Source organism: Lithobates pipiens, unplaced genomic scaffold, assembly GCF_037356315.1.
Source record: "Lithobates pipiens isolate NorthernLeopardFrog02 unplaced genomic scaffold, aLitPip1_a1.2 Scaffold_1, whole genome shotgun sequence".
Taxonomy (NCBI): domain Eukaryota; kingdom Metazoa; phylum Chordata; class Amphibia; order Anura; family Ranidae; genus Lithobates; species Lithobates pipiens.
Genome location: NW_027507685.1, coordinates 97,839,409 through 97,974,742, shown reverse-complemented (window position 1 = coordinate 97,974,742; position 135,334 = coordinate 97,839,409). Strand labels below are relative to the sequence as shown.

The 135,334-nt window shown below is 47.1% G+C and overlaps 1 protein-coding gene across 3 annotated transcripts; it reads right to left on the bottom strand.

Annotated features, from left to right (window-relative positions):
• Positions 1 to 28,733: 28,733 nt before the first annotated feature.
• LOC143955574 (cyclic nucleotide-gated channel alpha-2-like) lies at positions 28,734 to 118,537 on the bottom strand. 3 transcript variants are annotated; one of them, XM_077465764.1, is made up of 8 exons: positions 118,406 to 118,537; positions 69,770 to 69,939; positions 67,883 to 67,993; positions 60,241 to 60,420; positions 59,082 to 59,192; positions 56,116 to 56,222; positions 43,079 to 43,842; positions 28,734 to 34,214 (listed from the first exon to the last, which is right to left on the bottom strand). In XM_077465764.1, the coding sequence occupies exons 2-8, from the start codon at positions 69,880 to 69,882 to the stop codon at positions 33,603 to 33,605; spliced, it is 1,998 nt and encodes a 665-aa protein (XP_077321890.1). In that variant the 5' UTR covers positions 69,883 to 69,939; positions 118,406 to 118,537; the 3' UTR covers positions 28,734 to 33,602. The 3 variants fall into 3 exon arrangements, with proteins under 3 accessions (XP_077321890.1, XP_077321813.1, XP_077321965.1); XM_077465687.1 differs by lacking the exon at positions 118,406 to 118,537 and adding an exon at positions 77,828 to 78,216; XM_077465839.1 differs by lacking the exon at positions 118,406 to 118,537 and adding an exon at positions 76,423 to 77,004.
• Positions 118,538 to 135,334: the final 16,797 nt, after the last annotated feature.

Here is a 135,334-nt window from a genome sequence, read left to right as displayed (position 1 = left end):
CATAATGGGCACAACGGGTGTACAGACCCGGGAACTCGGCACAGGGATGGTGGGAATCTCTCATAATGGGCACAGAGGGTGTACAGACCCGGGAACCCCTCATTATGGGCACAGTGAGTCTGCATATGATGTGCACAGTGAGGCTACATTTGATGGTCTATTTGGACCTATCTCTTAAACTTACCCTGATTCTCATTTGACTCATAGGTACTGATCATTGTGGAATTTGTTTTTCAAAATGAATGACAATTCGGTTCTATCTTTGAAGCAAGTGCCCTTCACAAGGCATTCAGATGATGAAAAAAAAAGAGGATAAAAGGGCTTGGACCACATCAACCCAAATTGCAAATTCAGCAGAGGTCAAGTGATCGTGGTCGAGTTTACATTCGAAGCTTTTCCGGCACTTCATATAGCAAATGGAGTTGGCTAGCTGGATGTGATGTCACAAATGCCTATTATTGTTTTCCCCTGTTTGCTTTTTCGAAGTCATGGCACTGACACATTGTGGATATCAACAGGAGTTTGCGACCTAAAGCATCTCACTGAAAAGTGCAAGCGGCATGAAATTACCCGAAGCCATCATGACAATATTATGAGGCTCGAGTTTTTTGGAAAGCGTAGCATTGGTGAACAGCTAGATGCAGGCTACAGAATTGCCATTAGAAAACACAATGAAGAGGTCACCAAAAATCGACACATCCTGTCTAGAATAATGGACTGCGTGAAATTTTGTGGTGCATTTGAGCTGGCTTTGCGTGGTCATGACAAGAGTGAGACATCAGAGAATCCTGGGATATTCCGTGGCTTGGTCGATTTTGTTGCTTCACTTGGAGTTTTGAAAGAGCACCTTGAGAATGCCACTGTTTTTAAGGGGAACTTCAAAAACTGTGCAGAACGAGCTGTTGGACTGTATGTTGTCTGTTGTGAAGGAGCGCATTATTTAAAAAGCACGGAGCAGCAATTTCATCTCAATCCAGGCCAACGAGACCACCGATATTGCCACACAGTGCCAACTTGTGATTGTACTGTGCTACATTGATGCCAAAAACAACATACAGGAGAGGTTTTTTGAGTTTATTCCTCTGCATTCAACCACAGCGGATTCCATCGCTACAGCACTACAAGAGCGCCTTGCTGTCATCCTTCCAGAGGATCAGAAGAATAAACGAATCTCCCAAGCGTATGATGGAGCCAGCGTGATGAGGGGTGCCACTTCAGTGCCCATTACATTCACTGCTATGCACATCAGCTCAATCTGATAATGCAACAGGCCACTTTCTCAAATGACCAAAGTGAAACTATTTTTTGCTAACCTTGGAGGATTTGCCAGCTTTTTTACCAGATCACCCAAGCGCACAGAAGTTATTGATAAAATAGTTGCCCATAGACTACCGACATCAAGCCGTGTCAGATGGAACTTCCTCAGCCGTGTTGTCAATACTGTGTTTGAGCACAGAGAGGACCTCATCCGCTGTTTTGAAACCATTCAAGACTCAGATGATTTTGACCTTGTTACCATGAGAGAGGCAGCAGGCTTTTCCGTGCTCCTGGATGGTCATGATTTTACATTTTTCTGACGCTTTTCCACAACATCATCCTCCATGTGGACCTCCTCTATGCCAAACTCCAAAAGAAGAACATAGATTCTGTCCACATTAAGGGGAGCATCCAGCAGTTTCAGAATGACATACAGAAGATCAGGTAGCAGCTGTATTCCTCCTTTTCATGTGTTGTTATTATTATTATTATTATTGTTCATACATTTTTCAGAGATTCTATCCCATCCCTGGTTGACCAGAGCAGTCAAGGTGGTTCTCAACCGAGGAGGCGGTGCTCGCTGAATCCAGGAGAACATAAACGCATTGCATCTGAGGTGAGTTTTTATTTGTTGCAATATTTGTCTTTCTACTAGCTCCCTCTTATAGATATGAAGATTGGAAAGAAAAATATTTTTCTTACAATATTCATATAAAAATGATGTGATCTAAAAGGATTTGTTATTCCCTCTAGTGGATAACATGAGTATTACAGCCTTCATCTGTGTTAGCTGCTTGAGCATCAGAAATGCATGAAACCTGACATATTTACTAAGAATGTCTTGTCCATGTGTATGGAGTTCTGAGAAGTTATGGATTCAAAACCACTGAAACTGATCTCCCTTTATATCTTAAAACTGAACATTTAAAATGACCAGTTTTAAGTTATGATGGGAGATCAGTTTGTCATGTTTCATGCATTTCTGATGCTCAGGGAGCTAACAGAGATCATATTGACATTTGTCATCACTATATAATTTTTGTTTTTATCCTTCAATCTATAGGTCTGTGATACCATACTCTTGCACACCATGCAACGTTTCTCCTTCACAAACCACCTTGTTAGTGCCACCTTGCTTCAAGCAGACAGGTTTGATCAGTACGCAATGGAGTTTCCGGAGGATGCACTGAGTAAGACTTTGAAGGCCTATCCAGTGCTCAATAAGAGCAAGTTAAAGACAGAGCTTAGTCTCAGATGAGTTCAGAAAATGTAATGGTGCTGTGGACCTATTCCAGCTGTTTTTGGAGAACAATCTTAACCACTTTCAGACCGGACCATTTTGCTGGTAAATGACCAGAGGTCTTTTTACACTTTGGCACTGCGCTGCTTTAACTGGTAATTGCGCGGTCATGCAATGTTGTACCCAAACAAAATTTGCGTCCTTTTCTTCCCACAAATAGAGCTTTCTTTTGATGGTATTTGATTGCCTCTGCGATTTTTATTTTTTGCGATATAAACGTAAAAGACCGCAAATTTTGAAAAAAAATGATATTTTCTACTTTTTGTTATTAGAAAAATCCAATAAACTCAATTTTAGTCATACATTTAGGCCAAAATGTATTCAGCCACATGTCTTTGGTAAAAAAAAAGTCAATAATTGTATATTTATTGGTTTGCGCAAAAGTTGTCACATCTACAAACTAAGGTACGTTTTCTGGAATTTACGCAGCTTTTAGTTTACGACTGCCTATCTCATTTCTTGAGGTGCTAAAATGACAGGGCAGTACAAAACCCCCCCAAATGACCCCATTTTGGAAAGTAGACCCCCTAAGGAAATTGATAAGAGGCATGTTGAGCCCATTGAATATTTTATTTTTTTGCTCAAGCGATTGAATAATGACAAAAAAAAAATTTTTTTTTTTTTTTTACACAAAGTTGTCACTAAATGATATATTGCTCACACATGCTATGGGCGTATGTGAAATGACACCCCAAAATAAATTCTGCTGCTTCTCCTGAGTACGGGGATACCACATATGTGGGACTTTTTGGGAGCCTAGCCGCGTACAGGGCCCCCGAAAACCAAGCACCGCCTTCAGGCTTTCTAAGGGCGTAAATTTTTGATTTCACGCCTCACTACCTATTACAGTTTTGAAGGCCATAAAATGCCAAGATGGCACAAAACCCCCACAAATGACCCCATTTTAGAAAGTAGACACCCCAAGCTATTTGCTGAGAGGCATGTTGAGTCCATGGAATATTTTATATTTTGCCACAAGTTGCGGGAAAATTACAAACTTTTTTTTTTTTTTTTTTTTTTCACAAAGTTGTCACTAAATGATATATTGCTCATGCATGCCATGGGCATATGTGAAATGACACCCCAAAATAAATTCTGCTGCTTCTCCTGAGTACGGGGATACCACATATGTGGGACTTTTTGGGAGCCTAGCCGCGTACGGGGCCCCGAAAACCAAGCACCGCCTTCAGGCTTTCTAAGGGCGTAATTTTTTGAGTTCACTTCTCACTACCTATTACAGTTTTGAAGGCCATAAAATGCCAAGATGGCACAAAACCCCCACAAATGACCCCATTTTAGAAAGTAGACACCCCAAGCTATTTGCTGAGAGGCATGTTGAGTCCATGGAATATTTTATATTTTGCCACAAGTTGCGGGAAAATTACAAACTTTTTTTTTTTTCACAAAGTTGTCACTAAATGATATATTGCTCACGCATGCCATGGGCATATGTGAAATGACACCCCAAAATAAATTCTGCTGCTTCTCCTGAGTACGGGGATACCACATATGTGGGACTTTTTGGGAGCCTAGCCGCGTACGGGGCCCCAAAAACCAAGCACCGCCTTCAGGCTTTCTAAGGGCGTTACAGTTTTGAAGGCCATAAAATGCCAAGATGGCACAAACCCCCCCCCCCCCAAATGACCCCATTTTAGAAAGTAGACACCCCTAAATTTAGGGGTACACTAGTGAGACTAGGTAATAAATGGCGGGTGCCCTGAAACTATAAAAAAATAACTAACCAACCAGCGTCACCTGTAACAGTTATATGGTGATCACTGGTGAAAGGGTTAACTAGGGGGCAATCAGGGGGCTTTATGCGGTAGTATATGGGGGTCCCTGGCGCTATAAAAAGCTGCGGCGAACCTAAATACCTACCTGCCTAACTAGCGTCACCTGTGACACTAATACAGCGATCAGAAAAACGATCGCTTATTAGGCTGGGTTCACACTGGAGCGATGCGGGAACGCCACGAATGCGCGGCGGGTTCCCGCATCGCATGCCTCCCGGCGGCAGTTCACACTGCCCTATGCGAACTGCTGGGAGTGTCAGTGAAATGTTAATGACACCCCCAGATCAGTTCGCATATCGCAGTGCGATCTGCAAACTTGGATCGCATGGTGTGAACACCCATGCGATCCGATTCTGCTGCGGACCAAAAAAAGGGTCCCGTGCGAGTTTGCGGCGGGTGCGGCGGGTGCGACACGAATTCAGCCATACTATCTGTATAGCTGAACTCGAATCGCACAGAGATCGGATGTGATTTGCACTGCAGTGCGGTGCGAATCACATCCGTTCTCATAAACCGCTGCAATGTGAACCCAGCCTTAGTGACACTGGCGACGGGGGGTGATCACGGGGTTAAACCTTTATTGGGGGGGTTAGGGGGGTACCTTAGAACTAAAGGGGGCTAACCCTAACTGCCCTAACAGTTATTAGTCACAAATGACACCTGCCGGGTGATCAGGGGGTTAAACCTTTATTAGGTAATAAATGGCGGGTGCCCTGAAACTATAAAAAAATAACTAACCAACCAGCGTCACCTGTAACAGTTATATGGTGATCACTGGTGAAAGGGTTAACTAGGGGGCAATCAGGGGGCTTTATGCGGTAGTATATGGGGGTCCCTAGCGCTATAAAAAGCTGCGGCGAACCTAAATACCTACCTGCCTAACTAGCGTCACCTGTGACACTAATACGGCGATCAGAAAAATGATCGCTTATTAGGCTGGGTTCACACTGGAGCGATGCGGAAACGCCGCGAATCCGCGGCGGGTTCCCGCATCGCATGCCTCCCGGCGGCAGTTCACACTGCCCTATGCGAACTGCTGGGAGTGTCAGTGAAATGTTACTGACACCCCCAGATCAGTTCGCATATCGCAGTGCGATCTGCAAACTCGGATCGCATGGTGTGAACACCCATGCGATCCGATTCTGCTGCGGGCCAAAAAAAGGGTCCCGTGCGAATTTGCGGCGGGTGCGGCGGGTGTGGCGGGTGCGGCGGGTGCGGCGAATGGCTGAACTCGAATCGCACAGAGATCGGATGTGATTTGCACTGCAGTGCGGTGCGAATCACATTCGTTCTCATAAACCGCTGCAATGTGAACCCAGCCTTAGTGACACTGGCGACGGGGGGTGATCACGGGGTTAAACCTTTATTGGGGGGGTTAGGGGGGTACATTAGAACTAAAGGGGGCTAACCCTAACTGCCCTAACAGTTATTACAGTCACAAATGACACCAATGCAAAAAAAAAAAAAAAAAAAAAAAAAAAATGACATTGGTGTCACTGTGACTGGGGGGGCAGGGGTAATTGGGGGGGTGATCGGGGGGTAAAGGGGGGGTGTGAGTGTGCCTGGCATGTTCTACTGTGTGTGGGATGTGTTGGTGCAACTCACTGATCCGCTCTCCTCCGTGTCGGAACGAAAAATACCGACACGGAGGAGAGAATACATCACTTCCTCTCCTGTGTTTACATTACAGGAGAGGAAGTGATGTCACCGGGGATTTCCATTCGTCGGGAGCGATCGCGAGGGGGTGGCCATGAATGAATGGCCGTCCCCTCGTCCGGGATCGCTCCCGAACGAAAACCGACCGCCGCAGGCACCGGGCGGGGGCCCGATCGGGCCCCCGACCCGCGGGAGGCAAATCACGTACATGTACGTGCTTATGCCTGCCCGTGCCATTCTGCCGACGTACATCGGCGTGAGGCGGTCGGCAAGTGGTTAAAAACATATTTAGAGAGACTGTCACCCTTCTGAAGATTCTCATCACCACACCAATGACCACAGCAGAAGCTGAGAGGTGCTTCTCAACCTTAAAAAGAATTAAAGTGGTTGTAAACCCTTACAACCAACTTTGACCTACAGGTAAGCCTAGATTAAGGCTTACCTCTAGGTCCAAGAAATATCTCCTAAACCTATACGGTTTAGGAGATATTTACCCGAAGACAGCCACCGCTGTCAACGGCGCATGCGCCGTAGAAAGCGTCACGCAGGTGCACTGGGCAGGCCGCAGATCGCGACGATATTCCGCGAGTGTCGGCTCCCGTGCGTATGCGCAGGAGTGACGTCATCGCTGCTCCGGCGAATCAGCACCGGAGCAGCGAGACCCGGAAGTCACTCTGGGATCCATAGCAGCGGCGGACATGAAGACGGAGGACCGCTTCGGGGGCTTCGTTCTCAGGTAAGTTATTCATAATGGGCTAGTATGCTATGCATACTAGCTCATTATGCCTTTGGCTTGCAGGGTGTGTTTTTTTTTTTTTTTTAGCCTTTACTTCCTCTTTAAGACTTTTTTGAGAAATAGCATGGCCTAGAAAAGGCTGAATGCATTGGCCATGCTGTCCATGGAAAAGAGAGTGGTGACAGAGATGAATGATTTAAACCAGAAGGTCATTGAGAAATTTGCAAGCCAGAAAGAAAGGAGAAAATTTATTTTCAAATAATTCTATTGGTGCTAATGTGAATGTGGCGTTAATTTGTATTCAGTCACCTTTACTCTAATTCAGAGTTTTTTTGTTGCTGTTTGTTGTCCAATAACGTTTGTTTACTGGTTTTAAAAAATTCACTGATTAGGGCATTCTTTAACAGTTGACTTAAACATTAACAATTTCTATATTTTACCTAGCAGGAATGACACATAATGACCTGATAAATGCCCATTTAGTTTCCTTCATTACTAACAGTGTAATTTTTCAGTTTGTTTGCGCTGATCTGTAAGGCTGCGCTATATACCATGATTTGTGATGCTGAGGCTGTATATTCTGTCCTGTGATGCTAGGGATATATACTCTGTCCTGTGATGCTGGGGCTATATACTCTGTCCTGTGATGCTGGGGCTGTATACTCTGTCCTGTGATCTGAGCTGTATACTAATGACACTATGAGTAGAAGCAAGTGGAATACAGGGGACGGAGTGGGTGGATTCTATAATGGGTGTGGCTTATTAGAAGTGGGAGGGACCAAACATGGAGGGGGCGGGGTCTTGCACCCCCCCATCCTAAAACTTCACCAGCCGCCACTGAGGATATCCTATGCCTGGCGTGGGCGAATGGCCCGATTGACTTTGATGGAGCCCCTATATGGATCTACCGTGATATCTCCAGGCAAACATGGGCCATGCGAGGGCTTATGCGACCCCTCCTCGAGGTGATACGGGAAGCTGAAGCTACTTACCATTGGGGCCATCCTTTCCACCTAATTGTAAGAAAGCGGGATCTCAGTTCCATCTCCGCTCACCAGCCCAACTCCCAGACCTGTTCATCTTCATTGCCAAGCCGGCTGTAAGTATCCCAAACTGGTTTGATTATTTACTTTCCCAGGAGGAGCTTGGCCCACCTTTGCCTAGACTGCAATGGGTCAGACAACTCCGCTCTTGCACCCCTAGTCGTGAGGCTGCCAGATCCCATCTGACGTCCTCCGAGGCCTAACTCCTTCCTCTATTTCAGTGAATGGTAAAACTTTACAGTAACTACTACTGTGGACCTTCCCTGGGCAAACCCGGCAGCTCCCTGGGTTTCTGTTACCTCTGGGTTACGTTTACATTAACTCTATGAGCCACTCCAGTTGGTGTCCCAGTCTGCCTCTAATGATTCAATTACATATAATCTCCTGCAGACCATTGCACATTGGGGGGTTTCCTTTTCTGTACCAGGGAATTTTTCTTCACTGCTTATGGCACTAGGCCACAGCTAGAGTTGTAATGCACTGTTATATATGCCACTCTCCCCCGTTTGCATTCCCTATGGTTTGCGGCAGGAGAAATGGATACGAGAGACGGGGGTCTGCGGACAGGCTCCAAGCTCCAACACCTCTGGCCCACCCCAGCAATATATGGTCGTTACTACACTGGCCAAGTACAGCTTTGCCCCATGGGGACCTTGTTCCCCGTAAAATCTCCATGCTCACTGGACCCTCCACCCACACAGCTTGCCCTGGTTGCTGCTCTTTGATTATTGAAGGGGTATTGGGGCCTGCCCAGCAGATGTGTCTCTCTAGTTAATGTGGTAATATTAAAAATTGCTGGACCTGCCTTTGTATCTCTAATCATATCTCTATTTGTTAATGCAGCTTATATACATGTATGCCTATTGATCCTCAGTCCTGGTGCTCTGGGGCGTAGTGCAGAGACCCTGCACATGTTCTACCCTTTAATACCTGTTGCCCGCTTAGAGACCCATCAATTTGTATGCCTCCCCCAAAGCACCATCACTGATCACTGTACGGTTCCAGATGTTGGTCCTCAGGTTTTCAGCTTAGGTCTCTGTTGTTTTTATCTTTCATTTTGTTGGCTCTTACCTTACCAATAATATGGTTCTCGCTGCTCCCACCCCGTGCATCTCCAAACTTATTGTTTTTTATTTTTCTCTGTTGACCTACTACTGCTTGCTATTGTGAAACCCCTTACGCTCTGACCACCCCCAATTAGGGCATACCCCTGTGAGGGCCCTACTGGTGCTTGACGGGGGACCACAGCATAATCACACTTGAAGATCGATTATCCCCCTCTTCCTCTCCCCCCATCTCTTTCTCCCTGTCCCCCTCCCTCTCCCTCTTTGTGTGTTTCTCAATCACTTTGCTCACTGCCTCTCGACTGGGGGGGGGGGTCCCTTGGTTGGGGCCCTTTCTCACACCCTACTGTGGCCACCTCCGCACCAGACGGCAACATGGGTCTCCTTAAGATCACTTCCCTTAACGTTTGCGGCCTTAACATACCAGAAAAATGTGCTCAGGTCCTCTCACAGTCCCGAGCGGAGCCGAGAGTAGCCGTGTGTACTCAGCTCGGCTAACAGTCACGCCCAGTCCCTGTGTTATGTCCATCATAGTGCGGGACTGGGTGTGACTATGAGAGAAGCCGAGCCGAGTACACTCGGCTATGTATCTCGGTAGGGCCCACGGGGCCCCCTATTGGGTGGGGCCCGTGGGCTTGAGTCCAGTCAAGCCCAATGGTAAGTCCAGCCCTGCCAACTGGACAGCAGACAGGCAGACAGGTACACCGACAGATGTTGCTGAGCAGGAGCAGAGTAGACAGGTGGGGTCACAGGCAAGGTTGGCACTGGAGGGGGAACTGGGAGGGGGAACAGGGGGGAGAGCACTGGGGGGAGTGGAGAGCACTGGGGGACAGGAGGTAGCACTGGGAGGAACAGGGGGGGAGCACTGGGGGGAGTAGAGAGCAACGAGGGGAGAATAGGGGGGAGAGCACTGGGGGAGTGGAGAGCACTGGGGGGGAGAACATGGGGAGCACTGGGGGGGAGTGGAAAGCACTGGGGGAGAAAGAACAGGGGGGAGAGAACTTGGGGGGGGGAAGAACAGGGGGGGAGAGCACTGTGAGGAGTGGAGAGCACTGGGGGGGATAACAGGGGGGAGAGCACTGGGGGGAGAGCACTGGGGGGAAAACAGGGGGGGAGAGCACTGGGGGGAGGGGAGAGCACTGGGGGGGAACAGGGGGGAGAACACTGGGAGGGGGAACAGGGGGGAGAGCACTGGGGGGAGTGGAGAGCACTGGGGGACAGGGGGTAGCACTGGGAGGAACAGGGGGGAGCACTGGGGGGAGTAGAGAGCAACGAGGGGAGAACAGGGGGCAGAGCACTGGGAGGAGTGGAGAGCAGGGGGGGACAGGGGGAGAGCACTGGGGGGAGTTGAGAGTAGGGGGGCGGACAGGGGGAGAGCAACGAGGGGAGAACAGGGGGCAGAGCACTGGGAGGAGTGGAGAGCAGGGGGGGACAGGGGGAGAGCACTGGGGGGAGTTGAGAGCAGGGGGGCGGACAGGGGGAGAGCACTGGGAGGAGTGGAGTGCAGGGGGGAGAGCCCTGGGAGGAGTGGAGAGCAGGGGGGATGGGGGAGAGCACTGGGGGGAGTGGAGAACAGGGGGGAGAGCACTGGGAGGAGTGGAGAGCAACGGGGGAGAGCACTGGGGGGAGTTGAGAGCAGGGGGGCGGACAGGGGGAAAAGGGGGGAGAGCACTGGGAGGAGTGGAGAGCAGGGGGGGATGGGGGAGAGCACTGGGAGGAGTGGAGAGCAGGGGGGGAACAGGGGGGAGAGCACTGGGATGGTGGCTATAGAAGGATGGGGAGAGCTGGGGGGCAGCAAGAACAGGGGAGGAGAGATCTGTGGGGGGGGCAGGAGAGTGTGGTGGTGGAGGAGAGCAGGGGGACAGGAGAGTGTGATGGTGGAGGAGAGCAGGGGGGGCAGGAGAGTGTGGTGATGGAGGAGAGCACTGGGGGGGGGGGGGGGGCAGGGAGCACAAGGTGAACTAGGGACAGTAAAATAAGTTGGATAGGAGAATCGGTGGGGGGGCCCCTGCAGCCCCCACCCTCGATCCTCCTATCCAGGCACTGTGGCACACAGCGCGGGCTGTACCTGCAGCATCTCCTCCTGTGGATCACAGCGCTGGCCGCTCTGTAACATGGCCCCGCCCCCTCAGACCTGCTCGTGTTATAGGCGGAAAGTTGATTCAATCTACTATCACACGAGCCGGTCTAAGGGGGCGGGGCCATGTTATTACAGAGTGTCCGCCGAACACAGAGCCAGCCAGTGCTGTGATCCGCAGTAGAGAGCGGAGGATGCAGCCGCAACTAAAAGCGGCCCCAGGGCAGGCGGCCTACTGGGAAATCTCCCGGTATCCCGATAGGCCAGTCCGGCCCTGCCCTAAGGGCTGCAAAGTGCCTTGTGGAACATTTTTAAAAAGGTGAGCTGGCTACTACAAAGCTTAAAGCAAAGCAGCAACAAAGGGGTATCCCTGAGCATGCACTAATAAATGATGTATCCGTAAGATGGAACAGTACTTTACACATGATCAGCCGCCTGCTTGAACAGAGGTGGCCTGTGACTGCAACTCTTTCCGATCCTGATGTTACACCACGAGGGAAGCGCTTCCTGGATTTAAAACATGATCAGTGGAGCTTACTTGAGGAAGTGGAACAAGTCCTGAAGCCATTTGAGTGTGCTGCTGTTTTCTTGAGTGGAGAGTCCTATGTGACTGTTTCCGCTCTACCTCCTCTGGTAAAGGGCCTCCAGAAATCCATACAGAGCACAATTTGCGAGACAGCAGCAGTCAAAGCTTTCCAAAGTGTTGCTGCACAGGAGATGACATCAAGATGGGAGCGGGAAACTAAATTCAGAGATGATGGTGGAGAAAATTTTAAAAGTTCACCTCAAGGTCCAAGCTCTTGCTCTTGAAGTGAAAAGAAGATACGAGAAAGAGCGAATGCAACATCGATGTGAGGAACAACAGTCAGCCAGTGCAGACATGACATTTTCTGAGAAGAGGCAAGTGTCTCTGTTAGCCCTTGTACACACGGTCGGGGGAATCCGTCGGAATGTGTCCTATCGGACCGTGTTGTCGGATAATCCGACTGTGTGTGGTATGCATCGGACTGATTCCGTCGGTATATCCGTCTGACCCAATTTTCCAACTTGTTGGAAGTATTTCCCGACCAACTGGTTCGATCGGACATACTCCAATCATGTGTAGAGAATTTTGATCGGACCAAGTGCCACGCATGCTCAGATCAAATTCCTACATCAAAGCTATTTGCTACTAGCCTGAACGTAGTCCCATCGTAACGAAATTACGTCATCACGTTCTGAATGATCGTATGCAACAGTTTCGGACAAGATCCGACGGACAAAATCCAACGGACAAAATCCGACGGATTTGGTTGTCGAAATCTCCGACCGTGTGTACAGGGACTTAGACACTTTGCTTGGTTCTTCAGATTCAGATGACCACCACAGTAATGGCAAGGATTACATGACTGGTCACATCCAAGATCAAGAAACCCACAGTGAAGTTGTAAGGAATGAGATACACATGTATTTCAGTGAACAGGCTATTCTAAAGGAAGAAAATCCGCTGAAATGGTGGAAGGAAAAGGAAAAGAGGTTTCCCATCTTGGCCATGCTGGCAAAGAGTTACTTGTCTGTGCCTGCAACATCAACACCATCTGAAAGGCGTTTCTCAGTTGCTGGCAACATTGTGACTAAAAAAAGAGAAAGCCTAACATCAGAGCATGTCGATATGCTAACCTTCCTCCATTGTAATGCTAAAATATAGCATTGCAATGGAGTAACACAGGCCCCCAACCTTTTGCACTGACACTCATACACTGTTCTTGTTGGGCTGTATTAGTGTATTTATGTTGAGATGGGTCATGGCTGCCTTCAGTGAATTGTCCATTATTTTTGCACAGCCAGTGTTGAGCAGTGCTTTTGTTGGGCTTGGTTCCTTGCTTCCTTCCTTGAAAACTGTTACCTCCTCAGGTATGTTTTACATTACAATTACAAGTAAAACACCACAAAAATACTGCTCAATCAACTCTACAATAACACTATGTAATTAATAATGATTACAATTACAAAGTATTATTGTATGTTGACCAGCATTTTTGTGGTGTTAAACAACAACACTCTAGGTCAAAAGGCATAATGCCATATAAATTCTGCCTAAGCCCTTGTACACACGGTCGGAGAATCCGTCGGAATTTGTCCTATCGGACCGTGTCGTCGGTTAATCCGACTGTGTGTGGTATGCATCGGACTGATTCCATCGGAATATCTGTCGGACCCAATTTTCCAACATGTTGGAAATATTTCCTGACCAACTGGTTCGATCGGACATACTCCGATCATGTGTAGAGAATTTTCATCGGACCAAGTGCCACGCATGCTCAGATCAAATTCCTACATCAAAGCTATTGGCTACTAGCCTGAACGTAGTCCCATCGTAACAAAATTACGTCATCACGTTCTGAATGATCGGATTTTTCGACAACTTAGTCCGACCGTGTGTATGCAACAGTTTCGGACAAGATCCGACGGACAAAATCCGACGGATTTGGTTGTCGAAATCTCCTACCGTGTGTACAGGGGCTTACACTTTGCAAAAGATGCATTCTGAAGGCATTATGTGTGGTTGAGTAGTAAGGTTACCACACAACACAATGCCTTCTGAATGCATCTTTTGCAAAGTGTTAGGCAGAATTTATATGGCATTTTCATGCCTCATGCCCTAAAGCGTTATATTTTATTTTTTGGCACTTGTGTTTTTGCACACACAGTGTTGAGCAGCAGTTCAGAGTTCAGATTCAGAGCAGCAGTGCTTTTGTTGGATACGGCTCCTTCTTGAAAACGATGTTACCTCCTCAGGTATGTTTTACATTACAATTACAAGTAACACACCACAAAAATACTTCCCAATCAACACTCTACAATCACACTATGATTACATAGTGTTATTGTATGTTGACCAGCATTTTTGTGGTGTTAAACAACAACACTTTAGGTCAAGAGGCATAATGCCATATATTATAAATTCTGCCTAACACTTTGCAAAAGATGCATTCTGAAGGCATTATGTGGTTGAGTAGTAAGGTTACCACATAATGTCTTCTGAATGCATCTTTTGCAAATTGTTAGGCAGAATTTATATGGCATTTTCACGCCTCATGCCCTAAAGTGTTACCTTTTATTTTTGGGCAATTTATTTTTGTATATTATGTCTTTCATGTGTTTTGTACACAGTGTGTAGCAGCAGTGCAGAGCAGCAGTGCTTTTGTAGCATTTTTATATGGCATTTTTTAATGCTTCTGGCTCTGAATTAATGGCAATGCCATTATTCGTGCCTGATGCTAAAGTGTTGTTTACATTTTATTTTTGGCACTTTTTTATACTGTAAAAACTTTACCACATTGAAGTACTTTTTGGAAAAATTTAATAAAAGTTGAAATATTATATTAGAAGTTGTACGTATCATTTTTTTGTAAAGTTATCCAAAGGATTATTATCTAATCACAAAAAGAACACACTAGATTCATAAAAAAAAAAAAAAAAACATTCTCTTATGTTTCAACAGGTCTTGCAAGACACTGATTATTTCAGCATGGTTGAATATTTCTCTCTTGGAGTCATAGTATACGAGATGGCGTTTGGGAAACATCCCTTCATCACCAGAACGGACAACTGGGAACAAATAAAGGAGAAAATTATTGAAATGGAGCTCGATTGTGAGGACGGTATGGACCCTGACCTCCATAACCTCTTAGTTAGGGTAAGTTACAGAGAGCCTCAGGCTATTCTATTGCTCAGATATTGTTATTGGTCATGCAGAATCTCATTATATTTCATTCTCATATTTCATTCTTCATTACAGCTTCTGTGGAAAGACCAAGAGGGCCGAAACCATCTAGTCAGTGACATCTGGAGCCATCCGTTCTTCAAGACACACGACAGGGCAGAGTTAGAGCGAAGAAAGTCAGCAATACCATCTGAATCCGAACCAGAAAGTATAAAGATAATAGAGTCCAAACAAATTGGAAGGGGGGGGGGGGGATTTTCAGCAGCAGGCTCTTCACCATCCAAGACATTTGTTTTAACAGACTTTTCAGACCTGTCTATGAATTTGTGATCACTATACAATCATACGGTCTGGTCTGAAAGATTTAAGTATTGGAGATAATTATTGTGTATGTTATCTGACCACTAGAGGGAGCTAGGGCGGAAGGAGCCTGGTTGGTGAAGTCTGCTGCACCTCGGGGGTGGGGTTCACAATACTTTGTTACCATCCTCTGTATCAATTAGAAATAGTAATGAATGTCTTTTTCTCTTTCTAGATTTGTGAGGAACCATCAAATAACAGCATGCCACTGAATGAATTTATCAACTACCTGGACCGGAAGGCTCCAATATCACCATATGAGCAGGTGTATTTCACAGGCTTTTCATACATGAGCGACAGTCTGAAAATGTCACCAATGGACTTATTTTCACCTCCACCAGCATCGCCAGAGAAGAAGCCTCATTTCGCTGACTAGAGTGATGACAGTGAGTGTCAGAAGATAGAATGAATGGACTGGTCTCTATTACCAATGAATATCCATGGACTAGTACCGACTCCAATGAAGAACCATTATAAGGAGGCTCTTCAACAATTGGCAGAGCAAATGGCCTTTTTTCAGCCACCACCAGCAGTCAGACAGGAGAATCTCTTCACACCCTGGCCAATGGATTATGAGGAGGCTCATATGAACCTAAAAGAACCAGATGAGCAGAATTATATCTATGACTTTGGCTACAAGAGCGTTAATCAGATTCAGCAGCCACCACAGGACTTCTTTCCAACGGCATACAGCCAGGAGAATCTCTTTACACCGTTGTGGCCAATGTGGTGGGTGGCCAATCAGCGGGTGGCGGAACAGAGAGATGACATCATCTCTCACCGCTCGGCGCCCGCCCTGCTTCCTGGCAGTTCTGCCCTCACTCACTGTGCAGGCAGCAGAGAGATTACATCATCTCTCTGCTGCCTGACTCAGACTGGGAAACAGAAGTGACAGGATTTTTTCTCCCACACCCCAAAGACATTCCGTGTGTTGGTGGTGCAGTGATGAGCATAGCTGCTTATCCAGCAGCTGACCCGGGTTCGATTCCCAGCCAACGCAATTGCTGAGATGGCTGCCTCGACTGCTAACTGCTTTGTGTCCCCAGGGAGAAATCTGCTGTACAAATTAAATGCTGATGGAATAACATTTAAACCAGAAGGAATGTGGTGTATGTATTTTGTTAAGCGCTTTTGAATAATATATTTTTTTGCACCAAGATATGATTGTTTTGTATTCTCATTTTCAGCCAGCAGGTGGAGCACTTGGCTCCTTTTCAGGTATTTTCTAGGCTATGCTTAGCAACTTGCATGAAAAAAAGCCAGCTGTTTACTATATAGTGCAACAGCTCTGTCTAACACTAGCCATTCATGTAATCCTAACACTAACCCCCCCTGTAACCCCCAATACTATCCCTCCCTATATCCCCAAGAATAATCCCCCTGTAGCCGCAATACTATCCCTTCCTATATCCGCAAGAATACCCCCCTGTAATCCCAATACTAACCCTCCCTATATTCCAATACTATCTCTCCCTATATCCCCAAGAGTAACCCTTCCTGTTACCGCAATATTTCCACTCCCTATATCCATAAGAATAGCCCTCCGTGCAACCGCAATACTATCCTCCCTATATCCCCAAGAGTAATGCCGCGTACACACGTAGCCGACTATCTGACCGACTTAGTCTGGCAGACTTCCCGCCAGACTGTCCGTCGGACTTTCCGAATGGGCTACTTGCCCACACACGGCACTTTTTCAGCGGACTAATACGGCGTACTAAGTCCGCCGTACTATCCGCCCTACTTTTGAAATGAACGGACTCGCCCACGCACGCGGAGGAAAGTCCGCTCATTTCGAGCGCGTCTCCAGGTAGGCGGGGCCCACGAAGGAGACGTCGCTGGCCCCGCCACCTAGTATGGACTTAAAGGGGAACCCCAACGCCAAATCGGCGTGGGGATCCCCCCAGGTCCACATCAGACCCTTGTCCGAGCACGCTACCCAGCTGGCCAGGAAAGGGGGGGACGAGCGAGCACCCCCCCGAGCCGTACCAGGCCGCGTGCCCTCAACATGGGGGGTGCCTTGGGGAAGGGGGGGCCGCACGGCCCCCCCACCCCAAAGCACCTTGTCCACATGTTGATGAGGACAAGGGCCTCTTCCCGACAACCCTGGCCGTTGGTTGTCGGGGTCTGCGGGCGAGGGGCTTATCGGAATCCGGGAGCCCCCTTTAATAAGGGGGCCCCCGGATACTGGCCCCCCACTGTATGTGAATGAGTATGGGGTACAATGTAACCCTACCCATTCACCTGTGAAAAAAATACAAAAAAAACACAACACAGGGTAAAAATAGTTTATTGCACAGCTCCGGGGGTCTTCCGTCTTCGGGGGTCTTCTCGCCGGACTCCTCCGCTATCTTCTTGTAGCTTTTTTACTAGCGGAGGAGCCCGGCTTTCTTCCTCGCCGCCGGCCTCTTCTTTCCGACTTCGGGGGTCTTGTCCCCCTCTTCGGTTCTTCTGCCGGGCCACCGCGCCTTCTTATAGCTCTTTTACAGGCGGTGGCCCGGTCTTCTGTCGCCGCCGCCGCCGCCTTCTGTTCTTCTTCTCTTCAGATGTTGCCTCGTCGGATCCTCTGCTCACAATGGCTCTGACCGGGCGCGCTGCGACTTATATAGGGATATCGCCGGATGATGTCCCCACCCATTATGGTGTCACAGTCCCAGAGGATGCTGGGACTATGACATCATAATAGGCGGGGACATCATCCGGTGATGTCCCTATATAAGTCGCCGCGTGCCCGGTCGCCGTCATTGTGAGTGGAGGACTCGATGAGGCAACATCTGAAGAAGAAGAAGAAGAGATGAACAGAAGGCGGCGGCGACAGAAGACCAGGCCACTGCCTGTAAAAGAGCTATAAGAAGGTGCGGTGGCCCGGCAGAAGAACCAAAGATGGGGACAAGACCCCCGAAGTCGGAAGAAGAGGCCGGCGGCGAGGAAGAAAGCCGGGCTCCTCCGCTAGTAAAAGAGCTACAAGAAGATAGCGGAGGAGTCCGGCGAGAAGACCCCCGAAGACGGAAGACCCCCGGAGCTGTGCAATAAACTATTTTTACCCTGTGTTGTGGTTTTTTTTTGTACTTTTTTTCACAGGTGAATGGGTAGGGGTACAATGTACCCCATACTCATTCACATAGGGTGGGGGGCCGGTATCCGGGGGCCCCCTTATTAAAGGGGGCTCCCGGATTCCGATAAGCCCCTTGCCCGCAGGCCCCAACAACCAACGGCCAGGGTTGTCGGGAAGAGGCCCTTGTCCTCATCACCCCCCTTCCCCAAGGCACCCTCCATGTTGAGGGCACGCGGCTTGGTATGGCTCAGGGGGGGCGCTCACTTGTCCCCCCCTTTCCTGGCCGGCCGGGTAGCGTGCTCGGACAAGGGTCTGATGTGGACCTGGGGGGACCCCCACGCCGATTTTTTCCGGCGTTGGGGTTCCCCTTTAAGTCCATACCAGGTGGCGGGGCCAGCGACGTCTCCTTTGCGGGCCCCGCCTACCTGGAGACCCGCTCGAAAGGAGCAGACTTTTCTCCGGGCGGGAAAAGTCCGCTCATTTCAAAAGTACGGTGGACTGGCACACACACGGCCGATTGTCCGCCGAAATGCGGCGGGAAGATTGGAGTGCAAAACTACTTTCTAAGTCCGCCGTACTTTCGGGTCAAAAAAGTATGCCGGAGGCTACACACGGGGGGATTGTCCGGCGGACTTCAGTTTGCCGGACTTTTGTCTTGTCTTTTGGATTGTTTGATCGTGTGTACGCGGCATAACCCTCCCTGTAACCCCAATACTATCCCTCCCTATATCCCCAAGAGTAACCCTCCCTATATGCCAAAGAATAACCCTCCCTGTAACCCCAATACTATCCCTCCCTATAGCCCCAAGAATACCCCCCCTGTAACCCCAATACTATCCCTCCCTATATCCCTAAGAGTAACCCTCCCTGAAACCCCAATACTAACCCTCCCTATATCCCCAAGAGTAACCCTCCCTGTAACCCCAATACTATCCCTCCCTATTTCCCCAAGAGTAACCCTCCCTATATCCCAAAGAATAACCCTCCCTGTATCCCCATTACTATCCCTCCCTGTAGCCCCAAGAATACCCCCCTGTAACCCCAATACTATCCCTCCCTATATCCCTTAGAGTAACCCTCCCTGTAACCCCAATGCTAACCCTCTCTATATCCCCAAGAGTAACCCTCCCTGTGACCCCAATACTAACCCTCTTTATATCCCCAAAAGTAAACAACACTCCCTGTAACCCCAATATTATCCCTCCTTATATCCCCAAGTGTAACCTGCCCTGTAACCCCAATACTATCTCTCCCTATACCCTTAAGAATAACCCTCACTGTAACCTCAATACTATCCCTTTCTATATCCTCAGGAGTAACCCTCCCTGTAACCCCAATAGTAACCCTCCCTATATCCCCAAGAATAACCCTCCCTGTAACCCCAATACTGTCCCTCCCTATATCCCCAAGAGTAACCCGCCTTGTCACCTCAATATTACGCCTCTCTATACCCCTAAGAATAACCCTCCCTGTAACCCCAATATTAACTCTCCCTGTAACCCCAATAGTAACCCTCTTTATATCCCCAAGAATACCCCCCCTGTAACTGAACCCAGAGTTGGGGGAAGGGGGGCTCTAGTGAGAAGGGGGGGTTGAGCCCCGAGTTTGGCTTTAATAAACTGCTCTGTAATGTTGGCATCTATAATGCCTCAGGAGCCCTAAAACACACCAATGGTCACATAATGTTTGGCGGCTCAAACCGTCTTGTGTCTATATGGAGGATCCCACCACAGTGTTCTCTTCGGCCTCCGGCTCCCCGGGTGTAAAATGCACAATGTACTATATCCTGTCTTCCTAGGTAGTCCTGTTCCTCTCTCCCCACCTGTCCAATCACACGTACATTATATTACCAAAAGTATTGGGACACCTACCTTAACACACATGAACTTTAACCACTTGCCGACTGGACCATAGTCGAATGACGGCTACAGCATGGTCAGATAATTCTGGGGGGGCATACAATGATGTCCCCCCAGAATTGCGATCCCTGCACACCCCCTGGGGTGCATTTACAGGAGTGTCCATGCTCACTGGGTACTCAGGACCCAGCGTGTCACGGATCGGGGTAAAGGGCCAAACCCAGTGGCCCTTTATTACGTGATCATTCCGTCCAGCGGATCCAGAGCGATCACTGTCCATGAACCGGTTCTCTCCTCTCATCACACCGATCGTGTGAGCAGATGAGGGAGAAGCTACAGCGTGAGGCTGCTTGATTTTTTTTGCATGTATTCCAAGTGCCCAGCACTGACCCATCAGTACCCAGCAGTGCCACATCAGTATGCAGCAATGCCCCATCAGTGCCTATCTGTGCCCCAGCAGTGCAACATCAGTTCACAGCAGTGCCACATCAGTGCCATATCAGTAAGCAGCAGTGCAACATCAGTAACCAGCTGTGCCACATCAGTACCCATCCGTGCCACATATGTGCCCAGCAGTGCCATATCAGTAAGCAGCAGTGCAACATCAGTAACCAGCTGTGCCACATCAGTACCCATCCGTGCCACATATGTGCCCAGCAGTGCTTTACAGTGCCCCAGCAGTGTCACACCTGTTCCCCAGCAGTGCCACATCAGTACCCAGCCATGCCACATTTGTGCCAAGCAGTGCTCTACAGTGCCCAAGCAGTGCACATCTGTACCCCATAAGTGCACATATGTGCCCCAGCAGTGCCACATCAGTACCCAACAGTGCCCCAACTGTGCCCATTAGTGTCACATCAGTACCCAGAAGTGCCTCATCAGTGCACATCTGTGCCCCATCAGTGCCCTACAGTGCTACATTAGTGCCACATCTGTGCTCTACAGTGCCCCATCAGTGCCACTACTATGCCCATTAGTGCCAATACAGTGCCCATCAGTAAGTGCTCATCAGTACCACCCTATCAGTGGATCCTCATCAGCGCCCATCAGTGTAGTAAAAATGTGTAAAAAATGCGTTTTCATTTTCTTTCCACATTTTTCAAAAACTTGTGGGGAAAAGTGACACGTTAAAAAGACTCATTATGCCTCACAGAATATACATTGGGGTTTCTTTCCAAAATGGGGTCATTTTGTGGGCATTTCCATTGTCCTGATGCTCCAGGGGCTTCAAACGTGTGATAGGTTGTCAGGAAAGGAAATGTGTAATTTATGTCCCTAAAACACCTGACGGTGCTCCCTGCATGTTGGGCCCCTGTATGTGGCCAGGATGTGTAAAGGTCTTGCACATGTGGGATCCCCATACTCAGGAGGAGTAGCAGAATATATTTTGGGGAGTCATTTCATTTGTGGTATGCCCTGCCACGTGAGAGAAATAACCTGTTAATATGACAATTTTGGGAACAAAAAAAATCGTAATTTTGCAAAGAATTGTGGGAAAAAATGAACCATTCAAAAGACTCATTATGCCTCATAGAATATACATTGGGGATGCCTCTTACTTAATATCTTGGACTGTCTACTTTCCAAAAAGGGGTAATTTGGGGGTTATTTGTACTTTCCTGGCTCACCATAGCTTGTAGGACTCTATAATGGTGATTGGTGAACCTCGGCACCCCAGATGTTTTGGAACTACATTTCCCATGATGCTCTTGCACTCTGCAATGTAGTTGAGCATCATGGGAAATGTAGTTCCAAAACATCTGGGTGTGCCAAGGTTCACCATCACTGCTCTATAACTTTCACAAAGACCAAATAATATACACTGATTTGGATTATTTTTTTACCAAAGAAATATAGCTGTATAAATTTTGTCCAAAATGTATGAAGAAAAATTACTAATTTGTAAAATGTTATAACCGAAAAGAAGAAAAAATAATGTAAATCTCAGGACTGGATGAACAGAAACACCATGATAATATATATATATATAATAGAAGGGGATGGTTTCCACCCAAACACCCTTGCGGAATGAGCCTCTAAGCGGTGGCCCCATGGTGGAAGGAATGGTGTCCCATCATTGGTATCAGTGGGAGGAATAGTGTCCCATCATTGGTATCAGTGGAAGGAATAGTGTCCCATCATTGGTATCAGTGGGAGGAATAGTGCCCCATCATTGGTATCAGTGGGGGAATAGTGACCCATCATTGGTGTCAGGAGGTAGGAATAGTGCCCCATCATTGGTATCAGTGGGAGGAATAGTGCCTCATCATTGGTGTCGGGAGGGAGGAATAGTGCCCCATCATTGGTATCAGTGGGAGGAATATTGCTCTATCATTGTTATCAGTGGGCGGAATAGTGCCCCATCATTGGTATCAGTGGGAGGAATAGTGCCCCCTCATTGGTATCAGTGGGAGGAATAGTGCCCCCTCATTGGTATCAGTGGGAGGAATAGTGCCCCAACATTGGTATCAGTGGGAGGAATAGTGCCCCATCATTGGTATCAGTGGGGGGAATAGTGCCCCCATCATTGGTGTCGGGAGGGAGGAATAGTGTCCCATCATTGGTATCAGTGGGGGGAAAAAGTGCCCCCATCATTGGTGTCAGGGGGGATAGTGTCCCATCATTGGTATCAGTGGGGGAATAGTGCTCCATCATTGTTATCAGTGGGAGGAATAGTGCCCCCTCATTGGTATCAGTGGGAGGAATAGTGCCCCAACATTGGTATCAGTGGGAAGAATAGGGCCCCATTATTGATATCAGTGGGGGGAATAGTGCCCCCATCATTGGTGTCGGGAGGGAGGAATAGTGCCCCATCATTGGTATCAGTGGGGGGAATAGTACCCCATCATTGGTGTCGGGAGGGAGGAATAGTGCCCTATCATTGGTGTCAGTGTCATTTCTCCATTTACATGAAGGTCAGTGTAATATAAGCCAGCCAGCACAGAGTTCTCCCTTACATCAGAGTCGGCAGAGTTCCCCCTTACAGTGCAAGGGGAACTTAGATGTAAAGGGGAATTCTGTGGGTCGTGCTGTACGGGCGAATGCTGCAGACTTTGGTGTAAAGAAAAACTCTGATGTAAGGGGGGCTCTGGTGACCAGGGATCACCTTATATCATAGTCCACTGACTTCCCCTTTACATCATTGACCACAGAGTTCCAACTTGCATTTCTAATGGGAACTCTAATGTGGGGGGACTCTGGTGACCATAGAACACCTTCCGAAGAGTTAATACACTAAGGTAAGGGGTGGGTGGGGTTACTGATATAAAGGGGAACCTTTATATCAGTGACCCCTTACCTTACTGTATTCATTCCCCCTTACATCAGTGCCACCCCCCCCCCCCCCAGACTGGTCTTGTAGCGCTGTTACGGACCTCCTCTCAGGTGCACCATGCAGGGCTAAGCCAGACGGTCCTCTCTGGGCTCCAGCTTGGTGGTTCTGGTTTCATCCTATGGTCTCCTCCCCACAGTCCACATACGTCTGACTCCTCCTCCCGTGACACCCATCCTGGTAGCACTCCCGCTCTTGACTCTTCTGTAGGCTCCCTCCAGGGACTTCAGACATGATACAAGAGATGGTCATAGACTGCAGACATGATACAAGAGATGGTCAATGACTGCAGACATGATACAAGAGATGGTCAGAGACTGCAGACATGATACAGGAGATGGTCAGATACCGCAGACATGATACAGGAGACGGTCAGAGACTGCAGACATGATACAGGTGATGGTCAGAGACTGCAGACATGATACAGGTGATGGTCAGAGACTGCAGACATGATACAAGAAATTGTCAGAGACTGCAGGCATGATACAGGAGATGGTCAGAGACTGCAGACATGATACAGGAGACGGTCAGAGACTGCAGACATGATACAGGAGATGGTCAGAGACTGCAGACATGATACAAGAGATGGTCAGAGACTGCAGACATGATACAGGAGATGGTCAGAGACTGCAGACATGATCCAGCATATGATAAGAGACTGCAGACATGATACAGAAGATAGTCACAACAGGGGGAAGCCAGTATACTTACTGCACATGTGCTATGCGTTTAGGTAACGTTCCATCCCAGCACTGCGGCAGCCATCTTGCTACACCCTGCACTGGGCCGCTGCATGCCTGCAGTCAGAAGGCGTCAGCGGGCATCTTTTTAGACCCACCCAAGTCTTGTATTTCACACTTATTTTTACCAGTAAACTGAGCTTATATAGTAAAATTCAGTATTTTGAAATCCATGACATTGTTTTTATGTTGAATTTTAACCACTTACAGACCACTGCGTGCCGATATACATCCTAAGTTTGAAGAGGAATGTCGTTGTTATGGCAGCAGCTAGCTGCCATACCCCCCGGTATCCTCTTCTTCGTTCAGCGGTCCGCTCTCCAATAAGAGTGGTCTCTGTGGCGGATTCGCCACGAGATCACTTTTATTGGTGGGGGGAGAGGGGCCCCATCCCTCCCACCATGTTCCGGTGCTCTCCGCCGCTTACCGGAGCCATCGACCGTAAGTGATTGAATCTTCACCCTTGCTGGGCATGGAGGCGAGTGAGGGAAACATGGTCCCCACCGTCTCCATAACATTGCAGGGCGGAAGCGATGTCAAAACGTCACTTCCACGCATAGCTATTAAAGGGCCATTTTTTTTTAAAATCACCAATTTTTTATTATTATTATTTATTATTTTTTATTCTATTTTTTTATTGCATTTTCGTGTAAATATGAGATGTGAGGTCTCGCCACGATCAGTAGAGCGAGAGCAATAATTCTAGCCCTAGATCTCCTCTGTAACTTAAAACATGCAACCTGTAGAATTGTTTTAAACGTTGCCTATGGAGATTTTTTAAGGGTAAAAGTTTGTCGCCATTCCACAAGCAGGTGCAATTTTGAAGCGTGACATGTTGGGTATCAATTTACTCGGTGTAACATTATCTTTCACAATAAATTTTGGGCTAACAAAATTTGGGCTAACTTTACCATTGTCTTTTTTTTTATTCATTTATTTCCACAAAAAGTGCGCTTATAAGACAGCTGCGCAAATGCAGGTGTGACAGAAAGTATTGCAGTGACCACCATTTTATTCTCTATGGTGTTATGAAAAAAAAAACAAAAGTATAATGTTTGGGGGTTCTAAGTAAATTTCTAACACAAAAAAAATGTTTTAACTTGTGTAGCACACTACTCCCTTGCTAAGTTAGTTCATACCTTTACTGTTAACTGTATCCGTTCTTCCACCCCTTCCCGAATAGCACAACAGCAGACAGTCCATAAACTTTAAACTAACTTTATTCTTCTTAGTTGCAGTATGTTACAGAGATATTTGAGAAATATGAGCTGCCTCTTCCTCCTGGTTCCTGAGAGTAGTTAGAATCCCTTTGCCATAGTGAACTGACCAATGCCCCTCTGAAAAGCACCGTGGTAAATGGATGCTGGAGCCCCAGGCCTCACCTCCCACGTCAGTTCAGGAAAGTCCTGGATGATATCCCAGTCTACTCCATCCTCTTGGCAGCTACTTCCCGCTCCGCATGGCTAGAATCATCCCAAGCTGGGATGTCCGGTCCACTTCTCCCGGAGTTACATTGTGACTTAATTTCTGTAGAACCATCCAGCACTGAGGTCTCTGAATCCTCAGGCCCTCAGGTTTTGTTCCTGCTATCCAGCCCTGAGGTCTCTGAACCCCCAGGCCTTCAGGTTTTGTTCCTGCTCTCCAGCGCTGAGGTCTCTGAACACCCAGGCCTTCAGGATTTGTTCCCGCTATCCAGCGCTGGGGTCTCTGAACCTCCAGGCATTCAGGTTTTGTTCCTGCTATCCAGCACTGAGGTCTCTGAACCCCCAGGCCTTCAGGTTTTGTTTCTGCTATCCAGCGCTGAGGTCTCTGAACCCCCAGGCCTTGTTCCTGCTATCCAGCGCTGGGGTCTCTGAACCCCCAGGCCTTCAGGTTTTTTTCCTGCTATGCAGCACTGGGGTCTCTGAACCCCCAGGCCTTCTGGTTTTGTTCCTGCTATCCAGCGCTGGGGTCTCTGAACCCCCAGGCCTTCAGGTTTTGTTCCTGCTATCCAGCGCTGGGGTCTCTGAACCCCCAGGCCTTTAGGTTTTGTTCCTGCTATCCAGCGCTGGGGTCTCTGAACCCCCAGGCCTTCACGTTTTGTTCCTGATATCCAGCGCTGGGGTCTATGAACCCCCAGGCCTTCAGGTTTTGTTCCTGCTATCCAGCACTGAGGTCTCTGAACCCCCAGGCCTTCAGGTTTTGTTCCTGCTGAACCCCCAGGCCTTTAGGTTTTGTTCCTGCTATCCAGCGCTGAGGTCTCTGAACCCTCAGGCCTTCAGGTTTTGTTCCTGCTATCCAGCGCTGGGGTCTCTGAACCCCCAGGCCTTCAGGTTTTGTTCCTGCTATCCAGCACTGAGTTCTCTGAACCCCAAGGCCTTCAGGTTTTGTTCCTGCTATGAAGCACTGAGGTCTCTGAACCCCCACCCCAAGCCTTCAGGTTTTGTTCCTGCTATCCAGCGCTGAGATCTCTGAACCCCCAGGCCTTCAGGTTTTGTTCCTGATATCCAGCGCTGGGGTATATGAACCCCCAGGCCTTCAGGTTTTGTTCCTGCTATCCAGCACTGAGGTCTCTGAACCCCCAGGCCTTCAGGTTTTGTTCCTGCTATGCAGCACTGAGGTCTCTGAACCCCCAGGCCTTCAGGTTTTGTTCCTGATATCCAGCGCTGGGGTCTCTGAACCCCCAGGCCTTTAGGTTTTGTTCCTGATATCCAGTGCTGGGGTCTCTGAACCCCCAGGCCTTCAGGTTTTGTTCCTGCTATCCAGCACCGAGGTCTCTGAACCCCCAGGACTTCAGGTTTTGTTCCTGCTTTGCAGCACTGAGATCTCTGAACCCCCAGGCCTTTAGGTTTTGTTCCTGCTATCCTGCTCTGGGGTCCCTGAACCCCCAGGCCTTTAGGTTTTGTTCCTGATATCCAGCGCTGAGGTCTCTGAACCCCCAGGCCTTCAGGTTTTGTTCTTGATATCCAGCGCTGGGGTCTCTGAACCCCCAGGCCTTCAGGTTTTGTTCCTGCTATCCAGCACTGAGGTCTCTGAACCCCCAGGCCTTCAGGTTTTGTTCCTGCTATGCAGCACTGAGGTCTCTGAACCCCCAGGCCTTCAGATTTTGTTCCTGCTATCCTGCGCTGGGGTCTCTGAACTCCCAGACCTTTAGGTTTTGTTCCTGCTATCCAGCGCTGGGGTCTCTGAACCTAAGGCCTTTAGGTTTTGTTCCTGCTATCCAGCGCTGGGGTCTCTGAACCCCCAGGCCTTTAGGTTTTGTTCCTGCTATCCAGCACTGGGGTCTCTGAACCCTCAGGCCTTTAGGTTTTGTTCCTGCTATACAGCACTGAGGTCTCTGAACCCCCAGGCCTTTAGGTTTTGTTCCTGCTATCCAGTGCTGAGGTCTCTGAACCCCCAGGCCTTCAGGTTTTTTTTCCTGCTATCCAGCACTGAGGTCTCTGAACCCCCAGGCCTTCAGGTTTTGTTCCTGCTATCCAGCGCTGGGGTCTCTGAACCCTTAGGCCTTCAAGCCTGCTCCCTGTGGTTTACATACTTGCTGCTGCTCTGGATCCAACTCCTCCCATCTCCCCCTAGGAACATGTGACCCCCAGTTTATATGCGAGGCCTGCCCATGCAAATACAAGTTAATGATTCATCCAGGGCTCTCCATACAAACTGCCTGCACCCCCTCCCCAGCCCGCCTGCCTTCTAGAACATTTCAATAGAAGGTAAGGGAGATCTTTCAGGGCATATTGCTGGTGGCCACACCCTCCTCTCTCTACTCTGTCACTTCTCCCGTCCAAACCAAACCGAACAACCAGGTCTTCAAGTGCAAGGCAAATTTACCTAACACTTACCTAACTAGCACCCACCTAAAGGTGGTGGGTGCTACCTAAACAAGTGTGATTTAACTGTACTTCTGAGTAAGAAGGGTAGTGGTGCGCTGTACACAAGGAGGATATATCTATTGATAAAAGCAGTATATAAAATTCGCAATGGGGGGATATCCAGTAAACAATACAGGTCTGGGTGTGTCTATGTGACTAGTTTAAACAGCAACACTCATTTCTACTAATAGTCCACAACATAAATACATAAAATAGTGAAAATTCATATAAAATTCAAAGTGCAACGTGTTGCGATCCTGTAGTCGCATAAAAGTGCAAATATTCCAATGTGTCGCTGTGGCTGATAAAACAATAATGTTTGTTGCTATTAGTGTAAAATCTACAACATAAAACCGTGAAATAATAAAAACAAGAAAAAAGAAGAAAAAACACAATATAACATTCAAAAGTGCAGCGTGTTGCGATCCTAAAATCGCATAAAGTGCAGGTGTTCTGCTGTGGTGCACATAGGCAAACCTTCAAACATAAATAATAATTCAGTGACAAAAAATATAAGTGTATCAGACAAAAAGTCAGTTTTCACTGCAAAGTGCTGCGATTATTCTCAAAATCGCATAGGATGTGACTTCTTCAACAAGATATACGATGTGGAGCTGTTGCAATGGGAAGGGCAGTGGTGCTGGTGGAAGGGGATGTGGCCTTGGTGGTCCCGTATATACCAGTAATGGATGTCCCCTTACCTTACCGCTGTAAGGTAACAGCGTATATATAGAGAGCTTTTTGGGATCCTTTAGCGGAATTTTCCCTTTAATGTGGGGTGAACAGGTTCTGACCAATGATATGGTCCCTTTAAGGGGGTTTCCTCTGTGGTATTGCAGTCAGGGTTCCTCAGTGGTATGGCATATACATGGGTTTAAGCAGAGATGGAGGAAGAATACTCCATAGTGTAAGATGCTACAACAGGTTTATTGTTATTAAAACAGTTTAAAAATACTCACAAACAAACAGTCTGTACAAGCAGTGTATAAACGAGCTGCGGGCTCGGCCTACGTCACTTCCTGGTTGCTGTGTCCCGACGCGTGTTCGTCACGGGTCACATGACTTCATCAGGGGATACAATCTATATATCTGTATGTATCCCCTGATGAAGTCATGTGACCCGTGACGAACAGTGTGTGCAGCAGTACCCTATCTCCCTCTATTTCCCTGACGTGGCGCAGGAATACTTCTTTTCCACTGATTTTTAACTGTACTTCTGTCTCGCGGGAACAAGCTTTTGGGCTTGGCACTTGGTTAGATCAGAGAGAGAAAGGAATTCATGGGCAATTTGGAAGTAGCGATGTCTGGGGAGATTGTTAGGTATATATTAGTGGCATTTAATTAACTGTACCTCTAACTTTTTTTAAATATAAAAATGTGTTGTTCTTTATTATTAGGATGGATTGCACTACTGTGCCCACAGCTACAGAAGTCTGTGAGGGTTTGTTTTAAAGGTTATGTAGCACTTACACCCCCCCCCCCCCAAGGAGCTGCTCTTTTTGTTGGGCTTACCGTTACCTCACCTGTTCACTGTGTCCGTCTTAGGGGTCCCGTTGTAGAGTGGATTAAAGAATGTTAGCTCTGACGTTTAGTCCTTATTCCAAATATTTATTTGAAAGAAACATGAAGTTTTGCGATAGAGGGTTAAGGGGGATTCAGGTACCTTGTAATTGCAGGTAAAGCCCCATACACACTATCAGTTTTTCTGCTGAGTTTTTCCTTCAGATTTACCAAAACCATATAATACGAGGTCAAACCTTAGGAGTTTCAATTTGTATGCAATCAGGCAGGCCCTTCTACTACATGGTTTTGGTAAATCTGAAGGAAAAACTCAGCAGAAAAACTGATAGTGTGTATGGGGCTTTAGACGCATTTCCTTGATCCAGAGGACAAATAGCTTCCACAGGCTGGATCTGGCAACCACCGGATAGGCCTCCCTCACTGACCTAGCAGCCGGTGAGATGCTTGAACAAAGTCTCTGCCACAGACTTGTCAATTCAATGGAATCGTTGTGCAATCCTTTGCCACAGGAAAGCACAACCAGCAACTTGTTGTAAAGTTAAAGAGTTGTCGCACAGTACCAGTTTCTTTCAGCCAATCCGGCGGTACTGTGTGATAGGTGAGGATGCATCCTCTAACTGAGTCTCCAAGATCTTCCAGAGATACCAGCCTTGTTGCTCGGTCCTCTCCTGAAAAAGTCCTCCCCTGGATCCTCCAGTCGCTTAGCTTCTTCCCACAGGCAAGACAACATATGACCACCCCTGAATCGGTAGGCCCCAAGACTTTTGGGCCCACCCTTTCAGTTGCAAAGCCTCGGGCCAGCCGGCCCCCGAGACATAGAGAAAGGCAGCACACACCTTAGGCCAGGAGGGCCATGAGGTCGGGATAACGAACCCCAAAAATATGGCGCCTGTACCTTAAGTACCCTAACCCAGAATGCACAGCGGGTGAACCACTCCCACTGGGCTGTTTCTGAGTAAAAGGGGTACCCAATTCATTCAGCCTGTTCCAATTCCAACACTTAGCGGTGGTGACAGCGACAGCCACGGCCAAGTGGAAACTAGCACAACCCAGCTGAACTGGTACAGAAACCAGAACTTTGACATAATTAGTCTGAGCCAAACTGCAGCTTCAGACAAACTTAATTTTACAAAAATAATAGCGTCTGTATTGAAAATACCAGCGCTACAGTTATAATTACTTACGAGGCATCACTCAACTCAGAAGAGTGTCAGCTCTGGACCATGGGTCAGTAAGTCTTTGGGGTTCACGCTCAAGAGGAGGTTAGTGTTGCAGCTAAAATTGCTTGTGATGTTTTGACCCAGGAACTTTATACAAAGGGTCACCCCAGCTCCTATAAGATTCAGAAGCTGGAGGCGAATGTCAAACACAAATGTATTCTCAGACAACTTTCCTCAACCCTAGTACAGTAGCAGAAGTTAATGTAGGACGTCATTAACTGCCAGTGATACCTAATTGCTTAGATGTCTTTAAATCGCGCCCATGTTGCATTTGCATTGGAGGGAGATCTACCAAAATGGGAAGCATTTCTACTACATCAGCATACAGGTTGTATGTTATTTGGCTACATCCTACTGCAGCTATCTGTCTACACAAGGGGCCTAGGATCCAGTGGATGCCCAGAGAGCCCACCTACAACCTACATCCATAGCTGGATCTTCCACAAGACAACCTAGGCAGAAGCTTAGGGCCTGAAGGATATCCAGAGGGTCCAACTACAGTCTACAACCAGAGCTGGATCTTCCAAAAGACAACCTAGACAGAAGCTTAGGGCCTGGAGGATATCCAGAGGGTCCAACTACAGTTTACAACCAGAGCTGGATCTTCCACAAGACAACCTAGACAGAAGCTTAGGGCCTGGAGGATATCCAGAGGGTCCAACTACAGTCTACAACCAGAGCTGGATTTTCCACAAGACAACCTAGGCAGAACTTAGGGCCTGGAGGATATCAAGGGGGTCCAACTACAGCCTACAACCAAAGCTGGATCTTCCACAAGACAACCTAGGCAGAAGCTTAGGGCCATGGAGAATATCCAGAGGGTCCAACTACAGTCTACAACCAGAGCTGGATCTTCCACAAGACAACCTAGGCAGAAGCTTAGGGCCATGGAGAATATCCAGAGGGTCCAACTACAGTCTACAACCAGAGCTGGATCTTCCAAAAGACAACCTAGACAGAAGCTTAGGGCCTGGAGGATATCCAGAGGGTCCAACTACAGGCTACAACCAGAGCTGGATCTTCCACAAGACAACGTGGCAGAACTTAGGGCCTGGAGGATATCAAGGGGGTCCAACTACAGCCTACAACCATAGCTGGATCTTCCACAAGACAACCTAGGCAGAAGCTTAGGGCCATGGAGAATATCCAGAGGGTCCAACTACAGTCTACAACCAGAGCTGGATCTTCCACAAGACAACCTAGGCAGAAGCTTAGGGCCATGGAGAATATCCAGAGGGTCCAACTACAGTCTACAACCAGAGCTGGATCTTCCACAAGACAACCTAGACGGAAACTCAGGGGTCTGGGGGATACCCAGAGATCCCAACTACAACCCTACAACTACTACCTACAACCTGAGTTGCATCTTCCCCAAAATAATCTAGGCAAGACCAACTACAACTTCTATTCTCCTTCAGTAAACCAAGTGGATAGTACAACTTGTCAAAGATGCCTGCCACTTCAAAAGGGAGGATGGCTTGTAGGCAGTTACACTATATTACCAAACGTATTGGGACACCTGCCTTTACACGCACATGAACTTTAATGGCATCCCAGTCTTTGTGCTTAGGGTTCAATATTGCATTGCATATTGCAGCTATAGCAGCTTCAAGTCTTCTGGGAAGGCTGTCCACAAAGTTTAGCAGTGTGTCTATGGGAATGTTTGACCAGTCTTCCAGAAGCACATTTGTGAGGTCAGGCACTGATGTTGGATGAGAAGGCCTGGCTCACAGTCTGCGCTCTAATTATTACCAAAGGTATTCTATTGGGTTGAGGTCAGGACTCTGTGCAGGCCAGTCAAGTTCCTCCACCCCAAACTCACTCATCCATGTCTTTATGGACATTTCTATGTGCCTGACCTCACAAATGCGCTTCTGGAAGAATGGTCAAACATTCCCATAGACACACTCCTAAAACTTGTGGATAGCCTTCCCAGAAGAGTTGAAGCTGTTATAGCTGTAAAGGGTGGGCCAACTCAATATTGAACCCTACGGACTAAAGTTCATGTGCCTGTTAATACTTCAGGCATCCCAATACTTTTGATGATATAGTGTAGTTGCTGATGGGTCCATCGTTGGTGTCAGTGGGAGGAATAGTGTTCCATTGTTTATATCAGTGGGAGGAATTATGTCCCATTGTTGGTGTCAGTTGAAGGAATAATGCCCCATCATTGGTTACAGTGGGAGGAATAGTGCCTCATCATTGGTGTCAGTGGAAGGGATAGTGCCCGATGTTTGGTGTCAGTGGGAGTAATAGTGAAGGAAACATGACCCATTGTTGGTGTCAGTGGAAAGAATAGTGCCCCCATTGTTCATGTCAGTGGGAGGAATTATGCTCCAATGTTGGTGTTAATGAAGGAAATGGTACCCCATTGTTGGTGTCAGTGGATGGAATGGTGCCGCATTGTAGGGGCCATTGAAGGGAATAATGCCCCATTATTGGTGTCAATGGAGGAATGCCCCATCTCTAGTGTCAGTAGGATGATTGGTGTTCCAATGATGGAAAAATGATGCCCTATCGTTGGTGCTGGTGTAAAAAATAGTGCCCAGTCATTGGTGTCTGTGGAATAATGATGCCCAATTTTTGGTGTCAGTGGAAGGAATACTGCCCCATTGTTTGGTGTCAGTGGAAAAACTATTACCCCATCGTTGGTGTCAGTAGAAGGAATGGTTCTCCATCATTGGTGTTAGTGGGAGGAATAGTACCCCATTGTTGGTGTCAGTTGAAGGAATGGTTCTCCATCATTGGGAAGTTATGTACAGCATCCTGATGGCCCCTCCCACCAGCAATATATGCCTGCTTTGCATACAGAAGCAGAGAGATCAGGTGATGATATCACTGGATCTAAAAAGTTTGAATAAAAAACAGGTCTTGTTAAAAAAAAAATGTCATTAGTCTGTTGAAGAAGGGTGTTGAGATGAACCAGGGAAGGGAAAATATAAGCAGATGAAACTTTATAATAGATTTAAAATAATTTTTACATAAGGAAAACTTTTACGTAGCAGGAATATAATTTTATTAGTCGATACTTTTCCTTTACATCTCATCTGAGGACACGTCTCGCCCTTGAAAGTCCTTTAATCTCCCCTCTAGGAGGGTGACCGTTTGCTTGAGGCTTTGTTGATCAGCACTGTATTCTCTAAGCAAACGAGCAAAGCGAGTGTGTAACAGGTCCACATTGGATTCCAGAAGTTCCATTTTTTCTTCTGGAGATTTACCCTTCATCACATTTTTTTCCTTCGTCTCATCAAGCAGGCCTTCCTTGGTCAGTATTTCTCTTCCTCTCTCTTCCAAGATCTTCTTGGCATCTGGATACTCTACTAAAGCTTCCATGAGGTCGCCCTTCGAAAGGCAGAAAAGGTCAGAGTACCCAAGGCTTCGAATACTGGCTGTCCTTCGATTTCCCATTTTACTCCCTTCGATATTGAGGATACTAATCTCACCAAAACAACTCCCTGAAGTGAGAACAGCGTACTGAGTAATTCCATCCTCTGCGACAACAGCTAGCTTCCCCTCCTTGATTATGTACATCTCTCTACCAATGTCCCCTTTACGGCAGATGTAATCGCCGGGGCTGAAAACCTGGGGACGGAGCTTCAGGACCAACTCAACCAAAAGACCAGCTTCACAGTTCTGGAAGATCCGAACCTGGGACATAAGCATAGGGTGTAAATCAGAGATGCTAAAGAATCAGACTCTTAAAGGTATGAATTTTATTGCACAGTTACATTGGTTCAGCTTTCACTATTGTATCTATGCATATTACATACCTGTGGGATCCCTGTGGAAGCTGATAATCACTGTAGTATTTGCATCTACTAAAGTGATTGTTGATGTCTTCTGGGTCCCAAGCCTAGATAATACAACACTATCTCCTGTGCTCGGGAGCTTTAGTCAAGGTGTAAGTGGTGTAGCCAACCCTTCGGATAAAATATGTGGAATGTCAACGGTCTTGCTGCCCCCCTCAGAACAATGGGTATCCTTAGAGCTGGAACATATAGAAAGAGAAGGAGTGCGCACCTACCTTGTGCATTACCAAAGATAAAATGTCGGAGTGGGGGGAGTGGCCGGATGTGAGAGGGTGTGAGAGGGAGGAGTGCTTGGAGAGGTGAGAGTGGAGAGGCTTGTGATGTGAGCGGCTCTCCGGTAGACTCCTACCCCGTGCGTTGGCGTTGCACTAGCCGAAGTAAGCTTGCTGGGTGAAAGCTGGAGGACGTCGGGAAGGGCCGAGGAGCCGAGGAACAACGGAAACTTCCGGAAACGGCCGAGCATTGCCGAATACTGCCGACCACTGCCGAGCCCCGTCGAGCCCCGTCGAGGTACCCGGAAGCAGTGAGAGACGGACGGGTCCCGGGGTGAACGAACAGGAAGACAGAGCTGTATGGTCCCGAACAGCACCCGCGGAGAGGGCGGAGAGAGGCTGGGGAGAGGAGACACATCTTCAGGGAAAGTGCTTGTGTGAAACCTGGCACCTGAGACCCTCTAGGGACGGCATCGAGACACGAGGCATGAGGCATGAGGCATGAGGTATGAGAAATAGCTGTGGGGGGTAGAAGAACAGTAAGGTGGAGAGATAAAGGACTGATTACTGTGATTCGAAAAATTTCCCCCCTGTATAAGCTAAGGACTGATGCTGTAATTATTTCTCGAGCATGCCATATACAGGACTATTTATATATGTATTTGAAAACCTTGGTTGCCCCCTCATACAATAGTGGCCTCAGGAACACTAGTGACCCCTTTTTTTTTGTTTCCCCTCCTCCTCCCCCCCTCCCCCTGCAAAGTAAGAGACTGGTGCCTTCTTTTTCTTGGGAGGATGATGGAAAGCTGACTTGACTATACATACTTGGTACACCCAGGGTAGGAGGCCTCCCCCCCCCCTCTTTTTCATCATCCCTACTCCTCGGCTATAAGCTCTAAATATAAGCTTGACCTGCTGATACCGCCTGTTTATACATATAGAGACTCCTAGTAAGATGTCAAGACGGCGGGGAGAGGAGCAGGCAGCACAGGAAAACGGGGGGGCTCAACAGCTTCGCTCCTCTAAGGAAAAGACTGCCCAGGCAGCACAGGCTGCTGCAACTAAGTTAGAACGGTATGCCCGCACCCCAGGTCAGTCCCCGGGGAAGGGGGAACAGCTGACACAGACACTGCAACAGATGCAGTCACTGCAAGTAAAAACTCACCAGGGGGGGGCGGTGGACAGGAAGAGCCAAGGACACACAGGCCCAGCTATGGTCGCGGTATCAGGTCAAAAGAGCGCAAGTAGGCGCCAGGGGGTGGCTCAGAGTGAAAGTGATGCTGGCACCGGGAGTAGCCCTATGACTGAGGAGGACCCCACACTAAGGGACGTTCTGCAAGCTGTCAATGTGTGTAAAACCTCGCTGGGAGAACTTTGTGGGCAATTTAAAAACATGCAGGAGGAACTGTCATTGATTAGGCAGGATATACAGAGAACAGGGGAAAGAATGGAAGAATTGGAGACAAGGGTAAGTCAAATGGAAGATGACTTACACCCACTGAGAGAAGAGGTCAAAAACATGCGAAAGCAACTGCATAATCATAACACCGGTATGGATGAAATAGAAAATAGGCTTCGGAGGGATAACATCAGGCTGCTGGGGCTACCCGAGAGATGTGAAGGCTCCGAACAGATAAAGTTCTTAGAATCCTGGTTTAGTGAACTATTTGGAAGAGAGAGTTTTTCATCTTTTTTCTCTATAGAACGGGCCCACCGAGTCCCCTTTAAAGCTCCTCCCCCCGGGGGGCGCCCTAGACCTATGATCCTGAAATTCTTTAATTACAATGACAAGGTGACTCTGATGCGCAAGGCGAGAGAGATGGGCAACATCACATATAATGGAGCAAGGATCTCTCTGTACCCAGATTACTCACTGGAATTGCAGAGGCGAAGAGCCGAATTTTTGGAAGTCAAACGTACTTTACGGACTCATAAGATTACGTATGCACTTTTATATCCTGCACGGTTGAGAATAACAGCGCTTGGTGGTACCCAGTTGTTTGATTCTCCAGCGGAAGTAATTTCATGGCTGGAAGCAAATAAGGGATTATTGTAGAGTGCAAATAAGTTGGGGGGTGGTGGGGGTTTGAGATAATAACGCACGGGGGGGGGAGAGTCGGGGGGGTGGAGGGTTTAATTGGGGTTTGAATCTAGGATGGACAGGGTGAAAGGGGAAGAGGATAATCATTTATTTTTTTTCTTTGATGTTTTCGCTTTCACTTTTATTCACTTCTGTATGAGGGAAAAGTGGTATGAGAATAGGAAGTTGGAGGAGGAGAGGGATAGAAGAGATGAATGTTTAAAGGTCACGTGTAATCCCCTAGGGGAACACCTAGGTAGGTGGAGGATGGGGGGGGGGTGGTCGGGCGGAGGGAGAGGGGGGAGAGGGGGGAGGGGGGGGGGAGAGGGGGGAGAGGGGGGGGGGGAAAGGATCAAAAAAGTCTGGAAAACCACAACAGTGTTAATGTTGAAGTTAATATAGTTTGCACACAGATATCAATTCAAAAGGGAAATCACGGGATTTATTATAAAAGAGGAAGGAAATTTGTAAGAATCTTCACTTTAAGTGAGAGTAGAATTAGTACAAGGGGAATGAAACACTACAGGGGCTTCTCCCCGATAATTTATGTGTTCGCACTTTGGTTGTTTTTCAATAATTTTGTTACTGTTCTTACACTGAGTGATGCAGGATAAAATACTTAATATAGCCTCTTGGAATGTTAGGGGCCTGGGTAGTCCAGTTAAAAGAGCGGTAGTCCTCTCCATGCTGGAGAGATATGGGATCGGACTAGCCTGCCTGCAGGAGACACATTTAACTAAGATAACAACATCGCAACTTAAAAACAGGAGGTATCAGGCTCAGTACCACTCTACTCACACTTCCTACTCGAGGGGAGTGAGTGTGATGATAGGAGCTGGGGTGAGATTCTCCTGCAGGCAGGCTAGTATTGATGAATTGGGTCGCTACGTTTTTCTGTATTGCACCTTGGAGGATAGATTGTATGTTCTGGCCGGGGTTTATATACCGCCCCCGTTTAAAATGGAGGTGGTGTACAGGCTCACAAATTTTTTGGTAGACAAGGAGGATGTACCAGTCATAATAATGGGAGACTTCAATGAAGTGCTTGATTGTCGGATAGACAGATTCCCAATTAGGTCTCAGGGGGTAGGGATAACGAGACTAAGCCAATTCTTGAAGGAGATTGGATTAATGGATTTGTGGAGGGTGAGGAACGCGAACACTAAGCAATACTCTTGCTGTTCGAGCTCGTACTCAACACTCTCCAGGATAGACTTGGTATTAGGGAATGAAGAAGCACTACAAAATGTGAGGAAGATCGAGTATATGCCCAGAGGGATATCGGACCACTCGCCTTTGATAATAGCATTGAGTACTGGTAGGAGGGAAGAGAGGACGGGGAGTTGGAGAATTAGTCCATTTTGGCTCGAGTTAATGAAAGATGTAGAAGAAGTTTTAAAGAAATTAAAAGAATTTATAATGTTTAACAAAAAAACAGCCCCAATTGATATAACCTGGGATGCATTAAAAGCATTTGTTAGAGGAATACTGATTCAACAGGTGGTTAAAATCAAACAAAAATCTAGAAGCTGGGAGGAAAGAATCAGGAAAGAAGTAATAGAGGCAGAGGTTAACTATGTTAAGGATCCAACACCTGAGAAACAGGTAATATGGTTAAATAAACAACAAGGGTATAAATCTGTGATTATAAAAAGAGAAGAAAATAAACGCATCTTTCAGAAACAGTGTAGCTTTGGAGATGGAGAGGGGGTAGGGAGAATGTTGGCTCGCCTTGTGAAAGCCAACTCCCCCCCCTCCTCCATCTCAATGATTAAGTCCATGGATGGGACAGTTACCACCAATGGGAAGGAGATAGTTGAGATCTTTAGGGCCTATTATGAGGATTTATATAGAACACGGGATCAAAGGAAGGAAGAAGATATGTTAGCCTTCCTGGAGAAAGCGATGCCCCCAACCCTTACCCAAGAAGAGAGAGAGGATTTAGAGGCCCCTATAACTTTAGGTGAACTACGCCAGGCAGTGGCCGGAATGGCCTCCCAAAAATCCCCAGGACCAGATGGGCTCCCAGTGGAGGTATACAAGAAGTACAGCGAGATCTTACTTCCGGAGTTGCTCAGAACGTTGGAAGGGGCAAAATTGGCGGGGAGATTACCTGCATCTATGATGGAGGCGATTATTATCGTGATTCCTAAAGAAGGGAAGGATCCCCGGGATGTAGCGTCATATAGGCCAATATCGCTTTTATGCTCTGATATCAAAATATTAGCCAAAGTGCTCTCTAATAGACTGAATAAAGTAATTAATAGGCTTATACACCCGGATCAGACGGGATTTATAAAGGGTAGATCAACTAGTATGAACATAAGAAGGGCATTCTTGAATATACAAACCCCAGCGGAGAGAGGAGGTTCAAGGGCCATTTTGTCCTTAGACATGGCTAAGGCTTTTGATAGTTTAGAGTGGAGGTACCTATGGCGCATCCTGGAAGGGTGTGGATTTGGACCCATATTTATAGGGTGGATTAAAATGATGTATGGAGCACCTAGCGCAAAAATAAGGATTAATGGGAATCAGTCCGGAAAACTTGAAATGAGCAGAGGCACGAGACAGGGATGTCCACTCTCCCCGTTGCTCTTTGCGCTGGCGATGGAGCCGCTGGCAATAGCCGTCAGGTCACATCCTGAGATAACTGGGTTTCAAAGGGGGGGAGGTAGAGAGGAGAGGATCGCCCTATATGCGGACGATGTTCTCCTCTTTTTGGGAGATACTGGGCAATCGCTTGAGAAAGTAATCAAAGTGGTAGAAAAGTTTGGAGGCTTTACGGGGTTATTAATAAACTGGGGGAAATCAGAACTGCTCCAGGTTGATGGCCTGAGGGATGTGACCGCATCAGGGATTCCACAAATGGAGGTAGTAGTGGCATTGAAATATCTAGGCATATATTTAACATCAGATGTTAGCCAATATGTGGATAGGAATGTGGGCCCGTTGTTGAGCAAATTTAAGAAGAACTGCGACGCCTGGAGTCGGCTTCCCCTGTCAGCGGCAGGCCGATGCAGTCTAATCAAGATGATATGGCTGCCACAATTGTTATACATACTGCATAACGCACCAGTTTGGATTTGTAAGAAGTGGTTTAGAAAAATTGAAACTCTCTTCCGGGAGTTAATTTGGAAAAAGGGAAAGGCGAGAATTCGGCTGCAGGCGTTGCAGTTACCAACAGATAGAGGGGGAGCGGCGGTGCCCAGCCCTAGGAACTACTACCTAGCAGCACAGCTACAACACATGGTGGATAGCAATCAGAAAGAGGTGGGTAATTTAAATAGGGGGGGGAGGTTGATAGAAACCCCGCATGAAACCCTGACTGATGCTTTAGAGGCGAATTCCTTTAAGTATAAGGTCCCTACAATAGTAATGATGCGGAAAATATGGATAACGGTAAAAAAACGGACAGGATGCAGGGAATGGTCAGAATACACGCCCCTATGGGATAATAAGAACTTGCAGGAGGTATTGTCAGTAGGAAAAATTAATGTATGGGAGAGGAAAGGGATAACAAGACTGGGTCAACTATATGAGGATGGAACTCTGAAGTCATTTATGGACTTAAAAGAGGAATATAGCATACCCCAACAGACATTTTTCCGATATTTACAAATCAGGCATGCCCTGGAAGCACAATTTGGCTCCCAGACACCTGTACTGGACAGGACATCACTAGCACAGAAGATAAACTCGATGGATAAGTCCAGGGGGTTTATCTCGGCCATGTATGAATCATTATGTAAAAATCCTAATGGGGAAACCGACCTGGTTAAACAAAAGGAGAAATGGGAGGAAGACATAGGTGTAATGTCTGATGAACAGTGGAAGAGAGTATTGGAGCTTGGGCCACTAACCTCAATTTCCCCATCACAAAAAATATCGCATTTAATGTTGATACACCGAGCCTATTTTACCCCCAAAAAGCTGTTTAGGTTCGGTAAGAGGACAGATGCTAATTGTCCTAGATGTGGTGGCTTTGGAGACCTCATACACATGGTGTGGAGGTGTCCAAAGCTATTCCGGTACTGGGAGGAAATAGTTGAAACTATAAACAGAATATTTGGGACAAAGCTGGACCTAGATCCAGGTACATGTATACTGGGTTATAGGAGAAACCGGGGGGAAGGGTGGAATATAACAACTGTAATTACACGATGTTTGTTTCAAGCGCGGAAGTTGATAGCGCAAAGGTGGCAGGCGACGGAAGCACCCCTATTGAGTGATTGGACCCAAGTTATCAATGAGCTGGTGTGGAAGGAAAGAACGGTATATATACGTAGGGGAAACCTCAAAGGGTTTGAGAAAATATGGGCCCCTTGGTGGAAGGGAATGGAGCACCCAATGGATTAATACTACCGCACGAGGATAGGAGTAGAAAGAGGTTAATACCTATTAATAGCTGAGTCCCGAAATAGTGACAGTTATGGAGACTGTGTGATGTTTAACTGGTATAGAGGTGGGATAGGGGGGAGGGGGAAGGAAGGGAGGGTTAGGGAGATAAGAAACTGGACATGCTAGATAGCAAACCTTATTGTATTATGTTTTTTTACTTGTGTTTTTATGAAGTGTACGGTTGTTTAAAATACATCTGGATATTGTTATGATAAATTGAAATAATAAATAAAGAGAAATTAATTTAAAAAAAAAGATAAAATGTCTTTAAATAGTAAAAACAAGAGTGATACTCACAAATAAATGTTTAAAAAAGGCTTAACAGTGCTCCAACAATTCAGAACCATGTCTCTAGACACCTGCAACCTGGACCAGATGTTGGGGGGAACCAGATGGCATCATAGACGGCTTACGTGTTACAAGGGAGTACCTTTTTCATCAGAGCCACAGCGATAGCGTAAGCTGTCTACAATGCCATCTGGTTCCTCCTAACATCCGGTCCAGGTTGCAGGAGTCTAGAGACACGGTTCCAAATTTTTGGAGCACTGTTAAGCCTTTTTTAAATGTTTGTTTGTGAGGTTTTTACTATTTAAAGACATTTTATCTTTGGTAATGCACAAGGTTGGTGCGCCCTCCTTCTCTTTCTATATGTTCCAGCTCTAAGGATACCCAATGTTCTGAGGAGGGCAGCAAGACTGTTGACATTCAACATATAATGTTTAAATGTTTGTTTGTGAGAATCACTCTGGTTTTTACTATTTAAATACATTTTTATCTTTGGTAATACACAAGGTCGGTGCACCCTACTACTCTTTCTATATGTCCCATGCCTAGATGTCCGGCACAAAAGCTTTTATCACTTAAAGGTCTTTTTGAAAAGTATATTGGTTACCCAATGAGTTTCAGGGCAAAAGCCAACCACTTCTGGGTTTAGGCAGTAGATGTTATTAGAATCATAATGGAATGCACTAAAGAAGTGGTCTCCAAACTGTGGCCCGGGGGCCAGATGTGGTCCTTTGCTTGCCCTTAATAGGCCCTTGGGACACTATTCCTTCCACTGATACAAGGCACTATTCCTTTTACACCAACAATGGGATATAATGCCTGTCACTAATACCAACAGTAGGTTACTATTCCTCCCACTGATACCAACTGCAGGGCCCTATTCTTCCCACTGACACCAATGATGAGGCACTATAGCTTTCCCGGATACCATCAGTGGGACACTATTCCTGCCAAGGACTCCAATAATCCACTATTTTTTCCCCTGATACTAACAATGAGGCACTATTCATTTGACTGACACCAATGATGGGTCACCATTCTTTCCATTGACATCGATGATGGGGCACTATTCCTTCCCCTGATACCAACAATGAGGTATTATTCCTCCTACTGACACCCACTGCAGGACTCTATTCTTCCCACTGACACCGATGATGAGGCACTATTTCTTCCCCTGATAACAACAGTGGGGCATTATTCTTCCCAATGACACTGATGAGGCACTATTTCTTTCCTAAAATCCAACAATGGGGCACTATTCTTCTCACTGATAACAATGATGAGGAACTATTACTTGCTGTGATACTAACAATGGGGCATTATTTCTCTCAATGACACCAATGATGGGGCATTATTTCTTTCCCAATACCAACAAGGGGGCAATATTCCTCCCACCAATAACAATGATGGGACATTCTTTACTCCCATTGATGCCAGGGCAATTTATTTTCCCACTGGCCACAGTCCAGCCCCTCAAAGTCTGAGGGACAGTAAACTGGCCCTTTGTTCAAAAAGTTTGGAGACCCCTGGAGGACCTGTGTTAAGGCTTGATAAGGACTAGCATTTTCTAACAGCACTAAGAATGGCTGGCTGAGTTTCACCTGAAACAAGTTGCCCAATATAAGTATCAATATCAAATATTCTCGAAAAACATATAAAAGTATTTAAAGGATTCTGAATATTGGAAATTAGAAAACATATATATTTGACTTGAAAGTATTGACCCACCTTTTTTAAAGTTTCCAGATGAACATTTATGGCAATTTCAGCTCTCAGTTTGTCAGGGAGATTTTTCAACACCTCCTTTTCATCCACTGTCTTCTCAACTGTCCATAGGTAGTCAAACCATCTAATGACCCTGACCTCCAAATCCTTGCTTACTTTTCTAAACTGCATGTAATGCTTGACGGCATCTATTTTAGCCTGGAACTCAGTCCTCGTTGCATTCATGTTTGAGATCATGGAGCCCACATTACCAACAATGGTGGCGAAGATCAAAACTCCAACCAAAAAGTCAAAAATTACAAAAACATACTCTATATCGATTTCAGGGGGAGGGGTATCCCCAATGGTGGTAAGAGTCAAAGTGGACCAGTACAGACAGTAGACATATTCACGAGTAAGGTAACCATATTCAGGATCAGTAATATTCGGGTAGACCCATGAATCTGTTCCAAGCCCAATGCCCTTAGATATAGCATAATAAATGCAGCCATTCCAATGTATAATAAGTATGATGTATAAAACTAGAGTAAAGATTCTAAAGATATTGGGGTAACTAGTCCGAGTCTCTGTCTGGCTGAAGCATTCAAACATGCGTGGAATGTGCAGAAGTCTGTTGAAGCGCAGCTCTGGATGATGTACTCCAAGTGCCAAGTAACCGAGATCAGTTGGAAGTATCGAAAAAGCATCCAGTTTAAACTGCAAAGTTTGGACATAGTTGTCATTCAGCTTTTTTGTATCCCTAACCAACATTCCCTGCTCCAAAAATCCTTGAAAAAAGAGGATAGAAGAGGAAAAAGTTAAATATGGTCAATCTGAATTTCGGATGTTTACGAGAGTATAATGTTAGATTTAGGAAACAAAATCTGACATAGGTTTAAGGAAAAAAGTATTTGGGCTCCTTCACACGGACATGTACGGAGCTCGCTCTGCTCAGCGGGGGATGACAGGTCCGTCTCTGCACACTGTGGGGGATCGGATGAGGATGGACCGCAGAGTCCGTCGTCACCCGATGCAATCCTCAGACGGATGAAAAAGTAGGTTTTTCCTCCGTCACACTTTTTCGGATCGGAGGGGGTCGGATGTCAGCGGACATGTCACCGCTGACATCCGACGGTCCATAGAGGTCTATGGAGCGTCAGTTCAGGTCCGCCTAAAAAACTGACAGGTGGACCCGAATGGATTGTTCGTGTGAAAGAGGCTTAAAGTAGAAAATGTATAATGCCATTGTAATTATTATATGAGACAACAACAGTTTCTAGAAGTTTCAACTCCAGCCAAATATTTTCATTCGATCTTGGATTAAGTGGTGAAGTGTTAATGCTCCCATGAAGTTTTTACTGCCATTAGAGGGATTCTCCATCACTTCCTGTGATGGAAATCTTTCCAAACTCTAGAGATCCCTACACAACTCCTTAAAGCCCAAATCCACTTTCACAGCTTTCTCTGTGCTACTCACCCCCTCTTCACCGCTCTGTGATTCTCCCCTGCCCAGCATCATTCAACCAACTTTCTCTGAGTCTAGGCCAACCTTTTTCAACCTTTTTATGCCAGAGCAACTCTTGAAATAATGATCAGGTTGTAAGGAATCCTGCTAGGAAAACATCCTTGGTGACATCCTTCTGGGCCCCTGGAAGACGTTATCTCTAACGAAACAGCGTAGGGAGGAGCGGCGTGCTAACGTCACCGCAAATCTACGCTGACCTCGGAAGCAACGGGCAGCAATACGGAAGCCGGCCGGCTGGAAGTTTTTATGATTGATGCTATTTTTTACAAGAGTTATGTAAGTGCAATTTTTTTTTTTTCTATTAAACATTTTGGCAATATTACACTATGGTGGTTCCTTCCTTTTATCCATGTGGTGGGAAATGAGCTGTGTGGCCGTAGGAATATAATATCGTCGGAGAGGAGTGCTTTAAAGGATACATTCTCCATGCAGTTCAAATCTCTATTGAGTGACAAGTTAATGGCGATATCTGATCTCTTACAGGGGATCTAATTAGCTGGTAAGCGTCAGTATTGTTGGTGGTGGAGGATCCTTTCTCACCTTATTTGTGACACTCTCTCGTTGGTGTGGTGTGTTTCATCACGGTGGAGATTATAAGCAAAAGTGTTCCCTTTTGGAGATGGACTAATTATTTGCACTAAGGGTTAAAATTTTGAATCTTAGTGGTGCATGAATTTATTTCATATTTATTTAAAGTATAATAATTTTGCACGATTTGTATTTCACTTGATACATGTGTATTAATTGACCTTTTGTCTCTGTATTCACATGCATTTAATTGTTTTGGGTCGATCATTACAGCGCAGCTTTTTTTGAAAATGTATATTATTATTGTGGGTATCTCACATTTAAGTTGCAGCTTTAATATTTTAATAATTTAAATATTTTTTTCACTATTTTTATTTAGCACTTTGTCAGTATTTCTATTTTTCTAGACAGCGCTGTATTACCATTTTTCATCCTTCTGGGCCTGCCAAGTGGTGTTGGCCCTATAAATATGCAGGGACCATCAGATGGAGGAGCCAATTAGCCACAGCTCAAGGAACCCAAAGCAAACGCCAGAGGAACTCTAGGGTTCCATGGAATCCTGGTTGAAAATAGGTTGTTACAGACACTCCCTTCTGAGGGGCGTATTATCATGCCAGCCTGGGCTCGCAGTACTCATGGGCAGTATAGCCCTCACACAATATTACATCATGCTGTCTAGGAGTCAGGGTTGCCCACAACTGTCTCTGGAGGAAAAGAGTGAAAACTTGGGAAGTCCCTGGACCAGCCTGAAAACTGTAGGGAAAAAGGTATGCCTAATAGAGTATATTTGCTAAATTATGGAGGTGGGCTCTTTCGGGAGGAGAGGGTCAAGTCAGCAAAAAAATCTTAGCGTTGGTCTTTAGAACTTGAGTACCAACCTGAAATGGTTTGGAAACCCACATATTTAGAGTTACACATACACCACATGAGGAACATTAAAAAAAAAAGCACAACAATGGCTGGATGAAATACTTCTAACTTGGCCCTCTGGTGTTGGATGGGTTATATTTATGTGAGGCCGGTTGGAGGAGAACAGACATATTGGATCCCAACGAGCGACTCCGAAAGATAACCCTCCCATCCTGCTCATACAGTCTAGTGGAAAGACATAATAAACATTATAGATTTTAACAGTATGTGGTTGTCTAGAGTAGTGTTTCTTAACCTTATTCTTCTTTTAACCTTAACCACTTAAGGACCAGCTGCTGCAGATGTACTGCGACAAATTGGCTCCCCTGCACGAAAAGCCATCATTTTACATCGGCTCGCGCAGGTGCAGTTTCAGGTGGACTTGTGCTGCCGCCGGCACGCTCTTGTGCACGCAGTGTCATATTGTAGAAAATGGCCTGCTCATTAAGGGGGGAAATTATTCCCATGCCCAAACAGTAAAAAAAAAGTTATATACACAATGAAAGCAAGGCAATACAGAAAATGAATTTAGAGGCTTGAAGGTTCTTGGTGGGGCTGGGTGTCACTGTTGGGGATTCTGAAGAGGCTTAGGGAACCCTGCAGTAGACTTGGTGACTCATTAGGTGATTGGGGGCTTGGGGCTTTTGCAGGAAGCTGGGAAGTTTGCAGGGGCATGTGAGAGAATGGACGGTGGCTCAGGGGCTGGGGGAGTACCGTTGAAGGATGGAGGACTGTGTGATGGTTGGGGGGTGGTGTGGGATACTGTTAGAAGGTGGGGGCACTATGGGGGGCTCAAGTCTCTGCAGCAGGGACTGTAAGAAGTTGGAGAGTACTGTGCAAGGTTTAAGGGCACTGTGTGAGCTGGGAAGCACTGTGGGAGGTTAGGGGATCTGCAATCCTATTAGGAAGGCTACAGCCCAGCAGCAGACCACTAGCCTACATAGCTTGAGTACATTGGGTTCTTCCCATGCCCAAACAGTAAAAAAAAAAGTTATATACAAAATGAAAGTAAGGGAATACAGAAAATGAATTTAGAGGCTTGAAGGTTCTGGGTGGGGCTGGGTGTCACTGTTGGGGGATAGGGGTTCTGAAGAGGCTTAGGGAACCCTGCAATAGACTTGGTGGCTCATTAGGTGATGGGGGCTTGGGGCATGTGAGAGAATGGAGGGTGCCTCAGGGGCTGGGGGAGTACTGTGGAAGGATGGAGGACTGTGTGGTAGGATGGGGGGTGGTGTGGGACACTGTTAGAAGTTGGGGGCACTATGGGGGGCTCAAGGCTCTGCAGTAGGCACTGTACGAAGTTGGAGAGTACTGTGCAAGGTTTAAGGGCACTAGGGATGAGCTTCGTGTTCGAGTCGAAAATACGTTCGACTCGAACATTGGCTGTTCGTCCGTTCGGCGAAGTCCGAACATTTTGGTCCGTTCGCGTCAAATTCGTGTGGCGCTCACGGCCCACAATGCACTGCGATGGCGCAGTGCATTGCTGGCTCATGATTGGCCAAGCATGCACTGTGACCCCGCATGCTTGGCCAATCCCAACGCCAGCAGCGAGGAGAGCCATGATTGGCCACAGGCAGGATGCCTGTGGCCAATCATAGCTCAGGCTGTGTAGTGCACGCCTCACACTACAGTGGTGTGAAAAAGTGTTTGCCCCCTTCCTCATTTCCTGTTCCTTTGCATGTTTGTCACACTTAAGTGTTTCGGAACATCAAACCAATTTAAACAATAGTCAAGGACAACACAAGTAAACACAAAATGCAATTTGTAAATGAAGGTGTTTATTATTAAAGGTGAAAAAAAATCCAAACCATCATGGCCCTGTGTGAAAAAGTGATTGCCCCCTAAACCTAATAACTGGTTGGGCCACCCTTAGCAGCAACAACTGCAACCAAGCGTTTGTGATAACGTGCAATGAGGCTTTTACAGCGTCCTGGAGGAATTTTGGCCCACTCATCTTTGCAGAATTGTCCTAATTCAGTTACATTAGAGGGTTTTCGAGCATGAACGGCCTTTTTAAGGTCATACCACAACATCTCAATAGGATTCAGGTCAGGACTTTGGCTAGGCGACTCCAAAGTCTTCATTTTGTTTTTCTTCAGCCATTCGGTGGTGGACTTGCTGGTGTGTTTAGGATCATTGTCCTGCTGCAGAACCCAAGTTCGTTTCAGCTTGAGTACACGAACAGATGGTCGGACATTCTCCTTCAGGATCTCTTGGTAGACAGCAGAATTCATAGTTCCTTTTATCATGGCAAGTCTTCCAGGTCCTGAAGCAGCAAAACAGCCCCAGACCATCACACTACCACCACCATATTTTACTGTTGGTATAATGTTCTTTTTATGAAATGCAGTGTTCCTTCTACGCCCGATATACTTGGACACACACCTTCCAAAGAGTTCCACTTTTGTCTCATCGGTCCACAGAATGTTGTCCCAAAAGTCTTGGGGATCATCAAGATGTGTTGTGGAGAAATTGAGACGAGCTTTGATGTTCTTTTTGCTCAGCAGTGGTTTTCTCCTTGGAACTCTGCCATGCAGGCCATTTTTGCCCAGTCTTTTCCTGATGGTGGAGGCATGAACGCTGACCTTAACTGAGGCAAGTGAGGCCTGCAGTTCCTTGGACGTTGTTGTGGGGTCTTTTGTGACCTCTTGGATGAGTCGTCGCTGCGCTCTTGGGGTAATTTTGGGTGGCCGGCCACTCCTGGGAAGGTTCACCACTGTTCCATGTCTTCGCCATTTGTGGATAATGGCTCTCACTGTGGTTCGCTGGATTCCCAAAGCTTTGGAAATGGCTTTATAACCCTTTCCAGACTGATAGATCTCAATTACTTTCTTTCTCAATTGTTCCTGAATTTCTTTGGGTCTCGGCATGATGTGTAGCTTTTAAGGATCTTCTGGTGGACCTTACTGTGTCAAGCAGCTCCTATTTAAGTGATGCCTTGATTGTGAACAGGTGTGGCAATAATCAGGCCTGGGTGTGGCTAGAGAAATTGAACTCAGGTGTGGACAACCACAGTTATAGTATGTTTTAACAAGGGGGGCAATCACTTTTTCACACAGGGCCATGATGGTTTGGATTTTTTTTCACCTTTAATAATAAACACCTTCATTTACAAATTGCATTTTGTGTTTACTTGTGTTGTCCTTGACTATTGTTTAAATTGGTTTGATGTTCCGAAACACTTAAGTGTGACAAACATGCAAAGGAACAGGAAATGAGGAAGGGGGCAAACACTTTTTCACACCACTGTATATAAGGCCGCCAGCGCGGCGGCCTCGTGTAGTGTGTTGGCGTCTGAAGCAGTGGGCGTTCTGTGTACCTTCAACACTGTACCCAGTACATACCGCTATATCCACCTACATAGCTCTTCTCTATTTGAGACCACTTGCCATCTGCAGGAGTTATTGTAAGTTGTGTGTGCCTCCAGCACAGCACAGTATACATCTGTATATACCCCTTTATCTCTGGTGTTCTATAATAAAGGCATCTGCAGGAGTTAGTGGGTGTTCTGTGTACCTTCAACACAGTACACACCGATCGTTTTCGGACGATTTTTGATCTTGCTGTTGTGTAGTGGTTGTTGTCTGCGTGCCCTGACCGCAGTATACACCGCTATATTCACCTCACCTATATAGCTAGTGATCTATCTTTTATAATAGAGCTTGCAGTCAGTAGTGTTAGGAGATAGTGCGTGCTGTCCGCGTGCTCTGTACCCAGTACATACCGCTATATCCACCTACATAGCTCTTCTCTATTTGAGACCACTTGTCATTTGCAGGAGTTATTGGAAGTTGTGTGTGCCTCCAGCACAGCACAGTATACATCTGTATATACCCCTTTATCTCTGGTGTTCTATAATAAAGGCATCTGCAGGAGTTAGTGGGTGTTGTGTGCCTCTAGCACAATATACACTACCCAACTGCTTTTTTACCCAACTCCCTTCAGGCCATTACCATGTCTGGAAGGCCAGCAAGGAGAGGCAGACAGGCGCGAGCCGATAAAAGAGGGCAAGCAGGCTCTGTGTCTAGAGACAACAGTGCTGGTCGTGGACGCGGTGCATTGTCATCAGCATGTGGCCATGGGACACGCTTGTCCTTCTTTTCGGCAGCTGGACATGTTGAACCGCAACATGCCAACGACTTGGTAGAGTGGATGACCAAGCCCTCTTCATCCTCCTCATCCTCTCTCACCCAGTCTCAGGGTACTAGCAAAGCAGCTGCCAACGCATTGTCTTCCCTCCTCTCAATGTCATCATCAGTGACTCCTTCCCTAGACCCACCACGTCCTCCTGAGGAGTCTCCTGAACTCTTTGAGCACAGTGTTGGGTACATGCTCCAGGAGGATGCCCAGTGTTTTGTGGGCTCTGATGATGACACTCAGCTAGAGGAAGGCAGTAGCGTGAGCGCAGAGAGAGGGGATGCTCAAGAAGGACAGCAATCTGGCAGTCATGTTCCATAAGCTGCAGCATACTGCCAGGTTGGCTACAGCGATGAAGAGGGAGAGGATGATGAGGGCACTGACTCCACGTGGGTGCCTGGAAGGAGAGAGGAGGAGGAGGAGGAGGAGGAGGAGGCACATGTCCAACGAGGCAGGATGCCCTCCGGGGGCCAGCTTAGGGGCAGCACACCGACTGAATCACACCGCAGAGCTCCGCCTGTGCAGAGCGCTGCCTCTGCGTGTTATTCTAAAAGTTCTTTGGTGTGGGCCTTTTTTGAGACGAGTGCATCAGATCGCACCGCTGCTATTTGAAACATATGTCTCAAGCGTATCTCACGTGGCCAAAACATCAGCCGTTTGGGCACCACATGCTTGACCAGACATATGTTGACCTGCCATGCAGCTCGTTGGCAAGCGTACCTCAAAGACCCACACCAAAGAACAAAGCGGACCTCTCCTTGCTCCTCATCAGCTGGCATCTCCAACCCCACTAGACCTTCAGTCCTCTCTGAAACCTGCTCTGAGAGGAATGAAGGTGTAGAATTAGGTGTGTCACAGCCAAGTGCTTCCGGGAACTCTGCTAGCGGTACACCCACGTCCGATTATAGCAGGCAAATGTCCCTGCCCCAGCTGCTGGACCGGCGAAAGAAGTTCACTCCCAGCCATCCACATGCCCAGCGGTTGAATGCTAGCTTGGCTAAATTGCTAGCACTTCAACTGCTGCCTTTTCAGTTGGTAGACTCGGCCCCCTTCCGTGAGTTTTTACAATGTGCGGTTCCTCAGTGGCAGGTCCCCAAACGCCACTTTTTCTCACGGAAGGCGTTTCCGGCTCTCTACCAGCATGTGGAAGGCAATGTCCTTGCCTCGCTGGACAGGGCGGTCAGCGGTAAGGTGCAAATTACCGCTGACTCATGGTCCAGCAGGCATGGACAGGGACGTTACCTGTCTTTCACGGCCCATTGGGTCACTCTTCTGGCAGCTGGGAAGGATGCAGGACAAGGTGCAGTAGTGTTGGAGGTTGTTCCGCCACCACGCCTCCAAAATGCTACTATTGGTTGTGACACACCTCTCTCCTCCACCCCCTCCTCTTCTTCTTCCTCCATGGCCTCTTCCAGTGCTCTGTCCTCAGAACCAGCGGTGCTCCGTAGGCGTTCCAGGGGCTACGCAAGTACGCAGGCAAAACGATGCCATGCCGTGCTTGCGCTGGTTTGTTTGGGGGACAGGAGCCACACTGGGGCGGATGTTTTGTCAGCTCTGCAGGGGCAGACCGAGAGGTGGTTGACGCCACGCCAGCTTAAGCCAGGAATGGTGGTTTGCGACAATGGCACCAACTTCCTCTCCGCCCTCCGACAGGGACAACTGACCCATGTGCCCTGTGTAGCTCACATCCTTAACCTGATGGTGCAGCAGTTCTTGGGCAGGTACCCCGGCTTACAGGATGTCCTGAAGCAGGCCAGGAAGTCTGTGTGCATTTCCGCCGATCATTTAATGCCTGTGCTCGGCTGGCTGAGCTCCAAAAGGAGTTGAACCTGCCCAAGAACCGCCTTATATGTGACATGCCCACCAGATGGAACTCAACATTGGCCATGCTGCAGCGGCTGCACACGCAGCAGAGGGCCATCAATGAGTACCTGTGCGACTACGGCACCAGGACAGGGTCAGGGGAGCTCGGTTTTTTCTCACCACGCCAGTGGGGCATGATCAGGGATGCATGCACTGTCCTGTCACCGTTTGAGGAGGCCACAAGGATGGTGAGCAGTGACAGTGCATGCATAAGTGACACTGTACCTCTTGTCCACCTCTTGGAGCATACGCTGCGTGGAATAATGGACAGGGCACTTGAGGCAGAACAGAGGCAGGAAGAGGAGGACTTCCTTGCCTCTCAAGGCCCCCTTTATCCAGACAGTGTTCCTGCTGTGCCACCCATTACACAGGAAGAGGATGAGGAGGAGGAAGAGGAGGAGGAGGATGATTGTGTCAGCATGGAGGTGGAGGCTGGCACTCAGCATCAGCATCAGCAGCAGCAGCAGCAGTCTTGTAGGGATGATTTACAGTCCCAAGAAACACGTGGACTTGTACGTGGCTGGGAGGAGGTAGCTGCGGATCATGTTGTCCTTAGTGACCCAGAGGACTCTGGACCAAATGCCTCAGCTAACCTACGCTGCATGGCCTCCCTGATCCTGCAAAGCCTGCGGAAGGATCCTCGTATTCTTCGGATCAAGGAGAGGGACCATTACTGGCTGGCCACTCTCCTTGATCCACGGTACAAGGGTAAGGTTGCCGACCTTATCTTGCCATCGCAGAGGGAGCAGAGGATGAGACATCTCCGGGAGGCCTTGCAGAAAGGTCTGTGCAACGCGTTCCCAGAGACTGGGAGGTTACAAACTCCTGGTCCTGGACAACGTGTTGCTGAGGCATCGGTCAGAAGGAGCGGTGGAGAAGGTGGCCGTCTGACTGATGCTTTCAGACAATTTTTTAGTCCGCAGCCCCAAGGTATGATCGGTTCCAGCACCCATCGCCAGCGTCTGATTTACATGGTGCAGGAATACCTAGGGGCAAGGTCAGACTTGGACACCTTTCCCACCGAAAATCCTCTGGCTTACTGGGTCTTGAGGATGGATCACTGGCCAGAGCTTGCACAGTATGCAATTGAGCTACTGGCCTGTCCTGCATCCAGCGTTCTTTCGGAACGCACCTTCAGTGCTGCTGGTGGCTTTGTTACCGATCACAGGGTGCGCCTGTCCACCGAATCAGTTGATCGACTGACCTTCATCAAGATGAATCAGTCTTGGATCACCCACAGCTACCAAGCACCTGAAGCTGATGTAACAGAATAATTTTTTTTGAAATATCACATCCCTTCAAGACTGCCTATGCTGATGCTGAGTGACTGTCCTGTTATGTTGATTGTCTATCCTCTTCCTCCTCCGCTGATATGTTGGAAGAACATTTCTGGTTCTGGTTGATGCCATCAGCCCAATTTTTCTGCCCCTGTTTAACAGGGGCGTTTAAGTACAATTTTTGATGCAATGCTTTGCAGCAGGGCTAATTCCTGCAATCAAACAAGAGTATGTGGGAGAGGTTGCAGTGTGGTGGCACCAGCACCAGTGCCTAAGGCCCAATTTTTCTGCCCCTGTTTAACAGGGGCGTTTAATTACAATTTTTGATGCAATGCTTTGCAGCAGGGCTAATTCCTGCATTAAAACTAGAGTATATGGCAGAGGTTGCAGTGTGGTGGCACCAGCACCAGTGCCTAAGGCCCAATTTTTCTGCCCCTGTTTAACAGGGGCGTTTAATTACAATTTCTGATGCAATGCTTTGCAGCAGGGCTAATTCCTGCAATAAAACTAGAGTATATGGAAGAGGTTGCAGTGTGGTGGCACCAGCAGCAGTGCCTAAGGCCAAAATTTTCTGCCCCTGTTTAACAGGGGCGTTTAAGTACAATTTTTGATGCAATGCTTTGCAGCAGGGCTAATTCCTGCAATAAAACTAGAGTATATGGCAGAGGTTGCAGTGTGGTGGCACCAGCACCAGTGCCTAAGGCCCAATTTTTCTGCCCCTGTTTAACAGGGGCGTTTAAGTACAATTTTTGATGCAATGCTTTGCAGCAGGGCTAATTCCTGCAATAAAACTAGAGTATATGGAAGAGGTTGCAGTGTGGTGGCACCAGCAGCAGTGCCTAAGGCCAAATTTTTCTGCCCCTGTTTAACAGGGGTGTTTAAGTACAATTTTTGATGCAATGCTTTGCAGCAGGGCTAATTCCTGCAATAAAACTAGAGTATATGGAAGAGGTTGCAGTGTGGTGGCACCAGCAGCAGTGCCTAAGGCCAAATTTTTCTGCCCCTGTTTAACAGGGGCGTTTAAGTACAATTTTTGATGCAATGCTTTGCAGCAGGGCTAATTCCTGCAATAAAACTAGAGTATATGGAAGAGGTTGCAGTGTGGTGGCACCAGCAGCAGTGCCTAAGGCCAAATTTTTCTGCCCCTGTTTAACAGGGGTGTTTAAGTACAATTTTTGATGCAATGCTTTGCAGCAGGGCTAATTCCTGCAATAAAACTAGAGTATATGGAAGAGGTTGCAGTGTGGTGGCACCAGCAGCAGTGCCTAAGGCCAAATTTTTCTGCCCCTGTTTAACAGGGGCGTTTAAGTACAATTTTTGATGCAATGCTTTGCAGCAGGGCTAATTCCTGCAATAAAACTAGAGTATATGGAAGAGGTTGCAGTGTGGTGGCACCAGCAGCAGTGCCTAAGGCCAAATTTTTCTGCCCCTGTTTAACAGGGACATGTAATTACAATTCTTGATATAATATTTCACAGGAGGGCCCCTTCCTGTGCCCACCCAGAGTAACGGTGAGGACTTATAGTGTTGTGGCACCAGCACTACAACCACCAAAGGTCAATTTTTCTACCACTGTTCAACAATGGCATGTAATTACAATTCTTGATATAATCGTTCACAGCAGGGCGCTCCAGCGCCCACCAAGAGTCACTTTGAGGGCTTACAATGTTGTGGCAAAACCAACACCTTGTTCCGCCATTTCTGCAGAGCATGTAGGGCAGGCCCCTACTTTCAAACATCCAATTTACAAACATCTCCTACTTGCAAACGGAAGGAGACAACAGCAAGTGAGATGAAAAAAGATGGACGACAAAACAAATTATACAGGGGTGATAACCCTTCCCTATGTTTTCCAAAAAGCTTCAAAATAGTTTTTTTGACTGGAGCTACACTTTAAAAATGTACCAGTTGAAAATTACAAACAGATTCAACTTAACACAACAAACCTACACAGTCCCTGTCTTGTTTGCACCGCCTGTATACTGCTGTTCTGAGTATATAGGGCCTGGGGGCCACACGCATTTCCTTTTTTTAATATGGGTACAGGGTTCCCCTTAATATGCGTACAAGACCCAAATAGGCTGGTAATGGGCAGGGAGGGCTACCCATGCCATTTTTCTCAATGATTTTCAACCATATTGCAGGAACCAGATATAACATTAAAACCGCAAGCAGTTTTAAATGGTGTTATTTCTGTTTAATGTCATTTTGTGCAGGGACTGTTCTAAACACGGGAAACACGTGGCACTTCACAGGCATACTACAGACACCCCCCAGGCACCATATTTAAAGGAATATTTCACTTTTTTTTTTCACTTTAATCGTCATTAAAATCAGTGCTCCCGCCAAAACGGCCATTTTTAAAAACATTTTAGGCATTGACCCATGTCCCCTGGGCAGGAGCCAGGTCCCCAAACCCTTTTTAGGACAGTATATTGCATATTAGCCGTTAAAATTAGCACTTTTCATTTCGAACGTTCGAGTCCCATAGACTTCAATGGGGTTCTAAAGTTCGTTCGAATTTGGGGTCCGTTCGAAAGTTCTGGTGCGAACCGAACCGGGGGGGGTGTTCGGCTCATCCCTAAAGGGCACTGTATAAACTGCCTGTGGGAGGTTAGGGGATCTGCAATCCCATTAAGAGGAAGGCCTGGCAACAGACCACCAGCCTACATAGATTGTTTTTTTTTATATATACACAGAGTTACAGGGAGCATTAATTAATTGCTAACACAGTACAATACTTAGCTACTGCTAGATATACCAGAAAAGGTTCACATGATTTATTATGATAAGCTTATTTATTGGTAGCTGTCTAAACTCACCTGTACGGAACCGGATTAGGATGTCAACGATGTATATGATGTCACAAACATAGTCCAGGGTAAGCCACACTATAATATAATTGGTTTGAAGGTCATTAAAGCAGGCCCTGCCAAAGAGCAAGAAAGAACAATTATCTGGAGGAAAGCTATAACAGAAAAAAAAGGCTGTATGTAAAATTAGGTGCATTTATGCATTTAATAAAAAATAACTTGTAGGAGGGCTAAATAGCATCTTCAGATAACACAGGAAGTGTGTACAGGACAGTTCTGAATTTCTGTCCAAATGCTAGGCTTCCGGTTGCAGCGTGGTATTCTCATGGGAAAAAAACATTTGGCCATCCCAAAAAAGAAAAAGGAGGAGTCCTTTGATCTTGGTCACCACAGGCACTTTGCACTCTCTATTCAGTCCTATGGAGAATTTGTAATCTTGTTAGTTGCTCACCAGTCTTTTTCACATCAACTAATCTTTAATAGGGGATTGAACTTCAGGGCCTTGGTGCAAAGCCTAAGCTCTACCAACCCTATCCACTACCACAGCAAGAAAATTCTGAGGTAGTCTAGTAGCCAGGAGAAAAAAATAAATATAAAAAGCCATATTGTTGTTCTAATTTACATAGTTTTATTTATTTTTGTATATATTTTTTATACTATATTTACTTTTTAATATTTTATATACTTTAAAATAAAAAAAATAATATATATATAATATATTTATTTATTTGGTTTGTTTATTTATTTTAGTAGTTGCCTAGTTGCCACTTTTGCAAATTGCATTACTCTGGTAGACAGGAACAAAAAAATATATAATAGCCATATTGTTATATATACATACAGTATATATATATATATATATACACACACACACACATACAAAGTGAGAGAGAGAGAGAGAAAAAGATACAGTATATATATATACACACAGCCCTCAAATTGTCCACTCGCCTACTCACATTTCGTGAGTGGAAAATGAGGGCTTGAGAGCTAGGCTGCCTGGGAGTGGGGGTGTGAGTACCGCTGGCAGGTGGGGTTTATCGGTAGCCATTCTCCCAGTGATTGTCCCGGTGGAAGAGAGCAAGGAGGAAGAGGAGAGCCGCGGGGTCATTGAGCGGGATAGCACACTGTTACAGCTTACATTGAAATTGCCTCCGCTCTGCTTGCTGTCACACACAGCCCTGCCTCCTCCTAACCCTGTGCCTGTGATAGAAAGAACATATCCCAGCATTGGACCCACATTCTGCCTATCACAGGCCCAGGGTCAGGAGGAGGCGGGGCTGTGTGCGACAGCGATCAGAGCGAAGGCAGTTTCATGTAAGTTGTAACAGTGTGCTATCCGCTCTGTGACCCTGGGTCTCCTCTTCCTCCAGTCATGATCTGGCCACCCTCTCTATTCCTCCTTCCTCCTGGTGAGGCTGCAATGTTGGACACAGTGAGGCTGCAATGTTGGACACAGTGAGGCTGCAATGTTGGACACAGTGAGGCTGCAATGTTGGGCACAGTGAGGCTGCAATGTTGGGCACAGGTGAGGCTGTGCTGAGGGGAACTGATAAAGTTGTTGTTAATATCTATTTTTGTAACTTAATTCTGTATAAAACATTTACATGTCATTTCATGAAATCATTTAGGAGGGTGTGATTAGGGGCAGAATTAGGGGCGGAGCAAGGTAGGGGTTGGGCGGGGCAACTGGGGGCGAGTAACCCTTTGAGGCCTGGCTAGTAGCTCATATTTTATTTATTATAGTTGGTGCTTTTACACGTTGCATTACTCTAGTAGTCAGGAATGAAGAAAATAAAAAAGACAATTCTTTTTTTTCTATTTTACAGTTTCTTTTTTATATTTTTTATACTGTATTTATTTATTTTAGGTTGATTTATATTATTATTATTATACCAATATTATATATTATTAACTTATTTATTATAGTTATTTGTGCTTCTGCACATTATATTACTCTATAGAACAAGGCTCTGTTCATATTAGGTGATTTGGAATCACAAGCAGAATCGCAGCAGTTTTGTCCACGATTCCAAATCGCAACAAAATGTGCAACTGTTGCCCGACAATCGTGGCAAAATTCAAGTTTAAAAATCACGCTAAGCTTGGGAGCAAAAGGGAGCAGGAGCTGGGTGACAAACATGCACAGGGCAGCCCATTGAAGTGACTGGACTGTCCCTATGCACAACACATTGAAACATGTGTAAACTGCTCTTTTAAAATCGCAATTGGGAACGCTGGTTCCAGCAACGTGATAACAGTGCCCAACAAATCCTTCTTTAAATTGAAGATTTTTTTTTTTTCAAAGCAGCAACTGTCAGATGCATTGTCCCACTGGGAATTTTTTTTACAGCCTTAAACAAACTGTGTTAGGCAAGAAGGGCTAATTTCAGAGTACTAATTGGTCTGCACAAGCTCTGAGGTTGGTAAATCCGCTCCCAGATGGGAAAGAGATCTTATCTATAAAGCCATCACAACAGCTAAACCAGTGCTGCTTGCTGCACAGAGAAAGCCAGGCAGAGCTGTGAAAAGACACACAACTTTTCCAAAGTCTCACCATGTGTGTCTGATGGCAGCTCTTCTAACCTAGAGACTTCACAGGGGTCAGAGAGGCAATGTCAACTGCAACTGCGAATAGCACCTCACTGTAGTGGCATACTATGAGGAATTTCAGCTCTTGAGCGCCACCCTTTGGGCCCCTTCTGCTAATTTTGTGTTAGATTCTATGTGTTTGTACTTTCGACTTTTGTGTGATGGATTTGTGTATTGACCATACGAAAATCAGACATCAAACCATTGTCCGCTGAAAATTTACTAGCCTGTCGTCCAACATTTGTTGGCAGAAAATTGGACAACAGTTGTCAAAAGCAGCGTACTAACGGTAAGAGTTTAGGACAACAGTCTGTCAACAGACAATCCCCTGTCAACAATCGTACCGTGTGTGTACGAGGCTTTAGATTGCAACCAAGACTTACCTCACTACTAACAGGAACCAGTTATACAGCACAGGCACAGCTATGACGAGAAGCCACCGATAATACCATTTTCCTGCAGGGTCAACCACAAAGCGTTCAGATAACTTCGCCCTGTGATGAAAAGAAAAACACATGTTGACCCTTGACGACTCATCCAGAAGATCATAAAAGAACCCAGAACAACATCTAAAGAACTGTAGGCCTCACTTGTTTCAGGTAAGGTCAGTGTTCATGATTCAACAGTAAAAAAGGGGCCGGGCAAAAATGGCATCCATGGGACAGTTGCAAGGCCAAAGCCACTGCTGATCAAAAAGAACACAAAGGCTCGTCTCACATTTGCCGAAAAAAACATCTTGATAATCCAAAATACTTTTGGGCAAATATTCTGTGGACTGATGAGACAAATGTTTAACTTTTTGGAAGGTGTGCATCCCCTTACATCTGGCATAAAATGAACTCAGCATTTCATAAAGAGAACATCATACCAACAGTCAGACATAGTGGGGGTAGTGTGATGGCCTGGGGCTGCTTCGCAGTTTCAGGACCTGGACGATTTGCCATAATTGATGGAAACATACCAGAAAATTATGAAGAAGAATGTCTGGCCATCAGTTCATGAGCACAAGCTCAAGCACACTTGGATTTTGCAAGAGGACAATGAGAAGCACACATGCAAGTCCACCTCTTAATGGCTCAAACAAACCAAAATGAAGGTTTTGGAGTGGCCTAGTCAAAGTCCGGACTTAAATTCGATTGAGAGGCTGTGGCATGACCTTAAACAGGGCCGTTCATGCTAGAAAACCCTCCAATGTGGCTGAATTAAAACAATTCTGCAAATAAGAGTGGGCCAAAATTCCCCCACAACGATGTGAAAGACTCACTTCCAGTCATCGCAAACGCTTCATTGCAGTTGTTAGCGCCAAGGGTGGCACAACCAGTTATTAGGTTTAGGGGGGCAATTACTTTTTCACACAGGGTCAGGCAGATTTGGACAGCTTTTTTCCCCCTTATTAAATTAAAATATAATGTAAAAACTGAATTTTGTAATTACTTGGGTTATCTTTGTATAATATTAAAATTAGTTTGATGGTCTGAATCATTTAAGTGTGACAAATATACAAAAAAAATCTGCACTGTACATACAGTATTTTTGTCTTACTTAGGGGTTGTCTTGGTTTCTTCTTTTTTGTCCTGCGTTTGTTTCTCCTTTCCGGTATTTGCTTCTGCTGCTTGCGCTTCAGGTCCACGGAATCGGTCCAGAAATGAATCGGGCCTTTGATCTTGATCACGTAGGCTTCTGTGGGCCCATTCTCGCAAGACCACCACTAGACGCACTATCCTAAGAAGGTTATATAAAATATTATATTTTTTTACTTTTTGCTATAAAGCTGGATTTACACCTTTGCATTTTTGCACTTAAGGTCACAGGTGTGAGTTTTAGTGAGTTGATCGATATTTGAAGAGACCTAGGTAAGTAGCGTTGCTCTGGTAATAAACATGCACTTGTATATATTGAAGTTGTTATATATTTAAAATAAAGAATTATGTATGTGATATATGATCTAACTAACCGTTGCTGTAATCACTATATGTATATGTTTTTTTCAATAGAATGATCTAATTGGACAGCATGCCCTGAAGAAGCCCGACCTATGAGTGAAACATGTTGGGAACTCCATTTTATAGTGCTGTATCCATAAAATCTTGTTGATTTGTGCTTGCCAATTGTTATGTTTTAAAAAAAATAATTATTTTGCACTTTAAAATATCTTATACATTATAGTTGATACTATTTCAAATAATTTTGCACCTTACAAATCCCAATCCCTCCTCATAAATCAAGCTAGATAACTAGACTATTAGGATGGCACCACAAAGAGAACTCAAGGGGAACATTTTCTCTTTATGCAATGGCAAAACATTTCCCCTTGGCCAGCGTTAACTTTTCTTTAACCGCTTCAGCCCGGGAAGGATTTACCCCCTTCCTGACCAAAGCACTTTTTGTGATTCGGCACTGCGTCGCTTTAACTGACAATTGCGCGGTCGTGCGACGTGGCTCCCAAACAAAATTGAAGTCCTTTTTTTTCCCACAAATAGAGTGTTCTTTTGGTGGTATTTGATCACCTCTGCGCTTTTTATTTTTTGCGTTATAAACAAAAAAAGAGCGACAATTTTGAAAAAAAATCATTCTTTTTTCATTTTTTGCTATAATAAATTTCCCCCAAAAATATATAAAAAAATAATTTTTTTTCCTCAGTTTAGGCCGATACGTATTTTTTGACATATTTTTGTTTAAAAAATAAATTAAAAAAAATAAAAATCGCAATGAGCGCTTGATTCGTTTGCGCAAAAGTTATAGCGTCTACAAAATAGGGGATCGTTTTATGCCATTTTTATTAATAATTTTTTTTTTACTAGTAATGGCGGCGATCAGCGATTTTTATCGTGACTGTGACATTATGGCGGACACATCAGACAATTTTGCACACATTTTTGGGACCATTGGCATTAATACAGCGATCAATGCTAAAAAATTGTATTAATTACTGTAAAAATTGTCACTAGCAGTGAAGGGGTTAACCTCTAGGTGGCGCTGTAGGGGTTGAGTGTGTCCTAAGTGATTCTAACTGTGGGGGGGGGGGGGGGGGCTGTGTGTGACATGGCACTGATCACCACTCCAGATTACAGGGAAGAACGGGGAGATGCTTGTTTACATCAACATTTCCCCATTCTTCCTCACCGTGAGACGATCGCGGGTATCCCACGGGGGTATCACAAGCCTTCTATTGAAAAAACTGTTTAAGATCATTTATCACATACATAATTCTTTATTTTAAATACATAACAACTTCAATATATACATGTGCATGTTTATTACCAGGGCAACGCTACGTACCTAGGCCTCTTGAAATATTGATCAACTCACTAAAAAGGTCACAGGTGTGAGTTTTAGTGAGTTGATCAATATTTCAAGAGACCTAGGTAAGTAGTGTTGCCCTGGTAATAAACATGCACACGTATATATTGAAGTTGTTATGTATTTAAAATAAAGAATTATGTATGTGATATATGATCTTAAACTAACCGTTGCTGTAATCACTATATGTATATGTTTTTTTCAATAGAAGGCTTGTACCTCAGCATGCCCTGAAAAAGCCAGACATATGGGTGAAACATGTTGGGAACTCCATTTTATAGTGCTGTATCCATAAAATCTTGTTGGTTTGTACTTGCCAATTGTTATGTTTTAACAATTTTTTTATTTTGCTCTTTAAAATAAAAAAAAATTCTTATACATTATAGTTGATACTATTTCAAATAACATACATTGTGCACATACATATTCTACATTTTTATAACCTATTTTTACCTGGGGCGCAATAGTCTCGTTTGAAGGGGAACCTACATAGTGTTAGATCTTCTTGGATCTTCTTGCATTCCCAGGATCCCTCAGAAGGGGCCTGTGACATCAACCATGCCTAGGCATCCTGGAAGGGAAGTGTGGCCATGGGCTGACAACAGGAAGCTACGTTGTGCATCAGCATGCCTGTCTGTATTTCCCCAGCAGTGTACACAAGGGTGAAAATGCTAACTCTGCAGGAAGTGACAAGGACACAGCATTTGTGGCAGGGTCGTCGGGTATTATTCCATGGCTTTGGGATGGGGTCAGGGTACCATAGTGGGGGGACTGGCATAGGATAACTGTTACTGATGACTCCAAGTATATCCTGTATTGCCCAGTATTCACAATATAAGAGGAGTAACCGTTGAAAATTCTCAACAGGAATAGGATTGGTAAGTAATGAGATGACATTGGAATGGGCAAAGAAAAAATAGAGAATAAAAATAAAATGTAAATTAAAAATGAAATAAAAAAAAAAGTATTCCTATTCCTGTTGAGAATTTTCAACGGTTACTGTTACCAATTTATCACCATTGACCGCATTTTCTTCAGCGCCTCCATGTTTTAGATATTTTTATAAATTTGTTTAATAGGTATGTACAAACGAAGGCCATGGTGGCCCCTATATGTAGATTTTGTATCTTAATTTTGGTGTCTCCATATTGGGGTGCTCTCTTTATGGAATCACCCCAATGTGGATTCTATTGAATTTATTTCTTTTTCTCTTTAGATTTTTTTAGTCTCTACGATTGCCTTTCGTGCCCCCTATAGCTACACTAAGGTGGTTAGTGGGTGATTGCCATTTACGTGATTTGCACCTAGCCTGCTTTTTTCGTGGGGTGACCCTGGGGTAGGTATTCGGCCTTACGCGAGCAATTTTGATGCTTTTCTTGGTGGTGGGTTTGGATGGTTTTCGATATGCTCAGGTTTGGGTGGTCGCCTATTTTTTCATGCAGCTTTCTATTATAGGTCTTTAATTAAATATTTTTTATGTGTTTTTTCTTTTGTAGAATCGTTGTCTCTCCTTAGTGATCATATTTTATTTCCCCTGAGGAAGCCATTCTTATGGCGAAACATGTAGGGAAAGACTGATCGGACAGCACTTTAAGGCTTTTACCTTCTTGGCCCAACATATTATAAATTCTGTGCTTCCTGGAAACTGGAGAGAATACAATTACTTTGATATTAATCTCTTCTATTTATGTAAATGGTGGTATTTTGTGCTATTTTCTTTAGAATTTAATAAATTTTGTAAAAAAAAAAAATCCTTTTAAATATTTACTGTTTGTCAATTTTAATTGAAGCACCATGATAATCACGTTCTTTCTCTTTAAATTATTGCTTTTGTTGTAACTAATTTTCTTGGAACAGGTGCTGTATCTACAATGGTCCCCTTGCCACAATTTCCACAAACCAATTTTCTCATCCCATTTTAACCACTTGCTTACTGGGCACTTAAACCCCCCTCCTGCCAGACCAATTTTCAGCTTTCAGCGCTGATGCACTTTGAATGACAATTGCGCGGCCATATAACACTGTACCCAAATAACATTTTTATAATTTTTTTCCCACAAATAGAGCTTTCTTTTGGTGGTATTTAATTACAGCTGGGAGTTTTATTTTTTGCTAAACAAACAAAAAAAGATGCAAAATATATTTTTTTCTTTTCTTAGTTTGTTATAAAATGTTGCAAACAGGTCATTTTTCTCCTTCATTGAAATGCGCTGATGAGGCGGCACTGGTGGGAACTGATAGGCTGCACTGGTGGGCACTGATAGGCTGCACTGGTGGGCACCGCTAGGCACAGATAAGGCAGTACTGATGGGCACAGATAAGACGGCACTGATGGGCAAAGATGGGCACAGATAAGATGGCACTGATGGGTGGCATGGATGGGTGGCACGGATGGGTGGCACTAAGGGGCACTGATAGGTACCACTGATAGATGGGACTGATGGGCACTGATAGGTGGCACTGATAGGTGGCACTGCTGGGCACTGATGGGCGGCACTCATGGGCACTGGTAGATGACACTGATGGGCACGGATATGTGGCACTGGGGTGCAGCACTGTTGTTGAGGCAGATTGTGGGCACTGATAGGTGGCACTGTGGGCACTGATAGGGGGCACTTTTTTATTATATAGGTGGCACTGGCAGGGGGCAAGTGGGCACTGATAAGCTGGCCGTGATCGGGTCTGATGTCCTGATCACGGCCGCCGGTGATGGGCTTTTTTTTTTCTCCTTGCGCTGTCAGCGCGAGGAGGAAAAATAGGCGATTACCGGCTCTGTTGTGTCACATGATCAGCTGTCATTGGCTGACAGCTGATCACGTGGTAAGGGGTCGGGATCGACCCCTTGCTCCGATCTGTGATCAGGCGAGTCTCATAGACTCGCTGATCACAGAGCGCGCCGCGTGTGCCCCTCAGGGGGGCACGCAGGCCGCTCATGCACGGGACGACGTCAATAGACGTTGTCCCGGCAAAGCAGGTCCGCGCTGTAGCCGTCATTCGGCTATAGCACGGATCTCTAGTGGTTAACAGTAAAAGAACAAGAAAGGGCACGCTGGACTTTTAAGGTTCCAAGAATTAAAGTAAAAACAATCAATTTAGAAAAAAAAATATACATTTTATTTAAACAATTCTTTAAAACCACAGTAAACATTTGCAAGGAGCTCGTGTCATTTCTTTTAACATGCACAACCACTTCTTACTCTACATGTTTCGCTCGGATGAGCTTCCTCAGGAGTTTTTTTGGAAGTGTCACATGAAGTAAAAATATACTATAAGAGAAACAACAATTGTACATTGATTATGCTTAAAAATCGCCACAAATAAAATCGCAAGGCCTGTCGATGAAACATGCCTATATACATACAGAGCTCTCTCTTTGATTACAAAAGGTGTTCTGACTTTATAAACACAGTGTGAATTACAATCAATACTCCTTGAATACAAGCATCTAGTAGGCACCTATTCTCAGTTCATCATTATGAAAAGTGTAATTTTGTATAATATTTGACTATTATATTACAACAATGTATACAGGCATGTTTTATCGACATGCCTTTGCGATTTTATTTGTAGCCATTTTCAAGCATAATCATTTACAATTGTTGTTTCTCTTATAGTATATTTTTATTTCATGTAACACTTCCAAAAAACTCCTGAGGAAGCTCGTCCGAGCGAAACATGTAAGAAGTGGCTGTGCATGTTAAACAAAATGATATGAGATCCTTGCAAATGTTTATTGAAATTTTAAAGAATTGTTTAAATAACATTTATATTTTTTCTAAATTGATTGTTTACTTTAATTCTTTTTTTTACCTTAAAACTCTTGCCTGCCTTTTCTTCTTCTTTTTCTTCTTTTACTAGGAAAGTGGCTCTTTATTGTCATTTAGACCCAATTGTGTCTCTTCCCATCTAAGACGACTTGGCTTATTCCCTGTTTAGATACAGAGCTACATAAACAAAGCCATGGGTATATATTTGGTATCCTGATGAAGCCAGTAAACAGTGAAACGCGTATAAAACGACTTTCCTGCTCCTTGGCCCAATACGTTGCAGCAATGTGTATTTATATATACACATAGTCCTTAGGAGTTGTGGCAAAGCAGGTTAAGCTCTGTTTCAGGGATATTGACATTGCTGACCTGTTTTTGTGTTGGATAGGTTGTTTGATTGATGTATAAGCGTTTAATGAATAATGCTGGTAATGAAATATGTTTTGTATTTTAATGCTTTGAGAATTCACTCTTTTTGGAGTTGTGTGGTACCTTAAAGTCCTCCTCTTTCTTTTTTGTTCTTCACATATACATTTGAATGTGTGGTGCCATATCAACAAATTCTGCTCCACATTTTCCTATTGTTCTGTACTTGCTGAAAATGTTTTGAGTCTGGAAAAAGAAAAGGGATACAGCCACCACATTTAAGGACTGGTAAGCTGCAATATATTATACTCTTGTTCTTGAGTTTAGATGGGCTTTAAGTGGGTTGAACATTGAGTTGGCCCACCCTTTGCAGCTCTAGCAGCTTCAACTCTTCTGCAAAGTCTGTCCACAAGGTTTAGGAGTGTGTCTATGGTAATGTTTGATAATTCTTCCAGAATTGTATTCGTGAGGTCAGACACAGATGTTGGACAAGAAGGCCTGGCTTGAAGTCTCTGCTCTATTTCATCCCAAAGGTGTTCTATCAGGTTGATGTCAGGACCAGTCACGTTCCTCTAACCCAAACTCGCTCATCCATGTCTTTATGGACCTTGCTTTGTGCACTGGTGGGCAGTCATGTTGGAACAGGAAGGGGCCATCCCCAAACTGTTCCCACAAAGTTGGGAGCATGAAATTGTCCAAAATGTCTTGGTATGCTGACCCCTTAAGAGTTCCCTTGACCGGTGTTGTGTCGAATACTGTCCCCCATCGGATAGTGTCCGCCGTGAACTGTGCTTGAGCAGTATGGAGGACAAGGAGACCCCGAAGGTCTCCAAAGATGAACAGCGCCTGCGCAATGAGTCCAGGTTCAAGCCCCACCATCCAAGTGGAGTTAGAATAAAAATGAAGCGTGGCGAGCGAAGCGTTGCGAGCAGCCCTGTTACTAAGTGCTACCGTCTGTCCACTTGCATGATGGGACTTCAACCTGGACTCAGGGCAGAAGGTACTAGCAAGTGCATAGGCACCGTTCATCTTCGGAGACTTTCAGAGTCTCCTTGTCCTCCGTACTGCTCAAGCGCTGCGCCTGCGCAGTACGGGGTGGACACTATCAGATGGTGGGACAGTTTTTGGCAGAACACAGGAACCAAGGGGCCAAGCCCAACCCCTGAAAAAAAAAACCCACACCTTCATCCCGCCCTCCACTAAATGATTTTGGCCAGTGCACATAGCAAGGTCCATAAAGACATGGATGAGTGAGTTTTGGGTGGAGAAACTTGACTGGCCTGCAGAGTCTTGATCTTCACCCGATAGAACACGTTTGGAATGAATTAGAGCGGAGACTGTGAGCCAGGCCTTCTCGTCTACATCAGTGCCTGACCTCACAAAATGCGCTTCTGGAAGAATGGTCAAACATTCCCATAGACACGCTCCTAAACCTTGTGGACAGCCTTCACCAGAAGAGTTGAAGTTGTTATAGCTGAAAAGGGTGGCCCAACTCAATGTTGAACCTACGGACTAAGACTGGGATGCCATTAGAGTTCATTTACAGTATGTGTAAAGGCAGACGTTCCAATATTTTTGGTAACATATATATATATATATATATATATATATATACATATATATATTTTTTTCTCTTTTTGGTCACCTCACCATAACATGTCTGGTTGTCTCATTACTGCCGCATTGACAACCCCCCCCCCCCCCAATACGCAGAGCTTATATGTATGTATATTATAATTCCTGTTTCTTACCTGGACAGAGCACCCCTCCCTCTAAAAGATGCCTGTGACACCAAATCACCATTGTCTTGGGAAATAACTCTTTGCAGCTCAGAAGATGTGTCATCGCATACTGATAATGTCCTGAAGGCCATAAAACATAAGACAGCAGATGTAGTGATATTGTTATCAGTTGATAAATACTTTGTACACTAAATTTAAGTTAATAAATAACTAGTTAGGGAAAAGTGTAATTTTATATAAAAAAAATGATATGGCACCATATTAAAGGATTAGTGTGCTTTCACATAGCTGTGGATGCTCGAGAGACCTTCCCAGAAAAGTCGATAAGCACCCGCTGCCTAAGTGTGGTCAGGGACATCAAACATTGCGACAGGAATTGGCCCACCAGGTTCAGATAATAGAGCTTCCCCTGGGGAAATTATCCTTCATGGTATGGAAGAGCCCTGGGGCCATCATAAAAAATAAATACAGAATAATGATTTTGAAAAAAACATTTCTTTTTCTTTCAAACTCAGAGTTTTGACTTTCAAACTCAGAGTTCTGACTTTCAAACTCAGAGTTCTGACTTTCAAACTCAGAGTTCTGACTTTCAAACTCAGAGTTCTGACTTTCAAACTCAGAATTCTGTAAGAATTTTTTTTTTCAAGTTCTGTATTTTGTTTTATGATGGCCCCAGGGCTCTTCCATATCATGGAGCTAGGCAGGCAGCATATTTTTTAACCACATTTTTTTACATTTCTGCTATGGGCCTGTTCATTTTGCAATAACTTGGATATCGATGACGATAACAAAGTGATATACAGTATATTATATCATTTTTTTAGGACATACAATGCCTTCTTTTGGGATTATCATGCAATTGGTAGAACCAAAAAAAAAAAAAAATGTAAAAAAAAAATACTTTTTTTCTACTTTAAAAAATATGACACTAAAAACATAAAAAAAAAATATAGTAAAGGTTAACTATTAACTGTAATGCTACGTACACACGGCCGGACTTTCCGACAGACTAGGTCCGACGGAATCAGTCCGTCGGACATTGTGTGTGGGCTAATCCGATCGTTTTTCATAAAAAAAATCTAAAAAATCAAAAATAAAATTTAAAATCAGATGACCTAAAATTGAACGTTTCAAATCTGTCCTACAGACTCAATTCCTATCAGGAAAACCATTCGTCTGTATGCTGGTCTGACGGACCAAATACAATGCAAGGGCAGCTATTGGCTACTGGCTACTGAACTTCCTTTTTTAGTCCTCACGTTGAAAACAAACGGACTTAATCCATTTGTGTGTGGGCAAGTCCGTTCGTTCTGAAAGTCCGTTGGGACTCTGCCGAAAGTCCGTTGGACCTAGTCTGCCAGAAAGTCCAGTCGTATGTACCTGGCATAAGAAAAATAGAGCTAAACAAATTACCCGGGGGGGGGGGGGGAATAGTAGCTAAGGAGAGAAGGGGGAAGAAGGAGTTAGGCCCCTCTCACACAGATGGACTGATCGGTCAGTTTTTTGACCCTTCATTGTCCTCTATGGAGCGGCAGGTATCAGCGGACATCTGATCCTGTCCGCTAAACACCCGTCCTAGCGGATTGGATTGAATGGCTGCCAGGTCTAAATGGACAAGTAGTCTGAATACATTTGAATGCCCATAGAGGACAGCGGGCTGTGTCTGGGATCAGCGGATGGACTCCCCCCCCCCCCCCCCCCAAGCAGGTGGACTCCACCATGTAAAGGGGCCCTTATTGTGGCTGAATAGAGTATAAAACTAAACTCATCTCTTTGATCTGCAGATGAATGAAGCTGAGTAAATACAAAAGTAACAATGTTATATTGTATCTTTGTGTGTTATGTCTGGACCATATTTATGAACAAGGTGTCAGAAAATCTAGATGGTCCACTCACCTACTGCCACAGTTGTCTGTAGATTCCTGTTCATTTTCACTTGGGGTTATATTGGCTGAGCGCGGGTGTAAGCTGGGGGACGAGTTCTTTTGAAGATTTGTCTGGCCAGTCATCCTCCATGGGAGCGTTCAGAGAACATCAGTACAGGGGGAGAACATCAGTACAGGGGACTGTTGGGAGGTGAATAATGTTCATTTTAATAGTAAAATGTTTTCTTTTGAAACCATTTATAAAATCTCATAATGTTATTTTGGTTATTGATACATGCTATTCAGTTTAATCACAGGAGTTCCTATTCTTGTTTTCCTTGCTACAGAATGCAGTCCCCTTGATATCTTATATTTTTGCTGAATCTTTTCCTTTTCTTTTTAATTTTCCCTGCTCATTTCTCTTTCCTTTCTTTCTCCATTTCCTTTCCTTTCCTTCTTTCTTCTCTTTCCATTCCCTTGCTTTTCCCTTCTCTTTCATTTCCTTTCCTTCTTATATTTTCTTCCACCTTCTTTCCCTTCCATTCTATTTATTTTCCCTTCCATTTTCCTCTCCCTCTCATTCTCTTTCCTCTCTCCTCAAATCCTTTCCTTTTTATCTCCCTTGCATTCATTCCTTCTCCCTTCCTCTCTACCTTTCTTTTTCTTTTCTTTCCTTTCCCGCTTCTCGCTTCTCTCCCCCCCCCCCCCCTCTACCCTCTCTATCTTTTCCTTTCTCCCTTATCTTTCTTTCCATTCCTTCTTCTTGCTCCCTTCTCTTTCTTTCTCCCTTCTCTTTCATTTCCTGTACTTTTCCCTTTCTCCCTTCTTGTTATTTTCCTTCTCCCTTCTCTCTCTTTCCATTTCCATACTCTTTCATTTCGGTCACCCTTCTTGTTCCTTTCCTCTCCTTTTCCCTTCTCTCTTCTTTTTATTTTCCTTCTTCATTTGCTTTCCTTTCCATTCCTTTCCTTTTCCCTTCTCTTTCCTTTCCATTCCTTTCCTTTTCCCTTCTCTTTCCTTTCCTTTCCTTTCCCTTCATTCTCCCTTCTCTCTTCTTTTTAGTTTTCTTCCTTTCCTTCTGCCTTTGCTTGCCTTCTGTCTTCACTTGCCTTTCCTTTCCTTTGTCCTTCTCTCTTCATTTTAGCTTTCTTCTTCCTTTCCTTTTCCCTTCTCTTTCCTTCTCCCCCCCCCCCCCCCGTCCTTCTCCCTCCTCTTTCCTTTTTCTTTCTCCCTTCTCTTTCCTTCTCCCGCCTCTTTCCTTTCCTTTTTCCTTCTCCCTCCTCTTTCCTTTTACTTTTTCCTTCTCCCTTCTCCTTTCTTTTCCTTTCTCCCTCTTTCCTTTTTCCTTCTCCCTCTTCTTTTCTTTCCTTTTCCTTCTGCCTCCTTTTTCCTTCTCCCCGCTCTTTCCTTTTTCCTTCTCTTTCCTTCTCCCTCCTCTTTCCTTTCCTTTTCCTTTTTCATTCTCCCTCCTCTTTCCTTTCCTTTTCCTTATATTTTTTTTCTACCCTCCTTTCCTTCCATTCTATTTATTTTCCCTTCCATTTCCCCCCCTCCCGCCAACTCTTTTTCCTCTCTCCTCAAAATCCCTTCCCTTGTATTCCCCTTACATTCATCATCTTTCCTCTCCCTTTCTTCTCTTTTCCTTTCTTTTCTTCTATTTCCTCCCTCCCTCTCACATCCATTTCCTATTATACATCTTCTCTTTTCTTTCCCTTTTCCCTTGCCTTCTTCCTAAAATAACTTTAAAAAAAAATATTGTTTCATCTTTTGTAGTCAGATGAATAGAAAGTATTCCATATGAAAAATATTCTTGGACAAGGTAACTGTCTTACAGGGGACACATATTTCTTAGATCCCACCTACTACATAAAAACCTCTAATTAACAAAAAAAAAAAAAAACATTGGAAGAAGAAATACTTGCCTTATCCCATATCTATCTACTTCTAATTTAAGCCTAAACATGATAAAATATTGAGAGATGAAAGAAAATAATAAGCCTTGACTTTGAGTGAACTTGCTTAGGTGAGGGAGGTGTGAGGTGACCTTCTCCTGGGATCTCGGCAAAGCTTGAGGAACGTTCTCTTCTGGGATTTGGAATTGTTAGCTTTCCCAGGATCTCCTTGAGAAGGCCCAGCAACTCCACCTTTGCCTAAACTCAAGTGCTGGAAGCTGGGGTGTAAGATGAGGATCTTCAAATTAGTGGTAGATAGACAGACAGTACAAAGATATACGACACAAACTATCATAGATCCCCTTTAAGTGTACATCCCTAATTTCCTAACTTGAGTCCCGGTAGAGTTTGGTTTCATTATTTATGTTGATGGTCTATACAGATACACACACTATATTGTCAAAAGTATTGGGCCACCTGCCTTTACGCACACATGAACTTTAATGGCATCCAGTGGTGGCTGGTGCTCCATATCATATTTTTGTGGGGTGGCAAACAAACCAAGCACCACCACCCTGTTCCATTGATAAGTCAAACCCCCTCCCCCCACGCCAGGCCACCTTACCCCATCTAGGTCTAGGGGCAGCACTTCCTCCTCCTCAGCTTCACAGCGGCTTTACCCTGCATCTCCTCCTCCTCGTGGCCAATACGATCACTTCTCCTTTTGGCCAATTGGGTCTTTAAGAGGAAGTAAACCCTGATGGGTTTTACTTCCTCTTTTGCTCCCTGTATAGCCTGCAAATTAAAAGCATAATGGGCTAGTATGCATCACATACTTACCTGCCAAAGAATCCAGCGATGTCCCCTGTGTAGGTAGCATCCAACTTCAAGCCCCTCTTCCTTCCGGGTTGCAGACTCCGGCTCTGTGATTCGCCGGAGCCACGTGATGTCACTCCCGCGCATGCGCACAGTAATGGCACAGAGTTTGGTTTCTTCACAGCGCATGCGCTGTTCACTTTATTGGTGGACTACAAGTGAAATATCTCCTAAACTGCACACACTTAGGAGATATTTCTACTACCTATAGGTAAGCCTTATTCTAGGCTTACCTATATGTAGAAGTCCCAAAAAAAAGGGTTTACAACCACTTAAGGTCCATTTCCTGATTGGCTGGTAGGAGAATCAGGAAGACAGTAGCGAATATTAATTCGCTATTGTTACACAACTGGGTAGGCTGAGGGCACAGTGATCTGCGCCCCCGAGCCCACCCTTTTTTGAAGCCAATTAGAGACTCAGGCTCTAATCATGTGCTTAAAAATTTTTTTATATTGGAATCCATGCGTACGGTGCCCTGCATGTAAATTAGGGGCCGAGCACAAGGATTAGAGGGATAGTGTGCCTGCGTCTTAGTCCGTAGGGTTCAATACTGAGTTGGCCCACCCTTTGCAGCTATAACAGCCTCAACTGTTCTGGGAAGAATGTCCACAATGTTTAGGAGTGCGTCTATGGGAATGTCTGACCATTCTTCCAGAAGAGCATTTGTGAGGTCAGGCACTGATGTTGGACAAGAAGGCCTGGCTCGCAGTCTCCACTCTAATTTATCTCAAAGGTGTTCTATCAGGTTGATGTCAGGACTCTGTGCAGATCAGTCAAGTTCCTCCAACTCAAACTCGCTCATCCATGTCTTTATGGACCTTGCTTTGTGCACGGGTGCACAGTCATGTTGGAACAGGAAGGGCTCATCCCCAAACTGTTCCCACAAAGTTGAAAGCATGAAATTGTCCAAAATGTCTTGGTATGCCGACGTCTTATGAGTTCCCTTCACTGGAACTAAGGGGCCAAGCCCAATCCCTGAAAAACAACCCCATACCATAATCCCCCTCAACCAACCAGTTCACAAAACAAGGTCCGTAAAGACATGACATATATGAACCTTGATGGGTTTTTTTTAAGACGCCTACAGTTTGATGAATCTCGGGGTTGTGTGACTTCCTGCACAGAGTCCTGACCTCAACCCGATAGAACACCTTTGGGATGAATTACAGCGGAGACTGCAAGCCATGCCTTCTTGCCCAACATCAGTGCCTGACCTCACAAATGTGCTTCTAGAAGAATGGTCAAAGATGCCCATAGACACACTCCTAAACCTTGTGGACATGTGGACAGCCTTCCCAGAAGAGTTGAAGTTGTTATAGCTGCAAAGGGTGGGCCAACTTAATACTGAACCCTACGGACTAAGATTGGGATGTCATAAATGTTCATGTGTGTGTAAAGGCAGGCGTCCTAATACTTTTGGTAATATAGTGTGTGTATGTATATATATATATATATATATATATATATATATATATATATATATATATATATATATATATATATATATATATATATATATATATATATAGATAGATATAAAATCACCCTCCAACAGATGGCAGTGCTGCAGTTTGTATGTTGAAGAAATGTGCGGATGATCACATTGCTGCCTTATGCTGTCCGTGCATGGGTCAGAAAATGATGTATTATTTTCCAGTTGATCTCTTCTATAGTCGACAACCCATTTGATCGATATGCTACACACTGTAAAATGGCTTTAGATCAATAGTTAAGATACAATCTTACAATCACAAATTATTGACTGCATCCTGTTTCCACCAAGTATTCTTCTAATCTGATTGATTGAAATAAGATCGTGTTTATTAACCTAAATACCTCTGTGCTTCCAATCGATGCAAAGCAATTCATTATTTTCCTTGCTGGTTGATCGACATTAATCGATTGGAATAGAAGTTATGGCTATTCGATTGTTTGCAGATCTGATTGTTTTGAAAGCATTACACATTGATTGGATAATAAGATCGAAACATGTATGGCCGCGATTAGTAGGGATGGGCCGAACACCGACCACCCCTCCCCCCCACCCCACCCCACCGGTTCAGATCTCACCAGAACTCTTGAACATCGCAAAAGTTTGAACCCTATCAAAGTCTATGGGACCCGAACCTGAAAAATCAAAAGTGCTTATTTTGAAGGAGTATATGCAAGTTATTGGCCAGAAAAGGGGGTATGGGGGTCCGGGTACATCCCTGGTTGTTTACCAATGCAAAGCATGTTTTTTAAAAAGATTGTTTTTACAGGAGCAGTGGTTTTAATGATGCTTAAAGAGAAACAATAAAAATGAAAAATGTCTCTAAATATCATGCCTGGGGGCCCCCTTAGTCTGCCTGTAAAGTGGCTTATCTGTACCATGTATAAAACCTGCTGACATTTATAAAGAAAAAAAATGACATTTAAAATTGCCAACAATACAAAAATGTAAAAAAAAACAAAAAAAAAACAGAGTCGGGGTCTCCCCCAATCCATACCAGGCATTTGGGAGCTGTAACATGTGTTTGTGATGTTACATTTCTGGCCCTTGCTGTACTATTGTGAATGTAAACCCAATCACTAACATCTCATAGAAGCTTTGAAAAGCAATTTTTCTTTTTTTTTTTTTGCAGCTTTCATTAAAATAATCTCCGGTGATCCTGCCAGAAAGGTTATGTTCAGGCACTTCCTGTTATAGGGTGACAACGCTCTGGTTCCTGTCTCCAAATTGTGCTCTTGCCTTGTCACCCCAGTGATCCTGCCATGAAGATCCTTGTTTAGGTTCTTCCTGATATAGGGTGATAACGCTCTGGTTCCTGCCTTGTCACGCTGGTGATCCTGCCATGAAAGTCTTTTTTTGGGCCCTTACTTTTATAGGGTGATAGCGCTCTGTCGCTTTCTTCAAATTGTGCTCTTACGTTGTCAACCTGGAGAACCTGCCATGAAGGTCCTTGCTCAGGCACTTCCTTTTATAGGGTGACAATGCTCTATCCCTTTCTCTAAATTGTGATCTTGCCTTGTCACACTGGTGCTCCTGCCATGAAAGTCTTTTTTCAGGCACTTCCTTTTTATAGAGTGGCAACTCTCTGTCCCTTTCTTTAAATTGTGCTCTTGCGTTGTCACCCTGGTGGCCCTGCCATGAAGGTTCTTGCTCATGCACGTCCTGTTATAGGGTGAGAACGCTCTGGTCACTGTCTCCAAATTGTGCACCTGCCTTTTCACCCTGGTGATCCAGCCATGAAGGTCTTTTTTTCAGGCACTTCTTGTTATAGGGTGACAACAACGCTCTGGTCACTGTCTCCAAATTGTGCACCTGCCTTGCCACACTGTCATTCAGACTCATGATGGAGACTTCATGTGGCCATTTCAAAACATATAACAAAATAACAAAGGCACAGTCCATCAGGAAACCAGCCAGTCAAGTTATACCCAATCAGACAGGCCTTTTAGGCACCATTAAGATCCACAGGAGAGTGTGCAGTCACATTTGTATCAGGCGTTTAAAATGTATAAAAATAAAATATATACAGTACATATATATAAAATAATAATGATATAAATGTATCAAAATATATAATATAATAATATAATATGAAAAAAAAATTATATATATATATATATATATATATATATATATATATATATATATAGTGACATTGGGGGATGTTTAACTCAGTGGTAGATGCCTTTTCAGTAAATTCCCAGAGAACAAGAACTTTAGTTTAAGGTCATGGTAGCCCACTTTTATTAAAAGGAACAAAATAAAGTCCATACATGCACTTGGTTGCCCACACAGGGGTTCTTCTCCCAAAAACAATACATGAAAAATGCCAAGCCACCTGGCTATCTTCAGCAGTACTGCCACCTAGGCTTTACACTTCAGCCCTCTTGGCCATATAACAGGGTTCCCGTACAACTACTGTACCTCATTTCAGCTTCCTTGCTGCTCCGGCCTTCCACGTCAGGCTCTCATCTGTCTCCTTAGATGCACACAGCTTCAACACACACAGCGTCTATCTAGAAAGCAGCCCCTCACTGCTCTGATCCTCAGACTTGGGTCTCTGGCTTTCTCTAGTGCACACCTGCACTCTCTGGACTCCTGGAGACCCTCATGTCTCTCTGGGTGGAGCCCAGAACCCTAATCCTAACTCTGCTATAAGCCCAGGATCCACCTGCTCAAACAACCAGCCAGACTCCTGGCTGGTCCAAAAACCCGGTCCCAGGATTGGAGATTCCATCCCACCCATAACGCTATGGAATCTCCGGGCTCCAGGTCTTCAAGTGGCTTTTACAAACTTTGGAAGAAACTGATAAAACAGATTCCTCCACATTAAATACCCCTGGAGCCCCTCAACCTGCCTATCTGAGAACCCTGGGCGACAATTACTAGGACAGGGAACTGTACTGTCACATATCCCTCCCCCTTGTTTTGAACTAGAGGGCGAAACACATTGTTTCCTTTTGGCACCTATGTGCCAACTACTCCTTACGGAAGTCAAACCTCACTTCTCCTAAAGGGAAACTCAACCCACCACTTCCATTGGTGTCTCTCTCTTTGCCCCCCTGTCACTCTGCAATGGGTTTTGAGATCTTCCTGACTCTTCTTCCGGATGCATTTTCATAAGGACTTCTCCTGAAATTTAAACAGGGTACCCCTCGTCTTTCTACCAACCCTTCTGCCTCCACGCTTTAAGTTTCCTGGTTTCCCCAAAACTCTCTCAGCATTACTGTTCTGAGACTGTAGGGGGCCTATTTCTATGGTGTTTATAACGGGAACCTGCCTCTTATTTCTGGTACCTGACTCAGCAGTCACTAATTGTTTACCAGGTTTACCTGTACCTTTGGACACCACATTATCATGTACCATTAACACATTACTTTGTTCATCATTGACAGACATATTCAAACCAACATTAGACCTCTCAATGTTGCACATGTCACCAATGCCTTTTTTTTCAACATTTGCTAGGGCAGAGTCTGCAGAGGGCACACATAACGGAGGGCCGCCATCACCCACAGGAACCTCACAGGACGTCACCTCCCCTGGGTTCACCCACTCTGCAGGCAGCTGTCCTACCACTTGACCTGTTCTGATGCCATCTGTATTTTTATCCACCTGAACAGACAAGCTCTCGTCTGATCCACATACAATTTTATCACACTCCTTGTCCGTTCCCCTGTCTCAGGGACAATTACTAGGACAGGGAACTGTACTGTCACATATATATATATATATATATATATATATATATATATATTCTTGATACACGTTTTCGCTCAGGAGGAATATCCACCATCATCAGTGTACCGACCCGCACTAGTGAACTCACCTTCATGCCGTCTCATTACTTGCCGTTGCCTGGTCCTCGGAGATGCCGGTTATTGGCTTATGCATAAAATTTCCAAAAATAGTCATAATACAAAAAAAGTGTTGGGGTCTAAGCCGTATCCTTCTCTGTTTCCAGGATGTGATCTTTCCCTGTATTCTTTTCATTGATGAATTTGATTCTACATCACAGCTCTTCTAAGAGAACCTCTTCTACTTGATGTTGTTTCAATCATTTGGCCATCCCACCATTGGTTTTGTTTGGCATTTCAGATCGTCCTTTTCATCTTTCAACCTTTGTGATCATGCCGACTGTTCATTATTCGTGACACTTCTGTTTTTTTCCCTCACTCCCTCCTTCCCTCCACCTTTCTCCTGTTTGTTTTCATGTTAATGAAGGAGACTAATTACTCTCTAGAGTCTGTCATACCACACCTTGAGGCTCAGCTTCACAGCATAATGTGTAACCAGGTGTAGATCTACCTCTTCTACAGAGATTCTAGGTAGGGTGTTCTTTTTGCAAAAAGACTAATGCCGCATACACAAGACCGGACTTTTTTTTAGAAGGACTAGGTCCGACGGAATGAATCTGTCGGATATTATGATCGTGTATGGGCTCCAGCTTTTTTTTTTTCCCCAAAAGTCAGACGGACCTAGAAATAAAACATGTTTCAAATCTTTCCGACGGACTCGAGTCCGGTCGAAAAATCCGTTTGTCTGTATGCTGGTCCGTCGGACGAAAACTGAAGCTAGGGCAGCTATTGGCTACTGGCTATGAACTTCCTTATTCTAGTCCGGTCGTATGTCATCACGGTCGAATCCATCGGACTTTGGTGTGATTGTGTGTGGCCAAGTCCGTTTGTTCGGAAAGTCCATCGGGAAAATCGTCGGACCTAGTCTGTCAAAAAGTCTGGTCGTGTGTACGCCACATAATTCATGCAATTTTCTAATACAGGGTTCTTAAAACTTTCAAAACAAAGGGCCAGTTTATTCTCCTTCAAACTTTAGGGGGGGCGGGCTGTGGCCAGTGGGAGTAGAAACTATCCTGGCTACCGTGGGAGTAAACAATACCATAAGCTTGGTGGAGTCAAAAAATTACATCACTGATGTCAGTGGGGGGAATAGTGCCCCATCATTGGTGTCAGTGGGAGGAATAGTGCCCCAGCATTGGTATCAGTGGAAGGAATAGTGGCCCATCATTGGTATCAGTGGCAGGAATAGTGTCCCATCATTGGTGTCAGTGGAAGGAATAGTGCTCCATCATTGGTATCAGTGGGAGAAATAGTGCCCCATCATTGGTATCAGTGGGAGAAATGGTGCCCCATCATTGGTATCAGTGGGAGGAATAATGTCCCATCATTGGTATCAGTGGGAGGAATAATGTCCCATTATTGGTGTCAGTGGGAGGAATAGTGCCCCATCATTGGTATCAGTGGAAGGAATAGTGCCCCATCATTGATATCAGTTGGAGGAATAGTGTCCCATCATTGGTGTCAGTGGGAGAATAAGTTCCCAATCTCTGGTACCAGTAAGGGGTATAGTGCCTCATATCAGTGGGAGAATTAGTTCCCAATCTCTGGTACCAGTAAGGGGTATAGGGCCTCATATCAGTGGGAGGAATAGTGCCCCTAGGGATGGATAAAGGCAAGCAAAGGTCCTCATATAGCCCAAGGCCTGCAGTTTGGAGACCCCTGTTCTAATAGTTAATGGGGTCGAATTGATAATTAATTGATTTAGTTCATAGTGATGAGGAAACTTGAAGGGGAAGGAGCCAAATTCTAACTGTAAATTAAGTTATAATTTGCAATACACATGTGCATCCTGAAATAGAGAGTTGGATTTGAAACATTGGCATGACAATCAAACAACAATTTTTCATGGTTTTCCCCAAAATTCATTTTTTTTTTAAATTCTCTATCAGCGTTCAAATGAAATTCTTGTTTCATGTCCGCACTTGGCATCTTCTGTTCTCAATCATTATTCCTCTTCTGGAGTGCGCAAGGCATTCCTCATTCCACTTCCTATGAGCTAAGGGTAGCGAGGGTATGCCCAATGGTGGATGAACATCAAGCTGTCCTGCTCTCACAAAACTACCCACCACTGATACAGGAAGAAGAAGACCCCAGAAAGTGATGGGACCAGACCAAAGACAATGCCAAAAAAAGGGTTGTATATACCATTAAGAAAAAAAGTAAAGAATTTGGGTGCCCACAGAGCTGAGGTTGCTCTGGGAAGGGGTCTGCCCAACCTGGAGTTAGCCTTTTATTAGACAGGCCCACCACCTAAGATGAAAAACAAAAAACGGGGTCCCGGTCACGGGGTGTTCGACATCCCGCAACATGCTTCTATGAGTTACCCCCAATGGACCCGCCTGGTCTGGGGTAAGGATCCGTCTGTTCCCGAGTCTCGGAACCAGCTGGTCCGAGGCGCTGTAACTGAGGGAGGATTTAAAGTGTCCGGGGTGTGCTCTCGGCTTGGAGGGGCACCACAGCTCGTGAAAGTGACCGGGGGAGGACTCTTCGGAGGAGGGCCGACAAGTGGCATCCTGAGAAGTGCCTGGTTACTGAGTTGGGAAGGACATTGACGAATCCACGTTTTTCCAGTACTACCAAGGAAACAGAAAACGTTCCAGGTACTGAGGAAAAGGGAAGCCCGAAAACGCAGGCTGGACGGAGGTGCAGGGCTGGCATGACTGATGCTAGGTAGCCCCTATAGGGTTAAACCTAGTGAGAAGACAGAGGGAGGGGTGGAGCGGCAGGAAGGAAAGAGGAGAGGGCGGAGCGATATAAAAGTAAGGGGAGGAGCTACGGCAGGAAGCGTGGGGTCACAAGGAAGAAGTTGATCAGGCGTGAGGACACACGGGACAAGCTCCGGCGGCACGGGCGGGACGGGTGGGTTTTTAGCACACGGGGAGGCTTTTGCTGGACTGTCCTAACATGGGGGACGTAGCGGAGCTTTTGGAGCGGCTCCGGGCGGCAGCGGGAACACGCGGGGCGGACTGGTTACAAGAGCAGGTGACGGCCATTACACGTGCGGCGGCGGGGGGCCAGTAGAGGGGGGGGATGGCACACCACGCGCTCGGCGGTCCAGGCCACCGGAGCGCTTCTCACCTGGCCCCTCCACCAGAGTCCAGCGCCCTACCAGGAGCCCGATAGCGGACCCGCCGCCCCCCCCCGCGAAACGGTCTTCAGCGGGGGCTCGGGGGGGGTCCGGGCGGAATCCTATTCGTGGGCGGGACTCGGGGAGTGGGGGCTTGGAGTCAGCAGTCACCCCCTCCCCACCGGCGCGGTCAGGGGACGGACGGAGCACGGTCCCCCTTGCGGCCGCGGTGCAGCCGCCGCGGGGGGAGACCCGGCGGAGGAGATCCAGCGACACACCTGCGCGTCCGCTACCAGACGCGGCGGGCAGGTCGGAGCGGAGCGGAAGTGGAGCCCGGAGGGTGGACGGGGACAGGCCTACGGGGCCCGCACGGGGACGCAGTGCGGGCGCCTTGCTCGGTAGGAGGGTCGGTCGGGCCTGCTGCGACGACAGAGCATCTACTAGCACAGCTGCTGCACCCCTGGGCTGCTCCACGGCCGGAGGGTCTGCTACGCCTATGCCGTCCGAGGCAGATGCGCGTTCCGAAGGGGAGCTGTCGGGTTCCGAAGAGGACGTCCTGGGTCGAGTGGCGGCGGCTGGAGTTTCCGGAGGGACGGCTGACGGGAGGGGACCCACGCAGCCAGGTAAGGGGCTTCATTTTCCTTCTCACGTTTTGCCTGATGCTTTGGGGTGTCTGTCGGGGGGAGTAGGTGGGGGCGCGGCATGGGGCCGCGCGGGGGGGGGGTGCCGCGGGAGGCAGGCGGTTTGCCTGCCTCAGGCGGGACCCAGGGATCGTTGCAGGCGCTGTTGGGGGGTTTACAGGATCTGCTGCAGAGGTTTGCTGCCGGGGCGTCCGCGGGCCCCCCGCAGGTTGCACCTTGGGTGGGTGGTCTGGGGGCTGGGTTGGGCTCGAGTTCCCTTCCGGGGGACGGGGCGTCCCGTGGGGGTGAGGTATTACAGGGGCCCGGGGCTGGGGTGTTAGCGTCGCTGGAGGCGGGCTCCCCCTCGGGGGTGCAGGCGCCGGTGTCCGGGAGTGTGGAGGTAAGTTTGCGGCAGGAGGCGACGGTGGCTGGAGCATCCTCGGTAAGTACGGGGGACGACCTGACGGCAAAGGAGGCCGCGGCTCGGGTGGATTTGGTGCGGCTGGCGGACACGGCTAGGTGTGAGGTTTATGTCTGTTACGAAGGGCCGTTGGGGGCGCATCTCAAGCAGGAGGTGCGGGATAAGATCAAGAAGGGTGAGTATGTGGAGATCTTTTCGTTGCTTCCCTTGGAAAAATTCAATTTGGATAGGGTAAAGCCAGATAGCTCCAAGAAAGATGATGAGGAGAAGAGGCGGTATCGGCTGATACCGCGGACTTTCCCCAATTGGCTGCAGGCGTTTGCCATTCTGGCCAGCGTGATTGGCGAAACGGCGCCGGAGCATTGCTCGGCCCTGTTTTGTTACATGGACGCTATCGGGGAGGCGCATAGGGTGTATGGGGGTACGGCTTGGCTGCGTTACGACGAGCAGTTTAGGCAACCGCGGGCGGTGCGGCCTGATATTAGGTGGGACCACAAGGATATCAGCCTTTGGATGCGGTTGATGGCGTCGGCGCGGACGCCGTCACAGTTTTTTCAGGGGGGGGGGGGCGGGGGAACCCCCGCCTCTGGACTTCCGGCCGGGAAAAAAATGGGCGTTTGCTGGCAGTTTAACGAAGGGGCCTGCAAGTTCGGGGGGTCCTGTCGATTTAAACATGAGTGTTCCGGTTGCGGTGGCTCTCACTCCCTCTCCCGTTGTTTTAAAAAGGGCAAGCGTGCCGGGGAACCTGCGTTCAAGGGGAGCAACCCCGGTGAGGGTGGAAAGGATGCGTCCTTTTCTAAATAGGTACCCGGACAAAAGGGCTGCGCGGGTGCTGGGGGAGGGGTTTGCGGTGGGGTTTCGGATTCCGTGTTCGTTAGAAGTTGTTCCTCCGTTGGCTAGGAACTTGAGGTCCGCCTTGCAGCATCCGGGGGTGGTTAGTGAAAAATTGGCTAAGGAGGTTGCCTTGGGTAGGATGAGTGGCCCATTCGTGGAACAGCCGTTGCCGGTTTTGGTGGTGTCGCCGTTGGGGGTGGTGCCTAAGAAGGAGCCTAACAAGTTCCGGCTTATCCATCATCTGTCCTTCCCAAAAGGGGGTTCCGTGAACGATGCCATCGATCCCGAGGCCTGCACGGTGTCTTACACGTCGTTTGACGCGGCGGTGGGCTGGGTGCGGCGTTACGGTAAGGGGGCCCTTATGGCGAAGTCTGACATTGAAGCGGCTTTTCGGCTGTTGCCGGTGCACCCGGAGAGCTTTTGGCTCTTGGGGTGTTCTTGGCAGGACCGGTTTTACGTGGACCAGTGCTTGCCCATGGGCTGTTCCGTCTCCTGTGCCTTGTTTGAACTGTTTAGTTCATTCTTGGAATGGGTGGTGCGCGACGTGTCGGGCTGGGCGTCGGTGATTCACTACCTGGACGACTTTCTCGTCGTGGGCCCCCCGTCCTCCAATGTGTGTGCGATCCTGTTGGCCACGTTGCAGCACATTGCGGATCGTTTTGGGGTGCCGTTAGCGGCCGACAAAACAGAGGGGCCGGCCACGGTCTTGAGTTTTTTGGGCATTGAAATAGACACCGAGGTGATGGAGTGCCGCTTACCGGAGGACAAAGTCGAGGGACTGGAGCAGGAGCTGAGGGAATTGGTCGGCGTGCGGAAAGTGCAGCTGCGGAAGTTGCAGTCGGTCCTGGGTAAGTTGAATTTTGCTTGCCGGATCATTCCGATGGGGCGGATATTTTGCCGACGGCTGTCGGGGACTACGGCGGGTGTTCTGGTTCCGACCCACTTCATTCGGTTGACAAGGGAACTTAGGGAGGACTTGAGGATTTGGCAGACTTTTTTGGAAGGCTTCAACGGACGGTCGGTGTGGATGAAGGGGCCGGTGAGTAATTTTGACGTGGAGTTGGTGACGGATGCGGCAGGGTCAGCGGGCTATGGGGCCTTTTTTCAGGGGCAATGGAGCGCGGAGGCGTGGCCCCGGTCGTGGGTGGAGGCGGGGTATGCGAAGAACCTGGTGCTGCTGGAATTGTTTCCGGTGGTGCTGGCTATGGAACTGTGGGGGGAGTCGTGCCGGGATCTGAAGATCAGGTTGCACTGTGACAACATGGGCGTGGTGCAGGTGATCAATCGGATGTCGGCGTCTTTGCAGCCGGTGATCCGGCTGCTGCGTCACCTGGTGCTGAGGTGTTTGCAAGCGAACGTATTTTTGTATGCAGTTCACGTACCGGGGGTGGACAATAACGTGGCTGATGCCTTGTCTCGATTCCAGTGGGAGCGGTTTCGGGCGTTGGCTCCGGAGGCGGCGAGCGAGGGGATCCCCTGCCCGGGGTGGCTCTGGGAGGTTGCGTTGGAATCGCCACGGACTGGATCAGGAGGTCGGTGAGCGGTGCGACATGGGCGGCATACAGTAAGGTGTGGAAGGAATGGATGGACTTTACACGGCTAGCTGGGTGGGGGTGGCGATCAGGGGCTGTTGGTGTTGTGCTTTGTAGCTAAGATCATGGAACGCTTGGGGTCGGTGTCCTTGCTTGAGCGTAAGCTTGCGGCGCTGGCCTTTTGGTTTAAGTTGCGGGGGGAGGTTGACCACACAAAAAGTTTTTGGGTCAAGCAGGCGGTTAAGGGGTACAAGAAGGGCAATCCACGAAGGGATATGAGGAGGCCGGTGACCTTCCAGGTCTTGCAGGTTATCTGCGAGCGGTTGGGGGAACAGTGCACTTCTGATTATGAGGTGCGGTTGTTCCGAGCGGCTTTTTCGTTGGCGTTTTTTGGGGCTTTTCGGGTGGGGGAGTTGGTCAGTCCGGCAAAGACTGTTGGGGGGGGTCTGTTGGGTCAAGATGTGACCTTGGGAGCTGATAGGGTGCGTTTGCGGCTGCGTAGGTCCAAGACGGATCAGACTGGGACTGGGGTGGACGTATGGTTGTTTGCGCTGCCGGGGTCGGGATTATGCCCGGTGAGGGTGGTTTCAGAATTCCTGGGGGTTCGGCCGCAAGGGGTGGGCCCGTTGCTGGTGCATCAAGACGGCACCTTTTTATCTCGTTTTCAGTTTGTGGCTGTGTTTAGGAGGTGTCTGCGGGCCGGGGGTTTGGATTGCTCTCAATTTGCCTCCCACTCCTTCCGCATTGGGGCAGCCACTGAGGCGGCCAGGTGCGGGTTGGACGAGGCTGTGGTCAAGAGGATTGGGCGCTGGGAATCACGGAGGTCGTACGTGCGGCCACACCTGATGTAAGCGGAGTTTGGGGTTTGGTTCATGTTTTACAGGTGGTGGGGGGGGGGGGGGGGTGTATGTGTTAAGGGGTCGTGGTCGGGTTTTGCATAGTTGCTTTAGTATTTTGTTTTTTCCTTTCAGATGGAGGTCGCGAACGCCTCGTCTGGATTTTGGGGCACTCCTATGTTTTTTGGGGTGCCAGGAGAGCAGATGTCAGGCCGGAAGGAAGGCAGCTGGGGATTTCCCGGGGGGAGGCAAGCATACGGTGGTTGGGGATCCCCGGGCTTAAATGGGAAAGGGTGGTGCCGGAGTTTCATAGGTACGCCAGACTGGATAGGCCCCCGGATGTGTTGGTTTTGCATGTGGGGGGGAACGACTTGGGGGTCCGGTTCACCAGGGACATCGTTTCGGATGTAAAGAGGGATTTTCTCATGCTCCGGAGGGATTTTCCGAGTATGGTGGTGATCTGGTCGGACATTGTTGCGCGGACCGCATGGCGTATGGCTCGCTCGGTGGTTCGACTCAACAAGGCTAGGATTAAGGTTAATAAGGCCCTGGGGAGGTTTGTGTCCCGGAATGGGGGATTGGTGATACGGCACACGGAGTTGGAGGTGAATGTGGGCATGTACCTTAGGGGGGATGGAGTACATCTCACGGCAGTAGGAACTGACCTTTGGACCCTGGGGGTGCAGGGGGGGATTGAGAGGGCTCTGCGGGTGTGGAGGGGCCCTTAAGGCTAAGGTGGTCATCCTTGCGGGCGGTGGCGGTGTCTTTGGTCTTTGACGGGGTAAAGGAAATTAGGTGATGGAACGGTGTGGGGGGCTCATAGGTGGTATGTCCCCCTTTTTGGTGTATCCCAGTGGAAGGGTAGGCTGGGATACGGGTTTGGTGACACTGCGGGAAGGTGGGGGTTGTCTCCGGGCTATTAAACGGCCGGAGGCCTTGTATGGTACAAAATTTGGTCCCGCAGTGGGTTTGGAAAAGGGTAACGTTAAATGGAACCGAGGTACCGTCAAAGACCAAACGACTGGGAGTTGTAATTGCTGCTGCAATATATATCTATAAGTATGTTTCTATTTAACATTAAAGTTATTTATTTTATTTTGGTTAAAGGTTTTGGTTAAATAAAAGGCTGCTATGGCCAATTTATACTCCAAACTCCGGTGTGGTCTATTTATTGGGAATGGGGGAGGGAAAATGGAACGGTACAGGTATGGGTAGTAAAAGGGAATATTTACGGAAGGGGTAATTACCGAATGCATAGGTCAAGGGAAGCCCGAAAACGCAGGCTGGACGGAGGTGCAGGGCTGGCATGACTGATGCTAGGTAGCCCCTATAGGGTTAAACCTAGTGAGAAGACAGAGGGAGGGGTGGAGCGGCAGGAAGGAAAGAGGAGAGGGCGGAGCGATATAAAAGTAAGGGGAGGAGCTACGGCAGGAAGCGTGGGGTCACAAGGAAGAAGTTGCCCGCCCACCCGCCCCTTTAGGTTAAGATGCTATGTTTGTTTTTCAGGTTGTTGTCGGTTGTCTCATTTTTCTTGCAGGTTCGGTTGAGGAGGTCGTCATAGCAGTGGAAGGCGGTGTCTTTGGTCTTTGACGGGGTAAAGGAAATTAGGTGATGGAACGGTGTGGGGGGCTCATAGGTGGTATGTCCCCCTTTTTGGTGTATCCCAGTGGAAGGGTAGGCTGGGATACGGGTTTGGTGACACTGCGGGAAGGTGGGGGTTGTCTCCGGGCTGTTAAACGGCCGGAGGCCTTGTATGGTACAAAATTTGGTCCCGCAGTGGGTTTGGAAAAGGGTAACGTTAAATGGAACCGAGGTACCGTCAAAGACCAAACGACTGGGAGTTGTAATTGCTGCTGCAATATATATCTATAAGTATGTTTCTATTTAACATTAAAGTTATTTATTTTATTTTGGTTAAAGGTTTTGGTTAAATAAAAGGCTGCTATGGCCAATTTATACTCCAAACTCCGGTGTGGTCTATTTATTGGGAATGGGGGAGGGAAAATGGAACGGTACAGGTATGGGTAGTAAAAGGGAATATTTACGGAAGGGGTAATTACCGAATGCATAGGTCAAGGTTCCTGTTCACCTTCAGTTACAACTTGTCCACGTTCAGAGAGTTTTACAAGTTCTGAATCAATGTGCTGATTGCCACGATCTCTGGCTAGAGATCTGTTCAGCCTTGAAGTGCCCAGCTGCGAGTGACTACTCTCTGGGTGATAATAGAGACTTTGTTATGTCTGCAGTTCAAGGTGCCTAAGTTCTTTACCCTTGCCCTCTGTTCCTATACGAGACTGTGTTGTTGGATGTTACCCCTGCAAAATAAAACCTTTCAAAAGGACTTTATTGGTGTCAGCGTCCAAGTTGTTGAGTATCAACCCTGGGAACCCCTAGGCGTGGAAGAACAAGCCAAGCGGAGGTAACCAGTAAGCCCAATAAGTCAAGGCTGCCCTGCAAAGGGTTATGGCCGTTACATTAAAAAAAATTTTTTTTTTGCACTTTTTGCCATTCCTTCTAGGCCAAGAGCAAGTCATTCATCCTGACCAGAAACCCAAAAAGACCACCTTTTTTTATAACCCATTTAAGAAAGCACACAGGACTCCAGTTTCATTGCTTTGAAGTTCAAAGTAATGAGCGTTACTGGCCCTTGTTGACCTGCCTATGTAGATCTCTTGGTACTTTTGGTGGGTGGGCAAGTTTAGTAACATTGCTACAAGTTTATATTGTGCAGCACAAAGAACAACAAAAACCACAGCTCTGGTAGGATCAAGGGAGAAAAGACACCAGAAGTGCCATATCAAAATACAGAAACCTCTCTATGCCCCTGTACACACGGTTGGACATTCTGCCAACCAAATCCGTCGGATTTTGTCCGACGGATTTTGTCCAACGGATTGTGTCCAACGGATTGTGTCCGAAACTGTTGCATACACACGGTCGGACCAAGTTGTCGGATTTTGCGGTTGCCAAGAACGCGGTGACGTAAGTTGTGTACGACAGGACTATAAAAGGGAAGTTCAGCACCACGTTCGGCACCCTTTGGGCTCCTTCTGCTGATCTCGTGTCTATCGCGTGTTAGAAGAAGTTTGGTGAGAGACGATTCGCGTTTTTCAGATTTGTGATTCAGATCGCTACTGCTCTTCAGTTTGTGCTTGTGTTTGCGTATCTGATAATCAGTGCGTGCAGTCTTTAAGTATTTGTTTCTCATTGTGGACTATATCTTGGTATAGTACGCTTTGAAAGGCATTTTTTATTGTCTGCTTGCTTCTGCTATTCAGGTCGTTCTTTCAGGCCTTGCTGTTTATCGGTGCTTTCTGGTGTCCGTTCTGACCAGCCGACCATTTTCAAACCATGTTTTGTCTACGTACTCGTTGTACAGTTTGTGCTGTGCAGGGGCTTCATGTTGGGGTTCTTACTTTGACACAAGCCCGGTCCATGAACAGGGAGGGGAGGCGTTTGTGGACCAAGAATTGGTTGCGCCAGCTTCACCAGTTCTCGCACATGCCTTTGCTCTGTGAGATCCGCGAGAATAATCCTGATCATTTCAGGAATTTTCTCAGGATGACGGACCCCGTTTTTCACCGTCTGCTGGCTTTGCTGACCCCTTATATCAGTAGGCAGGATACCTGCATGTGGCAAGCCATCACTCCGGAGCAGAGGCTCATCGCCACGTTGCGCTACTTGGCGACAGGGAGAAGTCTTCAGAACCTCAAGTTCTCTACAGGCATCTCCCCCCAGGCTCTGGGGATCATTATTCCAGAGACCTGTTCTGCCATCATACAGGTCCTGTAGAAGGACTATATGAAGGTAAGTTTTATCCTTAAACATCATATTCTATGAATTTCATGATTGCTAATGTCTTGCATTTCTTTCCTCATTCCCTAATTACCATCATTGCAATATTCTCTAATTCATATACTCTGCCCCTTTGTCCTCATGCATATTTGCCTCACTAACTTCCCCACCATGCTCTTCTTGGCCCATAAAACTATAGTCTAGTCACTTAACAATGTCTTTTGGCAGCTCCATAGTATTGCTTTCCCCTAAACACCCCCTAAAATCTGGACAAATGTGATGTGTGTGCTTCAATTCATGCAAAGTGACCTTTTTTTAATTTTTTTAGTTGTGCCAAACTCATTAGTAACCCCCCTCTCCCCAACTGCTAGCTCAGCTGATAGCAATCCTCTATCTGATGACTTGACCAAACCCAATACACACTATACCTACCTTTTTCATGATCACATTTATGGACGAATTCACCAAAGCATGTAGTGTAAGGGCCTGCCTCAATACTTTCATATGCTATTTTTATTTTTTTAACACATTCATTTTCTTGCTATTTAATAGCAGAATGTCAAAATGTGCTTCCTTTTAGTTATTATGACACTTCTTACCTGTCCCGTGGGCTGCCAATAGTGTAACTAAGGAGGGGCTTCCCAAAGTATCACACATTATTTAGGCATTCAGCTCAAGTGGAGAGGGTTACCTGTCCTAAACATCCCCCCTCATTTTTTTGCAAGGGCGCATCAGATGGGGGGGGGGGGGGGTGATGACTCTTATAAGGGGACCTTATACTTTAGGCTTTTTTTTTTTTTTCATTTGTATTCGGGCGGAAGGACCAAACCGGTCACAACATGTACAAAATCAAAACAGTCACAGTGCAATATAAAGTAGCGACAATCTGAGTACATGACATAGTACAACTGTAACACAGGTATCCCCTGACAGTAACATGTAACATCATGCCGTTTAGGTCCGGCCAGGTCTCTCCCACCCCCTTTTTTTTTTTTGTTGGTTGTAGAAGAATGTAAGAAAGCCCAGGAACTCCAACAGAGCCCTGAGGTGCCAAGGAAGGCAAAGCTAGATAGAAAAACAGTGAATAGAAGAGGAAGTAGGAAGGGAGAGGTAAGTAAAGGTCAGGCGGGGGGCAGGAGGAAGGAGATTGGGGGGGCGGGGTAGGGGAGGGGGGTACCCACGAGCATGGGTGTCCAGTATACTCAGATTAGGTAGACATTCGAACGATTGGTCACGATATCATCCACTTCACGGTGGGTGAACTAGGGGCACCCGTAGGGCCTGCCCCTCTTGTGAGAATTTGAATACATTCCAAAGCTGCCATGTCTTGGTATATAACTCCTGTCTGTGTTGGCTCGTCAGGACAAGGTCTTCCATCTTATTAACGTCTTCGACTTTCCTGACCCAAGTATTCAGAGTAGGCGGGAGCGGAGATTTCCAGGCAAGGGGAATACATGCCTTTGCCGCATCTACCAAATGTCTGATCAAAGACTTCTTATACAAGCGTGTGGGTATGTCGTTAACATGAAGCAGGAAGAACGCCGGATCATCCGGGATCACATAATCAGTGAATCCCTGCACGATCCGACGGACTCCCTCCCAAAAACATCTAAGTCTAGGGCAGGACCAAAAAATATGCAACAGAGTCCCCGTCCCTTCCCGGCAGCGCCAGCATTCATCCGACACCGCCGGGAAAAATTTACGCAAAACTACCGGGGTCCTATACCATCTCGTGAGGAGTTTGTAATTCGTCTCCTGCACCTTAGTGCAGATTGACGATTTGTGCGTAAACAGCACAATTTTCTGCTTCTGTAGATCTGTAAATGTGCAATTCAGTTCCCTTTCCCATTTAATGAGACTCGGGAGCTGATAGCCTTCCGGCGGAACATTAAGTATCGTGTATGTTAAGGACAGAGTGTGAGCCACCAACCCCGTTCCGGAGCATAGATGTTCTATGGGTGTGGGAGATGAAGACGCGGCCCTAGGCGGCGTTAGGGTGTCTAAAAAGTGTCGCAGTTGTGCTGTTCTCAAAAAGTCCAGACGGTACGGGCCAGTCGGGTCTGTCAGTTCTGCAGTCGTTCTCCAACGTCCCGCTACACTAAAATGTGAGGCTAGGTAACACCCCGAATCCCTCAGGGTTCGGAATGCTGCATCAGATGTGCCCGGGGGGAAATGTGGGTCGTCCAAAATCGGGCAGAGGGGCGAGTTATCGGAAGACAGGGGGACCCGGGAGGCCAGACGCGTGCAGACTACCACAGTATTGCCTATGAGAGGGTGGCGCTTGAGGGCCAGCGGCACGTCATTGTAGCACCATGGAATAACATTCAAGAGTATCCCGCTCTGGGCTTGTTCCACCTGCGTCCACAGCTTCACCTTCCCATGACGACACCAGTCAATTAGTCTAACCAGATGTGCTGCTTTGTAGTACGTGTGCACGTCTGGCATCGCCAGACCCCCAGATCGCTTGGGTAGGGACAGAATTTTCCCCTGTAACCTAGACCTTTTCCCCGCCCACAAAAAGGTCAAAAATACCGACCGGATTTGTGCGAAGTAGGATAGAGGGATGTGGATTGGGAGGGCTTGAAGGAGGTAGAGAAATTTGGGAAGAACCATCATTTTCAGGATGTTACAGCGGCCAAACCAAGAATGGAGGCCGCTGTTCCATTTGCATAACAAAGCTCGCACTTTATGAAGCAAGGGTGGGAAGTTGAGTTGGAAAGGTTGAGATAGTTTCGGGGGTATAAGTGTGCCCAGATATTTCAAGGCTACTGCCGTTCATTTCAGGTTGAAACGTGTTTGTAGATTAGTCAGCTGGGGAGCGGACATGCCTACTCCCATGGCCTCCGATTTACCAAAATTTATACGGAAGTTGGAGAGTTTGCCATAAGTTTCAAATTCACTAAGTAGGGTAGGTAGCGATAAGGACGGATCAGCCAGAGTAAACATTAAGTCATCGGCGTAAGCCGAGACTTTGTATTGTGCATTCGCGACCCCGATCCCTACAATATCTGGGTTTCTCCTAATATGACAAAGGAAAGGCTCCAGGGTCAGAGCAAACAGCAGGGGGGAGAGAGGACACCCCTGCCTGGTCCCATTGGTAATCTCAAAGATGTCCGAGAGAACACCGTTGGCTCTCACCCCGGCCGTCGGGTTGGAATACACCGCTGAAATCCAACGCATCATCCTGTCCCCCAGTCCAATGTGCTCCAGCGTGGAGAACACAAACTGCCAGTTCACTCGGTCGAACGCTTTTTCGGCGTCCGTCCCGAGGAATACGCACGGAATGCGTTCCTTATTCGCCACGTGTAACAGATTCAGGACTTTAATAGTATTGTCCCTGGCTTCTCTGGTCGGTACGAAACCCACCTGGTCTAAGTGGATTAAGCTAGGTAAATGTCGTTTTTGTGAAGAGTTTCAGGTCTGTATTTAGCAAGGAGATAGGGCGGTAGCTCCCACATTGCGCTGGATCCTTGCCTTCTTTCGGTATCACCGAGATCTGGGCCTGTACCGTTGACTTATGGAAGTGCGCTCCCGTGCTCAGGACATAAAAAAAATTTATCAAATGTGAACCCAAAGATGGGAGAAGGGTTTTATAGTATGTATTCGTGAGACCGTCTGGACCCGGAGCCTTTCCCGTCTTAGTGGTGCCTAGCACCGACTGAAGTTCTATTAACGTAATTGGCTCCTCTAAGTTCTCTATAACTTCGACCGGTAACGTGGGCATGAGGGAGGCGGCGATATACTGAGAGGTAGCATTTGGGGGCGGCGGGGACGTGTGTAGATTATAAAGGGCGTCATAGAATGTTTTAAATTCTTGTGAAATTTGTTGTGGCAGGGAGATCTTCTGACCCCCCGCAGAGGTGACGTATGGTATATAGGAGGCGAGTGTTTGTTCTTGTAGGTTACGAGCTAAGGTCCTCCCGCACTTATTGCCGGATTCATACACTTTTTTCCGGCATATTTGGAGCATTGCCTTTGCCCTATAATGTAGCAGGTCAGTAATCTGCCTGCGAGCCACATCTAGCTCCCTACCTAAATGTACTGTGGGAGTGCGTTTATGACATACTTCCAGATTCTGCACCTTTAGCAGCAACGCCGACAGTTGGGCCGACCTCTGCTTGTGGAGCCTAGCACCATGTTTAATAAGCACTCCACGGATCACCGCTTTGTGCGCTTCCCATATCACTCCGGGGCTACTCTCCGAAGTCAAGTTAGTCTGGAAATAACAGTCTATTTCCCTATTTACGTCCGCAAGGATTTCTGGGTCCTGAAGAAGACTGTCATTCAGGCGCCAGGGTGGTCTCTATGATTTATGAATGTCCGTAATAGTGTATCGCAGGGTGATCGGGGCATGATCCGACCAAGTTATTGAACCTATCGTAACATCTTTAACAGCATGTAAATGTCTATGGGGGATTAGGAAATAGTCTATACGCGAGTATGTATGATGGGGTCTGGAATAAAAAGTGTAGTCCCTTTCCCCGGGATGAAAAAGTCTCCACGTATCAACCAGTTGTGCTGAATGTAAAGACGCAGAGATGCGTTTACGCATCTCCCGGGAGGTGGAAGAACGGCCCGTAGAGGTATCTTCCGTGGGAGTAAGAGGGACATTAAGATCGCCCCCTATAATAAGCTGGCCCTCTGTGTATCTATCAAGGTGCGATAGTCTAGTTTTGAGAAAGGCGTCTTGTCGGTCATTGGGGGAGTAGATATTCACCAGGGTCACAACCGTCCCTCCCACCTTCCCCTTCAAAAACAAATACCGCCCTTCCTTATCATATTGCACATCCAACAACGTCCAGGGCACTTTAGCTGAGATCAAAATGGATACTCCCCTCGACTTAGCCTCCGTGTACATGGAGTGATAAACCGTGGGGAAGAACCTATTTTTGAGGAGAGGTAGAGAGTTAGCTCTAAAATGTGTCTCCAGTATAAATACAATATCCGCTTTCATGCGTCTCATATCCTGTAGGAGCATCCTCCTCTTCTCCGGGATGTTCAATCCCTTTGAATTCAGGGATATTATTGTAAGATCAGCCATGCTCGTGGGGGGTTCTGGGGGAGGGGGGGGTGTAGGAGGCCGGGGCCCAGGGGAGGGAAAGTGGATGCGGGAAGGGGAAAAGTGATAGATAGGCCCTTAACGGGCCCGAAAAGGAGAGATAGGTACAAGAAGTAGAATTAGGGCGCAATCACAAGAGAGAACTGCGCAAAGAGACAACTAAATGTGCTGAATACAGTTACAGCGCTCCCCAGTAAGATACCGGGATTCGGGCGCGTTCCTAAGTGGGGTAGTGGCTGGACAGGGCCGAGAAGTGTGGCCCCCGGTCCCACCTAACACCCCCGGCAATCCGGCATATAACAACAACATACAACGGCAAAAACATCTGACCATATTTGTGGAACAGTATATAGCATATAAAGACGTGAAGAATATTCACAGGGAGAGGAAACATGTTAACATCAATGCCCAGCTCAACTATAAAAGGAAGAATAACCTGAGGGAAAGAAGCAACACTAGACAATCATGTGGCTAACAGCATACCCTCTACATCCCTCCCCGATAACAAACATGGTTGCTGGTCCCCCCAACACCCTCAAACCAAAATCAAACTCCTCCACTACCCGAAGGAGCACTCCCACCCCCCAGCACAGTGGAATCACCCCGGGCGTACCGGGCCACAGGGTAAAACAGGCCCCCTCGAGCAAAACACCCCCCTCCCCCCCAAGATGGAAAAAATAGTCACGTCCCTCTGTTCAAGGCAGTCCAGCACACAAGGCAGTATATAGTATATCCAATACGGGGCGCAGGTCAGGGCCTGCACCTACGAGTTTTCCGGGGAGACAATCCCCACATGGCAAATAGGTCTCCGTCCGGCATCCCAGCGGCCAGGGGGGTGTGTAGGCCGAGCAGCAGGGGAGAGCATAAAACCCAAGAGCATGGTGTAATTCCTGTGGCCATCAACCCTCCTCCCCCCACCCTCAACAAAAGCAACTGCCATATCCATCTATTGCCAGGGCACACATCGTCCCGCTGCCATGTAGAGAGTATCATAGAAAAAAGACCCCCCACCGCATATCAATGTACCTCAGTCTTCCATAGAAAAGGAGACACAGCGGGGGTCCGGAGGGGACACAACGGGGCGGGGGGGGGAGCACAAAAAATAAGGGAAAAAATCCGGGCCATGGAGGGCAAGAAAGTCACAAAACCGCTGGGGGTACTGATAGAGGACAGTTGGGGGAGCCCAAAATAAGTCAGGGGTCAAGCAGCAAAACAAGGGAGCTACTCACGGTGTGGAGGGTCCTCCCACTGGGCCAACCTAGGCCGCCGTCGGCTGCGCTGCAACCTGGGCTGTAACGGGCCTCTGTACGCTGAGGGACCAGATCTTCCAACCGGGCGAGGTAGCAGTTGTAGCCAGTCAGGGACAGGGATCTGTTCCGCCTCAAGGAACCTGAAGAGGCCAAGCAGGTCAGCTGGTGACTGCAGGGTGTACATGTTGCCTTCCCTCCGGAAAGTGACGGCAAGTGGGTATCCCCAGCGATAGGTACATCCCTTCACTTTTGCCAACTCCAGGACGGGGCGTAGTAGTGCCCTACGTTTCAGCGTGGCCCTGGAAAGATCTGGGAGAATGGAAATGGCAGCTCCGTTTAAGTCAACTTCTCCCTGCTCCCATGCTCTTCTCAGTATCTCATCTTTCTGTGGGTATTGTAGCAGTTTGCATAGGACATCCCGCGGACATTCCGGATCAGCATTTCTAGGTCCCAGAGTCCGGTGAAGACGTTCCACTTCCACAGCACCCGCGGGATCCTCCAAGAGGATACGAAAAACTTCTTGCACGGCGGCCTCCATAGTTTCACCCTCGAGGGATTCGGGTACTCCTCGGAGCCGCAGATTGTTCCTGCGGCTCCAGTCTTCCACGTCTTCTAAGTGGAGCTGAAGTGCAATAGCTGTGTCACGATGTTGGTCACGGGACCTTTCCAAGTCCGCCACTCGGTGCTCCAATGTGGAAAAGAAGGCTTCCCCCGCAGACATGGATATCTCTGCGGTGCGTCTCCTCGAGGCGTAAAATAAGCGCCTCAATGTCCGTTCTGGTGGGAAGGGCCTGTATCAAGGATCGGAGATCTTGTTCGATTTGGTCCGACCCCCGGGAACTTCCTGGTGCATCCATTGAAGCCGATGTTACAGGCGGAGTGTCCGCGGCTGGATGCCGATCCGCCGGGGTGTCCTGACTCTCAGGCCGCGCTTGAGGTGCCCCGCATGGTGTGCCTCGTGGCGCCGCCAAGGCCGCACCTGTAGACCGTCTTTGCGTGGGGTTAAAGTAGCGTTGCATCTCCCCAGCGTGGGTCCCGGAGCGATCTCCCTTAGCAGCTGCCCTTGTCCTACATCTTTCAGGTGATTGCATGCCGATTTAACAGTGGAATACTGTGGGTGGAAGGCCGGGGCTGGGAGCTCACAGAAAATGCGACTTCACTCCGCCATGTCCAGGCCACGCCCTCATACTTTAGGCTTTAAATACTCAGTTCCCAAAATGTTCTAAGAATTTTGACCAAAAATGTGGGTGTCTAATCTGCTTGCAATGTTGATTTGTCAAATTACTAATTTTTGTTCTTGTTTCACTACACAGTGTCCTTCAATGCCACAGGAATGGCAGACTGTGGCCTCCCACTTTGCCAGTTTTTTTTAAGTTGTGCCTTTTTCACCAACAGTGCAAACCCAAGTTCAGAGCTAGATGAGGGGACAGTCTTTTCTTCAGATAATCTAATAATGTTGTGGGTCTGCTACACACACACCTTGTTTTTGTTAACTAATGTATGTAGTGAATTACTGACCAAAATTGTGCTCATTTTCAGCACCATGGCAGGAAAATGGCATGATTGTCAAAATTGACACCTTACGCTGGGTGTTTTTTACTAAAGGCACATCCACTATGCACTACAAGTGCACTGCAAAAGTACACCTGAAACTGCACTTGGAGTGCAAAGTGGAGTTGCCTATAGTAAATCGCACTCCTTCTCAGCGCAAACTCAAATTTGACTACAAATACATTTTATGCGCAATGAAAAAGGAAGCCACACATTGCTGAGAATTCAACTTTTTAATACAAGCACATTCACATGTGCGTTTTGAAAAGGTTTTTACAACAAACCAAGAGATTTTGTGTATCCAAAACAGAGTTTAATCAGAATTTTGTTTCCTTGTTGTTTTTGTGTAAACAGGCATGTATCAAAGCGTAAAATACAGAACACAGGAACTTACAAAGTTCAACTTTGAGTATGTACAAACTGGGCTGATATTGCCTTCATCACATGGGGTGTCACCCTTGAAAAATACAAATTTGGAAGATGCACACAGTGTGCCAACATGTGCTATCTCCCATCATGGGGGATCAATGTACATGCTTTGGGGCTGCAACCCCTTCATCTCAGACACTTTCCACAAAACATGTACATTGATCCCCCATGATGGGAGATAGCGCATGTTTACACACTCTGTGCATCTTCCAAATTTGGAATTTAGATAAATACAATATTTTGTTTTTAAAATAGCAAAAATAAAACCCTATCTAGTTTTTGCTGTTTCACACTCTCCCCAAAACATCAATGATGTTCTTCATTTTATTTTTAACATCATTGATGTTTTGTTGGATAATTTCCAAATCCCGATTGCACCCCATTATCTCCCCGATCAAGATCTGGGCACTTTCACTGGTAAAACGGGAATCTTCTTCCACATCACCTACAAAACAAAGCAAAAAAAACACACCATGTAATAAAAATATGGTGATATACATTGCTGAGCTTACCGGAAGCTGTGTTTTCCGACACTCACCTGTTGTGGTGACAATTTGTCCAACCTCCACGATCTCTCCTTCCTCTTCCTCCTCCTGCTCCTCTGTTTCTGCTTTTGGAAGTTGCCCTTCTTTGTGAGGGGTGTGGTCCCTGGTGTCCTCATACTTGCCGAGTCTTCTCTCCCCTATGAGAATGTAAACAAAGATTAATTAGCACACAGAGGGCAGAAATAGGAATCATAAACATTGCTTGGAAGTGTTGTACAATTGTGTTTTTGGGCCGAGTTACAAGGTGAGAACATTATTGGGGACACTTTGTTAAGCTGGAATACTTCCCTGCAGAACGATGTTTCATTTGAACAAACGAAACCATGAACTTGAAAGTGGTCATTTTAAAATGCACAACATGAAATCAAAGCACATGGAGCAGTATGCAAGCAAGAATAATCATATGAACACACGACAACTACTTACTTTTTTTAAGAACACGCTTGATCCTTCTGTACCGCTCGTGCTCCCTCAGTTTTAGGTCTGACCAGCGTTTTCTCAGTTGATCCTTGGATCGGTGTACCCCAAAATTCTTCAGAAGACTCTTCACAACTTTATTCATGATCTTGGCCTTTCTGATATTTGGGTTTGAGTAAGGTCCATACTTCCCATCATAGTCGGTCCTGTTCAATATGTCCACCATCTCCAACATCTCTCCAAAAGACATATTTGAGGCCTTAAATCTTGTCTTCCTGGATCGGGACGTTTCAGGCTCCGGGCTTTCCTCACCCTCCTCCTCGTTGGTGGAACTATTATTAGTGCACACCTGCATTCTCTCCTCCATGTGCTCTCCCCACTGCGCCAGAAGCGAAGGGGCGGGGAATAGTATGGAAAGAACGTCAGGGGCGGGCGGAGTTTCACACATGCGCACTGTATATAAAACGCAACACGCGTGTATCGTCCGTACGATCTGGGAAGAGAGTGAGGCGCGGACGTGACGAACGTGGAAACGAAGGTAAAATTTTGAACTTGGTGCTTCACTAGACTAGACTGCTTGTATCTAGGCCGATGTTGGAACAAGATTAGGAGGGTTTTTAATGGCATTATTAGTATTTGAGGGTTGGTCTTGTATTGTGTTTTGCAGACAATATGGATCCTTTCACAAATGCAAACTTTATGGGGCTATTCATAGAACTGTACATGGAGATGCCCTGCCTGTGGCAGTTCCACAACAAGTTTTATACTGACAGAACAAAGAGGAAGCACTGGAGAAACTGCTTTCTTTGGTGCGGATCATGGTCCCCACGGCAGACATGGCCTATCTGAATCGGAAAATTGTGGCCATGAAGCTTACATATCTCAGGGAGAGAAAGAAGCACCTGGAGTCCTTGAGAGCAGGAGATCCAGATGCTGTTTATTACCCCAGGATGGTTCACTTTGACAGGCTGCCTTTTCTGGTAGACCAAGGGGTACCCAGGCCACCACTCAGGGCACCACTCTCCAGGCTTCCTTCAAGGCATCCTTCACCCCCAGCTGAGGCTTCTGATGTCCAACCTGGGCCTTCCAGGCAGCAACATGTAGTGGGGCCCAGCTTGAGACAGGTATTGCATTGTTGAACATATTTCTTGTGTTACATTTAATGATGTTAACTAGATGTTCCTGATCAGTAAGTTGTGATTTCTCAAAGTGGTTTACATCTCAATAGACAGTAGTGACCAAAAATGATTGGGACGGGAAAGAAAAATGCTGGTCTCAGAATGATAGTCTGTTCTATTTGGTAACATTCAATTAGCAAAAGCCAGGAGCACAAAATGGTGTGATTGATGATCAAAAAACTAAAACTATGTCCCCTTTTCATACACAGGATGACCTCAGTCGGGGGGAGGCTGTGGCAAGTGGCAGCCAGGAGGTCGACCAACGCCCTCCTTCTCCTCGTGCCCCAAATACAGGAGCCCAGCCACAGCCTGGAAGGATGCCTGGTGGGAAGTGGCCAAGGAAGACGAGTGAGTGATGGCCTGGGTTCAGTCTGGTCTGCCAGAAGATGCAGCCTCTTGAAGATTCACATCCTGGGGACAGAAATGGCATCTGAATTTCCTGCTCTCTAGGACTTCGGGACCAGACTTCTCTCCCTGAGATATCTACTCCTCAGGCCAACAATTTTTTCTATTAGAATTTGTTCATGTTTGCCCTGGGGGCCAAAGGCTGCACCAAAGTTAAGAAGTTTCTCCAGCGCTGCGTTCCTATTTTTATTTTATAGCGACCAAAATAAAGGTTTTTTTGGTTTAATGAAATACTTGTGTAATGTGTTTTCCTTCCAAAAGGCCAGTTTATTTGTGAGCAGGCAGGTACATTTCAAAAATACAAAGTGAAATGAATAACAAGGGGTACCAACATTAACAACCTCCTGTAGATTAAAAAATAAAAAACCAAAGATAAAAAATAAAATAATGTTGTTGTGGTAAGTTTACACACAAAAAACACCCCAAAAAAAGGAGAAATTAGCAAACTGTCTTTAACCACTTGCTTACTGGGCACTTAAACCCCCCTCAGTCCCAGACCAATTTTCAGCTTTCAGCGCTGATGCACTTTGAATGACAATTGCGCGGGCATACAACACTGTACCCAAATGAAATTTCTATCATTTTTTTCCCACAAATAGAGCTTTCTTTTGGTGGTATTTAGTTACAGCTCGGAGTTTTATTTTTTGCTAAACAAACAAAAAAAGATGCAAAAAAAAAAAAAAAAAAATCATGTTTTAATAGTTTGTTATAAAATTTTGCAAACGGGTCATTTTTCTCCTTCATTGAAGTGCGCTGATAAGGCGGCACTGATAGGCTGCATTGGTGGGCACTGATGGGCTGCATTGGTGGGCACTGATAGGCTGCATTGGTGGGCACTGATAGGCTGCACTTGTGGGCACTGATAGGCATAGTTAAGGCGGCACTAATAGGCACAGATAAGGCGGCACCGATGGGCACAGATAAGGCGGCACTGATGGGCAAAGATGGGCACAGATAAGATGGCACGGATGGGTGGCACGGATAAGTGGCACGGATGGGTGGCACGGATGGGCACTGATAGGTACCACAGATAGATGGGACTGATGGGCACTGATAGGTGGCACTGATAGGTGGCTCTGATAGGTGGCACTGCTGGGCACTGATGGGCGGCACTGCTGGGCACTGATGGGCGGCACTGCTGGGCACTGATGGGCGGCACTGGGGTGCAGCACCTTTGAGGCAGATTGGGTGGCACTGTGGGTGGCACTGTGGGTGGCACTGTGGGGTGGCACTGTGGGGTGGCACTGTGGGGTGGCACTGTGGGTGGCACTGTGGGCATTATGGGCACAGACGGGGGGCACTTACTTTTACTTTGTTATATTTCAGGATGGCACTGCGGGAGGCAGGTGGGCACTGGCAGGTGGCATGTGGTGCCTTTCATTGCTGGCCGTGATCGGGACTGATGTCCCGATCACGGCCGCCGGTGATCGGCTTTTTTTTTTTCTCCTCGCGCTGTCAGCGCGAGGAGGAATAATAGCCGATTACCGGCTCCGTTCTATCACATGATCAGCTGTCATTGGCTGACAGCTGATCACGTGATAAGGGGTCGGGATCGACCCCTTACACGGATCGGTGATCAGGCGAGTCTCACGGACTCGCCGATCACAGAGCGCGCCGCGCGCGCCCCTCAGGGGGCGCGCAGGCCGCTCGTAACCAGGACGACGTCAATAGACGTAGTCCTGGAAATCTAGGTCCACGCTAATGCCGTCATTCGGCAATAGCGCGGTACCCAAGTGGTTAAAGGAGATTTTTAGTAATTAAAAATAAAAAAGCATCCAAAAAAGAATAAACCAAAAATTGTGTAGATGTGACGCAAACTAAAATTGTATTGCTGAAATGGTTAAAAAAGAGTAATGAAATGCGTTCGGGAGAAGTGTGTGTGACTATGAGCATCAAAAGAAGTTCCTTCTTGCAGCATTGTAAAGAACAAGAGAATGGGCTTCATGAAAGATTTTTTAACATTGCAGCGTGACGAATGTGCTATATCGCTTACGAGCAGTAGTTTTACCTGAACGAGCACTTCCGTGTCGGAATTTGAATGTAAGCATGCGTGGCACCTTGTTCGTCGGAGTAGGCTACACATGATCGGAGTATGTCCGATTGGCCCAGTTGGTCGGGAAATATTTCCAACATGTTGGAAATTTTGGTCCGATGGAATCAGTCCGATGCATACCACACACAGTCGGATTATCCGACGACACGGTCCGACAGGACACATTCTGACGGATTCTCCGACCGTGTGTACAAGGGCTAAGACTGTTCAAGCCCTAACTTATTGTAGCGCTCCTCTGCTGACTTAACCGGATTCCTCAGGGAGGTCATCAAATATGGTTGAGTCCCAGATCTTGCATCTCATGCCAAATAAGAACAAAACAAAATTGTGGAGGAACTGCAGCCAAAATCCCTTGGTGACACCTTTGGCATTGTTGTAAGCTGAAAGGATACATTCACATCTCTGGAGGATATTCCAATTGTATTGCTATGGAGAGTATTAGGGAGACAATGACTCAGGCCTAAACACATACTGTATAGTGAAAATTTTGCAGGGCTTCCAGAGAGTCAGAAAGATGAGTTTCAGCTGAGAGCAATTTAGACAGGAAGAGTGGCTATACCTGAGGTCCAGGATGGAAGGCCTGTAACAGGAGATGACATTTATAGATTTCTATCTATTGAAAGGTCACGTCTAGGCTGGGCAGACCCTTCCAGAGCAACCTTAGCTGCTTGAGGAAGCTGCTCTTCATTTGCTTTTTTTTGTTTTTTTAATTATTTGTGTGCTTTTTGGGAATTGTCCTTGGTCCAGTCACACCACTTCCCGGTGTCCTCTTCCTCCTGCAGCGGTGGTCTTCAATAAAGAGAATTTTATTCTCATGTATGTAGTAATGTGGGTGCTGCTCCCTGCACCTGAAGTGTGAAAAATGGACAGGGGTCTCCAAAGATTCTAAAAAAGGGCCAGTTTACTGTCCTTCAGACATTTTTTGAAGGGGGAGTGGACTGTGGCCAGTGGAAGTAGAAAATGCCTTGGCGTCATTGAGAGTAGACAATGCTTCAAGCAGAGGCGTAACTAGAAACCTCAGGGCCCCGATGCAAGAAATCAGGAAGGGCCCCCCCCCCGAAAAGCATGATTTTGATACTATATTTTTTTCCACTGTAGAACAAAGTAAAACATTTCTGTGCAGCCTGTGTCCCGAGTGAAACCTGTGTCACCAGTGCAGTGGTGGTACTGGAGGGGGGTGGCAGTGGTACTGGAGGGGGATGGTGGTCCTGGAGGTGGGTGGCGGTGGTGGTCCTGGAGAGGGGTGGCAGTGGTACTGGAGGTGGTGGCAGTGGTACTGGAGGTGGGTGGTGGTGGTGGTACTGGAGGGGGGCTGATGGTGGTACTGGAGGTGGGTGGCGGTGGTGGTACTGAAGGTGGTAGCGGTCCTGGAGAGGGGTGGCGGTGGTACCGGAGGTGGGTGGCGGTGGTACTGGAGGCTGGGTGGTGGTACTGGAGGAGGGTGGTGATGGTACTGGAGAGGCATGATGGTCCTGGAGAGGGGTGGCGGTGGTACTGGAGGTGGGTGGCATGGTGGTGGTACTGGAGAGGGGGTGGCGGTGGTACTGGAGGTGGGTGGTGGTGGTACTGGAGGTGGGTGGTGGTACTGAAGGGGGGTGGCGGTCCTGGAGAGGGGTGGCGGTGGTACCGGAGGGTGGGTGGTGGTACTGGAGGAGGGTGGCGATGGTACTGGAGAGGCATGGTTGTCCTGGAGGTGGGTGGCGGTGGTACTGGAGGTGGGTGGCATGGTGGTGGTACTGGAGAGGGGGTGGCGGTGGTACTGGAGTGGGTGGTGGTGGCACAGTCTGGAGGGGTGGTGGCAGTCTGGAGGGAGGGTGGTGGGCTGGTGGTACTGGAGGGGGGGTGGTGGCACTGGAGAGGGGATGGTGGCATTGGAGGGAGGGGTGGCACTGGAGGGCGGTGGTGGAACAGTCTGGAGGGGGGTGGTGGAACAGTTTGGGGGGGGGTGGTGGTGGTGGCACAGTCTGGAGGAGTGCTGGTGGTGGCACAGTCTGGAGGAGTGGTGGTGGTGGCACAGTCTGGAGGAGTGGTGGTGGTGGCACAGTCTGGAGGGGGGGATGGTGGCATTGGAGGGAGGGGTGGCGGCAGTCTGGAGGGGGGGTGGTGGTGGCACAGTCTGGAGGGATGGTGGTGGTGGCACAGTCTGGAAGGGTGGTGGCACAGTCTGGAAGGGTGGTGGCACAGTCTGGAGGGGTCTGGAGGGGTGGTGGTGGCACTAGAGGGGTGGTGGTGGCACTAGAGGGGGCTAGTGGCAGTCTGGAGGGGTGGTGGAGGCACTAGAGGGGGGGTGGTGGTGGCACAGTCTGGAGGGGTGGTGTTGGCAGTCTGGAGGGGGGGTGGTGGGCTGGTGGTACTGGAGGGGGGGTGGTGGCACTGGAGGGGGGATGGTGGCATTGGAGGGAGGGGTGGCACTGGAGGGCGGTGGTGGCAGTCTGGAGGGGGGGTGGTGGAACAGTCTGGAGGGGTGGTGGTGGTGTCACAGTCTGGAGGGGGGGTGGTGGTGTCACAGTCTGGAGGGGGGGTGGTGGTGTCACAGTCTGGAGGGGGGGTGGAGGGCTGGTGGCACTGGAGGGCGGGTGGTGGCACTGGAGGGGTGGTGGCACAGTCTGGAGGGCTGGTGGCACTGGAAGGGGGTGGTGGGCTAGTGGCACTCAAGGGGTGGTGGTGGCACAGTCTGGAGGGGGGGTGGTGGCACTGGAGGGAGGTGGGGGTAGCGGCACTGGAGGGGGGTGGTGGTGGCACTGGAGGGGGGTGGCACAGTCTGGAGGGGTGGTGGTGGCACAGGAGGGGGGGGGTGGTGGGCTGGTGGCACTATGGTAGCACTGGAGGGGTGGTGGTGGCATTGGAGGGAGGGGTGGCACAGTCTGGAGGGGCGGTGGTGGCAGTCTGGAGGGGGGTGGTGAAACAGTCTGGAAGGGTGGTGATGGCACTGGAGGGCGGGGGGCACAGTCTGGAGGGGTGGTGGTGGCACTGGAGGAGGTTGTGGGCTGTTGGCACTGGAGGGGGGTGGTGGCACTGGAGAGGGGGTGGTGGGCTGGTGGCACTGGAGGGGGGGTGGTGGTGGCACAGTCTGGAGGGGGAGTGGTGGTGGCACAGTCTGGAGGGGGGGTGGAGGGCTGGTGGCACTGGAGGGCGGGTGGTGGCACTGGAGGGGTGGTGGCACAGTCTGGAGGGGTGGTGGCACTGGAAGGGGGTGGTGGGCTAGTGGCACTGGAGGGGTGGTGGTGGCACAGTCTGGAGGGGGGGTGGTGGCACTGGAGGGAGGTGGGGGTAGTGGCACTGGAGGGGGGTGGTGGTGGCACTGGAGGGGGGTGGTGGCACAGGAGGGGGGGTGGTGGGCTGGTGGCACTATGGTGGCACTGGAGGGGTGGTGGTGGCATTGGAGGGAGGGGTGGCACTGCAGGGAGGTGGTGGCACAGTCTGGAGGGGCGGTGGTGGCAGTCTGGAGGGGGGTGGTGAAACAGTCTGGAGGGGTGGTGATGGCACTGGAGGGCGGGTGGCACAGTCTGGAGGGGTGGTGGTGGCACTGAAGGAGGTTGTGGGCTGGTGGCACTGGAGGGGGGTGGTGGCACTGGAGAGGGGGTGGTGGGCTGGTGGCACTGGAGGGGGGGTGGTGGCACTGGAGGGAGGTGGTGGCACAGTCTGGAGGGGTGGTGGTGGCACTGGAGGGGGTTGTGGGCTGGTGGCACTGGAGGGGGGTGGTGGCACTGGAGAGGGGGTGGTGGGCTGGTGGCACTGGAGGGGGGGTGGTGGCACTGGAGGGAGGTGGTGGCACAGTCTGGAGGGGCGGTGGTGGCGAACAGTCTGGAGGGGGATGGGGTGGAACAGTCTGGAGGAGGGGATGGGGTGGAACAGTCTGGAGGAGGGGATGGGGTGGAACAGTCTGGAGGAGGGGATGGGGTGGAACAGTCTGGAGGAGGGGATGGGGTGGAACAGTCTGGAGGGGGGGATGGGGTGGGACAGTCTGGAGGAGGGGATGGGGTGGGACAGTCGGGGGGGGGATGGGGTGGGACAGTCGGGGGGGGGGTGGGGTGGGACAGTCGGGGGGGGGGGGGGGGGGGGTGGAACAGTCGGGGGGGGGGGGTGGGGTGGAACAGTCTGGGGGGGGATGGGGTGGAACAGTCGGGGGGGTGTGGTAGAACAGTCTGGAGGGGGGGTGGTGGTGGCACAGTCTGGAGGAGGGGTGGAGGGCTGGTGGCACTGGAGGGCGGGTGGTGGCACTGGAGGGGTGGTGGCACAGTCTGGAGGGGTGGTGGCACTGGAAGGGGGTGGTGGTGGCACTGGAAGGGGGTGGTGGGCTAGTGGCACTCGAGGGGTGGTGGTGGCACAGTCTGGAGGGGGGGTGGTGGCACTGGAGGGAGGTGGGGTAGCGGCACTGGAGGGGGGTGGTGGTGGCACTGGAGGGGGGTGGTGGCACAGGAGGGGGGGTGGTGGGCTGGTGGCACTATGGTGGCACTGGAGGGGTGGTGGTGGCATTGGAGGGAGGGTGGCACTGCAGGGAGGTGGTGGCACAGTCTGGAGGGGCGGTGGTGGCAGTCTGGAGGGGGGTGGTGAAACAGTCTGGAGGGGTGGTGATGGCACTGGAGGGCGGGTGGCACAGTCTGGAGGGGTGGTGGCACTGGAAGGGGGTGGTGGTGGCACTGGAAGGGGGTGGTGGGCTAGTGGCACTCGAGGGGTGGTGGTGGCACAGTCTGGAGGGGGGGTGGTGGCACTGGAGGGAGGTGGGGGTAGCGGCACTGGAGGGGGGTGGTGGTGGCACTGGAGGGGGGTGGTGGCACAGGAGGGGGGGGTGGTGGGCTGGTGGCACTATGGTGGCACTGGAGGGGTGGTGGTGGCATTGGAGGGAGGGTGGCACTGCAGGGAGGTGGTGGCACAGTCTGGAGGGGCGGTGGTGGCAGTCTGGAGGGGGGTGGTGAAACAGTCTGGAGGGGTGGTGATGGCACTGGAGGGCGGGTGGCACAGTCTGGAGGGGTGGTGGTGGCACTGGAGGGGGTTGTGGGCTGGTGGCACTGGAGGGGGGTGGTGGCACTGGAGAGGGGGTGGTGGGCTGGTGGCACTGGAGGGGGGGTGGTGGCACTGGAGGGAGGGGGTGGCACAGTCTGGAGGGGCGGTGACGGCGAACAGTCTGGAGGGGGATGGGGTGGAACAGTCTGGAGGAGGGGATGGGGTGGAACAGTCTGGAGGGGGGGATGGGGTGGGACAGTCGGGGGGGTGGGGGGTGGAACAGTCTGGAGGAGGGGATGGGGTGGAACAGTCTGGAGGGGGGGATGGGGTGGAACAGTCTGGAGGGGGGGATGGGGTGGAACAGTCTGGGGGGGGGGGGATGGGGTGGAACAGTCTGGGGGGTGTGGTAGAACAGTCTGGAGGGGGGGGGCTGGTGACACTGGAGGGGGGGGGGAGTGGGCTGGTGGCACTGGAGGGCAGGGGGTGGCACAGTCTGGAGGGGTGGTACTGGAGGGGCGATGGTGGGCTGGTGGCAATGGAGGGCAGGTGGTGGCACTGGAGGGGGGTGGCGGGCTGGCACAATCTGGAGGGGGGGTGGTGACTTACCGCCAATCAGTCGATGATGATGATCGATTCCCCCTCCTCAGAATCCTGCAGAGTGAATCCTGCAGAGTGACGTAAAGTTCCTCCACGAAGCGTGCCTCCGCTCCTCCTTGCTTCAGAGAGTGCCTTCACTGCATTGGCTAAAGGTTTTTTTGTGTCGCAGAGTCGCAACAGTCGCAAGTGCGACTGGGCCCTGTAATTTTCGCCCACTTCAGGGGGCCCACCGGCAGCCCGCCCGCCGCCCGAGAGGCCCACCTGACTGTCCGGCCGGGGGTGTGCGTGTGCGGTGTTATTAATGTCAGGTTCATGCCGTCCTTCACCAGCGTGAGAGAAGTGCTCGGTTGGCTCCGCCCCCGCCTATCCAGAGCGACTGTAAGGGAGGCGGGGGCGGAGCCAACCGAGCACTTCTCTCACGCTGGTGAAGGACGGCATGAACCTGACATTAATAACACCGCACACGCACACCCCCGGCCGGACAGTCAGGTGGGCCCCTCAGGCGGCGGGCGGGCTGCCGGTGGGCCCCCTGAAGTGGCCGAGAATTACAGGGCCCAGTCGCACTTGCGACTGTTGCGACCCTGATAATTCCGCCACTGGCTTCAAGGTTGGTGGTCATTGGGAGTAAAAAATGTACATAGCATGTATGGTAAGTAGGAGGAGGAATAGTGTCCCATCATTGGTGTCAGTGAAAGGAATAGTGCCCCCTCATTGGTGTCAGTGGGGGTAATAGTGCCCCATCATTGATATCAGTGGGAAGAATAATGCTCCATCATTGGAGTCAGTGGGAGGAATAGTGTTCTATCATTGGTGTCAGTGGGAGTAATAGTGCCCCATCATTGGTATCAGTGGGGGGAACAGTGCCCCATGATTGGTATCAGTGGGAGGAATTGTGCCCCTTCATTGATATCAGTGGGAAGAATAGTTCCCCATCATTGGTGCCAGTAGGGGAAATAGTGCCACATCATTTGTATCAGTGGGAGGGAGAGTGCCCCATCATTGGTATCAGTGGGAGGCATAGTGCCCCATCATTGGTGTCAGTGGGAGAAATAGTGCCCCATCATTAGTATCAGTGGGAGATATAGTGCCCCATCATTGGTATCAGTGGGAGGTATAGTGGCCCATCATTGGTATCAGTGGGAGGTATAGTGCCCCATCATTGGTATCAGTGGAAGGAAGAGTGCCCCATCATTGGTATCAATGGGAGGAATTGTGCCCCATCATTGGTATCAGTGGGAGGAATAGTGCCCAATCATTGGTATCAGTGGGAGGAATAGTGCCCCATCATTGGTATCAGTGGGGGAGGAATAGTGCCCCATCATTGGTATCAGTGGGAGGCATAATGCCCCATCATTGGTATCAGTGGAAGCTATAGTGCCCCATCGTTGGTATCAGTGGGAGGAATAGTGCCCCATCATTGGTATCAATGAGAGGAATAGTGCCCCATCATTGGTATCAGTGGGAGGAATAGTGCCCCATCATTGGTATCAGTGGAAGGAAGAGTGCCCCATCATTGGTATCAATGAGAGGAATAGTGCCCCATCATTGGTATCAGTGGGAGGAATAGTGTCCTATCATTGGTATCAGTGGGAGGTATAGTGCCCCATCATTGTTCTCAGTGGGAGGAATAGTGTCCCATCATTGGTGTCAGTGGAAGGAATAGTGCCCCATCATTGGTATCAGTGGAGGAATAGTGCCCCATCATTAGTATCAGTGGGAGGTATAGTGCTCTATCATTGGTATCAGTGAGAGGAATAGTGCCCATCATTGATATCAGTGGGAGGTATAGTGCCACATTATTGGTGTCAATGGGAGGTATAGTGCCCCATTATTGGTGTCAGTGGGAGAAATAGTGCCCCATCATTGGTATCAGTGGGAGGTATAGTGCCCCATCATTGGTATCAGTGGAAGCTATAGTGCCCCATCATGGTATCAGTGGAAGGAATAGTGCCCCATCACTGGTATCAGTGGGAGGTATAGTGCCCCATTATTGGTGTCAGTGGGAGGTATAGCACCCCATCATTGGTATCAGTGGGAGGTATAGTGCCCCATTATTGGTGTCAGTGGGAGGTATAGTGTCCCATCATTGGTATCAGTGGAAGGAATAGTGCCCCATTATTGGTGGCACTGGGAATTATAGTGCCCCATTATTGGTGTCAGTTGGAGGTATAGTGCCCCATTATTGGTGTCAGTGGGAGGTATAGTGCCCCATCATTGGTATCAGTGGAAGGAATAGTGCCCCATTATTGGTGGCAGTGGGAATTATAGTGCCCCATTATTGGTGTCAGTTGGAGGTATAGTGCCCCATTATTGGTGTCAGTGGGAGGTATAGCGCCCCAAGGGTTGGATAAAGACAAGCAAAGGGCTGCAGTTTGGGGACTACAGCTTTAGCAGGGCAATTATAAATGTGACACCCTAACAGATCTTGTTCTCTCGGTGATCACTATATAATATATTATACACGCAGCTCGTGAATCATTCCGTTCTCATAGGAATGTAGCAAAGAACACTTATAAAACTACTTAATAAGGCTCTCAGGGAGAATCCGGCAAAACAACTCGCATGGTGAATGTTCACCAGTTTGAATATGTAAATAATGGAAAAACAATCTTATATCACATACAGAGATGAAAAATGAAAGTCAATGCAAACCCTTAACTGGATTACAAGCGCTATGCACCCGAAACAATTGCCATTATTTTTAATATTTGTTTTTATCACATCTCAATGCTGCTGATCTCCCACGGTCTCTTTGCAGCAATCTCTTTTTTATTTGTATCTATTTTTATGATGCTTTTATTTTTTACTGTTATTGTTTCACCTTTTAGGTATTACTTGTGGAATTGCCAGTGAACATTGCTCCAAAGTTACCTTTATCAATCGTTTTCTAAGAAAGAATTAAAAAATTGATGAATTGATTTTGATAATTCTTGTTTCTGGTTTGCTGTTACATTATATTATGGATTTGATTTTGTTCGGTCTTTCTCAGGCTTAATGTACTTAAGGAAGGGTCCTCAGTGATCCAAAACTGGCGGGTTTTGTTGGGATATTTAATTAATTCACAAGCTGCTGCAGGCTCATTACACTTGCAGCTGGGGGGCGCTCAAATAATGGGGTTAACGTGGTTGTAAAGTCATTTTTGGACTTTTACCTACAGGAAAGCCTATAGTAAGGCTTTCCTGTAGGTAAAAAAAATATCTCCTGAACCTATATGGTTTAGGAGATATTCCCCTCGCTATGCGCCGCTGACTGCAGCGGTGCATGCGCACAGGGGATTCTCGGCTGGAAGCCCGGCAGACGCTGGTGTTCTGGCATATAGTGTCCTGCCATCATATAGTGTCCGCCCCATACTGCGCATGCGCAGCGCTTGCGCAGTACGGTGCAGAAGAAGCTTCGGAAAATTTCTGGTGTTTAAATATTGTGCTGATATGGCATTTCTGCAGTTCAGATATGGCAGTGATATGGCGTTTCTGGGGTTCAGATATGGAGGTGATATGGCGTTTCTGGGGTTCAAATATGGCAGTGATATGGGGTTTCTGGGGTTCTGATATGGCATGATATGGCGTTTCTGGGGTTCATACATAGCGGTGTTATGGCATTTCTGGGGTTCAGATATGGTGGTGTTATGGCGTTTCTGGGGTTCAGCTATAGCAGTTATATGGCATTTCTGGGTTTCAGATATGGTGATGATATAGCATTTCTGGGGTTGAGGTATGACAGTGATATGCCATTTCTGGGGTTCATATATGACGGTGATATGGCGTTTCTGGGGTTCATATATGGCAGTGATTTGGCGTTTCTCGGGTTTTGATATGGTGGTGATATAGCATTTCTGGGGTTGAGGTATGACAGTGATATGCATTTCTGGGGTTCAAATATGGCAGTGATTTGGCATTTTTGGGGTTCAGATATGGCGGTGATATGGCGTTTCTGGGGTTTTGATATGGCGGTGATATGGAATTTATGGGATTCTGATCTGGCAGTGATATGGCATTTCTGGGGTTCAGATATGGCAGTGATATGGCATTTCTGGGGTTCAGATATGACGGTGATATGGCGTTTCTGGGGTTTTGATATGGCAGTGATATGGAATTTATGGGATTCTGATATGGCAGTGATATGGCATTTCTGGGTTTCAGATATAGCAGTGATATGGCGTTTCTGGGGTTTTGATATGGCAGTGATATGGCATTTCTGGGGTTCAGATATGGCAGTGCTATGGTGTTTCTGGGGTTCTAAAATGGCGGTGTTATGGCATTTCTGTGGTTCAGATATGATGGTGATATGGAGTTTCTGGGGTTCAGATATGGTGGTGATATGGCATTTCTGGGGTTCAGATATGGCGGTGATATGGCATTTCTGGGGTTCTGATATGGCAGTGCTATGGTGTTTCTGGGGTTTTGATATGGCAGTGATATGGCGTTTCTGGGGTTCAGATATGGCGGTGATATGAAATTTCTGGGGTTCAGATATGGCGGTGATATGGTATTTCTGGGGTTCTGATATGGCAGTGATATGGCGTTTCTGGGGTTCAGATATGGCAGTGATATGGCGTTTCTGGGGTTCAGATATGGCGGTGATATGGCATTTCTGGGGTTCTGATATGGCAGTGATATGGCGTTTCTGGAGTTTTGATATGGTAGGGCTATGGCATTTCTGGGATTCAGATATGGCAGTGCTATGGTGTTTCTGGGGTTCATATATAGCGGTGTTAGGGCATTTCTGGGGTTCAGATATAGCAGTTATATGGCATTTCTGGGGTTCAGATATGGTGGTGATAAAGCATTTCTAGGGTTGAGGTATGACAGTGATATGCCATTTCTGGGGTTCAGATATGGTGGTGATATGGCATTTCTGGGGTTCAAATATGGCAGTGATTTGGCATTTCTGGGGTTCAGATATGGCGGTGATATGGAATTTAAGGGATTCTGATATGGCATTTCTGGGGTTCTGATATGGTAGTGATATGGCGTTTCTGGGGTTCAGATATGGTGGTGATATGGCGTTTCTGGGGTTTTGAAATAGCGGTGATATGACATTTCTGGGGTTCTCATATGGCAGTGATATGGCGTTTCTGGGGTTTTGATATGGCAGTGCTATGGCATTTCTGGGGTTCAGGTATGGCAGTGCTATGGTGTTTCTGGGGTTTTGATATGGCAGTGCTATGGCATTTCTGGGGTTCAGGTATGGCAGTGCTATGGTGTTTCTGGGGTTTATATATAGCGGTGCTATGGCATTTCTGGGGTTTAGATATAGCAGTTATATGGCATTTCTGGGGTTCAGATATGGCGGTGATATAGCATTTCTAGGGTTGAGGTATGACAGTGATATGCCACTTCTGGGGTTCATATATGGTGGTGATATGGCGTTTCTGGGATTCAAATATGGCAGTGATTTGGCATTTCTGGGGTTCAGATATGGCGGTGATATGGAATTCTGATATGGCAGTGATATGGCGATTCTTGGGTTCTGATATGGCGGTGATATGGCGTTTCTGGGGTTCAGATATGGCAGTGCTATGGTGTTTCTGGGGTTCTGATATGGCAGTATTATGGCATTTCTGGGGTTCAGATATGATGGTGATATGGCGTTTCTGGGGTTCAGATATGGTGGTGATATGGCGTTTCTGGGGTTCAGATATGGTGGTGATATGGCATTTCTGGGGTTCAGATATGGCGGTGATAAGGCGTTTCTGGGGTTCAGATATGGCATTTCTGGTGTTCAGGCATGGAGGTGATTGGCATTTCTGGGGTTCAGATATGGCGGTGATATGGCATTTCTGGTGTTCAGGTATGGAGGTGATATGGCATTTCTGGGGTTCAGATATGGCGGTGACATGAAGCTTCTGGGGTTCAGAACTGAAGTTTCACACTCTTATTTTTAAGTCCAAGTACAATTTTATTCCAAGGACAAACTGCTTACAAAGGCAACATGTTTCATGGGCTGTAACTTCACCCCTGTCACCAGGGCTAAAAAAATAAAAAAAGAAAGAAATTACTAAAACAATATGTTTTCTTTAACAGGTAAAAAAATAAAATAAACTATTGTCTTGTTTTGGGAGCTGTGACTCCACATTCTTCATCAGGGCTAAAATGTAACACAAGGAAAAAAGGAATTCATATTTTTTTTATTATTATTACTATTTTTTTTTCTTTAATAGATACATTTTTTTTTAATAGATACAAATGGATTTTATTTTAAAAGACTTATTTTTAATCTGTTCATTATTTATTGTCTTGCCTCTTAGCCCTGATGCAGGGAGTGGATTTACACTCCCCCAAATCACGTTGAATTTGTAAACTATTTTTCAATGGATTAAACTTGTATCTGGATTTAAATATTATGGTGTCATGCTTCAATTCTAGATCCATTCAGCAATAAAAACCTGACAATGGTTCTAACACTTCCCTACTGTACCCAGTACCTAAAAAACAATTGGCTTTAAAATAAAGGCTAAAAAAAAAACCCAGAGTATTTGCTGTATGTCCTGCTAAAACAAATGACTAGATGTTTGGAGGGATAAGTACACATTGAGGTCTCTTTATAAAAAAATATTGGCGCAGGCATTTGCACAGCCACTGCAAATAATCCTTGTAATGTGTCTTTATTTAATGTGATTGTCAGCTCCATCTAGTGGCTATAATGTTGTATTTTTCCGAAATACCTCAATCAGAGAAAAATACTGCATTATGACCACTAGATGGTGCTGACGATCATAGCAAATAAGCATATTTGACACATTACAGAGATTAGAAAGGATGAACCACCGCTTCAAAGTAATCCTCTTTGTTCACGTGACACACTCACGGAAGTGCTTTTTCACAGGACACCATATATTGATTATACATGTGGCACCTGTTATTTATACATATATTTAATGTTTTCACGGGTCCCTCTGTGTATATGTTTGATTTTTTATCGTTAAGTCTATATACTCCACCCACTCTATTTTTTTTATTTTCATTTTTTTATTTTTTTGCTCTTTTTCTTGCATGTGATGTAATAATTTTTCATCTTGGATAAAATGGAATATTTTCATTTCACTTTCCAGGGCCCGTTGGTCAATTTTTTCACTTATCTCACTTATTTCATACAGACATACACACCTGTATAATGATATGATATGATATGATATTTTCACTAAGAGTTAAATTTTGGTTAGATTTTTGGTCAAAAATGTTTTCTTTTTTGTTTCTTTTGAGTTTTCTTGAGCATTTTCACTGCTTGGCAGCATATGCTAAGATCTAATTGCAAGTGTGATTCAGCTGTATGTAATTGCCTTTGATCTTTCAATTATGTGATATGCCTTGCCTCTTTTTATGTTTTATGCTATATATTTGATATTTGCTTGAAAGATGGTTAGCTATGAGTAAGCACTGATTACGGTGCAAAACGCGTCAGTTTTCCTGTACCCTGTTATTCTTTTGCTGTGGATTTTTTGATTATGCTTTGATGTGACCCACGTTGTTTCAATTAAAGATGGGATTTCAAGTCTTTTTCCAGTGTGCGGCTATCCAGAGTTTTGTCCTGCTTGTTTGCACATTACAGAGATTATTTGCAATTGTTGTGTGAATGCTGGGGCATCTTTTTTTTCTTTAAATAAAACCCCGTTGTATTTATTTTTGTCTTTTCAGCTTACCTCCCTGATCCAACATTGCAAAATTACTGCAGCAAACGTTGCCAAGTTCTGCAGGGAACTTTACTTTTCCATTCCAAACAATTTGGGTTAGATTAAAGCGTCATGTTAATTTGCATTGTAATTATTCAAGCGAAGCAATTGCTGGATGTAAATCTGTCTTGTGTTTCAACCAGGGCTCGAGTGCTGCGGGAACGCATGGGAACGGCGTTCCCGTACTATTTCCACAGCGGGAACGCCGTTCCCATTAGCTGTCTGAGCCGGGCTGAGGCTATGCAGCGTGTAGTCCGCGCCGCTCCTCAGCCGCCGAGTGACTGGTTGCTAGGCAGGGGCCGCTCCGCATCTAGCAACCGGTCACATGACTTCGGCCGTGCACGTGGGCACGCACTGGCGCGAGACCGACAGTCAGTGTGACACACGCTGCGCGCCGGACTGTCCTCCCGCTCCCCTCTACCCAGTGCCTCCTGTTGCCACAGCCGCTGCACTTTTCAAGTTTACTTCTTCTCCCCCCAGAACAGAAGGGAAGAGAATAAATACCAGGAGGTCAGTCACTAGTGTGTAAGTAAGTTGCATTCTGCAATACCCTGCCAAATTGCCAATACTCATCCATACTCTGCAATACCCTGCCAATACTCATCCATACTCTGCAATACCCTGCCAATACTCATCAATACTCTGCAATACCCTGCCAATACTCATCAATACTCTGCAATACCCTGCCAATACTCATCAATACTCTGCAATACCCTATCAGTATCAATACTCTGCAATACCCTGCCAATACTCTGCAATACCCTATCAATACTCTGCAATACCCTGCCAATACTCTGCAATACCCTATCAGTATCAATACTCTGCAATACCCTGCCAATACTCTGCAATACCCTGCCAATACTCTGCACTACCCTATCAATACTCTGCAATACCTCGCCAATACTCTGCAATACCCCGCCAATACTCTGCAATACATAACCTGCCAATACTCTGCAATACATAACCTGCCAATACTCTGCAATACCCTGCCAATACTCTGCAGTACCCTATCAATACTCTGCAATACCCTGCCAATACTCTGCAATACCCTATCAATACTCTGCAATACCCTATCAGTATCAATACTCTGCAATACCCTGCCAATACTCTGCAATACCCTATCAATACTCTGCACTACCCTATCAATACTCTGCACTACCCTATCAATACTCTGCAATACCCCGCCAATACTCTGCAATACCCCGCCAATACTCTGCAATACCCCGCCAATACTCTGCAATACATACCCTGCCAATACTCTGCAATACCCTGCCAATACTCTGCAGTACCCTATCAATACTCTGCAATACTCTGCAATACCCTGCCAATACTCTGCAATACCCTGCCAATACATACCCTGCCAATACTCTGCAATACCCTGCCAATACTCTTCAATACTCTGCCAATACTCTTCAATATCCTGCCAATACTCTGCAATACATACCCTGCCAATACTCTGCAACACCCTGCCAATACTCTGCAACACCCTGCCAATACTCTGCAATACCCTATCAATACTCTGCAATACTGTGCCAATACTCTGCAATACTCTGCAATACTCTGCCAATACTCTGCCAATAAATACCCTGCCAATACTCTGCAATACCCTGTCAATACTCTGCAATACTCTGCCAATACTCTGCAATACATACCCTGCCAATACTCTGCAATACCCTGCCAATACTCTTCAATACTCTGCCAATACTCTGCCAATACTCTGCCAATACTCTGCAATACCCTGCCAATACTCTGCAATACCCTGCCAATACTCTGCAATACCCCATCAATACTCTGCAATACCCTGCCAATACTCTGCCAATACACACCCTGCAATACCCTATCAATTCTCTGCAATACCCTGCCAATACTCTGCCAATAAATACCCTGCCAATACTCTGCAATACCCTGTCAATACTCTGCAATACCCTGCCAATACTCTGCAATACATACCCTGCCAATACTCTGCAATACCCTGCCAATACTCTGCCAATACACACCCTGCAATACCCTATCAATACTCTTCAATATTCTTCCAATACTCTTCAATATCCTGCCAATACTCTGCAATACTCTGCAATACATACCCCGCCAATACTCTGCAATACCCTGCCAATACTCTGCAATACATACCCTGCCAATACTCTGCAATACATACCCTGCCAATACTCTGCAATACCCTGCCAATAGTCTGCAATACATACCCTATCAATACTCTGCAATACCCTGCCAATACTCTGCAATACATACCCTATCAATACTCTGCAATACCCTGCCAATACTCTGCAATACATACCCTATCAATACTCTGCAATACCCTGCCAATACTCTGCAATAAATACCCTATCAATACTCTGCAATACCCTGCCAATACTCTGCAATACATACCCTGCCAATACTCTGCAATACCCTGCCAATACTCTGCAATACCCTGCCAATAGTCTGCAATACCCTGCCAATACTATGCAATACCCTATCAATACTCTACAATACACACCCTATCAATACTCTGCAATACATACCCTGCCAATACTCTGCAATACCCTGCCAATACATACCCTGCCAATACTCTACAATACTCTGCCAATACTCTACAATACATACCCTGCCAATACTCTGCAATAACCTATCAATACTCTGCAATACTGTGCCAATACTCTGCAATAGCCTGCCAATACTCTGCAATACCCTATCAATACTCTGCAATACCCTGCCAATACTCTGCAATACCCTGCCAATACTCTGCAATACCCTATCAATACTCTACAATACATACCCTATCAATACTCTGCAATACCCTGCCAATACTCTGCAATACCCTATCAATACTCTGCAATACCCTGCCAATACATACCCTGCCGATGCTCTGCAATACTCTGCCAATACTCTTCAATACATACCCTGCCAATACTCTGCAATACCCTATCAATACTCTGCAATACCCTGCCAATACTCTTCAATACTCTGCCAATACTTATTCCTGTTTGTGGGATATTTTCTAATGGGCTGTGTAACAGAATTTGGAACAGGGTGTATTTGTGGTAGAAATTCCCTGCGAGGGAAAGATCATCACCCATTGTGTTGATTGTTTTGTTTGACACGTTATTTTGTTTTTGTAAACTGGCACTTTACAATAAATGTTGTACTGTATTTTCTGTGAAGTATATATGCATATGAGCGTACCTTTTTTTTTTTTTTTTTTTGGTGGGGGAATGGATCTTGGGTGGGAGTTCCCACACTTTTTTTCCCAGGACTTGACCCCTGGTTTCAACTATTCTGCAATTCGCTAAAAAGCAAATGGTGATGTATCATCAACAAAAACTGAATTAAATATAAGTGATGGCTACTTACAAGGGATCTTCATAACAATGCTTGTCACATAAAATCATCCAGACCAACTCATTGTGTGCAGTTTGTGCCTATATGATGGCTCCAGCTTTGCCAGCCAGTACTGGGGCGTCTGTTTGATTCTAGAAGTTCAGCCTCTCTCCTTTCTCGTGTGATCAGACCTTAAAGGGTTAGTTCACCTTTAATGGGCATTTTCTATAAATAATCTCCAATGCATTGCAGCATCCTCAGCATTTTACATACCATTTCTTCACTGTTCAAATAGTTGCTCCTGTCCCCTCCATACATGTAGGCTGTATGCAGCCTGTCCAAAAAAAAAAACTTTCCAGTAACTCCCTCTGGTATTTTTTTCCCCAGGAGGAACGGACCCATCCAGGACCAATTCACCAATAAGAGAGAAGTCAGGATAGGTGTGACCTACATCATAGAGGCCCCGATAGGGTATGACCCTATCATGAAGACTCTGGTGTAGGTGTGACCCCAGTCTGGCGTTACCCTGTCATGAAGAACCTGGTGTTGGCGTGACATCGGTATGGAGACCCTAGTGGGGCGTGACCCTATCATGAAGACTCCTGTCCCCCTCCATACATGTAGGCTGTGTGCAGCCTGTCCGAAAAAAAACTTTCCAGTAACTCCCTCTGGTATTTTTTCCCCAGGAGGAACAGACCCATCCAGGACCAATTCACCAATAAGAGAGAAGTCAGGATAGGTGTGACCCACATCATAGAGGCCCCGATAGGGTGTGACCCTATCATGAAGACTCTGGTGTAGGTGTGACCCCAGTGTGGTGTTACTCTGTCATGAAGACCCTAGTGTGGCGTGACCCTATCATGAAGACTCTGGTGTAGGTGTGACCCCAGTGTGGAGACTCCAGTGTGGTTTTATTCTATCATGACAACTATGTGTATGTGTAACCCCCCCCCCCCCAAATGGAGACCCCAGTGTGGTGTTACCCTATCATGAAAAAGATGGTGCAGGTGTGACCCCAGCATGGAGATCCAGTTGTGGTGTGACCTCTCATGGAAATTCTGGTGTAGGTATGAGCCCAGTATGGTGTAACTGTATCATCAAGACCACATCATAGAGACCCCAGTGTGGTGTGACTTATCATAAAGGTTCTGGTGTGACCCAGGTGTAAGTTGACTCTATATTGAACACTCTGTTATCGTTATAACCCCAGTATGGAGACCCTAATGTGGTATAACCCTATCATAAAGACTCTGGTGTAGTTTTGACCTCAGTGTGGAGTTCCCAGTGTGGTATTATCCTATCATGAAAACTGTGGTGTAGGTGTGACCCCCCCCATGGAGACCCGAGTACGGTGTTACCCTATCATGAAGATGGTGGTGCAGATGTGATCCCAACATGGAGATCCAGTTGTGGTGTGACCTATCACGAAGGCTCTGGTGTTGGTGTGACCCAGGTGTACTTTGACTTGATATTGGAGACTATGGTGTAGGTGTAACCCCATCATGGAGACACTAGTGTAGTGTGATCTATCATGAAAACTCTGGTGAAGGTGTGACCCAAGTATGGTGTGATTGTATCATTAAAAACCCTGGTGTGGGTGTGACCCCAGCATGGTGATCCCAGTGCAGAGTGACCATTAAACTCCAGTTTAGGCATGACCCCATTTGTGGTGTGACCCTATCATGAAGACCTTGGTTTAGGGGAAACCCCAGCATGAATGCCCTGGTGTAGATGTGACCCCAGCATGGAGACCCCATTGTGGCGTGACCTATTATGAAGACTCTGGTGTAGGTGTGACCCTATAATTACATTTCCTATGCATTGCAGCATCCCCAGCATATTACATACCACTTCTCCACTGTTCAAATAGTTGCTCCTGTCCCTCTCCACACATGTAGGCTGTGTGCAGAATGTCTGAAAAAAATAAACTCCCTAGTAGCTGCCCCCACCCTTTGGTATTTTTTTTACAGGAGGAACAGGCCCATTCAAGAACAATTTACCAGTTAGATGAGAGAAGTCAGGATAGGTGTGACCCCAGTTTAGAAACCCTAGTGTGGCGTAAACCTGTCACAAAGACTCTGGTGTAGGTGTGACCCCAGTTTGGTGTGACTCTGACATGAAGACTCTAATATAGGTGGAACCCCAGTGTGGAGATCCCAGTGTGGTGTAATCAGGGGTGGACTGACAACTCATGGGGCCCCTGGGCAATAGGAGATTATGGGGCCCCCAGGCAATCAGAGATTATGGGGCCACACAGTATACACACACAGTATACAATCACAAAGTATACACATACATGTACACACAGTATACACAGACATGTTTCTATTGGCTGAGAAGGTACTGGAGATGTGGCTACAGCTATAATGTCAGAATTTTTAGACCAAAAGGATGTCGGTAAGGGACATTTCAGAGACAGATTAAAAAAAAACACAGATTTTTACATATTGTCCCTGGTTTTACTGAGGCTAGCAACTCTGATGGGGCCCCCGGGCAGTGCCGTGTGGTGTGTCCCTATAGAAAATGTTTTTGGAGACTTTGTAGGTACCTACCTTATACAACATTGGCTCATATATGTAAAAAAATTACATCTTTTATTATAATTCATTAAAAATTGTTTAAAGAACATATACAGTAAATATATACTGTATAAGGTAGTTGATACAGATTAACAATACATTCTATAAACCTCTCACCCAGAATAGAAACTAAATAAAATATTGCACATAACACAAAAACATATTGCTGTTAATCAGGTGAAACTGTTCCGAGAACTCATTGTGTTTCATGGACTTCTTCAGGATGAACTGGAAGATCAAAGCCCTATAAAATATAAATATAAAATCAATATCATGTCACATCAAGACAACAACCAACGCCTGCTCCACATACCTGCCTAGTCAATTGCATGTACTGGTGATAGTATAATACTACCTAAAGCCAATCTAAAAACATCAGTTATGCTCTCCTTGTGTGTAAGCATGCATACATCCTAGACCAAGAAGAGAGACCATAAAGAGACAGCTCACCCTGGTGTATACTATCAGTAAAAAAATGTAATGAAGTCCCTGGTGTTTTTGTGACCCCCAGCATGGAGACCTTGGTATGAGCATGACCCCATCATAAAGACACTATCTAGCTATGATCCCATCAGGGAGACCATGGTGTAGGTATGACCAGGGCTGGTGCAAGGATCGTTGACACCCTAGGCGAAACCTAATTTTGCCGCCCCCCCCCCCGGCTGCGCACATGACTCCACCTTACCCTGCCTTTGCTACACATGACCTATCTGACCCCTACACTGACCCCTTGACACAAACTAATCCACCTGACTCCTACTTCCTGCACTACTCACATCATGCTGACCCCTACACTGACCTACCTGATAATTACCCCGACCTACCTGGCACCTACACTAACCCACCTGGCACCTACACTAACCCACCTGGCACCTACACTAACCCACCTGGCACCTACACTAACCCACCTGACACCTACACTGCCAATTACACTGACCATCACGCTGACACCTACACTGACCATCACGCTGACACCTACACTGACCATCACGCTGACACCTACACTGACCATCACGCTGACACCTACACTGACCATCACACTGACACCTACACTGACCATCACACTGACACCTACACTGACCATCACACTGACACATACACTGACACATCACACTGACACATCACACTGACACATCACACTGACACTGGCACATACACGTACACTGGCATGACATACACTGACACATACCCTGACATGACACATACCCTGACATGACACATACCCTGACACATACCCTGACATGACACATACACTGACATGACACATACACTGACATGACACATACACTGACATGACACATACACTGACATGACACATACACTGACACATACCCTGACATGACACATACACTGGCACTGACACATACACTGACACATACACTGGCACGACACATACCCTGACATGACACATACACTGGCACTGACACATACACTGACCATCATACTGACACCTACACTGACCATCACACTGACGCATACACTGACACATACACTGACCATCATACTGACACCTACACTGACCATCACACTGACGCATACACTGACGCATACACTGACCATCACACTGACGCATACACTGACACATCACACTGACCATCACACTGACACATACACTGACAAATACACTGACACATACACTGACCATCACACTGATGCATACACTGATGCATACACTGACGCATACACTGACGCATACACTGACGCATACACTGACACATCACACTAACCATCACACTGACACATACACTGACACATACACTGACCATCACACTGACGCATCACACTGACGCATCACACTGACGCATCACACTGACGCATACACTGACACATACACTGACCATCACACTGATGCATACACTGATGCATACACTGATGCATACACTGACACATCACACTGACCATCACACTGACACATCACACTAACCATCACACTGACACATACACTGACCATCACACTGACCATCACACTGACCATCACACTGACGCATCACACTGACGCATCACACTGACGCATCACACTGACGCATCACACTGACGCATACACTGACACATACACTGACACATACACTGACCATCACACTGACACATACACTGACCATCACACTGACACATACACTGACCATCACACTGACCATCACACTGACACATACACTGACACATACACTGACACATACACTGACCATCATACTGACGCATACACTGACCATCACACTGACACATACACTGACCATCACACTGACCATCACACTGACACATACACTGACGCATACACTGACCATCACACTGACCATCACACTGACACATACACTGACCATCACACTGACACATACACTGACCATCACACTGACACATACACTGACCATCACACTGACCATCACACTGACCATCACACTGACACATACACTGACACATACACTGACCATCATACTGACGCATACACTGACCATCACACTGACGCATACACTGACCATCACACTGACCATCACACTGACCATCACACTGACACATACACTGACGCATACACTGACCATCACACTGACCATCACACTGACACATACACTGACCATCACACTGACACATACACTGACCATCACACTGACACATACACTGACCATCACACTGACCATCACACTGACACATACACTGACCATCACACTGACGCATACACTGACACATACACTGACACATACACTGACCATCATACTGACGCATACACTGACCATCACACTGACGCATCACACTGACGCATCACACTGACGCATACACTGACGCATCACACTGACGCATCACACTGACGCATACACTGACGCATCACACTGACGCATCACACTGACGCATACACTGACCATCACACTGACCATCACACTGACGCATCACACTGACGCATCACACTGACGCATCACACTGACGCATCACACTGACCATCACACTGACGTATACACTGACCATCACACTGACGCATACACTGACCATCACACTGACACATACACTGACCATCACACTGACCATCACACTGACACATACACTGACACATACACTGACACATACACTGACCATCATACTGACGCATACACTGACCATCACACTGACGCATACACTGACCATCACACTGACCATCACACTGACCATCACACTGACCATCACACTGACCATCACACTGACACATACACTGACGCATACACTGACCATCACACTGACCATCACACTGACACATACACTGACCATCACACTGACACATACACTGACCATCACACTGACACATACACTGACCATCACACTGACACATACACTGACCATCACACTGACCATCACACTGACACATACACTGACCATCACACTGACGCATACACTGACACATACACTGACACATACACTGACCATCATACTGACGCATACACTGACCATCACACTGACCATCACACTGACCATCACACTGACGCATCACACTGACGCATCACACTGACGCATACACTGACGCATCACACTGACGCATCACACTGACGCATCACACTGACGCATCACACTGACGCATACAGTGACCATCACACTGACCATCACACTGACCATCACACTGACGCATACACTGACGCATCACACTGACGCATCACACTGACGCATCACACTGACCATCACACTGACGCATACACTGACCATCACACTGACGCATACACTGACCATCACACTGACGCATACACTGACCATCACACTGACGCATACACTGACGCATACACTGACCTTCACACTGACGCATACACTGACGCATACACTGACGCATACACTGACCTTCACACTGACGCATACACTGACCATCACACTGACCATCACACTGACCATCACACTGACCATCACACTGACCATCACACTGACGCATACACTGACGCATACACTGACCATCACACTGACACATACACTGACCTTCACACTGACGCATACACTGACCATCACACTGACGCATACACTGACCATCACACTGACACATACACATACACATACCCTGACACTGACACATCACACTGACACATACACTGGCATGACACATACACTGACACATACACTGGCATGACACATACACTGGCATGACACATACACTGACACATACACTGGCACTGACACACATCACACTGACACACATCACACTGACCTACCTGACTCCTACTTCCTGCATTACTCACACACAAACCCCCTCCATACAGCTCAATGTAGATCGGGGATGATCCATCCTCCTCGGCTCCTCCTTACCTCTGCTCTTTGATGCTGCCTTCAGGGACCATCATCCGGGCCTCTTCCTACTCCTCCGCACTGGGTGTGCAGAATTGTTCAGGAGTCCACGCCAGCGCCGTCCACCCGCTCCGCCGGGGCCACGCCAGCGCCGTGCACCCGCTCCGCCTCCATCATATCCCCGCCGGGACCAGGCCAGCGCCGTCCACCCTCCTCCACGATGTCCCCGCCGGGCAGGAGGTCAGCTGACCGACGTCTCAATGCTCTCACCTCCGCCGAGCCCCGCCCCTCCGCTGCACCCGGAGCGGCGCTGTGAGATAAACACGTGTGAGCGCTCAGCGGGAAACATGGGGGATTGGTGGCGCCAGCGGCACACCACGGGGGGGGGGCGAGAGAACACTGGACAGAGGCCGTGGTTGCGCCCTAGGTGGTAGTGCGCCCTAGGCGGCTGCCTACTTCGCCTAGTGGTAGCGCCGGCCCTGGGTATGACCCAATCATAGAGAAACCTATTGCAGTTTTGACCCCAATTATAGAGATTCCAGTGTAGGTGTGAGCTCCTCATGAAGACCCAAGTGTAGCTGTGACCCCCATTATGGAGACCCTGGTGTAGGTATGACCCCATCATTGGGAGGTCTAGCGTAGATGTGACCCCAGTTATTAAGATCCTAGTGTAGCTGTGAGCCAATCATGGAGACGTTGGTGTAGGTATGACCCCATCATAGAAATTCACAGTATAGGTGTGACCCTAAGTATAGAGATCCCAGTGTAAGTGTGACCCCCATCATGGAGACCATAGCGTAGCTTTGATCCCATCATGGAGACCTTGGTGTAGGTATAATCCCCATCATAAGGAGACCCAGTGTAGGTGTGATACCAATCATAAATTTCCTAGTGTTGCTGTGAACCCACCATGGAGACCTTGGTGTAACTATGACCCCATCATTAGGAGACCCAGTGTAGGTGTGACACCAATTATAGAAATCCCAGTGTAGCTGTGACCCCATCATGGAGTCTTTGCTGTAGGTATGACCCAATCATAGAGAGACACAGTGTAGGTGTGACCCTAATTATAAAGATCCCAGTGTAGGTGGGACCCCATCATAGAGACCTCAGTGTAGCTTTGACACCATCATAGACTCCCCGGTATAAGTATGCCCCCATTGTAGAGAAAAACAGAATAAGAGTAACCCCAATTATGGATATTCCAGTGTAGCTGTAAACCCATCATGGAGATATTGGTGTAGGCATGATCCCATCATAAGGAGAACCAGTGTAGGTGTGACCCCAATTATAGATATCCCAGTGTAGGTGTGAACCCATCATGGAAACCCCAGTGTACTTGGGACCCCATCATGTAGACCCTGGTGTAGGTATTCCCCCATCGTAGTGGGACCTAGTGTAGGTGTGGCCCCAGTTATAGAGATCCTAATGTGGCTGTGAAACTATAAATTGAGACCTTGGTGTAGGTATGACCCAATCATTAGCAGACCCAGTATAGGTGTGAACCCATCATGGAGTCCTTGATGTAGGTATGGCTCCATCATAGAGATACACAGTGTACATGTAACCCTAAGTATAGGGACCCAGTGTAGGTGTGAGCCCATCATGGAGACCTTTGTACAGGTATGTCACCCAATCATAAGAAGACCCTGTGTAGGTGTGACACCAATTCTAGAGATCTTAGTGTAGCTGTGATCCCGTCATGGAGACCTTGGTGTAGGTATGACCCCAGTCATCGAGAGACATGGTGTAGGTGTGACCCTAAGTATAGAGATCCCAGTGTAGGTGTGTTCCTCATCATGGAGACTGCAGTTAGCTTTGACCCCATTATGGAAATCCTGGTGTAGGTATGACCCAATTCTAGAGAAACCCAAAATAGGTATGACCCCAATTATAGAGATCCCAGTGTAGTTGTGCCCCCACCTGCCACATTTTCTGTGAACTTGCCTCTGGGGGCTGGCATATGATGCTCCTAGGTTCATTAAAGTAGATAGAAGTGAAAATGTATTCTGTATCTGCGCTATGAACTAAACATACAGCAGCTGTACACTATACCAAATCTATACCAAATCATTAAAGTAGATGTAAACTGTCACTGGATGACATATAGGTATTAGAGTGTGTCTGTTGGAATCTGCTGAATAGCAAAAATAGTATTTGTGAGGTCAGGTACTGATACTGATGTTGAGCGAGAAGACCTGGCTTGGAATCAGCTTTCCATTTTATCCCAAACGTGTTCAGTAGGGTTGAGGTCAGGACTGGAGAACACTTGAGTTCTTTCATACAAAACTGGTTAAACCATGTCAAAAGTGTTCAGGAGGGTTGATGTCAGGGCTTTGTGTAGACCAATAATTTGGAGAAGGGGCCTCATAGTTTTGGCCATATAGTGTATCTCTATTGTTTGACATACGTCTGTAGGTTAAAATGTAAGAGATTTAATAATTAACATAACAATTCCACCTACAGTTTTGGACCAGGAATATAGTCAAAGTTCGACCCGAGAAGTACCCAAGCCTTTAGTCTGGAAAGTATCTAAGTGAGTCTGTTGTAGTAAAGGAATACTGGTCTTTGATGACTTAATACGGGATAAAACATGTTCCCCTCCTAATAGGATTATTGAAGCCATTAACATTCCGAAGAAGGAAAATTTCATTTTATTTGTCATCGTCGATTACAAATGAAGCTTGGCCAAACTAATACTTGACGAGCCATAACTAAAGAAAAAAACGCAAACGGAAGAAAAATTAAGATTATAGTTCTGCATTTCCTAAGAAGTAAAGCTGAGCTCCATGCAAACAGCTCAAAATATTGTACATTAATTGGAGATCTCCATGGGGTTTGTATTCCTGTCCATCCATTTCTGAATTTGGCATAGCTCTACCACACAGCAAGGTCATGGTAACCTGACTTTTTCTCTGTTGAAATTAAACAACATAGCTAGGTCACATCCCTTCCCCCAGCTTGCGACTGGACAATAACGGTGCAGCAGCAAACTTATGAGGTCATCTCTCTTAACTCTCCTTTACTCAGCATGTATGAATGCTGGACATCTGATTGGTCCCAAATACTTCCCTCTGTATCCCAGTACAGGGTATTACAAGAGGCTCCCCAATGGCAAAAATGTAGTTTGGGCATTATTTGAGCTCTGCTTTTGAGAAAGCTAGTTCCCTGGCTGTTTAGCTGGTCCTATATCTTCATTACTTCATTGACTCACTTAACACTATGGTGGTAATGGCTAGCCTGAACTTAGGAATCTTATGGGCGGTCATTAAAGGGCAACTTAACTACCCCCCTGCTCTTTTTTTAAATCCTGCCTTACATGTTGTGCAGGGTTTTCAGCAATTCACATACTCACGTGACTGGCAAAACCAGCATTGTCCTGCTGAGATCCTCTTTTCAAATGTCACTGTCCATTTCTCATTCCACCACCTTCTTCTTATGGTTCAGGCAGACGTGTTCTAGCTCTTCCCACTGGGTGGGGGGTGTCTAAAACAATGTAAAAAAAAAAATAGTACCAAAAAAGGAACTTAAAATTGAATGAACATTTAAAAAAATTTAATTAAGGGCTACTCCCCCCCAAACTACCTAGATTGGGAAAGAAACTGACTAGTCATATCTTAACGGCAGCCAGGTGTTTGATAGCACTCCAATGGAAGAGACAAACACCGCCAACATCAACCAAGCTCTATGCTACGGTGAAGGCCGTAGAAATCATGGAATCCCTAACAGCATACCTGGCTGATAAGGTAGATTGTCACTGTGTGATTTGGGAACTTCTGCATTTCAGGGAAGATCCTCCACGAGCCTCTATAGAACCTCATCCAATTATGGTCTTGACTCTTTCTATACTCAGGAGTGACAAGCTTTGTCTTTCTATTTTTTTCTATCTCTCCTTCCTTTGTTTCCTCTTTCTTCACTTCCTTGCTGTTTTCTGGATGTCTTGTAGATGAAACCAGTAGGCATCTGATATACTTCATTGGTCTTGAAGGGGACGCCTCTCCAGGAAACCAGTACAATATTATTGCTCAACTAGTTTTATTGAGCTTACTGTAGATCATGCACTATATGGGAGTTGACTTTGGCTGCAGATTTGTAGGCTTCAATCAGTACCTAAATGTATTAATGTATGTACTCCATGACGGATTGCTGTTGAATTCTTGCAAGATTTCCAGTATTTGTTATTCTTATCCTTTTATGTATTGAAAAAATGCAAAAATTCAATAAGAATTGTCATTTACAAAAAAAAAGGGAATTAAACAAAAAAATAACCTTTTTTTGTTTTTTTTGTTTGCTGTTTTGGAGTGTGGAGTGGAGGACAAATCCATTGATGCCTAGTGTGGGTCCCCTTAAAATAAAAGCACCACTTCACTTGTAAAATCAGATTTTATTTTTATTAGCAGGAAAAGCCAACTCGTTTCAAGGGTTGCAAGGATTCTTCCTTCTTCTCCTTATTTAGTGCTGGGCTTGAGTATTTTCTGTTGAGCAGGAGTATTCTGTGCTGGGAGTGGGGATGCAATTTTTTTACTGGGCACTTTTATTGCTTGTTTTAGCTTGAGTGTTTGGTACTGAATTTGAGTGTCTGGTGCTGGGCTTGAGTATTTGATTCTGGAGCCTCTTAATGTTTGTTTATTATTATTTATTGTTTATTTCATTCTGGGCCCTTTTAATGCTTGTTTTAGCTTGAGTATTTGGTGCTGGGCTTGACTGTCTGGTGCTGGCCTTGTGTATTTAGTACTGAGTAATTTTAATGCTTGTTTTAGCTTGAGTATTTGGTTCAGGATTTGAGTGTCTTGTACTGGGTTTGCGTATTTAGTTCTTGGCCCTCTTAATGTTAGTTTTAGCTTGAGTATTTGGTGCTGGACTTGCATATTTGGTACTGGGTCCTTTTTTACAAACAACGTGGTGGTTTATTGAGAATGTAACATACAAAAAAGAAACTGTACAGACATTGGTCAATACAAAGATCGCGACAGCGGGAGACTTTAAAAAAAAAAAATGCATCCTGTGTGGCAAGGGGGGCGCGCAGGTCCCCAATACATCAATATGAGCAAAATACTGAAAGAAACACATAAAAACAGAAACGAAAGTATACATAAGCAGCAGGGGGAACGGGTCCATAAGGCGAATCCAAGGGGACATTACATCAGGGGAACATAGATTTCACCAGAGCAATATTCTCATTGCGCAGTGCAGTGCCGACCCTCTTTAGTCCGATTACGCAGGGTCACCTAGCCCTTGTGAGGGAAGCTCATTGCAAGTGGCGGCCTCATTCAACCATGTGTCCCAGATTTTAGCATACTTAGAGTGACAACCCCTATGGGCATATAGTTCTTTCTTGTACGGGAGTACCTGATTGATCGCAGCCACCCATTCCTGAAACGTGGGGGGCTGGACTTGTAGCCATTTTCTCGCCACCAGTAACCTAGCCATAAATAAAGATTCATGTAAAAATATCTTGTGGTACTTGTCCGAGTCTGGATCAGGGAAAACCCCCAAAAGGCACTGTTTGGGGCATAGTGTCAGAGGTGACCCCATCTTGTCGTGGATAAATCTAACAATTTGAGACCAGAAACATTGAATCACCGGGCAAGACCACAGGATATGAAAAAAGGTGCTTTGTAGGCTACCACACCTGGGGCAGAGGGGGCTGTAATCTGGTTTATATTTAGCAATACGCATCGGGGTCAAGTACGTTCTATGTAGAATATTCAGGTGGGTGAACCGGTCCGAGAGTCTAGGTGAGACCTTTTTACCAGCATCCAGGGCATCTTCCCATTCATCATCCTCAAATCCCCCAACATCCTCCAACCACCTCCCCTTAAGGGCCTCCGACAGTACAATCGCCGGGGGTCGAGTCAAAAGATTGTATATGCTAGAGATCAGTTTACGTGGGTCTTGCCCCAAGAGCACATCCACCACCGCCAGGCCCTCCACCCCAGGTGGGGACTGCCCAAATTGTGCCTGAAGAGCATGGCGAAGCTGGAGGTACCTGTAGAGCATGGAGTTCGAGAGCGCAAATTCTTCCTTAAGTTCTTGAAACGATTTCAGCACCCGGCCTCGGTATAAGTCGGAGAGAAATCTAACCCCATGCGTGAGCCAGACCGAGTATCCCGGAAGCAGGCGCAATTCGCCCAAGCCGGGGTTATCCCAAAGTGGGGTGTGGGAGTGGGTCTCAGGAAAAGCCAGCTTTCTACCCACCACCTCCCAAATCCTGCAATGTGCATAAAGGAGTCCTCTGCGACCTCCCCGGATGTCCGCCGAGGCGCAGGCTTTAAAGAGCATTTGGAAGGGATGGGTGATCAAGTGTCCACGCCTGGGGCAAACAAATGCTAAATACCTATCCCTGTCCTGTTTGTCCAGGTGGAAAAAGTTTGACACCTGGGCCGCCAGGTAATACAGGGCGAAGTCCGGCAGGGCCGCCCCTCCCAGATCCCCAGGACACTTCAACACTTGCCACGATAATTTATGTCGCTGCGAGCCCCAAACAAAGGAATTTAGCAAGGCTTCTATGGATTTAAACAGCCATAGGGGTAAATAAACAGGGGAGTGCCAAAATGCGTATAAAAACCCCGGCAAAATAATCATTTTTACTAGGTTTATTCGACCCAGAACACCCAGAGGAAGCTTGGCCCACGTCTTAATTTTGACCTTCATGGAAGCTACCAAGGGATCTATGTTTAGCCTAATGTAATCCTCGGGGGATCTGGTGACATAGACACCTAAATATTTTATCGTACTTACCCGCAGGAGGGGGGCAGAGGCCTCAACTTCGGAGGGGACACCCAGATCCACGGGCAAAATTTGGGATTTCTCCCAGTTAATTTTAAGCCCCGAGTGAGCTCCAAACAACTGGATCGTCTCAAGAGCCGCCCGGAGGGAGGGGCCTGTATCCGCCAGATACAGCAGCATATCATCTGCATACAGGCTAATCCTCTCCTCCAGGCTGTCACACTCAAGCCCCCGGATATCAGGGTGCCCCCTGAGAGCCGCCGCCAGCGGCTCCACCGCTATAGCATATAGCAATGGGGATAGGGGGCAGCCCTGCCTAGTACCCCGAGAGAGAGGGAAGGGGGACGACACCCGCCCATTAACCAAGATCCTGGCACAAGGGCCGCTATACAGGAGGCATATCCATTTAATAAAACGGGGTCCGAAGCCAAAGCGCTGTAAACAGCTCCACAAATACCTCCACTCCACTGAATCGAACGCTTTGGCTGCGTCCAAAGAAATCACCGCTCTAGCCCCCACCTGGTCATGCTGTGCCTGCAGGTTCATGTGAAGCCTTCGCAAATTATAAGCCGTATTTTTGGAAGGCATGAACCCCGTCTGGTCTGGATGGATCAGGTCCAGGATAACCGCATTCAGACGGATAGCCAGGACCTTGGCCAGGATCTTGATGTCTAGCTGAAGTAGGGAAATAGGCCTATAGGACTCGGGGAATTCCAAATTCTTCCCAGGTTTGGGGATGAGGACTATGTAAGCCTCACGCATTGAGGGAGGGAGAGAATCCGACTCAAATATATGAGAAAACAGTTCATGCAGCCTAGGAGTCAGGAAATCAGTATATTTTAGATAAAATTCAAGGGGGAGCCCATTCGACCCAGGAGCTTTGGACAAATTTAGCGAGGACATCGCCTCCGCGATCTCCTCGGTGGTAATAGGGGCCTCCAGGAGCGCTATCTGAGCTAGCGTAAGCGAGGGCAGGTCGAGATTCTCGAGCAGCCCGTCCACCCCGTCCCCAGCGTTAGAGGCTGTCGAGAGGTATAGTGATGCATAAAATGCTCTAAACTCCTCAGCTACAGCGTCGGGGTCAGAAATCAGCACTCCATCAGAGCCACGTAGGGAGACTACTGTGGGGGGCCGCTGGTCCATATGCGCCAAGTAGGCCAGCAGGCGACCAGCCCGCTCGCCACATTCATACACCCTTTGCCTGATGTGGAATACATTCCTCTCCGCCCGCTCTATATACAAACCATTCACCACTCTAGATTGTAGTTTGAGAAAGGTACTGGGTCCTTTTATTGCTTGTTTGAGCTTGAGTATTTGGTGCTGGGCTTGCGTATTTGAAACTGGGCCCTTTTAATGCTTGTTTTAACTTGAGAATTTGGTTCTGGATTTGAGTGTCTGGTGCTGGGCTTCAGTATTTGGTTCTGGGCCCTCTTAATGTTTGTTTTAGCTTAAGTATTTGGTGCTGGGTTTGCATATTTGATACTGGGCCCTTTAATTACTTGTTTTAGCTTGAGTGTTTGGGTCTGGATTTGAGTGCCTGGTGCTGGGCTTTTTCATATTTGGTTCTGTGCCCTTTTAATGCTTGTTTTAGTTTGCATATTTGGTGTTGGACTTGAGTGTCTGGTGCCCGGCTCGTATATTTGGTACTGGGAACCTTTAATGCTTATTTTAGTTGGTATATTTGGTGCTGGACTTGAGTGTCTGGTGCTGGGCTTGCGTATTTGGTACTGGGACCTTTTAATGTTTGTTTAAGATTGGGTATTTGGAGTTAAAATTGAATGTCTGAAGCTGGCTTTGTGTATTTGGTTCTGGCTCTTTTAATTCTTTTTTTCAGCTTAAGTATTTGGTGCTGGACCTGAGTGTCTGGTGCTGGGCTTGTGTATTTGGTACGGAGTCATTTTAATGCTTGTTTTAGCTTGAGTATTTGGTTCGGGATTTGAGTGTCTGGTGCTGGGATTGCATATTTGGTTCTTAGCTAGGGATGGCCGAACGGTTCGCCCGGCAGTCGTTTCGCGGCGAATTTTGGCTGTTCGCGGTCCGCCCGATTGGCGGACTATTGCCGCCGTTCGCCCGGTGGACTTCCGTGTTTACTGTGTAAAAGAACTTTGACCTATGATGACACATCCATCATGGGTACAGGACAGCCAATTGAGACATTACAGCACATGGACACTTGGACATTCCCCCTAACTTATAAATAGACCCGATTCAGCGGCCATTTTACATACTTTCGTATGTCACTATAGGGAGAGGTTGCTGTGTGGAGCAGGGAGAGACTGTAGTGACCCAAATCACTAGCTATTAGGTCCACAAAAGTTCTTTTAAGGACTGGTATGGTATAGGTGTTAGGTGTAGTTTAGGATATAGGTTTGAGGCACTGCTGTGCTAGTGATTGTTGCAGCAGCCTGTCTTTTGTCAGTGTAGAGAGAGGGACAGGATGCTGTGTGCAGCAAGGACAGTCAGTTTAATCATTAGCTGTTACTATTAGGTCCACAAAAGTCCTTTTCAGGACTGGTATGGTAAAGTATTACAGGATATAGTTTTGAGTGCTATTCAAGTTATTGTTCCAGCAGCCTGTGTTTTGTCAGGTTAAATAGGGACAGGCAGGAAGCTGTGTGTCGCAGTGAGGGACAGTCAGTTTAATCAGTAGCTGTTACTATTAGGTCCACAAAGGTTCTTTTCAGGACTGGTATGGTAATAGGCTTGTACACGTATAATATTCTTTCTTCCAAATATAGAAAGAATATTATACTTGACTGCTCCCCTTCTGCTGCAGTAGTCCTTTATGAGTATAGGGACTGAGGTACAGTCTGCTAATCATTCACAACCTACTAGTTCCACAAAGGTCCTTATAAGGACTGGTAAGGTATAGGGTAATACAGTACATAGGGTTGAGTGAGGTACAGTCTGTTATTCCTTAAGGACTGGTATAGGTCCACAATATATAGGGTTGAGCTGCACTACTGCTGACTGCTGCCCTATACTGCAGCAGTCCTTTATCAGTATAGAGACTGAGGTACAGTCTGCTAATCATTCACAACCTACTAGTTCCACAAAGGTCCTTATAAGGACTGGTAAGGTATAGGGTACTAGAGTACATAAGGTTGAGTGAGGTACAGTCTGTTATTCCTTAAGGACTGGTATAGGTCCACAATATATAGGGTTGAGGTGCACTACTGCTGACTGCTGCCCTATACTGCAGCAGTCCTTTATCAGTATAGGGACTGAGGTACAGTCTGCTAATCATTCACAACCTACTAGTTCCACAAAGGTCCTTATAAGGACTGGTAAGGTATAGGGTACTACAGTACATAGGGTTGAGTGAGGTACAGTTTGTTATTCCTTAAGGACTGGTATAGGTCCACAATATATAGGGTTGAGGTGCACTACTGCTGACTGCTGCCCTATACTGCAGCAGTCCTTTATCAGTATAGGG

Coding starts and splice junctions, on each gene's coding strand:
- LOC143955574 (XM_077465764.1), bottom strand. CDS start 69,882: ATGACTGGCCAGACAAATCTTCAAAAGAACTCGTCCCCCAGCTTACAC. Junction 59,193..60,240: donor GAAACCAAGACAACCCCTAA/GTAAGACAAAAA, acceptor TTTTCATCACAG/GGCGAAGTTATCTGAACGCT. Junction 56,223..59,081: donor TGGTTCCTGTTAGTAGTGAG/GTAAGTCTTGGT, acceptor GCTCTTTGGCAG/GGCCTGCTTTAATGACCTTC.